Source organism: Schistocerca nitens, chromosome 4, assembly GCF_023898315.1.
Source record: "Schistocerca nitens isolate TAMUIC-IGC-003100 chromosome 4, iqSchNite1.1, whole genome shotgun sequence".
Lineage (NCBI taxonomy): Eukaryota > Metazoa > Arthropoda > Insecta > Orthoptera > Acrididae > Schistocerca > Schistocerca nitens.
In genome coordinates, this window is record NC_064617.1 from 880,119,912 (window position 1) to 880,264,090 (window position 144,179).

General features: G+C 42.8%; 1 pseudogene; it reads left to right on the forward strand.

The window, feature by feature from the left end:
• Window positions 1-89,320: 89,320 nt before the first annotated feature.
• LOC126254131 (5S ribosomal RNA) lies at window positions 89,321-89,438 on the forward strand (annotated as a pseudogene).
• The last annotated feature ends 54,741 nt before the right edge of the window (window positions 89,439-144,179 follow it).

The window sequence follows — 144,179 nt, forward strand, 5'->3', positions numbered from 1 at the left end:
CCTTGGAATCCAAAAGCATAATTTAGATTTGGCTCGGTAGGCAAGACATGTACGATATCGTAGGTTCAATTATACTCTGTAACACATGACTGTTTGTAACTGGTAATACATCGTTCCTACCAAACGTTGTATCAATACAGCAGACAAATTTTGGAGTGGAATTCTCGAGGCAAACTTACCGTATGGAACCTGAACAGAGATTACTGAAGTAATAGAAAGCCTTGCTGGGATGTGCAATTAATCTAAAAAAAAAAAAAAAAAAAAAAAAAAAAAAAAAAAAAAGTCGTCGAACTAAAGAGTGAGCTGAAGCCATAAAATATTTTCTGTATGTGAGACAGAAACGAGAAGGGTCCTCTTGTCGGAGAAACGAAATTTTCAGTGCAAGCAGATACGTTCCATAATGTCTAATATATCTAGTTTCGATTTTTGTATATTGTAGTAATATACTTAATTCTATACACGTTCTTATCAATTTGAAAGTTGTTTGAATGCAAAAAGTGCCAATAATATCATTAAAAACAATCGATGTCAGTATTCTGAAAACGGGAAAAAAATCTACAGAAATCGTCGAATATAATGTCCTTTAAAAAGTTCTACAGGTCTGTGAACCCCGTCCATCAGAAGTTAATCAGACAGCTATAAAATTTTCATCACAAGCAAGTATTTACAGTACAGAAGTAATTGCAATTAAAGAAGCAGTTCCATTTGGTACCCAAAAATACTGCCAAACACTAATTCATGCTGTAGAAGTAGTTTGGAGCGATTGGAGCATCAGAAGCGGAAACCTCATAATGAAACCATATATCTGAAGTGATGAAATTAATAAGTCAAACCAAGAAAGAAAACATAACGGTTCGTTTAAGGTTCTTAAAGGGGATCTAGGTTGTTCATACAACGAAGTAGTATAGTAACTGGCTCCGTAAAAGACAGCATCAGAAACAGAAAACCGCTACTTATGCAAGCTCTGTATTCAGACTTTTCTCAGAGTCCAAGGGAAAAAAATCATACCTGTAGCAATGCTATGCGTAAGCTGGCCTACCTCGTTAACATATCAACTATTTGCGGCACTTTGCTTACATCACATTACCGAGGTCAATGACCTAATGAGGTAATCCGTCTTATCAGGGGCATCATCACCTTTATGAGTGACGCCATAATCCTTATCATTAACAAGCCACACCTAATTTCCCCTTTCCTATCCCCATATATCCAGCCAACCGTAGTGTAGTGTTTGGAAATGAAAGATCCAATCAAAAAATCCAGGATGTGTAGATGACGCCACGCTAGTAGTGTGTAACAGGCTGGGAATTAGGGTCGGCTTGGAAGTGTGTTTTGAAGTCCTTAAGTACACGCTATGGATTCCGACGCCCGACCAGACGTTACAGATGGTACTCAAACAACTCCCAGAAAATGGGTACTTTTAACTATCACCTACTCAGTCCAGATGCTCTATTATGGCAGAAAATCTCCATTTCTTCAGGGAGATCCATAAAAACAAACCTACATTTTTCAGCAACAGTCCCATGGGTGAATAAAAAAAAAAAGACGGAGGTTAAGGCGACCGCTCGAGTTAAGTGGGAGTCTGTGTTCGGCTCCTGCTCTGGCACAAATTTTAATCTATTACCGTTGATTTATTTCAATACCAAAATGCGGCTAATTATATTAAAAACCTTTAAACAACGCAACTGTGTTAGTGGTAAACTAAAACCGGCTCTCCCCCTACCCTACCTCCAGCCAATGTTAGTTAATATCCAAACCATTCGTTAAAAATTGATGCCAAAGTACATTATTTCATGAAGATATAGTACGCAGACATCAAGACAAAGAAATTAAACTCCTCTTCTTTAAAACTAACCAGAGATTACTGTTAATTCGATGTGTAAAAATTGCGCCAGACGCCAAGGTCGATGTTGCGCGTTGTTTATTTGCACATACATACCTCTGGCGAAACATCTAACATGACTCCAAGATCAACGATATGCTTTATACAGGGTGTTACAAAAAGGGTACGACCAAACTTTCAGGAAACATTCCTCACACACAAAGAAAGAAAAGATGTTATGTGGACATGTGGCCGGAAACGCTTAATTTCCATGTTAGACCTCATTTTAGTTTCGTCCACCTACGCTCAATGGAGCACGTTATCATGATTTCATACGGGATACTCTACCTGTGCTGCTAGAACATGTGCCTTTACAAGTACGACACAACATGTGGTTCATGCACGATGGAGCTCCTGCACATTTCAGTCGAAGTGTTCGTACGCTTCTCAACAACAGATTCGGTGACCGATGGATTGGTAGAGGCGGACCAATTCCATGGCCTCCACGCTCTCCTGACCTCAACCCTCTAGATTTTCATTTATGGGGGCATTTGAAAGCTCTTGTCTACGCAACCCCGGTACCGAATGTAGAGACTCTTCGTATTGTGGACGGCTGTGATACAATACGCCATTCTCCAGGGCTGCATCAGCGCATCAGGGATTCCATGCGACGGAGAGTGGATGCATGTATCCTCGCTAACGGAGGACATTTTGAACATTTCCTGTAACAAAGTGAAGTCACGCTGGTACGTTCTGTTGCTGTGTGTTTCCATTCCATGATTAATGTGATTTGAAGAGAAGTAATAAAATCAGCTCTAACATGGAAAGTAAGCGTTTCCGGACACATGTCCACATAACATATTTTCTTTCTTTGTGTGTGAGGAATGTTTCCTGAAAGTTTGGCCGTACCTTTTTGTAACACCCTGTATACACAAACTGTCGCCCCCCCCCCCCCCCCCCCAACACACACAAGAGTCTCAAACTACCTTATCATCATAATATATTACCGAGTGGATGAAACGAGGAACAAACAATGTATAGAAAATTTATTATAAGAAACAGTTTTCACGGGTGACTTTGAATGTCACTCACAGTGAAAATATACGAATTTAATACACATTCTCCATCGTCTTCGACACTTTTTACATCATGTATTGCAGTTACTAGTTTTTTGCAGTTTGAGTATATATTTGAGGCGCCTGCATTACACAACCAAGTTTTCAGTGTTGTATCAGCCTCAATGAAATCGAAACACCGCTGAATAATATTTTGCGGGTAACCAGGGTTACAATATGAATAATATCTCTTTAATCTAGCAGTCAGTTTGTTATACTAGAACAGAAACAGTTCTGTCATCCATACACATCGTGCACTTCAAAAACAATGTACTCTTCAGAATCGGTAAAGCAGTCTCTCTGAAGTGCGTGTATTATTTTCCCGTCCACTTCTGTAAGAGGTTATAGATCATCAGTGACTTTATACGTGAGAACTCATCCTTCTTTCAAATAAAACATGGAGTCACAGCAGTCTTCTTATAGAGATCTAATATCAGTATCTCTTGTTCTTGCACTGTATAATACTTTGTGGATAGAAACTGACATTTTTATGTACAAACAATCAATACTTCCAAAATCAACTGTGTCCTTATTATTCAGTCTTCTGTGATACATTACGCACACATTATTGCTGCTGAGAACGTCAATATCACTGGGACTGATGGTCAAGAATCTTCACGGCAGATACATGTTGAAGTCCTTCAGGTGAACCAGCGCCTTTGCTACAAATTTGCTGGTGACATGTTTCGGACTAAGTATCGGATGACGCTGCTCCTTCTCCAGGGCCGACAGTCTGGCAGTGCATATTGTACTCTCAGCTTCATTGATACGTTTCAAGTTCTGTACCATGAAAGGAGCAGAAGAATTCCAGTTTCCTTGATCTGAACACACTGTGCTCGTATTCTCCTCGGACAAAACCGGCGAGAATATTTTGTATCCAACATTAGGACAGCTAGATAAGGGTCCGAAATTGAGAACAAAACAATATCTCCATTAAAAAGTGGTAAGACATTATATAACTATTGTATTGAACGTTGTCTTACAGATTGATTGACTGCGTTTGTTGTAAATGACAGCAATAAATTTGAAGACTAGTATAATTTAAAGTATTCAGTTAATTATTTTATCGGGGTAGGGACATAAGGCTTTACGTCACAGCAGTAGACCATCACCTTGATCTTCTCGGGTAATGTGTCCCCCTCAAAGGCCAAGATGAAGGCACCGGTGGCAACCTGATTATCCCTCAGATGCTGGTGGACGCGCCGGACGAAATGGACATCTCTCCGCTCTAAATTGGCTTGCAGATCACTGTCAGACTGCAAAAGAAGGTCTCTGTGAAATATGATACCCTGGACCAAATTGAAGCTCTTATTGGGTGTGATGGAAACAGAAACATCCCCAGCTTGTTACAGGCGAGTAGTGCCCGTGACTGGGTAGAGGATGCTGGCTTGATCAATACCGACCCTGACTACATTTTGGACAAGCCCTCCACCTCCCCAAACTTGTTTTCTAAATGCTCCACAAAAAACTGAGGTTTCAGTGACAAGAAAGATTCCCCATCAACTCTCGTACATACGAGGTACTGGGGTAAATAAGCTTCGCTGCTGTCTTTTGTCTGGCGTTCCTCCCATGATGTTACCAGGGGGGCGGGGGTAGATCTGCAGTCGTATTTCTTAGCACTGAAGTTAGACCTCGGTCGCTTAGAGAGTGCTGGCGTTTGACCACCAGCATGAGATACTACGCTTCATGGTGTGTCATCCGCCCTGATGCCACCCATTCCGACCAAGGGCCCTCCCCACAGGCGCCACCCAGCCGCAGCAAAGGCCAAATGGCAGGATGGCCATTGCCGGAAGCCCCGATGCTCCAGGATGACGGGCATCTACTCCTTAACGTACGTGGGGAGTTAACGGCGCAGGCATCAGCAGAGCGATCCCTGTGTGGTCAGGGGGCAACAGTCAACAGGGTACATGGCGGCCCCACCACAACAGATTGGCTACCGTTCTGGATATCAGAAACGAGCTAAGAAGTCCATTATCGTCGACAGCGCAGAAAGCGATACTGCACAGAGGATGGAGGGAAACGTACATACGAGGGTGACCTGGCCCAACAACTGGAGAAGAGTGGAAGTGCAGATCCATGTCGACGAAGGATGTGCGAGGCCTCAGAGCGTGATGGACCCTATGCACCATGTAAGGCGCCCTTCCCCAATTGGCTCGCTCTTCAGGAAAAGTTTAAAAAATTGGAAGTCAAACCCTACAGGGGACCATGAAATAAAAGTCGAAACGTGTGAGACTCCTTTTAGTCGCCACTTACGGCAGGTAGGAATACCTCGGGTCTACTCGAACACTCGGGTCCCGCAGGTTGGGGGGGTGGGGGGGGCGATGATTACTTTGCATGAGAGATCACAGCATTTGATGTATGAAAAACGTGGAAATGTGCGTGATGTGTGTGTGTGTGTTTATGTGTGTGCACAGTTTTACTTACATAATACACACCTTTGATCCTGGAATCATTTTCATGTTACTCTACAGCTGTGTACGTGTGAGTAAATAATGCATAAATTTGCCCCTCACGTTTAGCATTTATTATTTAACATTTCTTTACCATCAAGTGTTTTGAATTTGCATCATCGTTTAATGTTCACTATTCACTGTTTGCAGTTGTGTGTGTTTCCGTGTGTCTGTGTGCGTCGTGTTACGTATAAAATGCATATCTTTGACCTTAAAGTCATTTTAAATAAGCCGGCCGTGGTTGCCGAGCGGTTCTAGGCGCTTCAGTCCGGAACCGCGCTGCTGCTGCGGTCGTAGATTCGAATCCTGCCTTGGGCATGGATGTGTGTGATGTTCTTAGCTTAGTTAGGTTTAATTAGTTCTACGTCTAGGGGACTGATGACCTCAAATGTTAAGTCCCATAGTGCTTAGAGCCATTTGAACCATTTTAAATATTACGCCAGAGGTTAGTCTGTGTACATAAACAATTCATTGCTTTGACCTTGGCATCGCTTTTATATTACATCAGAGTTGACACCATTTTTATGCCAGAAACAACGAATGTTGTTTGACTTTCGCGAGAATAATACCTTCCACTCTCAAGTTGAGGATATTAATATTTTACTGAATACCTGGCACAGTTTTTACACATCTTTTTAATACTGCAGCCTGACTGGTTGGAGAAAGGTGAGGGGCGGGTTATAGAGCACAATCGATGTATTTCAATCATCTTGTTGTTTTTCTGTTGGGCTAAAGATAGCGAGGAGGGAAGGAGGTAGGGGGTTAGCTTGATGTGGACATAAAATAACTCCCAGAAATAATGTAATTCGGCACCATTCTCAATGAACCATTCGAATACTTCACTGATATTGGCTGGAGGTAGGGTACACACATGCAGACGACAGAAATTTGAACAACACAATGTTGGGATGCACACAAAATAAACCCTGTGATGTCCTCACGACAATGCGGATTCGCCTTGCAACAAACATTAAAACCAAAAAAGGTCAAACGATGTCGAAATTAAATGGTACATTACCTACCAGAAAGGGACATATCGCATCAAATATTGTGGTTCATAAATTTATACTCTTGTAAAAAAAAATTCTGTATTTTGGACTTAACTGCGTGAAGTAGCTTTCAAAAGCGCTTGTTAGTTAAAGCTTTCCTCAGGACGAAGGTTGTTTGAACACTGCACTGTGTTAATAGGCGTAGTCCTATTCGAGGTGGTACGTCTCTACCTTCTTCCAATCTTTGAACTGACATATGCAGCCAGTTATGCGGGAACGTGCAGTTGGACGTGACCAGCGCCAGTTTTGTGATTTCACTTTACGAAGCCTTTGCCAGAGATGAGAGAAGCGATAAGTGACAGAAATAAATGAGAGCGCCTATAAGGAATCGAACCCTGGACTTTAGTAACATTAGTCTAACACACATGCTCTGAGACATAGCAGTGCACAAAAGCAAAGAGTGCGAAAGTGCTGTGACAAAAATATCTGAAGAGGCTGCACGCAGTGTTATGGATTGGGAGGGATCTTGGTGCTCGGTTCCTATTTTCCTATTTGACTTACGAATATAGGGTGAAAAGTTTTTGGTTTACACCGGACCAGCGACCATTTGTATAGCCATCCGAGCATCTGTCTTACGGTAGCTGTGTTACAGCGCATTAAGCAATGTTTGAACGATGTACCTCAGCTGTCGCCCAGACAAATTGTGGACTCGATTAATTAATTTCACAAAAGATTTGAATTAGGGTTGAAATTAATGCTCAGCTAATGGCTCCATGTATATGTGCAACGCTGCAAAAATACCGTGTAAAACATGCAAAAACAAGTTCTGCTGAGAGGTTATTGAAGCGCGCCACATCTATACTTTAAACTTGAACGAATCGGTTCAAACTTTGCATGAACGTAGATAAGTCGATAAATTCAAAATCAAACTTTTATTATCCAGTGATCTCTCTCCGTTGTCGAGATACGCTGGTTTAAAGTTGAGCTAAATGTAGCACGTCCGTACGTGGACGGAATACGCGAAAACTAAAAACTAAATGAAATAAATAAAAAATGCTTTCCTCCATTAAAAGCGAAAACCTGCTTTCAAAAAATCTAGCGTTATTCGGATTTTACGTTCAGAAAAGACTTTTCTTTTTGACGTTTCTTCCACGTGCCACTTCTACGTTTCAAACTTGAGCGAATCGGTTCATATTTTGTAAAGAGGTGGACTAATATATGTAATTAAGAGTCGTCCTGTCGTTATGTGAAACCTATTTCTGTTGTCACTATGTGGCGGTCTACAGTAGCACATAAAACGCGCTTAAAATTTCCAAAAATTACTATTCTGTTTTGTAGAATATTTATTTTCGAGGAAGCAAGATTAAGTTCGTCAATTTTCTTAGTATTTTGTCGTGCGTACGTTGTTTCGCAGTTCTTCTGCTTATTTCAGCCAACCATTCTCATACTTAATTCACATTGGTTGTTGCAGCATTTCACGGTAGAGCCGGCCGAAGTGGCCGTGCGGTTAAAGGCGCTGCAGTCTGGAACCGCGTGGCCGCTACGGTCGCAGGTTCGAATCCTGCCTCGGGCATGGATGTTTGTGATGTCCTTAGGTTAGTTAGGTTTAACTAGTTCTAAGTTCTAGGGGACTAATGACCTCAGCAGTTGAGTCCCATAGTGCTCAGAGCCCATTTCACGGTAGAGTAAAAGTTGGGAACCAAAATGAGAAATGCTTCTGTCGTAGCTTTTAATAATAATAATAATAATAATAATAATAATAATCCCCGTGGAGGCCCGGGAAAAGAATAGGCCTCCGGTATGTTCTGCCAGTCGTAAAGGGCGACGAAAAGAACAAACCACTAATAGGGCTAACCCCCCTTTTAGTGTGATTAGTTGGTTCAGGACAGAACTAAAGAAGCCTCGGACAAGCGCCGTCATGGTCGGGGACGACGCTTGAACCCTATGCCCGCCCACAATGGTAACGACACCGCTAGCCAACTGGAAAATGAGTTAAATCCAAATAGAGGTGTTTTGCAGGATATGCTTCCAGCAACCACCCTAGAAGGAAAACAAAGACAGAGGATGAGATGGTCAGATGAAGTTAATCGACACCTCATGTTCTGTTATTACCAAGCAACAAACCTAGGAACCAACACAACTGGATACAGATCACAAGTATACACAACATTTATTACCAGATACCCAGAATTAAAATTTTTAACAGAACAACGACTAGCTGATCAGATCCGTGTAATAATCAAAAATAACAGGATACCCCAGTCAGAATTAGAAAACATCAAACAACAAGTACAACAAATACTGGAACAAAATAATGTGCAATCAGAAGAAGAAGAAAATACAGTAATGGACTCAAACATCCCAGAGCAAACAAACAAAGAACAACACGCACCAATTAAACAATCAGAGGAAAACGAAATCGTAAGACAGCCACCAGAACAAGCACAAATAGAACATGAAGTGACACAGATGTTAGATATAGAAGAAAAATTTCAACTAACATATATAGAATACAAAGACACAAATACAGACATTAGACCATTCTTGCATAGACCACCAAATAACCCACAAGTCGAAACAACAATAAAAACTATCAACACAATCATACACAGCAAAATAAATGAAAACACAACTATGGAAGAGTTACAACTACTGGTTTATATAGGAGCACTCACTACACTAAATATACACACTAGGCAGAGATCAGAACCAACCAACACACAGAAGAAACCCACAAAACCAGCATGGCAACACAGGCTACAGATCAAAATAGAAAAACTGAGAAAAGACATCGGACAGCTAACACAATTTATAAGAAATGAAATCTCGGAAAAAAAACGAAAAAGGTTAGGTAAAATCTCACAACAAGAAGCGACAGAGCAATTAGACGAAAAGAAGCAGAAATTACAAGCATTAGCCAAACGACTCAGAAGATACAAAAAAAGTGAAAATAGAAGGAAACAAAACCAAACATTCAACACAAACCAAAAGAAATTTTACCAGACAATAGATAACACACACATTAAAATAAACAATCCACCAAACATAATAGACATGGAACACTTCTGGAGCAACATATGGTCTAACCCTGTACAACATAACAGGCATGCACGGTGGATACAAGCAGAAACAGACACATACAAGATGATACCACAAATGCCTGAAGTGATAATTTTGCAACATGAAGTCACCCAAGCAATTAATTCTACTCACAATTGGAAAGCTGCTGGAAATGATAAAATAGCAAATTTCTGGTTAAAGAAGTTCACCTCAACACATTCACATCCAACTAAATTATTTAACAGTTACATTGCAGACCCATACACATTCCCTGATACACTTACACATGGAATAACTTATCTGAAACCTAAAGATCAAGCAGACACAGCGAACCCAGCTAAATATCGCCCCATAACATGCCTACCAACAATATACAAAATATTAACTTCAATCATTAAACAGAAATTAATGACACATACAACACAGAACAAAATTATAAATGAAGAACAAAAAGGCTGTTGCAAAGGAGCACGAGGATGTAAAGAGCAACTGATAATAGATGCAGAGGTGACATATCAAGCTAAAACTAAACAAAGGTCGCTACACTACGCATACATTGATTACCAAAAAGCTTTTGATAGTGTACCCCACTCATGGTTACTACAAATATTGGAAATATACAAAGTAGATCCTAAATTGATACAGTTCCTAAACATAGTAATGAAAAATTGGAAAACCACACTTAATATCCAAACAAATGCAAATAATATCACATCACAGCCAATACAGATTAAGTGTTAAATATACCAAGGAGACTCATTAAGTCCTTTCTGGTTCTGCCTTGCTCTGAACCCACTATCCAACATGCTAAATAATACAAATTATGGATACAATATTACTGGAACATACCCACACAAAATCACACATTTGCTATACATGGATGATCTAAAACTACTGGCAGCAACAAATCAACAACTCAACCAATTACTAAAGATCACAGAAGTATTCAGCAATGATATAAGTATGGCTTTTGGAACAGACAAATGTAAGAAAAATAGCATAGTCAAGGGAAAACACACTAAACAAGAAGATTACATATTGGATAACCACAGTGACTGCATAGAAGCAATGGAAAAAACGGATGCCTATAAATATCTAGGATACAGACAAAAAATAGGAATAGATAATACAAATATTAAAGAAGAACTAAAAGAAAAATATAGACAAAGACTAACAAAAATACTGAAAACAGAATTGACAGCAAGAAACAAGACAAAAGCTATAAATACTTATGCCATACCAATATTGACCTACTCATTTGGAGTAGTGAAATGGAGTAACACAGACCTAGAAGCACTCAATACACTTACACGATCACAATGCCACAAATACAGAATACATCACATACATTCAGCAACAGAAAGATTCACATTAAGCAGAAAGGAAGGAGGAAGGGGATTTATCGACATAAAAAAGCTACATTATGGACAGGTAGACAATTTAAGAAAATTCTTTCTAGAACGAGCAGAAACTAGCAAAATACACAAGGTAATCACTCATATAAATACATCGGCTACACCACTGCAATTTCATAACCACTTCTACAACCTTTTAGATCACATAACATCAACAGATACGAAGAAAGTAAATTGGAAAAAGAAGATACTTCATGGCAAGCACCCGTATCATCTAACACAGCCACACATCGATCAAGACGCATCCAACACATGGCTAAGAAAAGGCAATATATACAGTGAGACAGAAGGATTCATGATTGCAATACAGGATCAAACAATAAACACCAGGTATTACAGCAAGCATATTATTAAAGATCCCAATACCACAACAGATAAATGCAGACTTTGTAAACAACAAATAGAAACAGTAGATCACATCACAAGCGGATGTACAATACTAGCAAATACAGAATACCCCAGAAGACATGACAATGTCGCAAAAATAATACATCAACAGCTTGCCTTACAACATAAACTTTTAAAACAACAAGTTCCTACATACAAGTATGCACCACAAAATGTACTGGAGAATGATGAATACAAATTATACTGGAACAGAACCATTATAACAGATAAATCAACGCCACATAACAAACCTGACATCATACTCGCCAATAAAAAGAAGAAATTAACACAACTAATCGAAATATCCATACCCAATACAACAAATATACAAAAGAAAACAGGAGAAAAAATTGAAAAATACATCCAACTGGCTGAGGAAGTCAAAGACATGTGGCATCAGGATAAAGTTGACATCATACCAATTATAGTATCAACTACAGGAGTCATACCACACAATATCCACCAGTACATCAATGCAATACAGCTACATCCAACCATATATATACAACTACAGAAATCCGTAATTATTGATACATGTTCAATTACCCGAAAGTTCCTAAATGCAATATAACACATACCGTACAGTTAATAGGAAGTGACGCTTGATCAAGGTCCGCGTCACTTTCCATTCTTAACCAGACTTAACGTCTGAGAAAAAAGGACAATAATAACAATAATAATAATCGGGAAAAGAATAGGCCTCCGGTATGTTCTGCCAGTCGTAAAAGGCGACGAAAAGAACAAACCACTAATAGGGCTAACCCCCCTTTTAGTGTGATTAGTTGGTTCAGGACAGAACTAAAGAAGCCTTGGACAAGCGCCGTCATGGTCGGGGATGACGCTTGAACCCTATGCCCGCCCACAATGGTAACGACACCGCTAGCCAACTGGAAAATGATTTAAATCCAAATAGAGGTGTTTTGCAGGATATGCTTCCTGCAACCACCCTAGAAGGAAAACAAAGACAGAGGATGAGATGGTCAGATGAAGTTAATCGACACCTCATGTTCTGTTATTACCAAGCAACAAACCTAGGAACCAACACAACTGGATACAGATCACAAGTATACACAACATTTATTACCAGATACCCAGAATTAAAATTTTTAACAGAACAACGACTAGCTGATCAGATCCGTGTAATAATCAAAAATAACAGGATACCCCAGTCAGAATTAGAAAACATCAAACAACAAGTACAACAAATACTGGAACAAAATAATGTGCAATCAGAAGAAGAAGAAAATACAGTAATGGACTCAAACATCCCAGAGCAAACAAACAAAGAACAACACGCACCAATTAAACAATCAGAGGAAAACGAAATCTTAAGACAGCCACCAGAACAAGCACAAATAGAACACAAAGTGACACAGATGCTAGATATAGAAGAAAAATTTCAGCTAACATATATAGAATACAAAGACACAAATACAGACATAAGACCATTCTTGCATAGACCACCAAATAACCCACAAGTCGAAACAACAATAAAAACTATCAACACAATCATACACAACAAAATAAATGAAAATACAACTATGGAAGAGTTACAACTACTGGTTTATATAGGAGCACTCACTACACTAAATATACACACTAGACAGAGATCAGAACCAACCAACACACAGAAGAAACCCACAAAACCAGCATGGCAACACAGGCTACAGATCAAAATAGAAAAACTGAGAAAAGACATCGGACAGCTAACACAATTTATAAGAAATGAAATCTCGGAAAAAAAACGAAAAAGGTTAGGTAAAATCTCACAACAAGAAGCGACAGAGCAATTAGACGAAAAGAAGCAGAAATTACAAGCATTAGCCAAACGACTCAGAAGATACAAAAAAAGTGAAAATAGAAGGAAACAAAACCAAACATTCAACACAAACCAAAAGAAATTTTACCAGACAATAGATAACACACACATTAAAATAAACAATCCACCAAACATAATAGACATGGAACACTTCTGGAGCAACATATGGTCTAACCCTGTACAACATAACAGGCATGCACGGTGGATACAAGCAGAAACAGACACATACAAGATGATACCACAAATGCCTGAAGTGATAATTTTGCAACATGAAGTCACCCAAGCAATTAATTCTACTCACAATTGGAAAGCTGCTGGAAATGATAAAATAGCAAATTTCTGGTTAAAGAAGTTCACCTCAACACATTCACATCCAACTAAATTATTTAACAGTTACATTGCAGACCCATACACATTCCCTGATACACTTACACATGGAATAACTTATCTGAAACCTAAAGATCAAGCAGACACAGCGAACCCAGCTAAATATCGCCCCATAACATGCCTACCAACAATATACAAAATATTAACTTCAATCATTAAACAGAAATTAATGACACATACAACACAGAACAAAATTATAAATGAAGAACAAAAAGGCTGTTGCAAAGGAGCACGAGGATGTAAAGAGCAACTGATAATAGATGCAGAGGTGACATATCAAGCTAAAACTAAACAAAGGTCGCTACACTACGCATACATTGATTACCAAAAAGCTTTTGATAGTGTACCCCACTCATGGTTACTACAAATATTGGAAATATACAAAGTAGATCCTAAATTGATACAGTTCCTAAACATAGTAATGAAAAATTGGAAAACCTCACTTAATATCCAAACAAATTCAAATAATATCACATCACAGCCAATACAGATTAAGCGTGGAATATACCAAGGAGACTCATTAAGTCCTTTCTGGTTCTGCCTTGCTCTGAACCCACTATCCAACATGCTAAATAATACAAATTATGGATACAATATTACTGGAACATACCCACACAAAATCACACATTTGCTATACATGGATGATCTAAAACTACTGGCAGCAACAAATCAACAACTCAACCAATTACTAAAGATAACAGAAGTATTCAGCAATGATATAAGTATGGCTTTTGGAACAGACAAATGTAAGAAAAATAGCATAATCAAGGGAAAACACACTAAACAAGAAGATTACATATTGGATAACCACAGCGACTGCATAGAAGCGATGGAAAAAACGGATGCCTATAAATATCTAGGATACAGACAAAAAATAGGAATAGATAATACAAATATTAAAGAAGAACTAAAAGAAAAATATAGACAAAGACTAACAAAAATACTGAAAACAGAATTGACAGCAAGAAACAAGACCAAAGCTATAAATACTTATGCCATACCAATATTGACCTACTCATTTGGAGTAGTGAGATGGAGTAACACAGACCTAGAAGCACTCAATACACTTACACGATCACAATGCCATAAATATAGAATACATCACATACATTCAGCAACAGAAAGATTCACATTAAGCAGAAAGGAAGGAGGAATGGGATTTATCGATATAAAAAACCTACATTATGGACAGGTAGACAATTTAAGAAAATTCTTTCTAGAACGAGCAGAAACTAGCAAAATACACAAAGCAATCACTCATATAAATACATCGGCTACACCACAACAATTTCATAACCACCTCTACAACCCTTTAGACCACATAACATCAACAGATACGTAGAAAGTAAATTGGAAAAAGAAAACACTTCATGGCAAGCACCCGTATCATCTAACACAGCCACACATCGATCAAGACGCATCCAACACATGGCTAAGAAAAGGCAATATATACAGTGAGACAGAAGGATTCATGATTGCAATACAGGATCAAACAATAAACACCAGGTATTACAGCAAGCATATTATTAAAGATCCCAATACCACAACAGATAAATGCAGACTTTGTAAACAACAAATAGAAACAGTAGATCACATCACAAGCGGATGTACAATACTAGCAAATACAGAATACCCCAGAAGACATGACAATGTCGCAAAAATAATACATCAACAGCTTGCCTTACAACATAAACTTTTAAAACAACAAGTTCCTACATACAAGTATGCACCACAAAATGTACTGGAGAATGATGAATACAAATTATACTGGAACAGAACCATTATAACAGATAAATCAACGCCACATAACAAACCTGACATCATACTCGCCAATAAAAAGAAGAAATTAACACAACTAATCGAAATATCCATACCCAATACAACAAATATACAAAAGAAAACAGGAGAAAAAATTGAAAAATACATCCAACTGGCTGAGGAAGTCAAAGACATGTGGCATCAGGATAAAGTTGACATCATACCAATTATAGTATCAACTACAGGAGTCATACCACACAATATCCACCAGTACATCAATGCAATACAGCTACATCCAACCATATATATACAACTACAGAAATCCGTAATTATTGATACATGTTCAATTACCCGAAAGTTCCTAAATGCAATATAACACATACCGTACAGTTAATAGGAAGTGACGCTTGATCAAGGTCCGCGTCACTTTCCATTCTTAACCAGACTTAACGTCTGAGAAAAAAGGACAATAATAACAATAATAATAATCGGGAAAAGAATAGGCCTCCGGTATGTTCTGCCAGTCGTAAAAGGCGACGAAAAGAACAAACCACTAATAGGGCTAACCCCCCTTTTAGTGTGATTAGTTGGTTCAGGACAGAACTAAAGAAGCCTTGGACAAGCGCCGTCATGGTCGGGGATGACGCTTGAACCCTATGCCCGCCCACAATGGTAACGACACCGCTAGCCAACTGGAAAATGATTTAAATCCAAATAGAGGTGTTTTGCAGGATATGCTTCCTGCAACCACCCTAGAAGGAAAACAAAGACAGAGGATGAGATGGTCAGATGAAGTTAATCGACACCTCATGTTCTGTTATTACCAAGCAACAAACCTAGGAACCAACACAACTGGATACAGATCACAAGTATACACAACATTTATTACCAGATACCCAGAATTAAAATTTTTAACAGAACAACGACTAGCTGATCAGATCCGTGTAATAATCAAAAATAACAGGATACCCCAGTCAGAATTAGAAAACATCAAACAACAAGTACAACAAATACTGGAACAAAATAATGTGCAATCAGAAGAAGAAGAAAATACAGTAATGGACTCAAACATCCCAGAGCAAACAAACAAAGAACAACACGCACCAATTAAACAATCAGAGGAAAACGAAATCTTAAGACAGCCACCAGAACAAGCACAAATAGAACACAAAGTGACACAGATGCTAGATATAGAAGAAAAATTTCAGCTAACATATATAGAATACAAAGACACAAATACAGACATAAGACCATTCTTGCATAGACCACCAAATAACCCACAAGTCGAAACAACAATAAAAACTATCAACACAATCATACACAACAAAATAAATGAAAATACAACTATGGAAGAGTTACAACTACTGGTTTATATAGGAGCACTCACTACACTAAATATACACACTAGACAGAGATCAGAACCAACCAACACACAGAAGAAACCCACAAAACCAGCATGGCAACACAGGCTACAGATCAAAATAGAAAAACTGAGAAAAGACATCGGACAGCTAACACAATTTATAAGAAATGAAATCTCGGAAAAAAAACGAAAAAGGTTAGGTAAAATCTCACAACAAGAAGCGACAGAGCAATTAGACGAAAAGAAGCAGAAATTACAAGCATTAGCCAAACGACTCAGAAGATACAAAAAAAGTGAAAATAGAAGGAAACAAAACCAAACATTCAACACAAACCAAAAGAAATTTTACCAGACAATAGATAACACACACATTAAAATAAACAATCCACCAAACATAATAGACATGGAACACTTCTGGAGCAACATATGGTCTAACCCTGTACAACATAACAGGCATGCACGGTGGATACAAGCAGAAACAGACACATACAAGATGATACCACAAATGCCTGAAGTGATAATTTTGCAACATGAAGTCACCCAAGCAATTAATTCTACTCACAATTGGAAAGCTGCTGGAAATGATAAAATAGCAAATTTCTGGTTAAAGAAGTTCACCTCAACACATTCACATCCAACTAAATTATTTAACAGTTACATTGCAGACCCATACACATTCCCTGATACACTTACACATGGAATAACTTATCTGAAACCTAAAGATCAAGCAGACACAGCGAACCCAGCTAAATATCGCCCCATAACATGCCTACCAACAATATACAAAATATTAACTTCAATCATTAAACAGAAATTAATGACACATACAACACAGAACAAAATTATAAATGAAGAACAAAAAGGCTGTTGCAAAGGAGCACGAGGATGTAAAGAGCAACTGATAATAGATGCAGAGGTGACATATCAAGCTAAAACTAAACAAAGGTCGCTACACTACGCATACATTGATTACCAAAAAGCTTTTGATAGTGTACCCCACTCATGGTTACTACAAATATTGGAAATATACAAAGTAGATCCTAAATTGATACAGTTCCTAAACATAGTAATGAAAAATTGGAAAACCTCACTTAATATCCAAACAAATTCAAATAATATCACATCACAGCCAATACAGATTAAGCGTGGAATATACCAAGGAGACTCATTAAGTCCTTTCTGGTTCTGCCTTGCTCTGAACCCACTATCCAACATGCTAAATAATACAAATTATGGATACAATATTACTGGAACATACCCACACAAAATCACACATTTGCTATACATGGATGATCTAAAACTACTGGCAGCAACAAATCAACAACTCAACCAATTACTAAAGATAACAGAAGTATTCAGCAATGATATAAGTATGGCTTTTGGAACAGACAAATGTAAGAAAAATAGCATAATCAAGGGAAAACACACTAAACAAGAAGATTACATATTGGATAACCACAGCGACTGCATAGAAGCGATGGAAAAAACGGATGCCTATAAATATCTAGGATACAGACAAAAAATAGGAATAGATAATACAAATATTAAAGAAGAACTAAAAGAAAAATATAGACAAAGACTAACAAAAATACTGAAAACAGAATTGACAGCAAGAAACAAGACCAAAGCTATAAATACTTATGCCATACCAATATTGACCTACTCATTTGGAGTAGTGAGATGGAGTAACACAGACCTAGAAGCACTCAATACACTTACACGATCACAATGCCATAAATATAGAATACATCACATACATTCAGCAACAGAAAGATTCACATTAAGCAGAAAGGAAGGAGGAATGGGATTTATCGATATAAAAAACCTACATTATGGACAGGTAGACAATTTAAGAAAATTCTTTCTAGAACGAGCAGAAACTAGCAAAATACACAAAGCAATCACTCATATAAATACATCGGCTACACCACAACAATTTCATAACCACCTCTACAACCCTTTAGACCACATAACATCAACAGATACGTAGAAAGTAAATTGGAAAAAGAAAACACTTCATGGCAAGCACCCGTATCATCTAACACAGCCACACATCGATCAAGACGCATCCAACACATGGCTAAGAAAAGGCAATATATACAGTGAGACAGAAGGATTCATGATTGCAATACAGGATCAAACAATAAACACCAGGTATTACAGCAAGCATATTATTAAAGATCCCAATACCACAACAGATAAATGCAGACTTTGTAAACAACAAATAGAAACAGTAGATCACATCACAAGCGGATGTACAATACTAGCAAATACAGAATACCCCAGAAGACATGACAATGTCGCAAAAATAATACATCAACAGCTTGCCTTACAACATAAACTTTTAAAACAACAAGTTCCTACATACAAGTATGCACCACAAAATGTACTGGAGAATGATGAATACAAATTATACTGGAACAGAACCATTATAACAGATAAATCAACGCCACATAACAAACCTGACATCATACTCGCCAATAAAAAGAAGAAATTAACACAACTAATCGAAATATCCATACCCAATACAACAAATATACAAAAGAAAACAGGAGAAAAAATTGAAAAATACATCCAACTGGCTGAGGAAGTCAAAGACATGTGGCATCAGGATAAAGTTGACATCATACCAATTATAGTATCAACTACAGGAGTCATACCACACAATATCCACCAGTACATCAATGCAATACAGCTACATCCAACCATATATATACAACTACAGAAATCCGTAATTATTGATACATGTTCAATTACCCGAAAGTTCCTAAATGCAATATAACACATACCGTACAGTTAATAGGAAGTGACGCTTGATCAAGGTCCGCGTCACTTTCCATTCTTAACCAGACTTAACGTCTGAGAAAAAAGGACAATAATAACAATAATAATAATCGGGAAAAGAATAGGCCTCCGGTATGTTCTGCCAGTCGTAAAAGGCGACGAAAAGAACAAACCACTAATAGGGCTAACCCCCCTTTTAGTGTGATTAGTTGGTTCAGGACAGAACTAAAGAAGCCTTGGACAAGCGCCGTCATGGTCGGGGATGACGCTTGAACCCTATGCCCGCCCACAATGGTAACGACACCGCTAGCCAACTGGAAAATGATTTAAATCCAAATAGAGGTGTTTTGCAGGATATGCTTCCTGCAACCACCCTAGAAGGAAAACAAAGACAGAGGATGAGATGGTCAGATGAAGTTAATCGACACCTCATGTTCTGTTATTACCAAGCAACAAACCTAGGAACCAACACAACTGGATACAGATCACAAGTATACACAACATTTATTACCAGATACCCAGAATTAAAATTTTTAACAGAACAACGACTAGCTGATCAGATCCGTGTAATAATCAAAAATAACAGGATACCCCAGTCAGAATTAGAAAACATCAAACAACAAGTACAACAAATACTGGAACAAAATAATGTGCAATCAGAAGAAGAAGAAAATACAGTAATGGACTCAAACATCCCAGAGCAAACAAACAAAGAACAACACGCACCAATTAAACAATCAGAGGAAAACGAAATCTTAAGACAGCCACCAGAACAAGCACAAATAGAACACAAAGTGACACAGATGCTAGATATAGAAGAAAAATTTCAGCTAACATATATAGAATACAAAGACACAAATACAGACATAAGACCATTCTTGCATAGACCACCAAATAACCCACAAGTCGAAACAACAATAAAAACTATCAACACAATCATACACAACAAAATAAATGAAAATACAACTATGGAAGAGTTACAACTACTGGTTTATATAGGAGCACTCACTACACTAAATATACACACTAGACAGAGATCAGAACCAACCAACACACAGAAGAAACCCACAAAACCAGCATGGCAACACAGGCTACAGATCAAAATAGAAAAACTGAGAAAAGACATCGGACAGCTAACACAATTTATAAGAAATGAAATCTCGGAAAAAAAACGAAAAAGGTTAGGTAAAATCTCACAACAAGAAGCGACAGAGCAATTAGACGAAAAGAAGCAGAAATTACAAGCATTAGCCAAACGACTCAGAAGATACAAAAAAAGTGAAAATAGAAGGAAACAAAACCAAACATTCAACACAAACCAAAAGAAATTTTACCAGACAATAGATAACACACACATTAAAATAAACAATCCACCAAACATAATAGACATGGAACACTTCTGGAGCAACATATGGTCTAACCCTGTACAACATAACAGGCATGCACGGTGGATACAAGCAGAAACAGACACATACAAGATGATACCACAAATGCCTGAAGTGATAATTTTGCAACATGAAGTCACCCAAGCAATTAATTCTACTCACAATTGGAAAGCTGCTGGAAATGATAAAATAGCAAATTTCTGGTTAAAGAAGTTCACCTCAACACATTCACATCTAACTAAATTATTTAACAGTTACATTGCAGACCCATACACATTCCCTGATACACTTACACATGGAATAACTTATCTGAAACCTAAAGATCAAGCAGACACAGCGAACCCAGCTAAATATCGCCCCATAACATGCCTACCAACAATATACAAAATATTAACTTCAATCATTAAACAGAAATTAATGACACATACAACACAGAACAAAATTATAAATGAAGAACAAAAAGGCTGTTGCAAAGGAGCACGAGGATGTAAAGAGCAACTGATAATAGATGCAGAGGTGACATATCAAGCTAAAACTAAACAAAGGTCGCTACACTACGCATACATTGATTACCAAAAAGCTTTTGATAGTGTACCCCACTCATGGTTACTACAAATATTGGAAATATACAAAGTAGATCCTAAATTGATACAGTTCCTAAACATAGTAATGAAAAATTGGAAAACCTCACTTAATATCCAAACAAATTCAAATAATATCACATCACAGCCAATACAGATTAAGCGTGGAATATACCAAGGAGACTCATTAAGTCCTTTCTGGTTCTGCCTTGCTCTGAACCCACTATCCAACATGCTAAATAATACAAATTATGGATACAATATTACTGGAACATACCCACACAAAATCACACATTTGCTATACATGGATGATCTAAAACTACTGGCAGCAACAAATCAACAACTCAACCAATTACTAAAGATAACAGAAGTATTCAGCAATGATATAAGTATGGCTTTTGGAACAGACAAATGTAAGAAAAATAGCATAATCAAGGGAAAACACACTAAACAAGAAGATTACATATTGGATAACCACAGCGACTGCATAGAAGCGATGGAAAAAACGGATGCCTATAAATATCTAGGATACAGACAAAAAATAGGAATAGATAATACAAATATTAAAGAAGAACTAAAAGAAAAATATAGACAAAGACTAACAAAAATACTGAAAACAGAATTGACAGCAAGAAACAAGACCAAAGCTATAAATACTTATGCCATACCAATATTGACCTACTCATTTGGAGTAGTGAGATGGAGTAACACAGACCTAGAAGCACTCAATACACTTACACGATCACAATGCCATAAATATAGAATACATCACATACATTCAGCAACAGAAAGATTCACATTAAGCAGAAAGGAAGGAGGAATGGGATTTATCGATATAAAAAACCTACATTATGGACAGGTAGACAATTTAAGAAAATTCTTTCTAGAACGAGCAGAAACTAGCAAAATACACAAAGCAATCACTCATATAAATACATCGGCTACACCACAACAATTTCATAACCACCTCTACAACCCTTTAGACCACATAACATCAACAGATACGTAGAAAGTAAATTGGAAAAAGAAAACACTTCATGGCAAGCACCCGTATCATCTAACACAGCCACACATCGATCAAGACGCATCCAACACATGGCTAAGAAAAGGCAATATATACAGTGAGACAGAAGGATTCATGATTGCAATACAGGATCAAACAATAAACACCAGGTATTACAGCAAGCATATTATTAAAGATCCCAATACCACAACAGATAAATGCAGACTTTGTAAACAACAAATAGAAACAGTAGATCACATCACAAGCGGATGTACAATACTAGCAAATACAGAATACCCCAGAAGACATGACAATGTCGCAAAAATAATACATCAACAGCTTGCCTTACAACATAAACTTTTAAAACAACAAGTTCCTACATACAAGTATGCACCACAAAATGTACTGGAGAATGATGAATACAAATTATACTGGAACAGAACCATTATAACAGATAAATCAACGCCACATAACAAACCTGACATCATACTCGCCAATAAAAAGAAGAAATTAACACAACTAATCGAAATATCCATACCCAATACAACAAATATACAAAAGAAAACAGGAGAAAAAATTGAAAAATACATCCAACTGGCTGAGGAAGTCAAAGACATGTGGCATCAGGATAAAGTTGACATCATACCAATTATAGTATCAACTACAGGAGTCATACCACACAATATCCACCAGTACATCAATGCAATACAGCTACATCCAACCATATATATACAACTACAGAAATCCGTAATTATTGATACATGTTCAATTACCCGAAAGTTCCTAAATGCAATATAACACATACCGTACAGTTAATAGGAAGTGACGCTTGATCAAGGTCCGCGTCACTTTCCATTCTTAACCAGACTTAACGTCTGAGAAAAAAGGACAATAATAACAATAATAATAATCGGGAAAAGAATAGGCCTCCGGTATGTTCTGCCAGTCGTAAAAGGCGACGAAAAGAACAAACCACTAATAGGGCTAACCCCCCTTTTAGTGTGATTAGTTGGTTCAGGACAGAACTAAAGAAGCCTTGGACAAGCGCCGTCATGGTCGGGGATGACGCTTGAACCCTATGCCCGCCCACAATGGTAACGACACCGCTAGCCAACTGGAAAATGATTTAAATCCAAATAGAGGTGTTTTGCAGGATATGCTTCCTGCAACCACCCTAGAAGGAAAACAAAGACAGAGGATGAGATGGTCAGATGAAGTTAATCGACACCTCATGTTCTGTTATTACCAAGCAACAAACCTAGGAACCAACACAACTGGATACAGATCACAAGTATACACAACATTTATTACCAGATACCCAGAATTAAAATTTTTAACAGAACAACGACTAGCTGATCAGATCCGTGTAATAATCAAAAATAACAGGATACCCCAGTCAGAATTAGAAAACATCAAACAACAAGTACAACAAATACTGGAACAAAATAATGTGCAATCAGAAGAAGAAGAAAATACAGTAATGGACTCAAACATCCCAGAGCAAACAAACAAAGAACAACACGCACCAATTAAACAATCAGAGGAAAACGAAATCTTAAGACAGCCACCAGAACAAGCACAAATAGAACACAAAGTGACACAGATGCTAGATATAGAAGAAAAATTTCAGCTAACATATATAGAATACAAAGACACAAATACAGACATAAGACCATTCTTGCATAGACCACCAAATAACCCACAAGTCGAAACAACAATAAAAACTATCAACACAATCATACACAACAAAATAAATGAAAATACAACTATGGAAGAGTTACAACTACTGGTTTATATAGGAGCACTCACTACACTAAATATACACACTAGACAGAGATCAGAACCAACCAACACACAGAAGAAACCCACAAAACCAGCATGGCAACACAGGCTACAGATCAAAATAGAAAAACTGAGAAAAGACATCGGACAGCTAACACAATTTATAAGAAATGAAATCTCGGAAAAAAAACGAAAAAGGTTAGGTAAAATCTCACAACAAGAAGCGACAGAGCAATTAGACGAAAAGAAGCAGAAATTACAAGCATTAGCCAAACGACTCAGAAGATACAAAAAAAGTGAAAATAGAAGGAAACAAAACCAAACATTCAACACAAACCAAAAGAAATTTTACCAGACAATAGATAACACACACATTAAAATAAACAATCCACCAAACATAATAGACATGGAACACTTCTGGAGCAACATATGGTCTAACCCTGTACAACATAACAGGCATGCACGGTGGATACAAGCAGAAACAGACACATACAAGATGATACCACAAATGCCTGAAGTGATAATTTTGCAACATGAAGTCACCCAAGCAATTAATTCTACTCACAATTGGAAAGCTGCTGGAAATGATAAAATAGCAAATTTCTGGTTAAAGAAGTTCACCTCAACACATTCACATCTAACTAAATTATTTAACAGTTACATTGCAGACCCATACACATTCCCTAATACACTTACACATGGAATAACTTATCTGAAACCTAAAGATCAAGCAGACACAGCGAACCCAGCTAAATATCGCCCCATAACATGCCTACCAACAATATACAAAATATTAACTTCAATCATTAAACAGAAATTAATGACACATACAACACAGAACAAAATTATAAATGAAGAACAAAAAGGCTGTTGCAAAGGAGCACGAGGATGTAAAGAGCAACTGATAATAGATGCAGAGGTGACATATCAAGCTAAAACTAAACAAAGGTCGCTACACTACGCATACATTGATTACCAAAAAGCTTTTGATAGTGTACCCCACTCATGGTTACTACAAATATTGGAAATATACAAAGTAGATCCTAAATTGATACAGTTCCTAAACATAGTAATGAAAAATTGGAAAACCTCACTTAATATCCAAACAAATTCAAATAATATCACATCACAGCCAATACAGATTAAGCGTGGAATATACCAAGGAGACTCATTAAGTCCTTTCTGGTTCTGCCTTGCTCTGAACCCACTATCCAACATGCTAAATAATACAAATTATGGATACAATATTACTGGAACATACCCACACAAAATCACACATTTGCTATACATGGATGATCTAAAACTACTGGCAGCAACAAATCAACAACTCAACCAATTACTAAAGATAACAGAAGTATTCAGCAATGATATAAGTATGGCTTTTGGAACAGACAAATGTAAGAAAAATAGCATAATCAAGGGAAAACACACTAAACAAGAAGATTACATATTGGATAACCACAGCGACTGCATAGAAGCGATGGAAAAAACGGATGCCTATAAATATCTAGGATACAGACAAAAAATAGGAATAGATAATACAAATATTAAAGAAGAACTAAAAGAAAAATATAGACAAAGACTAACAAAAATACTGAAAACAGAATTGACAGCAAGAAACAAGACCAAAGCTATAAATACTTATGCCATACCAATATTGACCTACTCATTTGGAGTAGTGAGATGGAGTAACACAGACCTAGAAGCACTCAATACACTTACACGATCACAATGCCATAAATATAGAATACATCACATACATTCAGCAACAGAAAGATTCACATTAAGCAGAAAGGAAGGAGGAATGGGATTTATCGATATAAAAAACCTACATTATGGACAGGTAGACAATTTAAGAAAATTCTTTCTAGAACGAGCAGAAACTAGCAAAATACACAAAGCAATCACTCATATAAATACATCGGCTACACCACAACAATTTCATAACCACCTCTACAACCCTTTAGACCACATAACATCAACAGATACGTAGAAAGTAAATTGGAAAAAGAAAACACTTCATGGCAAGCACCCGTATCATCTAACACAGCCACACATCGATCAAGACGCATCCAACACATGGCTAAGAAAAGGCAATATATACAGTGAGACAGAAGGATTCATGATTGCAATACAGGATCAAACAATAAACACCAGGTATTACAGCAAGCATATTATTAAAGATCCCAATACCACAACAGATAAATGCAGACTTTGTAAACAACAAATAGAAACAGTAGATCACATCACAAGCGGATGTACAATACTAGCAAATACAGAATACCCCAGAAGACATGACAATGTCGCAAAAATAATACATCAACAGCTTGCCTTACAACATAAACTTTTAAAACAACAAGTTCCTACATACAAGTATGCACCACAAAATGTACTGGAGAATGATGAATACAAATTATACTGGAACAGAACCATTATAACAGATAAAACAACGCCACATAACAAACCTGACATCATACTCACCAATAAAAAGAAGAAATTAACACAACTAATCGAAATATCCATACCCAATACAACAAATATACAAAAGAAAACAGGAGAAAAAATTGAAAAATACGTCCAACTAGCTGAGGAAGTCAAAGACATGTGGCATCAGGATAAAGTTGACATCATACCAATTATAGTATCAACTACAGGAGTCATACCACACAATATCCACCAGTACATCAATGCAATACAGCTACATCCAAACACATATATACAACTACAGAAATCCGTAATTATTGATACATGTTCAATTACCCGAAAGTTCCTAAATGCAATATAACACATACCGTACAGTTAATAGGAAGTGACGCTTGATCAAGGTCCGCGTCACTTTCCATTCTCAACCAGACTTAACGTCTGAGAAAGTAAAGAAATAATAATAATAAAAAAAAGAGGCAACTTATCCCCTAACATGGGCAGAGGTAGGGTTGTGAAAGAAGGGAACTAGTTTTTTGACTTATCTGGCAGCTTCAATGACGTTAAATCAAAACGACTTGACATATTTGCGCTTTCTTACGCGTCAACCCAACTTCCCCAGCACAGTGAGCTCTCTTAGCTACAACGTGTTGGCACACCTGGATCTTGAAATTTATAGACTTAAGTCCTTAATCCTGTGTCCAAAATCCAGAAGATTCGCCAGCCATAGTAAACAAGTAAACAATATAATATAATATATGGCTGAAGAGCAAATAAAATATATGGCTGAAGAGCATACATGTGATAGCTAAAAAAGTTTTCTATAGGGATAAAGTTTCGCCGCTCGGGATTAGCCGAGCGGTCTAGGGCGCTGCAGTCATGGACTCTGTGGTTGGTCCCGGCGGAGGTTCGAGTCCTCCCTCGGGCACGGCTGTGTGTGTTTGTCCTTAGGATAATTTAGGTTAAGTAGTGTGTAAGCTTAGGGACTGATGCCCTCAGCAGTTAAGTCCGATAAGATTTCACACACATTTGAACCTTTTTTGATAACGTTTCTGGTGGTGGATTTGTACCTGGGGGGAGCGGGGGACGCTAAAATCATTTTATGATTTCTGGTGGGAGTGGTTCATTTTTTCTCTGAGGAGACCATTTCTCCCCAAACCCAACCCCTGTTATATGGGCTTCTAGCGAGTGGGATGCCTCTACAATAGTAAGTATCTGAGAGTGTTCAGAATCAAATGTGTGTGAAATTTTATGGGACTTAACTACTAAGGTCATCAGTCCCTAAGCTTACACCCTACTTAACCTAAACTATCCTAAGGACAAACACACACATCCATGCCCCAGGGAGGACTTGAACCTCTGCCGGAATCAGCCGCACAGTCCATGACTACCTGAGAGTGGGGGTGCATCTAAAATAGGAAGTATCCCGTAGGAGGATGCATGCGGCCTAAACTTTAATGACACGTTGTGTCATACTGCACGATATGACAAACACCATGTTGGATAACATGTTGGCCTGTGTCGTGTTATACGATAAGTGACCATGCATCATGTTTCTTTACTCGACACGAATCATTATATCACATGACATGGTTACTAATATGTCAAGACGTTTTGATTTAAATGTCTCTGAATCTGACAGACAGGTCGAAAGTTAGTTCCCCTCTTTCAGATGCGTAGCTCTGCCCGGGAGATATTCGCCTTTTTTGAACTGTGATAGCGGTTTTCATTCTGGCAGAGTGGTGACCCACATTTGGAGCGCAGTACAACAACGTTTTCCGTACCATGGATTCGCTAAGCCCTTGGTAGGTTTCCGGAAGTACCTGACACTAGATGCCTACGCACATGACACGTATTTCACGTAAATTACGGGCCGGTGCTCTGTGGGAGCTAATGTGGCACCCGATAGCACCGGAGATGTGTTACTTCGAGTTTCTCAATTTTGCAAGACGTCAAAGTGAGTTTACTACCATGCTCGTAACACTACTGTATCACGGTTCTGTCATTGTGACATGGACAGTTATTCTGCTGGGAGGTGCAATCGCCATGCCGGAAGACATCAAGCATTAAGGAATGCAGTGGTCCACAACAATGTTGACATGGCCTACTGCAGTCGTGGTGACGTCTATGACTGCCGCAGGTCTCGCGGAAGCCAAGGCAAATGTGCCCCATTGTACTGCCCCAAGCAGTCTGCGTCCTTAACGTAGTGCACGATTCGAGCTGACGTTAGCTTGGATACTGGTGCATCTGGACACGAACATACTGCTAGAGTAACAAGAAAGGCGATTAATCCGATCAGGCAAGTCGTTCCCATTGATCCACGGTCCAGCCTCGATGACGCCATTGCAATTGTCGATGTCATTGGGCTAACATGGGTACACACAGTGCTGCGGAGCCCCATGTTCAACAGAGTGCACTGAACGCTGTACTCCGAAACACTTGTTCCTGCACCAGCACTGTGCTCGTGCTGTGTTGTCATAGCTGCCACAGATTGGCAGGTATCTCACCTTACAGATCAGCCGAGCCTCCAACCTCCACAATCTGTGACGACACGAGGACATGCAACAGCTTTCCACCTTTTCGTGGTTTCTCCACCCGCCAACAACTTTCCGTAGTTGGTCACAACATCAGCACATCAACAGTGGACCAGCTTGGCCACTTACGGTATGTTTGTCCCCAGGCGCCATGCTGTAACAATATGTCTTTTGTCAATCTCGGCTATGTCTACGGCATTCGCCATTTTCAAAAATGGTTCAAATGGCTCTGAACACTATGGGACTTAACATCTGAGGTCATCAGTCCCCTAGTACTTATAACTACTTAAACATAACCAACCTAAGAACATCACACACATCCATGCCCGAGGCAGGATTCGAACCTGCGACCGTAGCGGTCGCGCGGTTCCAGGCTGTAGCTCCTAGAACCACTCGGCCACACCGGCCGGCCGAAATTTTCAGTAGAATAATTATCCACTTGTCTTTGCACCCCCTATATACATTCCTTTAAGTTGTTTGTGTTTATTTTTAATTTTGAGTGAGTATTTAAGGTTGCAATGCAATGTGAATTTGTAGTTGTAGATAGCTGTATTGTTCTGGCAAAAAACCAATTAAAAAATTGTAGCGGCCCTTACTCTGTTTCATACTCCCTACCCCTTTCTGATTCTGTTTGCCCCATCCATATGCAGACTTGGCGCAGGTACGACGCACGCCGGCGACAGACATTCGGAGCCGACACGCACTCGGAAGAGTACAATGCGGCTTCCCGACTACCGTCAGCACAGGAAGGGTGACGTCACAGCGCTGTACACAGAAGGCCTCTTAGGGGCCCTACACATGCACCAGCGGACGGTCCGACCGACTGGCATATTGGAAGTGTGCAGACAGTCTGACTGTCCGCAGCAACCAGAAGCAGGTGTTTCTCGAGCAGTCGATCATGGCTGCATGAAGGAAGGAATCGTACCGATTTTTTCGATTTAATTCTTCTAAAATGGTGGTAAAATTGCGTTAAAACTTCTGCAATTCAAATTCTCTCAAAAACGTTAATACTAACTTCAATTCCTCAAGCTAGTGTATTCTTCTTTTTTATTTAAATGGTAATATGCGGCACGTTAGGTACCAAGTAGAAGAGAAGACTAAAAAGAACTGAATATCAATTGAACTACTTCTTCCACATGCCAAAAAATGCAAATGCGCTTTCCACATACCAAAACTGGCTACTAAAAAAAGAACAGTGTAACGTGCATGAAACTAGGTTGACGAAGACTGACGAATGTGAATTTCTTTTAGAAGCAAAGTGTATAAAAATATTTCTTATTTAATAAAATGCTAACTTTTGTATTTTTTTAAATTTTTGAAGCTTTGTAATTTTTACACTTTACAATGTTTGTTAACATTTTTCATCAAAAAAAATAAGAATAGAGACACAACATTCAATATTCTTGTGCAGTTCGTGGCCTGAAAAGTAGTTAGTATTATTTATTTATTTCGATTAAGAGCTTCAAGCCTTCTCCTACATCTAACCAGACGTCCTTAGAAAGATAACGTTACAATAAAAATGGTTCAAATGGCTCTGAGCACTATGGGACTTAACTGCTGTGGTCATCAGTCCCCTAGAACTTAGAACTAGTTAAACCTAACTAACCTAAGGACATCACACACATCCATGCCCGAGGCAAGATTCGAACCTGCGACCGTAGCGGTCGCGCGGTTCCAGACTGTAGCGGCTAGAACAGCTCGGCCACTCTTGCCGACTAACGTTACAATATGTTTAATACATGAGCAGTACATAATAATAATAAATATGGTAATGAGTGTATGGTTATTAATAAAACCATCAGTGTTATTAACTTTGGTTCAAGTAATTTCTCCGATATGTTCCTTTTTTTTAGGATGGAGTCCCTTTCACGCACAAACTGGCATGATGGCCAGCACAAAAGGTCTACTGCCATCTCTGCATATTCGTTAGTTTTCACTAAGTGAGGTCACGCAGGGTGCGTACGTCTGATTAACCATCTGGAGACAGATTGGGTCGAAAGTTGAACGAAGGGTAGCGGTTTGAAGGGCAGAGGAAAAAAGTGCCAAGGCAAGAGCCAAGGGGAAAAAAATGTCTGCGATAGCTGTGTCCGGTGAGGGCAGTGGCGGTTTTCTTGCTGCCTGCGACAGGTCATGCAAGGGTAGGCTTGTTAGTAGTGAATATCATGCAGGTGGATACATTTGACGTTGTGCGGTGCTGTTACTCGGAGGCTGCCGCTGGGTGCCAGAGTTGACTTCTCGGTCAGCGCCAGTATATCTGGTAACAGTTAGGTTCATCATCGGTTAGTGCCCCATAGGTCATATTTCGGATTCCCAGTGTAGGGTGATTTTGGCGGTTTGTTTGTACGTTAGTGTGCGAGCTTGTAGGCTTCCCTGCTGTAGCCTGTTGGTAGGCTGTGATAGCAGCTGGTATATCCAGTCAGTGTCGGTGATGTGCAGGGGGGCTTGCCGATGTTGTCGCTTGTGAGTGTGCATTAGCTCGTCATAGGTGGTTATGCCCCAGCCAGCAGTGTCTTTGGCTGCTTATGCTTCCACCAATGGTAGTGACCAATACGTTCCTGTCGAAAGTTGGTAATATATGGGAAGAGTACAGAAGAAATTAAGCGTGGAGAAGTAGCTGACTGACCAGAGCAAGAGCAAGAAATACTACTGTAACCAGAATGAGATTTTCACTCTGCAGCCGACCGTGGTGGCCAAGCGGTTCAAGGCGCTACAGTCTGGAACCGCTCGACCGCTACGGTCGCAGGTTCGAATCCTGCCTCGGGCATGGATGTGTGTGACGTTCTTAGGTTAGTTAGGTTTAAGTAGTTCTAAGTTCTAGGGGACTGATGACCTTAGAAGTTAAGTCCCCTAGTGCTCAGAGCCATTTGAACCATTTTTTCACTCTGCAGCGGAGTGTGCGCTGATATGAAACTTCCTGGCAGATTAAAACTGTGTGCCCGACCGAGGACCGGGCGTGAGTCGTGCTTCGGTAGCTCAGATGGTAGAGCACTTGCCCGCGAAAGGCAAAGGTCCCGAGTTCGAGTCTCGGTCGGGCACACAGTTTTAATCTGCCAGGAAGTTTCATATCGGCGCACACTCCGCTGCAGAGTGAAAATCTCATTCTGGAAACATCCCCCAGGCTGTGGCTAAGCCATGTCTCCGCAGTATCCTTTCTTTCAGGAGTGCTAGTTCTGCAAGGTTCGCAGGAGAGCTTCTGTAAAGATTGGAAGGCAGGAGACGAGATACTGGCAGAAGTAAAGCTGTGAGGACCGGGCGTGAGTCGTGCTTCGGTAGCTCAGATGGTAGAGCACTTGCCCGCGAAAGGCAAAGGTCCCGAGTTCGAGTCTCGGTCGGGCACACAGCTTTAATCTGCCTGGAAGTTTCAATACTACTGTAAGATTAGCAGATGAGATGGTAGGCTAAGGTTTCCCAGTATATACATCTGCATCAGTAATCCACAAGCCGTCTGAGGCGTGTGGCGGAGATTACCTCTGGTACCCTAACTGAATCACCCTTTACTGTTCCAGCTGGCCATTGTGGCCGAGCGGTTCTAGGCGCTACAGTCCGGAACCGCGCTGCTGCTACGGTCGCAGGTTCGAATCCTGCCTAGGGCATGGATGTGTGTGCTGTCCTTAGGTTAGTTAGGTTTAAGCAGTTCTAAGTCTAGGGGACTGATGACCTCAGATGTTAAGTCCCATAGTGCTCAGAGCCATTTTTTTTACTGTTCCACTAACGAAAGGCGTTTGGGAACAGTGGTTGTCGGTAAGCCTCTGTATTAGTTCTAATTTCTCGAATTTTCTCACCGTGTCACTTCGCGAGATATATTTTCCTCCACATGTTTACTGTAATACCTTGTATCATTTTTTAAACACTGTGTTTTGATTGTTACCACTGAATTCTGTTCAGCTTCCTACTAGACTGCTAGTCTTTCACTCACTTCCTTCACATCGGCGACAGCAACTGTTTGTATCGTAAAGGGATGCGTTGGTGGGTTTGTACTGTAGTTTCGCCGCCACTCTCTACACAATGTGTACTTCAGTACAGATTCGAGAATTTTTTCCTATTTTATTGGTACTAGTAGGAAAGCAGCTACTTCTCTTGCTCCTTTTTCCCATTTGTTTTCCCATTTGAAAAAAAGAGCAGTTAATTACCTAATTTGTACAGAATCTAACTTATACAAAGTGTATTGTCACGAATTACTTTTGTGTTCTGCTTTTGGGTGTAAGTATAAATAAGTTTTCTGGTTTTCTAACACGTGAGAATCACGATTCTTTTAAATTCACTCCGCACCATTGGAATGTGTACCCTTCTGATCTACGGATAGTCCTTCTGTACGCTAATCTTATCGAAAATTGGAGCCTAATGAAGCTGTTGGTATGTGTGTGTGTGTGTGTGTGTGTGTGTGCGTGTAAGTCTGTGTAGTGAGTGAAGTATTATGAAACAATGGGTGTACAGTGTGTGCAGTGACTGCACACACATATACATATGAACAATGTGGCATTACATTATCTAATAAGTTATTTGTAAAAAAATTATTGCATATCAGGAGTAAATCTAATGATAGTCTCTAAATAGAAGTCTGTAAATATATGTGTATACGAATTAGCTTATTTTAAATTGATCTAAATTTGTAAATACGAGGGCGGTTCAGAAAGTAACCTCCAATTGGTCACAGTGCGGGTTGTGGGGGGAGTAGCGACGCCATCTGTGCGTTCACGCACTCAACAGGTCAGTCGGCATCAAGCCGTGGTCGAGTGAACGTCGTACCTGCGCTAGTTTAGTTTTTGTGGCAGTTTGAAATGTGTGCTGCAATAGAAAACCCCGCCAAATGTGAAGTGCGTGCTGTCATAAGGTTTTTTACAGCCAAAGGATATTCTGCAGCAGCTATTCATCGTGAGCTTTGTCCCGTGTACGGACCAAGAGTTATGAGTGAAGGAGTTGTCCGTGAATGGGTACGTTTATTTAAAAGTGGACGAGAAAACGTTCATGATGAAGAGAGGAGTGGTAGACCATCATTGGTGACTGACGAACTCGTTCAGACAGTTGATGCAAAAGTTCGTGAAAATCGACGTTTCTCAATGTCGAAGTTGTCTACTGGTTTTCCACAGATTTCTAAGACTCTCTTGTACGAGATAGTGACGGCAAGATTGGGTTACCGTAAGTTCTGTGCACGATGGGTGCCCAAAATTCTTACCGACCACCACAAAACTCAAAGAATGGCCTCTGCATTAGACTTTCTGTCACGTTATGAGGACGAAGGAGAACCATTGTTAAACAGAATCGTGACCGGTGACGAAACCTGGATTAAGTACGTGAACCCTGAGACAAAAGAACAATCAAAGATGTGGGCACATTCAAATTCGCCTACCAAACCAAGAAAAGCCTCGCAAGATTTTTCTGCCAGAAAACTGATGGCAACGGTGTTTTGGGATGCCAAAGGGGTGTTGTTGGTTGAATTCATGGAACGTGGTACGACCATTAATCAAGACGTGTACTGTGAAACAATAAAAAAGTTACGACGGGCTATACAGAACAAACGCCGTGGTATGCTGACTTCCGGTATCGTTTTTTTGCACGATAACGCCCGTCCTCACTCTGCTCGCAGAACAACGGCCCTTCTTGAGTCCTTCAAGTGGGACGTTATCAACCATCCACCTTACAGCCCAGACCTGGCGACAAGTGATTATCACCTCTTCATGCATTTGAAGAAATGGCTCGGGTCAGAGCGGTTTGATGACGACGAAGAGCTCAAAGATGCGGTCACAGGCTGGCTCCAGGCACAAGCGGGTGATTTTTATGCAGAAGGAATTTCAAAGCTTGTGAAGAGATACGATAAGTGCCTCAATCGCTATGGAGACTATGTAGAAAAATAGTGCAAAGATGTAGTTGTAAGATGTATATATTAAAATATTTTTATTTAACTTGGTGTATTTTTTTTTAAATCAACCGGAGGTTACTTTCTGAACGGCCTTCGTACTTTGACATGTCCTATAACCTTGTAAAAAGAAATCCACAGATGAATAATGCTACTACTACTACATTAATGTTTTCGCTTCTACGATATTGTTGGAAGCTGTTTTGAGAGGGTGCAGAGCGTCAGTCAAATTATGGACTGACACATCTCGTGTATAATTTTTACTGGTTCAGGGGAAAGGTTGCCTGTTCACGTGCAGTTAAGGGGCGCCATGAGCTCGCCACTCAGGCAGTCTGGGTCAGTCTCTCGTCCCCAGCGTGCTAGTATGTCTGTCGTTCGGATTAACCTTTACAGCCGGCAAAATCAGAGTCCTTCCACTCCGCCAGTAAGAGAACTCAGCGAGTGGTCGCCCGGTCGGGGCTTAGTTCCTGCATCTGAGTCTGCGCGTTAGGCTGCCAGTCTGCTCGAGTTTGCTCAGGCAATGGTCATTGGCGGTTGGATCGATCGGCTGGTCGGTCGCGCACCGAGACACACGGTCACTTGTCCGTCTTGAGCGTCGGCGCATGTGAGGTCGCCACGTGAGTCCAGTGGGCCGCGGCGTATAGCGAGGGATAGTGGCTTCGCGGCCGACGCGAGTGCAACGGGAGTCAACCCACGACATCGGCCTGGCCGGTGCGAGCTGCGACGCCGTGAGACGGGAGATCGGCGCGCCTCCCTGCGTCCGTTGAAGCGGCTAGCAGCGGACGGTTCGGGAGAGCGATTTGGTGGTGCTGCGCCAGGTCTTCTCTAGAAATCGCAGTTTATTAGAAGTTAAGTGATTGGTGATACGTTGTTTGATTTACTCTTGTTAAATTCTACTTGTTTTCTTAGTGAGGTCACAAGCCGTTTTGCTTTGGGGTCGTCCCACCATTCTTCTCCGTTTTCCCACTTGCGGGAAGGTGGTTGTTTATAAATTGGGTGGTCCGTTTTCCCCTTGTGGAGTAGGGGCGGGTTAGAGCAACCTGCGGTTCGGGTTGTTCGGTAATCTCCCTATCAATCTACCGTACGTTAGTAGCTGCCTATGTCATGTTTGTCGGATTTGGTGTGTTAACGAATATATTGCTTGGAGTGTAACGGCCTAGTACCTGAAATATGTATTGATCTTTGGAAACTTTGATATTATTGCCTATGATCTTGAGAGGCGGTATCTATGTACTCTAGAGCATCTTAACTATTGTTTGGACAAACTTGTAGAATTATATAAGAATGCATTTCATGAGCTTTTATTTAAATGATCACTTTAGTCTATAAAGTTGCAACCCTTTCACCGTAAGACTTTTCTTAGAAGTTTAAATCAAGTTGCACCTTCGGTGGCGAGGTTAATATCTTAATTGTTAGTGTTTTGTATCATTTCCATCCCTCCTACGGGGATTACGTAGTTTGTGTGCTTGTGTAAATTATTAAAACTCTTAGTTTAAAGTTATCTGGTGTGTTGCAGATTTGCACGAGTGTAGTCTTTCAGAGGCTGTTGTGAGCGGTCGTAACTACGGCCGTGTCAAAAGGGAGTGGCAAGGTTCTCTGCCCGAAACCTCATACAGTCAAAACTTATTTCTTTCTGCCTCTGAATAAATTGTAACATTGATATTTAGAGGGTGCTTTCTGATTATAATTTTAAATCTGTTTCTGGCACTATTAAAGTGAATAAAATTCCCATTTGTTAAAAGGAATTTGGTTATGATTTCATCAGTTACCCCCTGGCAACTACTTCCATGCTTACATAGTGTTATTAAATGTGTTAATGTTCTTGATGAATCGCTAGTAAATAAAATAAATTCTTATAAATTATTAAGAATATTCTTTGAAAATAAATCACGGTTCAATCATGTTTCTACCGATTGATGAGTATCTGATGCCGATAATACGGGTGACGTCGATGATTTCAGAGAATCTAGCTGTCAACACATGTCTTAATTTCCCCCTGCGTGTGTAGTTAAGTGCAAGTTCTGTATATGTTGTGTTGTACAAATCTGACAGAGTCTCGGACGGGGTTACATGGTCGGAGAACCAAGAGCCACTGGCGACCAGGCCCCACGGCTGCCTGTGGCAAGGGCTCCGATGCACAGAGGGAAGGGGAAGACGGGGGGGGGGGCACCCGTAGCTCTCAAGGAAAGTAAAATAAATATAGTGTAGTCAATTGTTTTGTGTTCAAGAATATAATTAAATAATTTAAAAGTCGGTGTTACGCATGTTCTTAGCAGAGTCGGAAATGGAACTTCTTTGTGGCTTATCAGAAGTCGCCATTCGTCTTCCAAAATATTAAAAACACTCCAAACCCCCAGGTCCAAGCCGTCTCCCCCTCTTCCCTCCCTCCCCAACCTCCTACGAACTACCGCATGGGCGCCCTTGCTCCGGCGAGAATAGCCGGCTTTTAGAAATTAGTCTGTTTGCAGCAGGGAACGGCGACCTGGACACCGACCAACAGGTAGTAGTGCACGGATCTCGTATTGTCCGCCACGGTGCTGGCAACGCAAGTGCGGTCAAGATTCCACGAACTGTAGCCCATGTGCTGTGTCGTCTCGGACTCTGGCTAAAACGCCCAGTACAATGGTTCGTGTCGCACATCTAGCCTGTCCAAAATAAGTAATTTTTACAAGTTGGCCACACTACTCAAAGAGTAGCTTGGTGGGAAGTTGTTTCTGCCAGTAACACTTTCCTAGAATTGGACGATGTCAAGTTGGTCAAAAGATATTCATCTGTGTTTTCTTGTGGGAAGATCGGTGGATGTTTATCGTCCAAAGATTCTTTCTTTCCCTCTCTTGGGGAGAGAAGTACGACAGCTGGGCAGAACGCCATGTGGCAAGGTGGGAAGGCAACTCACTGGGTGACCTCAGAAACATCTGTAAGTAGTGGTTTAGAATGACTTTTCCAAGAAATTTCAGACATGGGACAGCAGTCCGCTGTATGATACGAAAAAATATATTAAAACTGGGGATTTGGAAGTCGCTTTTCTCAGAACTGTACATGCGGGAAGGCAGCTCATGGGATAACTTACAAAACATTTGCAAGGTGGAGCGCTGGAGCGCTGTATTTTTTAAAAATGTCACTGGTCAACGTTTGGCGGAGCCTTCCCATTGGTGAGGTATCTTTTGCGCTGGTTTTTGTGCAGAGCAGAGAGAATAGATACTCTCTTCAATGTTGATCCAACTACATCGTCAATTATGGCTGTTGTGGGGACGGGATCGTCGACATCGGGCCGTGGATCGCTGGAAACTTATCGCCTGGTCGGATGACTCTTCTTCCTAGCTGGATTGGGTCATGGTGCTACGGCCGCAGATTGGTGGGGCAGTATTACGCTATGACAGGCATTGACCTGGGCTTCCATGGGAACTATTGTATTGCTCAAAGGCGCCATGACATCTGTGGGCTACGTGAACTTTAATATGGATTGTCTGCCTCCCTTCATGCTTGATGCCGTCTACGACGGCGACAGCGATTTGCAGCAGTTTAATTGTCCATTTCTCAAGAGCAGAACTCAGCTTCTGTCATTTCAGGTGCATAACAGTGAACTCGCCTGAACGTTTTTGTAGCGGCCAGTGTGGCCGAGCGGTTCTAGGCGCTTCAGTCTGGAACCGCGCAACTGATATGGTCGCAGGTTCGAATCCTGCCTCGGGCATGGATGTGTGTGATCTCCTTCAGTTATTTAGGTTTAAGTAGTTCTAAGTTCTAGGGGACTGATGACCTCAGATGTTAAGTCCGACAATGCTCAGAGCAATTTGAACCATTTGAATGTCTTTGTCACCAAATTCGCCGTTATGAGCGCTCGATAATAGGACTATGACCTCGAAAGCAGAAGTGTCCGAAAAGTACGGAACTGGTGTAGCTGCAGCTTTGTTAGTGTCTAATAATTCCAATCGACGTGGTAACTAGTGTTCACTGGTCCGTTCTGAAACTTCATTCATGGCTTGCAAATGGTCCATTGTTCTATATCCACTTGTGAAGCCATCTTGAACCTGGATGAAATTGAATAATTTATTTTCCATGTTGCCGACGATGGTTTCAGCATGCTGTGCATTACGGAGTTTGATCGACATGTCGTTTTAATTGACCTGCCTCCCTCCCCCACTCCTTCCTATACCTCGCTTCATTTGTTGTGAAGTGCAACAGCTGCAGCACTTCTGCTTAGAAGAAGTCGAGTTCCTTTTTAGTTACTTGGCTTCCAGCTTTAATCATCTCACGAGAAGTCATGTCGGCTTCTGGCACAAGCTCTCTCTGCAACCGACTTTCGGCATAACAGTGACATGATTCCTCTCCTAATCTCCACTCGGCATAACAATGACATGATTCCTCTCCTACTTTCCACCGAAATCAAAATCTTCTCATCAGCACCTCGTGCCGGCCGGAGTGGCCAAGCGTTTCTAGGCGCTACAGTCCGGAACCGCGCGACCGCTGCGGTCGCGGGTTCGAATCCTGCCTCGGGCATGGATGTGTGTGGTGTCCTTAGGTTAGTTAGGTTTAAGTAGTTCTAAGTTCTAGGGGACTTATGACCTCAGCAGTTGAGTCCCATAGTGCTCAGAGCCATTTGAACCATTTTGAGCACCTCGTCCGGCTGGCGCTCTCACGGGCCGACCAGGGCGTGCCCGTATGTATCCTGTACAGTGAATACACTGAACTTCAGTAACCAACGCTTTCACTACCAAAACTGCCTTCGGATGCCTACAATCTTGGCTGTCCTGACCAGGTCTCCTATGTTAATGATGTCGGGCATAATTTCTAAAAAGGGAAAGCAAGAGCTGGAAGTCCGCCCCCGGTAGCTGAGTGGTCAGCGCGACAGAATGTCAATCGTAAGAGCCCGGGTTCGATTCCCGGCTGGGTCGGAGATTTTCAGGGACTGGATGTTGTGTTGCCCTCATCATCATCATCATTTCATCCCCAGCGATGCTCAAGTCGCCGAAGTGGCGTCAAATCGAAAGATTTTGCACCTGGCGAACGGTCTACCCGGCGGCAGGCCCTAGTCACACGACATCTACATTTTAACAGTAGGAAGTTTAATCACAAGACGATGTAAGCTGGTAATTAAATAAAGGTAAAAGAACGTATTATTGAAGGAAACGAATAATTTGCAGCAACTGTACGCTGCAGCTTAAAGTCTGGATCAGGGTTAGCGCCAGGCACAGCGGTGTTTCTCCACTGCTCAGAAGTTAGCAACGCGTAGCCAGAGGGATGATATTTTCACGTGACCGACGACAGATGCGACAAGAGTCAATGAATTTGCAGCACCGAAATAGAAACCATTGTCTTTTTTGCTGTTGTCACAAATATTTTATTTCATTCTCAAAATATGTCATGAGTTACGAGGTTGTAGTTGTGTTGGAACCCAAGAGCACAAAATATTCGGTTATTTTTCTCCGACATGTGTTGCCATTTCCAAGGTGCATTTAAGCTGGGACCCAAGAGGACAGTTGAAACCTATAATCTGCGTTGTCACAAATGTTTCACTGTACTTTTTGTTTTTACGAATATGTCACGAATTACGTGGCCGAGATTGGGTTGGAATGTAACAGTTTGGTTGCGAGTTGGCGAAGCCAACAAATCTGAAGTTGTGGTGACAGATTCGTCTCTAGTTTTGCCCAAGTTTTAGGCTGCGTTGGAATACGACAGCTTCACTCATAAAAAATAAAGTAATAATCTTTGTTGTCACATATATTCGTTTCTTCCGAATATGTCAGGAAGTACGTGGTTGTGGGTACGCTCTGAGCTAGTAACACACCTTAGATTACATTAATAATCAAAAAACTTGCCTGTCTCTTGCGGATGTAATACAGTTTAGGAGGTTGTGGTATACTGATGTGAGAAAGTGACGTTACTCCTTCGAAACACGTCGTCTGCCCGATGCTCTCTCTCGTCGCGGCAGCTGACACGCGCTCTTTGCTTCCCACCATCCTTCACGGTGAACGCTGCCAACATTGCTGCAGGGAGCACGCAACTGCACTACTGGCGCTTGGCTAGACTTTTACCCAAACATTGAAACAACTCTTGAAACGTGAAAATTTAGGTTGTGACGAATTAGGCTTAGACCGAGAATTTGTAGACAGCCTACACGGACAAAATGAGTGTGGAATTGAACAGAACTAAGTCACAATCTAATATTGGTACGGAGTGCCACACACCATACATCATTCACGTCTTTCGAAGTACACACTATCTCAGTATGTCCATCTTTTCAGAGATGGTTGCGGGACTCAGGTGTTGAGTACAGAACGTCAAATCAAACCCCGTTCAGCCGTCTAATTTCCCAACTGTTATTTTATTGGGCTTTATTACGTCATCTTCAGGCCCCCTGACCGACGTGTGGGGAGATTCGGACCTCGGTTCCGTTCAAAATAGAGGCCAGCATTCAAAGACTGGTACCAGTACATTTCTGCTTGATACGGCGATGACTTCGAACATCATCTGCCGACTGTGAACAGTGTATCAGTCAGAAAGTTACAGATAAGAATCTTCGAATGGTGGGCTCTATTTTGACCAAAATCGATGTTGGAATCTTCCTATGTGTGGTCACGGGACGTGAAGATGGGGTAAAAAATCGCCGAAACTGGAAGCCCAATAAAAGAACAGTTTGGAGATTAGACGATTGAAAGGTGTTTGATTTGACATTCTGTACAGTATATGGCGGAAAGTATCCGAACTCCCCTTTGTAATGGGGAATTGACGGCCAGATGTCACGACAGACTGACCCGTCAGTGCAAGACGAGGCGAGCAGTGCTGGTTTGCCAACGCAGGAGCAGCAGCGGCAGAATGCGTCGGCCAGGAGAACTCAACGACTTCGAATGTGGGCTCGTCATTGCAAGTTACGTGAGTAACAAATCCATCAGCCACCGTTCAGTCTCTCAAAGGCTGTCCAAGTCAACTGTTGGTGGTGTGACTGAGCAGTGGAAACTCGAAGGATCATCGAAAGCTGAACAAAGACTAGCCAGACCTCATGTGGAGATGTGGAGGGGCCGTCGAGTATTGAGGAGAGTGGAGGTTGCCAAGACATTGCAGGAAATCGGCGGAAGAACTCATTCCTGAGTTCTATAGAGCTACCAGCAGTCCTAGGTAGAAAGGAAGATCGAGAGTTCAACGTCCCGTCAACAGGACAAGCTCCAATTGCGAAAGGATAGGGATGGAAATCGATCATGCCCTTTAGAAGGAACCATCCCAAGCAGCTCCCCACAAGCTAAATATTCTTGTAGTTAGTGGTAAGCGACGCTTGAGGTGGCATAAAGAGAGATGCCACTTGACAGTGTACGATTGGAAACGAAAGTGGTGCAGTGATGAATCGCGCTATACACTGTGGCAATCCGATGGAATTGTATGAGTCTCGCGAATGCCTGGATACCATTACCATCTATCGTGCGTAGTGCCTGCAGTGAGGAACGAACGAGGTGCTGTTAAGGTATGGGAGTGTCTTTCATAGCTGGGACGACGTCCCTTATTGCGCTTAAGAAAAAGCTAAATGCCGAAGGATGTCAAATGGTTCAAATGGCTCCGAGTACTATGCGACTTAACTTCTGAGGTCATCAATCGCCTAGAACTTAGAACTAATTAAATCTAACTAACCCAAGGACATCACACACATCCATGCCCGAGGCAGGATTCGAACCTGCGACCGCAGCGGTCACGCGGTTCCAGACTGAAGTACCTAGAACCGCACGGCCACACCTGCCGGCCCGAAGGATATCAACAAATTTTGCAACAATGTGTGGTGTGTACAGTGGAAGAACAGTTTGGAGACGATCATTATTTGTATTAGCATGACAATGCACCGTGTAATAAATTCGCATCTACGAGGCATTGCTAAAATGGAATGGACAGACCTGAGAGCCGAACTGAATCCAATGGAACACCTTTGGGATGAGTTGGGAGGTCAGTTTCGCTCCAGGGTCCAGCGTTCCACTTCATTCGGCTCCTCAGGAAGAGTATGCAGTCATTCCCCCCAACAGACTTTCAGACACCTCACTGAAACTGTCCCTAGCAGTGATAAAGCCGTCATGTAGGTGAAGGGTGGACGTACCCCATATTAATGTCCACTAATAGTTTTTATCGAATAGTGTGTATGAAGAAGAAGATGTACGTTATTGTATTATCACCTCGCGACTGAGTGCACTCAAAACCAGATCAACAACTGGTACTACGTTGCCAGATGCTAAGAGCTCTTCAGACGCGTTGCACAGTGGTCAGGAACGACGTTTATCGTCTTGGCTGGTGCGCAAACGCAGAAATCTGGCCGCGCTTAAAGGGGGGAGGAGGGGGGGGGGGAGTATCTGCGCACTCTAGAGATGGTTAAAATGGCTCTGAGCGCTATGGGAATTAACATCTGAGGTAATAAGTCCCCTAGAACTTAGAACTACTTAAAGCAAACTAACCTAAGGACATCACACACATCCATGCCCGAGGCAGGATTCGAACCTGCGACCGCAGCGGTCACGCGGTTCCAGACTGAAGTACCTAGAACCGCACGGCCACACCTGCCGGCTCGAAGGATATCAACAAATTTTGCAACAATGTGTGGTGTGTACAGTGGAAGAACAGTTTGGAGACGATCATTATTTGTATTAGCATGACAATGCACCGTGTAATAAATTCGCATCTACGAGGCATTGCTAAAATGGAATGGACAGACCTGAGAGCCGAACTGAATCCAATGGAACACCTTTGGGATGAGTTGGGAGGTCAGTTTCGCTCCAGGGTCCAGCGTTCCACTTCATTCGGCTCCTCAGGAAGAGTATGCAGTCATTCCCCCCAACAGACTTTCAGACACCTCACTGAAACTGTCCCTAGCAGTGATAAAGCCGTCATGTAGGTGAAGGGTGGACGTACCCCATATTAATGTCCACTAATAGTTTTTATCGAATAGTGTGTATGAAGAAGAAGATGTACGTTATTGTATTATCACCTCGCGACTGAGTGCACTCAAAACCAGATCAACAACTGGTACTACGTTGCCAGATGCTAAGAGCTCTTCAGACGCGTTGCACAGTGGTCAGGAACGATGTTTATCGTCTTGGCTGGTGCGCAAACGCAGAAATCTGGCCGCGCTTAAAGGGGGGAGGAGGGGGGGGGGGGGAGTATCTGCGCACTCTAGAGATGGTTAAAATGGCTCTGAGCGCTATGGGAATTAACATCTGAGGTAATCAGTCCCCTAGAACTTAGAACTACTTAAAGCAAACTAACCTAAGGACATCACACACATCCATGCCCGAGGCAGGATTCGAACCTGCGACCGCAGCGGTCACGCGGTTCCAGACTGAAGTACCTAGAACCGCACGGCCACACCTGCCGGCCCGAAGGATATCAACAAATTTTGCAACAATGTGTGGTGTGTACAGTGGAAGAACAGTTTGGAGACGATCATTATTTGTATTAGCATGACAATGCACCGTGTAATAAATTCGCATCTACGAGGCATTGCTAAAATGGAATGGACAGACCTGAGAGCCGAACTGAATCCAATGGAACACCTTTGGGATGAGTTGGGAGGTCAGTTTCGCTCCAGGGTCCAGCGTTCCACTTCATTCGGCTCCTCAGGAAGAGTATGCAGTCATTCCCCCCAACAGACTTTCAGACACCTCACTGAAACTGTCCCTAGCAGTGATAAAGCCGTCATGTAGGTGAAGGGTGGACGTACCCCATATTAATGTCCACTAATAGTTTTTATCGAATAGTGTGTATGAAGAAGAAGATGTACGTTATTGTATTATCACCTCGCGACTGAGTGCACTCAAAACCAGATCAACAACTGGTACTACGTTGCCAGATGCTAAGAGCTCTTCAGACGCGTTGCACAGTGGTCAGGAACGACGTTTATCGTCTTGGCTGGTGCGCAAACGCAGAAATCTGGCCGCGCTTAAAGGGGTGAGGAGGGGGGGGGGGAGTATCTGCGCACTCTAGAGATGGTTAAAATGGCTCTGAGCGCTATGGGAATTAACATCTGAGGTAATCAGTCCCCTAGAACTTAGAACTACTTAAAGCAAACTAACCTAAGGACATCACACACATCCATGCCCGAGGCAGGATTCGAACCTGCGACCGCAGCGGTCACGCGGTTCCAGACTGAAGTACCTAGAACCGCACGGCCACACCTGCCGGCCCGAAGGATATCAACAAATTTTGCAACAATGTGTGGTGTGTACAGTGGAAGAACAGTTTGGAGACGATCATTATTTGTATTAGCATGACAATGCACCGTGTAATAAATTCGCATCTACGAGGCATTGCTAAAATGGAATGGACAGACCTGAGAGCCGAACTGAATCCAATGGAACACCTTTGGGATGAGTTGGGAGGTCAGTTTCGCTCCAGGGTCCAGCGTTCCACTTCATTCGGCTCCTCAGGAAGAGTATGCAGTCATTCCCCCCAACAGACTTTCAGACACCTCACTGAAACTGTCCCTAGCAGTGATAAAGCCGTCATGTAGGTGAAGGGTGGACGTACCCCATATTAATGTCCACTAATAGTTTTTATCGAATAGTGTGTATGAAGAAGAAGATGTACGTTATTGTATTATCACCTCGCGACTGAGTGCACTCAAAACCAGATCAACAACTGGTACTACGTTGCCAGATGCTAAGAGCTCTTCAGACGCGTTGCACAGTGGTCAGGAACGACGTTTATCGTCTTGGCTGGTGCGCAAACGCAGAAATCTGGCCGCGCTTAAAGGGGGGAGGAGGGGGGGGGGAGTATCTGCGCACTCTAGAGATGGTTAAAATGGCTCTGAGCGCTATGGGAATTAACATCTGAGGTAATCAGTCCCCTAGAACTTAGAACTACTTAAAGCAAACTAACCTAAGGACATCACACACATCCATGCCCGAGGCAGGATTCGAACCTGCGACCGCAGCGGTCACGCGGTTCCAGACTGAAGTACCTAGAACCGCACGGCCACACCTGCCGGCCCGAAGGATATCAACAAATTTTGCAACAATGTGTGGTGTGTACAGTGGAAGAACAGTTTGGAGACGATCATTATTTGTATTAGCATGACAATGCACCGTGTAATAAATTCGCATCTACGAGGCATTGCTAAAATGGAATGGACAGACCTGAGAGCCGAACTGAATCCAATGGAACACCTTTGGGATGAGTTGGGAGGTCAGTTTCGCTCCAGGGTCCAGCGTTCCACTTCATTCGGCTCCTCAGGAAGAGTATGCAGTCATTCCCCCCAACAGACTTTCAGACACCTCACTGAAACTGTCCCTAGCAGTGATAAAGCCGTCATGTAGGTGAAGGGTGGACGTACCCCATATTAATGTCCACTAATAGTTTTTATCGAATAGTGTGTATGAAGAAGAAGATGTACGTTATTGTATTATCACCTCGCGACTGAGTGCACTCAAAACCAGATCAACAACTGGTACTACGTTGCCAGATGCTAAGAGCTCTTCAGACGCGTTGCACAGTGGTCAGGAACGACGTTTATCGTCTTGGCTGGTGCGCAAACGCAGAAATCTGGCCGCGCTTAAAGGGGGGAGGAGGGGGGGGGGAGTATCTGCGCACTCTAGAGATGGTTAAAATGGCTCTGAGCGCTATGGGAATTAACATCTGAGGTAATCAGTCCCCTAGAACTTAGAACTACTTAAAGCAAACTAACCTAAGGACATCACACACATCCATGCCCGAGGCAGGATTCGAACCTGCGACCGCAGCGGTCACGCGGTTCCAGACTGAAGTACCTAGAACCGCACGGCCACACCTGCCGGCCCGAAGGATATCAACAAATTTTGCAACAATGTGTGGTGTGTACAGTGGAAGAACAGTTTGGAGACGATCATTATTTGTATTAGCATGACAATGCACCGTGTAATAAATTCGCATCTACGAGGCATTGCTAAAATGGAATGGACAGACCTGAGAGCCGAACTGAATCCAATGGAACACCTTTGGGATGAGTTGGGAGGTCAGTTTCGCTCCAGGGTCCAGCGTTCCACTTCATTCGGCTCCTCAGGAAGAGTATGCAGTCATTCCCCCCAACAGACTTTCAGACACCTCACTGAAACTGTCCCTAGCAGTGATAAAGCCGTCATGTAGGTGAAGGGTGGACGTACCCCATATTAATGTCCACTAATAGTTTTTATCGAATAGTGTGTATGAAGAAGAAGATGTACGTTATTGTATTATCACCTCGCGACTGAGTGCACTCAAAACCAGATCAACAACTGGTACTACGTTGCCAGATGCTAAGAGCTCTTCAGACGCGTTGCACAGTGGTCAGGAACGACGTTTATCGTCTTGGCTGGTGCGCAAACGCAGAAATCTGGCCGCGCTTAAAGGTGGGAGGAGGGGGGGGGGGAGTATCTGCGCACTCTAGAGATGGTTAAAATGGTTCTGAGCGCTATGGGAATTAACATCTGAGGTAATAAGTCCCCTAGAACTTAGAACTACTTAAAGCAAACTAACCTAAGGACATCACACACATCCATGCCCGAGGCAGGATTCGAACCTGCGACCGCAGCGGTCACGCGGTTCCAGACTGAAGTACCTAGAACCGCACGGCCACACCTGCCGGCCGGAAGGATATCAACAAATTTTGCAACAATGTGTGGTGTGTACAGTGGAAGAACAGTTTGGAGACGATCATTATTTGTATTAGCATGACAATGCACCGTGTAATAAATTCGCATCTACGAGGCATTGCTAAAATGGAATGGACAGACCTGAGAGCCGAACTGAATCCAATGGAACACCTTTGGGATGAGTTGGGAGGTCAGTTTCGCTCCAGGGTCCAGCGTTCCACTTCATTCGGCTCCTCAGGAAGAGTATGCAGTCATTCCCCCCAACAGACTTTCAGACACCTCACTGAAACTGTCCCTAGCAGTGATAAAGCCGTCATGTAGGTGAAGGGTGGACGTACCCCATATTAATGTCCACTAATAGTTTTTATCGAATAGTGTGTATGAAGAAGAAGATGTACGTTATTGTATTATCACCTCGCGACTGAGTGCACTCAAAACCAGATCAACAACTGGTACTACGTTGCCAGATGCTAAGAGCTCTTCAGACGCGTTGCACAGTGGTCAGGAACGACGTTTATCGTCTTGGCTGGTGCGCAAACGCAGAAATCTGGCCGCGCTTAAAGGGGGGAGGAGGGGGGGGGGAGTATCTGCGCACTCTAGAGATGGTTAAAATGGCTCTGAGCGCTATGGGAATTAACATCTGAGGTAATCAGTCCCCTAGAACTTAGAACTACTTAAAGCAAACTAACCTAAGGACATCACACACATCCATGCCCGAGGCAGGATTCGAACCTGCGACCGCAGCGGTCACGCGGTTCCAGACTGAAGTACCTAGAACCGCACGGCCACACCTGCCGGCCCGAAGGATATCAACAAATTTTGCAACAATGTGTGGTGTGTACAGTGGAAGAACAGTTTGGAGACGATCATTATTTGTATTAGCATGACAATGCACCGTGTAATAAATTCGCATCTACGAGGCATTGCTAAAATGGAATGGACAGACCTGAGAGCCGAACTGAATCCAATGGAACACCTTTGGGATGAGTTGGGAGGTCAGTTTCGCTCCAGGGTCCAGCGTTCCACTTCATTCGGCTCCTCAGGAAGAGTATGCAGTCATTCCCCCCAACAGACTTTCAGACACCTCACTGAAACTGTCCCTAGCAGTGATAAAGCCGTCATGTAGGTGAAGGGTGGACGTACCCCATATTAATGTCCACTAATAGTTTTTATCGAATAGTGTGTATGAAGAAGAAGATGTACGTTATTGTATTATCACCTCGCGACTGAGTGCACTCAAAACCAGATCAACAACTGGTACTACGTTGCCAGATGCTAAGAGCTCTTCAGACGCGTTGCACAGTGGTCAGGAACGACGTTTATCGTCTTGGCTGGTGCGCAAACGCAGAAATCTGGCCGCGCTTAAAGGGGGGAGGAGGGGGGGGGGAGTATCTGCGCACTCTAGAGATGGTTAAAATGGCTCTGAGAGCTATGGGAATTAACATCTGAGGTAATCAGTCCCCTAGAACTTAGAACTACTTAAAGCAAACTAACCTAAGGACATCACACACATCCATGCCCGAGGCAGGATTCGAACCTGCGACCGCAGCGGTCACGCGGTTCCAGACTGAAGTACCTAGAACCGCACGGCCACACCTGCCGGCCGGAAGGATATCAACAAATTTTGCAACAATGTGTGGTGTGTACAGTGGAAGAACAGTTTGGAGACGATCATTATTTGTATTAGCATGACAATGCACCGTGTAATAAATTCGCAGCTACGAGGCATTGCTAAAATGGAATGGACAGACCTGAGAGCCGAACTGAATCCAATGGAACACCTTTGGGATGAGTTGGGAGGTCAGTTTCGCTCCAGGGTCCAGCGTTCCACTTCATTCGGCTCCTCAGGAAGAGTATGCAGTCATTCCCCCCAACAGACTTTCAGACACCTCACTGAAACTGTCCCTAGCAGTGATAAAGCCGTCATGTAGGTGAAGGGTGGACGTACCCCATATTAATGTCCACTAATAGTTTTTATCGAATAGTGTGTATGAAGAAGAAGATGTACGTTATTGTATTATCACCTCGCGACTGAGTGCACTCAAAACCAGATCAACAACTGGTACTACGTTGCCAGATGCTAAGAGCTCTTCAGACGCGTTGCACAGTGGTCAGGAACGACGTTTATCGTCTTGGCTGGTGCGCAAACGCAGAAATCTGGCCGCGCTTAAAGGGGGGAGGAGGGGGGGGGGAGTATCTGCGCACTCTAGAGATGGTTAAAATGGCTCTGAGCGCTATGGGAATTAACATCTGAGGTAATCAGTCCCCTAGAACTTAGAACTACTTAAAGCAAACTAACCTAAGGACATCACACACATCCATGCCCGAGGCAGGATTCGAACCTGCGACCGCAGCGGTCACGCGGTTCCAGACTGAAGTACCTAGAACCGCACGGCCACACCTGCCGGCCCGAAGGATATCAACAAATTTTGCAACAATGTGTGGTGTGTACAGTGGAAGAACAGTTTGGAGACGATCATTATTTGTATTAGCATGACAATGCACCGTGTAATAAATTCGCATCTACGAGGCATTGCTAAAATGGAATGGACAGACCTGAGAGCCGAACTGAATCCAATGGAACACCTTTGGGATGAGTTGGGAGGTCAGTTTCGCTCCAGGGTCCAGCGTTCCACTTCATTCGGCTCCTCAGGAAGAGTATGCAGTCATTCCCCCCAACAGACTTTCAGACACCTCACTGAAACTGTCCCTAGCAGTGATAAAGCCGTCATGTAGGTGAAGGGTGGACGTACCCCATATTAATGTCCACTAATAGTTTTTATCGAATAGTGTGTATGAAGAAGAAGATGTACGTTATTGTATTATCACCTCGCGACTGAGTGCACTCAAAACCAGATCAACAACTGGTACTACGTTGCCAGATGCTAAGAGCTCTTCAGACGCGTTGCACAGTGGTCAGGAACGACGTTTATCGTCTTGGCTGGTGCGCAAACGCAGAAATCTGGCCGCGCTTAAAGGGGGGAGGAGGGGGGGGGGAGTATCTGCGCACTCTAGAGATGGTTAAAATGGCTCTGAGAGCTATGGGAATTAACATCTGAGGTAATCAGTCCCCTAGAACTTAGAACTACTTAAAGCAAACTAACCTAAGGACATCACACACATCCATGCCCGAGGCAGGATTCGAACCTGCGACCGCAGCGGTCACGCGGTTCCAGACTGAAGTACCTAGAACCGCACGGCCACACCTGCCGGCCGGAAGGATATCAACAAATTTTGCAACAATGTGTGGTGTGTACAGTGGAAGAACAGTTTGGAGACGATCATTATTTGTATTAGCATGACAATGCACCGTGTAATAAATTCGCAGCTACGAGGCATTGCTAAAATGGAATGGACAGACCTGAGAGCCGAACTGAATCCAATGGAACACCTTTGGGATGAGTTGGGAGGTCAGTTTCGCTCCAGGGTCCAGCGTTCCACTTCATTCGGCTCCTCAGGAAGAGTATGCAGTCATTCCCCCCAACAGACTTTCAGACACCTCACTGAAACTGTCCCTAGCAGTGATAAAGCCGTCATGTAGGTGAAGGGTGGACGTACCCCATATTAATGTCCACTAATAGTTTTTATCGAATAGTGTGTATGAAGAAGAAGATGTACGTTATTGTATTATCACCTCGCGACTGAGTGCACTCAAAACCAGATCAACAACTGGTACTACGTTGCCAGATGCTAAGAGCTCTTCAGACGCGTTGCACAGTGGTCAGGAACGACGTTTATCGTCTTGGCTGGTGCGCAAACGCAGAAATCTGGCCGCGCTTAAAGGGGGGAGGAGGGGGGGGGGGAGTATCTGCGCACTCTAGAGATGGTTAAAATGGTTCTGAGAGCTATGGGAATTAACATCTGAGGTAATCAGTCCCCTAGAACTTAGAACTACTTAAAGCAAACTAACCTAAGGACATCACACACATCCATGCCCGAGGCAGGATTCGAACCTGCGACCGCAGCGGTCACGCGGTTCCAGACTGAAGTACCTAGAACCGCACGGCCACACCTGCCGGCCCGAAGGATATCAACAAATTTTGCAACAATGTGTGGTGTGTACAGTGGAAGAACAGTTTGGAGACGATCATTATTTGTATTAGCATGACAATGCACCGTGTAATAAATTCGCATCTACGAGGCATTGCTAAAATGGAATGGACAGACCTGAGAGCCGAACTGAATCCAATGGAACACCTTTGGGATGAGTTGGGAGGTCAGTTTCGCTCCAGGGTCCAGCGTTCCACTTCATTCGGCTCCTCAGGAAGAGTATGCAGTCATTCCCCCCAACAGACTTTCAGACACCTCACTGAAACTGTCCCTAGCAGTGATAAAGCCGTCATGTAGGTGAAGGGTGGACGTACCCCATATTAATGTCCACTAATAGTTTTTATCGAATAGTGTGTATGAAGAAGAAGATGTACGTTATTGTATTATCACCTCGCGACTGAGTGCACTCAAAACCAGATCAACAACTGGTACTACGTTGCCAGATGCTAAGAGCTCTTCAGACGCGTTGCACAGTGGTCAGGAACGACGTTTATCGTCTTGGCTGGTGCGCAAACGCAGAAATCTGGCCGCGCTTAAAGGGGGGAGGAGGGGGGGGGGAGTATCTGCGCACTCTAGAGATGGTTAAAATGGCTCTGAGCGCTATGGGAATTAACATCTGAGGTAATCAGTCCCCTAGAACTTAGAACTACTTAAAGCAAACTAACCTAAGGACATCACACACATCCATGCCCGAGGCAGGATTCGAACCTGCGACCGCAGCGGTCACGCGGTTCCAGACTGAAGTACCTAGAACCGCACGGCCACACCTGCCGGCCGGAAGGATATCAACAAATTTTGCAACAATGTGTGGTGTGTACAGTGGAAGAACAGTTTGGAGACGATCATTATTTGTATTAGCATGACAATGCACCGTGTAATAAATTCGCATCTACGAGGCATTGCTAAAATGGAATGGACAGACCTGAGAGCCGAACTGAATCCAATGGAACACCTTTGGGATGAGTTGGGAGGTCAGTTTCGCTCCAGGGTCCAGCGTTCCACTTCATTCGGCTCCTCAGGAAGAGTATGCAGTCATTCCCCCCAACAGACTTTCAGACACCTCACTGAAACTGTCCCTAGCAGTGATAAAGCCGTCATGTAGGTGAAGGGTGGACGTACCCCATATTAATGTCCACTAATAGTTTTTATCGAATAGTGTGTATGAAGAAGAAGATGTACGTTATTGTATTATCACCTCGCGACTGAGTGCACTCAAAACCAGATCAACAACTGGTACTACGTTGCCAGATGCTAAGAGCTCTTCAGACGCGTTGCACAGTGGTCAGGAACGACGTTTATCGTCTTGGCTGGTGCGCAAACGCAGAAATCTGGCCGCGCTTAAAGGGGGGAGGAGGGGGGGGGGAGTATCTGCGCACTCTAGAGATGGTTAAAATGGCTCTGAGAGCTATGGGAATTAACATCTGAGGTAATCAGTCCCCTAGAACTTAGAACTACTTAAAGCAAACTAACCTAAGGACATCACACACATCCATGCCCGAGGCAGGATTCGAACCTGCGACCGCAGCGGTCACGCGGTTCCAGACTGAAGTACCTAGAACCGCACGGCCACACCTGCCGGCCGGAAGGATATCAACAAATTTTGCAACAATGTGTGGTGTGTACAGTGGAAGAACAGTTTGGAGACGATCATTATTTGTATTAGCATGACAATGCACCGTGTAATAAATTCGCAGCTACGAGGCATTGCTAAAATGGAATGGACAGACCTGAGAGCCGAACTGAATCCAATGGAACACCTTTGGGATGAGTTGGGAGGTCAGTTTCGCTCCAGGGTCCAGCGTTCCATTTCATTCGGCTCCTCAGGAAGAGTATGCAGTCATTCCCCCCAACAGACTTTCAGACACCTCACTGAAACTGTCCCTAGCAGTGATAAAGCCGTCATGTAGGTGAAGGGTGGACGTACCCCATATTAATGTCCACTAATAGTTTTTATCGAATAGTGTGTATGAAGAAGAAGATGTACGTTATTGTATTATCACCTCGCGACTGAGTGCACTCAAAACCAGATCAACAACTGGTACTACGTTGCCAGATGCTAAGAGCTCTTCAGACGCGTTGCACAGTGGTCAGGAACGACGTTTATCGTCTTGGCTGGTGCGCAAACGCAGAAATCTGGCCGCGCTTAAAGGGGGGAGGAGGGGGGGGGGGAGTATCTGCGCACTCTAGAGATGGTTAAAATGGCTCTGAGAGCTATGGGAATTAACATCTGAGGTAATCAGTCCCCTAGAACTTAGAACTACTTAAAGCAAACTAACCTAAGGACATCACACACATCCATGCCCGAGGCAGGATTCGAACCTGCGACCGCAGCGGTCACGCGGTTCCAGACTGAAGTACCTAGAACCGCACGGCCACACCTGCCGGCCCGAAGGATATCAACAAATTTTGCAACAATGTGTGGTGTGTACAGTGGAAGAACAGTTTGGAGACGATCATTATTTGTATTAGCATGACAATGCACCGTGTAATAAATTCGCATCTACGAGGCATTGCTAAAATGGAATGGACAGACCTGAGAGCCGAACTGAATCCAATGGAACACCTTTGGGATGAGTTGGGAGGTCAGTTTCGCTCCAGGGTCCAGCGTTCCACTTCATTCGGCTCCTCAGGAAGAGTATGCAGTCATTCCCCCCAACAGACTTTCAGACACCTCACTGAAACTGTCCCTAGCAGTGATAAAGCCGTCATGTAGGTGAAGGGTGGACGTACCCCATATTAATGTCCACTAATAGTTTTTATCGAATAGTGTGTATGAAGAAGAAGATGTACGTTATTGTATTATCACCTCGCGACTGAGTGCACTCAAAACCAGATCAACAACTGGTACTACGTTGCCAGATGCTAAGAGCTCTTCAGACGCGTTGCACAGTGGTCAGGAACGACGTTTATCGTCTTGGCTGGTGCGCAAACGCAGAAATCTGGCCGCGCTTAAAGGGGGGAGGAGGGGGGGGGAGTATCTGCGCACTCTAGAGATGGTTAAAATGGCTCTGAGCGCTATGGGAATTAACATCTGAGGTAATCAGTCCCCTAGAACTTAGAACTACTTAAAGCAAACTAACCTAAGGACATCACACACATCCATGCCCGAGGCAGGATTCGAACCTGCGACCGCAGCGGTCACGCGGTTCCAGACTGAAGTACCTAGAACCGCACGGCCACACCTGCCGGCCGGAAGGATATCAACAAATTTTGCAACAATGTGTGGTGTGTACAGTGGAAGAACAGTTTGGAGACGATCATTATTTGTATTAGCATGACAATGCACCGTGTAATAAATTCGCATCTACGAGGCATTGCTAAAATGGAATGGACAGACCTGAGAGCCGAACTGAATCCAATGGAACACCTTTGGGATGAGTTGGGAGGTCAGTTTCGCTCCAGGGTCCAGCGTTCCACTTCATTCGGCTCCTCAGGAAGAGTATGCAGTCATTCCCCCCAACAGACTTTCAGACACCTCACTGAAACTGTCCCTAGCAGTGATAAAGCCGTCATGTAGGTGAAGGGTGGACGTACCCCATATTAATGTCCACTAATAGTTTTTATCGAATAGTGTGTATGAAGAAGAAGATGTACGTTATTGTATTATCACCTCGCGACTGAGTGCACTCAAAACCAGATCAACAACTGGTACTACGTTGCCAGATGCTAAGAGCTCTTCAGACGCGTTGCACAGTGGTCAGGAACGACGTTTATCGTCTTGGCTGGTGCGCAAACGCAGAAATCTGGCCGCGCTTAAAGGGGGGAGGAGGGGGGGGGAGTATCTGCGCACTCTAGAGATGGTTAAAATGGCTCTGAGCGCTATGGGAATTAACATCTGAGGTAATCAGTCCCCTAGAACTTAGAACTACTTAAAGCAAACTAACCTAAGGACATCACACACATCCATGCCCGAGGCAGGATTCGAACCTGCGACCGCAGCGGTCACGCGGTTCCAGACTGAAGTACCTAGAACCGCACGGCCACACCTGCCGGCCGGAAGGATATCAACAAATTTTGCAACAATGTGTGGTGTGTACAGTGGAAGAACAGTTTGGAGACGATCATTATTTGTATTAGCATGACAATGCACCGTGTAATAAATTCGCATCTACGAGGCATTGCTAAAATGGAATGGACAGACCTGAGAGCCGAACTGAATCCAATGGAACACCTTTGGGATGAGTTGGGAGGTCAGTTTCGCTCCAGGGTCCAGCGTTCCACTTCATTCGGCTCCTCAGGAAGAGTATGCAGTCATTCCCCCCAACAGACTTTCAGACACCTCACTGAAACTGTCCCTAGCAGTGATAAAGCCGTCATGTAGGTGAAGGGTGGACGTACCCCATATTAATGTCCACTAATAGTTTTTATCGAATAGTGTGTATGAAGAAGAAGATGTACGTTATTGTATTATCACCTCGCGACTGAGTGCACTCAAAACCAGATCAACAACTGGTACTACGTTGCCAGATGCTAAGAGCTCTTCAGACGCGTTGCACAGTGGTCAGGAACGATGTTTATCGTCTTGGCTGGTGCGCAAACGCAGAAATCTGGCCGCGCTTAAAGGGGGGAGGAGGGGGGGGGAGTATCTGCGCACTCTAGAGATGGTTAAAATGGTTCTGAGCGCTATGGGAATTAACATCTGAGGTAATCAGTCCCCTAGAACTTAGAACTACTTAAAGCAAACTAACCTAAGGACATCACACACATCCATGCCCGAGGCAGGATTCGAACCTGCGACCGCAGCGGTCACGCGGTTCCAGACTGAAGTACCTAGAACCGCACGGCCACACCTGCCGGCCGGAAGGATATCAACAAATTTTGCAACAATGTGTGGTGTGTACAGTGGAAGAACAGTTTGGAGACGATCATTATTTGTATTAGCATGACAATGCACCGTGTAATAAATTCGCATCTACGAGGCATTGCTAAAATGGAATGGACAGACCTGAGAGCCGAACTGAATCCAATGGAACACCTTTGGGATGAGTTGGGAGGTCAGTTTCGCTCCAGGGTCCAGCGTTCCACTTCATTCGGCTCCTCAGGAAGAGTATGCAGTCATTCCCCCCAACAGACTTTCAGACACCTCACTGAAACTGTCCCTAGCAGTGATAAAGCCGTCATGTAGGTGAAGGGTGGACGTACCCCATATTAATGTCCACTAATAGTTTTTATCGAATAGTGTGTATGAAGAAGAAGATGTACGTTATTGTATTATCACCTCGCGACTGAGTGCACTCAAAACCAGATCAACAACTGGTACTACGTTGCCAGATGCTAAGAGCTCTTCAGACGCGTTGCACAGTGGTCAGGAACGACGTTTATCGTCTTGGCTGGTGCGCAAACGCAGAAATCTGGCCGCGCTTAAAGGGGGGAGGAGGGGGGGGGGAGTATCTGCGCACTCTAGAGATGGTTAAAATGGCTCTGAGCGCTATGGGAATTAACATCTGAGGTAATCAGTCCCCTAGAACTTAGAACTACTTAAAGCAAACTAACCTAAGGACATCACACACATCCATGCCCGAGGCAGGATTCGAACCTGCGACCGCAGCGGTCACGCGGTTCCAGACTGAAGTACCTAGAACCGCACGGCCACACCTGCCGGCCGGAAGGATATCAACAAATTTTGCAACAATGTGTGGTGTGTACAGTGGAAGAACAGTTTGGAGACGATCATTATTTGTATTAGCATGACAATGCACCGTGTAATAAATTCGCATCTACGAGGCATTGCTAAAATGGAATGGACAGACCTGAGAGCCGAACTGAATCCAATGGAACACCTTTGGGATGAGTTGGGAGGTCAGTTTCGCTCCAGGGTCCAGCGTTCCACTTCATTCGGCTCCTCAGGAAGAGTATGCAGTCATTCCCCCCAACAGACTTTCAGACACCTCACTGAAACTGTCCCTAGCAGTGATAAAGCCGTCATGTAGGTGAAGGGTGGACGTACCCCATATTAATGTCCACTAATAGTTTTTATCGAATAGTGTGTATGAAGAAGAAGATGTACGTTATTGTATTATCACCTCGCGACTGAGTGCACTCAAAACCAGATCAACAACTGGTACTACGTTGCCAGATGCTAAGAGCTCTTCAGACGCGTTGCACAGTGGTCAGGAACGACGTTTATCGTCTTGGCTGGTGCGCAAACGCAGAAATCTGGCCGCGCTTAAAGGGGGGAGGAGGGGGGGGGGGAGTATCTGCGCACTCTAGAGATGGTTAAAATGGTTCTGAGCGCTATGGGAATTAACATCTGAGGTAATCAGTCCCCTAGAACTTAGAACTACTTAAAGCAAACTAACCTAAGGACATCACACACATCCATGCCCGAGGCAGGATTCGAACCTGCGACCGTAGCCGTCTTCGGTTCCAGACTGAAGCACCCAGAACCGCTCGGCCACACCGGCCGGCACACTCTAGAGAATGAGGACGGTTCCCGGTTCTGATTCTCCGTCTTTGGTTACGGAGTTCTCTTCGAAGCTGATAATCCAATTACTCATTTTGCCTCCGCCGGGAAGGGCAGTTTATGTTGACTTTTGAGAGCGCTGGGGCAACTTCATTCCGCGCACGAATAATTTAAGCACGTGCAGTCCTGCAGTTGAAGTTCATGGCTAACTCGGTTGCACTCTTACGTCACAAGCAAAAGCTTTAACAGGGACTAACGGAAAATTCACTGAAGTAAAACTCACCAAGTGTTTTCTCGGAACATATTGGGACGAAAACATACATAAGTAAATTTCATCCGTTGTTCTGTCATAACTGAGGAAGATTTGTTAACACTGACGCACTGCGCGACACCTGTAGCCATAATTGGGTTTATGCCACGTCAGTGGTTACAAATGAAGGTAACGAAGCAAACAGCAACGTTTTCTGAGTTGCTCGTGCAGTATTTTAGTTTCTCCACAGTGTAGTTAACTTTTTCGTTGTTCCTTCATTTTAACACTCCAAAAACTACACCCTATTCTAGTTCTTCCTTATGCAGTGTTGAAGGGACGTACTTCAACAGTTTTGATGCTTTTCTTACGATTGAGAAACCTCATAGACTGCAGCTGAATTCACAGCCCGCTTTACGTGTGCGTTGCAAGACAAGACGTCCCTCGTAATTTTCGCCGTTTTGAGTCGGAGAAACTCTCGCTGTTACTCTTTGACGTGCTGTTGCATAAGTCACTTACTCAGCTAAGCACAGAATCCGTTTCTTTTACGCTTTTATTTATGTACGTAAGTCGAATTCCTAACTGTTCCTTTGTACGAGATCACGTATGTCACATAGGTTAGTATCAAAATATTAGATTCTAATGTTTTACTGTTCGAGTCGATTTCCGATTAACTTTCACTAAAACTTCCAAAGTTGTCTCTCTCGTGATATACGGTATTTTTCTAAACGTTTGTGAGTGCTGCAAAAAGTTTCCCTATAGCGTCGGTCAATGTACAGATGATACTACATCGACTTGTAAACAGAAGTCAACTATGCAGTCTCCGGTACGTGAGTACCGTCACAAGAAGAGGTGGAAACTGATTGTTGCTCATCTTACAGTCAACTGTGTAATATCTTATTGACAACAGGTATAATTGCATAGATAAATTATATTTAAATAATTCAATTATGGGTACAAACACTGTCAGTTCAATTATGTGATACGTTATGTTCTAATTTAAGTAATGCGGATTCACTTTTGTTTTATTTGATCGCACTGCATTCGTATTTCAGGACATTTCGATTGACACTAAAAAATGAACCGTTCCACTAAAAGCACTTCTCTGAATTTCTCGCATGCCACATCAGTTAAGAGAATTAACTATTTATTAAAATTACGTTTTGCTCTATTGTCAATTGCCAACAATCTCGTTTCGATATATCGAACTATTCAAGAAACAACCAGATATTACTGCTAGAGCGATTCGCCTTGTGCATAGGAAGATGTCGTCGCTAAGGATATGCTGAACTATGAGTTCAAATTGCATCCATGTAACAACTCTCAAAAACATATTTATTATTTAATAGATTTCGTGTAGCTGGTGAAGTACATTGACACCAACTATTCAGTTTGCACTATTTAAGTAGCAATTTTTTCTAAGTTTTTTTAAGATGGAAGATTGTGTATAACTTTTTTCAACAAATAACAACCACATTTCAAAAACAGAACTTTTTCTACACTTTGGAGCTTAACAGATACGACGAAAATAGAACTGTCAGAGCTATAATTGGGTGTCTTCGTTCCTGATCTTTTCTCAGGTTACTCACGGGCGTTTTGAAACATAACATCTGACCAAAAATTATCGTTCAGTTTTCGTGCTTTCGTCTCTTTCAGAAAAAAATCGGTGTGTGCAATTCGATTTCACAGTAGATTTTTCGTGAAAATGTCAGAATAAAATCGTGACAAGTATTTTGTGTCAGTGTGTAATTTAACTGTCAGCCTCTTAGATAATCGTTACACGTAGTAGTGTGACGGTTACAGACTAGAGAAATCACAAGTTTGTGCTGTCGCAGGTTTCTATAAGGCCGATGGGTGATTGCGTCATATCCTTGATTTCCTTTCCAACGTTGCCGTAACAGATTGGCGTTGGACTTTTTAGGCTTCTTGATTTGCTTTCGACGCGACGTTCACTCTGGCTTGCGTTATACAACTTTGAACATATTTACGAGTCTTACGTGATGACACTTTTCACTTCAGTTTATTGCCGAGTTTCATGCATATTCCGAAGAATACTTTTGTCTCACTTTCGATCCAAGTAATGGTCCGCAAGTTATTCTCAATGACACCCGAATCAATATCCTAGATAAAAGCGTTTCCGCGCTAGTGCAATTTATAGCTTTACACACAGCTAATTGGTAATAGTCATCGGCGTGCGCCTACGCTGGTACGGCGACGTCGCAGGCAAAACAGTTACCGCGCGGCAAACACGTGCAGGCATGGTCTATCCACTGTGGACTCAACCACTGTGTATGCATTATTGGTGTTGCAATGGATCGTGCCCGAATTCAGAGTGTTATTCAAAATGTTCAGCACCGGAGATGGAACAAAACAAGCTGGTCGTAGGTTGTGTACCAAAATGAACAGCACAGAGACAGAAGTGATGACACTTTCTGCAGGACCTGACCATCATTTTGCAGGACAATGCTCAAGCACGTACAGTACAAGCTGTTACTAATTTGTTCGACTGATGGGGCTGCTAAGTGCTATACCACCTACTGCACTCCCCTGACTTAAGCCCTGGTAAGCTCAACTCGATTTCTAAACTGAAGAAAGCACTTCACGGCATTCGCTTCAGAACTGCTACAAATTCGTCCGGCAATAGACAGCGCCGCTCGAACTGTCAACGTAACTGGCACTGCTAAGAGTATCCTACGACTTCCACATCGCTGGCAACGGGTTTTACACAATGGTGGTGACTACTTTGAAGGTCAGTAAAACTTAGAAACACGTTTCTATTTTGTATGAGCTATAAATAAATAGTTCCAAGCCTCGTAGATCCGAACTGAAAATATATTTAAGAATTCTCCAGCAAACAGAAATCAGAAATATTGGTGTGCAATTTTGCCGGTCTGTACTTTTACCCTTCTTACATACCGGAGTCACTTACGCTTTTATCCAGTCGCTTGGGACTTTACGCTGGGCGAGAGATTCACGATAAATGCCAGGTAAGTAAGGGGCCAATGCTGTAGAGTACTCTTTGTGAAATCTATTTGGGATTCAATCCGGTCCTGGCAATTTATATTTCAGTTGCTTCCCTACGCCAGGTATGCTTATTACTATATCATCCATACAGTACTCTGTCCGATGGTCAAATGACGGTATGTTTGTACCATTATCCTGTATGAACGATTTCTTGAACGTGAAATTTAAAACTTCGGCTTTAATTTTGCTGTCTTCACTTGCCACACCAGAGTGGTCCACAATGACTGAATGGAAACCTTGGAGTAGCTTCACGATCTTACATTCGGCCAGAATTTTCTCGGGTTCTCTGCCACATTTTTGCTAAGATATGACGGTAGTCGTTGTATGCTTCGCGTATTTGTTTTCACAGGCGCACGAATCTCTATTAACATTCGCTTGTCGTCAGTTGTGAGTTCCCTCTTCAACCGAGAGCGCAACAGTTGTGAGTAGGCTGTATAGGTTCTTATATTGGTAACGCCACCGCCAGGTAGCGCTCTGTATGAAAATCACTGGCTGTGCTGTGTGCAGTCTGTGGCTGGGTGGCATTGTTGGAATTTGCCATTGTAGTGTTGGGCAGCTGGCTGTTAACAGCGCGTAGCGTTGCGCAGTCGGAGGTGAGCCGCCAGCAGTGGTGGATGGGGGAGAGAGATGGCGGAGTTTTGAGAGCGGATGATCTGGACGTGTGTCCATCAGAGACAGTAAATTTGTAAGACTGGATGTCATGAACTGATATATATATATATATATTGTGACTTTTGATCACTATTAAGGTAAATACATTGTTTGTTCTTTATCAAAATCTTTCATTTCCTAACTATGCCTATCAGTAGTTAGTGCCTTCAGTAGTTAGAATCTATTATTTAGCTGACAGTAGTGGCGCTCGCTGTATTGCAGTAGTTCGAGCAATGAATTTTTTTGTGAGGTAAGTGATTTGTGAAAGGTATAGGTTAATGTTAGTCACGGCTATTCTTTTGTAGGGATTATTAAATGTTTGCGTTGCGCTAAAAATATTGTGTGTCAGTTTAGTGATGATCAGAATAAGTAAAGAGAGAAATGTCTGAGTACGTTGAGTTTTGCTCAGCTGTTGGAAAATCAAATAACATAAGATGTTTATCAGCACAGTAATTCATTAATTTTTTTAAGGGGACGTTTCACAGTCTCTAATTCCTCAGCATCCTTCGATTTTCGTTATTAAACCATGACCGGTCTTTTCCATCCTTTATCCACTTGTAAGGCACGTAACTCTATAGACCACAATTTACAATCTGCTTAAACTTTGCCCATAATTTCTCTACATCCACCTTATTGGAATAAGTGATGTCACTTCACTGTCTAAGTGAGATGCTAGCAAATGCTTATCTGCTCCATCTACCAGAAACACACTCCTAGCCTTTTTGACTGATTTATTAAGTTTCGTAATCACAGTTGCCACAATGACGTCACGCTATTTGTTAAAAATCTGTAGTGGAATGAATTGTGATGACTTGAGCCTTCAGTTGTCTATATATGCATTTTCTCTGTGCAGTTATGTATAGTATGAAAACGTGTTGTTTCCATGGCTATGTACAATGCAAATTGTGGAGGCCAATAAAACAAATAAGTTATTAGTAATTCAAATCTGACGGTATTTTGCCAGACAGAAAAGTTTCACCTACGGGCAAATAGACGTTTTGTGCTCAAACTTTCCACATATAACTTGATGTTTAATCATTGTCAACAACCACATAAAACTACACAAAATATTGAATGTAAAATTTATGTTGTCTCATTTTTGTATAATGTGCGAGGTGCCGGGGCTAGCAGTCTATTTAACACTAAATTCTTCGAGAATCTTCATATATAAATGATGCTCTAAGCCCCCCGCTATTCTAACTCCGAATTTTGCTGTTGCACATGGATTAAAAAGAAACGCGAACTGACTGTAATAGACCCTGTAAGTGGAGTAGAAAAGAGTTTGGCACCTGCAATAATTTAATTTGATAGACATTAATTAAATAAAGGAAAGTTTCAGTAACGTAGTGAGAAATGAAAGGGTTGCTCTACCGATTAACAGAATGAAAGTTCTGTCCAAAATAACAATATGATTTTTATGACTAAACTCAAAATAATAAACAAAACACATGAAAAATTTACAATACATCAAATTGGCTCAAATTGGATACTCAAATAAATGCTGTGAAGGTGAAGTTGTCCCTAAACTAGATTGTGACATTTATGATGAAGTGGTATGTGGAGCCAATTCCTTGCAACTCAAATCTTAAGAGAAAACACACAGCCAACCCAACATTAATTGCTGCTACCCAAGACAGAACAAAGTTAGAAAAAGACGAACAGGCGCGCTCTGCTGAGCTCTGATTATCACCTAGGAAAATCCCTGTCTGCCGATGCTGCGGACATACATTACCAAACTGTCTTCTTACCTGCAAGAACACGATCTGGCGTACCGGAGGCGATGGGTGGTTGCTTCGACGTCCCGTCGTGGTGATGATAATGTCGCGAGTATAGCCCGAAACTAATTATCCTGGTCTGGTTGTTCCAGACTAAAGACTTCCTAGCAATACAAATGCGCCTCTGAGGGAGACAAAGAAGGCTCGCCACACAATCACTGATGGTACAGTGATTGATTTTAACAAGCGAAGTCACACTGTATCTCCGATACAGTCGACTTTAGCCACAACTGCTCAAGACAGACAACATAGGCCGCTTGTACGCAGAACGCTCAATTGCCAACTGTACTCGGAAAGTTACATTGAAGTCGAAACTTCAGCAACTTCGTCAAACAGTTACAATTAAATAAAAGTATATTAGACAGCCAACGGAAAGCAGGCTGTCCAGAGCAGCGAGAGCTCAGTCTTATAACCTACTCCGACCGAAAGGCGAGAGCCGACTACTCACAAGAGCACCCGTACAAACCGAACACAGAACATTCCCGCCCCCACGACAGTGGCCGTGGTTAACCATTCCAATCAGCAACTCGAAAACCAGCGGAAAATTCCACTCTATTGCCGGAGCACTACCATTCCACCAACGGAGATTCTTGGCGCCAATTTCTGCGCCGATTTTGCTACGTCACGGAGCTATGCCCTGAGCAAGCCAAGGGAATTTGCGCGCCAAGGCTGCTTGGGAACAAGTCATTCCCACGCCTCGCTGGTAGCCCGCCAGAAAGTGTTTTCGCTAAGTTTCTGCGAAGTAACGGAACATCTAGCCCAGCCGCTACTTCAGGCCCCTCCGGGCGTGTCTTTTGACAATGTTGGCATCTGGAAAGCATTCAGTCGACTCCCTGACACCCGTCGGCTTACCCTTTCAAGAGCCCGCCTGTCACCGGACCACCTGGGTGACGAGAGACGCTGCATGGGAAGTCCGCATGTGATGGAATAGCAACTTTTCACCGCATGCAATTAGAGAGGAAAATCGTAAGATAGAAATATGAGAGGGGGCTGATGCCACCTCTCATAGCCCCTACGCCATTTTAGATTGTAATTGGTGAGCGGTTGGCTCACTTAGGAGCAAGGTAGTGAGTCAATCGCCCAAGAACAATCTTACAAACTGACTCCACATGCCGCACTCTATAAAAAAAATCACTGCAACTGAAAAATGCAGCCCATAGAGGGAGGATTATTTATGATGTAGCCAACTTCACCTTCTTAATGTGGAACTCGAACACTCACATCACACATCCATACCCAGGGAGCCCCTTCCAAACACCGATTCACACAGATATTCACTCTCTAAATATGGCCCGGGCATGTGAGCCAAATATGGAGCAATTTATTCTTTACAATCAGAGTTGGAGTGCTCCGCAATTAAATGCCCAAGATTTTACAACAATTTTAATCATTAAACTAACCTGAACTCACTCACACATGATACTATTTAAGTTAGCAATCACTTTGTGAGCTTTCAGAATCTAATTACAACCTCCGATTCATTCTGTTTCCCTGCAGCAAGAATAACCTTTACAAAATGTTCCCTGAACTGATGGTCCATTCACAATGACAGTGGTAGTATCTGCTTCAGTTTGTGGGGACTTCAGGCACACTGTTTGCATACACACAAAAATAAATACAAAATACAAACACAAAACATGGTGTGGAGAACAATACAGAAATTTGTAATTTGTGCGCCCTACTCTATCACTTACATAAGAATTACAGCGTAAAACACAAACACATACAAGGTATAACATACATTACAAGAACAACATTAGCGAAAGAAATTTCAGAAAAAAAGCTAGGGTCATGGGGCATCAAGTTGTGCTTGCACATTACACAATGTTCACGACTGTGCTGAGAATGGGGCACTAAATCACATTGTTAGAAAAATTCGAAGCACTTCACAAATTCCACAGTACTGACATCACATAGGGCTAAACATCGGGTGTTGTTGCTACGTTGTTGCAACAGCAATAGGGTGTACTGGAGCATCTGCAGTACTCTGTTAAGATTGCAGCAAGACCCACGCATATGATCACGGCAGTACGGTAGGAAGACACAGTGATAGGCTCTCCTCACGTTGATTAATTGTCTCTGAGGTCTACTTGTTGGGATACATCACTAGTCTAGGTCTCTTCTCTCGCTGGACAGTACTTTACATTTCCCAATATTGCAGTTCGACGAGGGATGATGGCACGTGGAGTGACTCCACAAGTGTGTGAGGTCATCCATACAGGATCGAACTAGGAGCGACGATTGCTACAACTGCTCTCTAATAGAGAGGAGAAGTTAGAAATTAGACCATTCATTTGTTAGAGTGTGTGACACGATACTGCTTTATGCATGCAGATCGGCCAATGCTAGTGAGTTGTAAAAACCCAAACAGGTGAGTATATAGCGTCCCTTTCTGTCCTGAGGCACATGAGGCGCAGGTTCTGACACGATATGTGATCTTCTTCGTGTACTCACGACAACGTGGTCTGCCGCTGGGAATCCCTCCAGACGTCTGCCGCGTCCAGAGAGCTAGCAGGCTGTCGCGAGTGGGTCGTGTGTCAGTGTCAACGGCCAGCCTCACTTTCGCTTGTGGCCCGGCGAGGATCCCGCCTAATCCCTCAGGTATACGGCCCAGTGACTGTCAGCTTTCAGGACCGGACGCACCTGCGCCCTTCTTGTTAGGTGGCGCGCTGACGCTCCCCTTCTTGCAGGTAGCCGAAGACCTCTTGTTTCTTGCTCTGGCTGGCCTCTGCATTGCCACGATTCCCGTCATCTGCACAGTTCTGACAAAAATCTTATGCCTAACTTTTTCCCATGACCTTCTATGTTATAATAAATTTACATAACGATACATGGATGGTCTGTCATTTCAGACACTCTTATTTTAATTTTATAGTTATCAATCTACGGGAATCATTATAACAAAATCTTGGTGTATCTAATCTAGACATGGAAATAATCTATCTTGATATTTGTGTAGAGACCGATCTCACTACTGTACATGGTGTGTGACGCTATACTGGATGGACAACTAAATGTGCAGGCCCGCACCAATATTACTATTACTTATATAGATCGACAGTAGACATGCTCAAGAATTAACTACCATATGCCAACGATCTACATTCTATGTCTTCTGAATAAATTATGTTATTATGCAGGCTGAAGTTTTACTGAGCTATAAAGAACATGCAACTATTCTACGTTCGCTCGCCGGTCGTCCCTCCATCTCGGGTCTGTGATTTGATGACCTGAAAAATAACATCCCAACAGGCGCGCGCCGAACACTTGTGGTAGAAAACCTCCACAATATTAATCTAGTTATTGTTAAATCCTACAGTTTAACTTATACTAGTATATCGTACCTTTTTTTTTACGTTATACAATACTCTTACATAATTCCTGTTACGCTGAGATGTCTCGCTGCTCGCCACTATTGACGACGACAGTGATGTGCGCGCCGTACGACACGGCCTCTGAGTTCTCACTACGCCTCACTGAAACTCCAGAGACTGGGTTAGCCATGGCTATACAAGACAATAAATTTATAGTTGATTTTAATTTTGTATGTGATGCAGTTTTAGCAATGAAAGCGCACCTTTCCAGAGGCAATGTAATATGACCAAGCCAAGACTGGTTCCTGTTGAGGATTCAGTCGCCCACCACACGCCAGCTACACAGTATGTCACCAATATCCAAGTATAAGTCACTGGTTATTCATCTGTGACAGTCGCAAGCAGCATGCTAAATCCCCAACCAGCACATTGGCATGGTAAGCTTTATGCCCGCATTTCTACCGTCTAGGGCACCATTGGAGTCAAATGCTCACAGGTTCACACCGACTTACAAGACAACGACGCTGGCGAATCACTGTCAAAACTATACTGCCCATATTCATCCTCAAAATCACGCAATATACCACAATCTTGCAGCGCACTGACGCATGCCTGCAAGCATTGGCATGAACGTCTCACGATCTGGTTGTGGCCGCTATGGAGCGTATCACGACATCCCAGAATGCTTCTAGGAGCACGTTCTTGTATGCGCCCGTTTGTGCGACATCTCCTCACTCATTATCCCTCAACATGGACACCAGACAGGAAAGGACAAAAACATTGCTCATGGAATGGTAGTGCCTCCTACTCCATCGACATTGGAAGTCGCGAACATAAACAAAAAAAAGACTAGCAGGCGTAAATTCTTTTACAAGACAACGCAGCGTGTTAATACTTTAACAATCTTAATCTATTAATGCAACGATTATTGTTCTCCGAAGAAAGATTCATATATTTGCCTATTCTACTATGTACACCACTTAAACTACTATTATTCCACGAACTTCTTTGTGTGAGAGAAGTGGTGGAGTCCTATGGACTAGCGTCAATCCCTTGTCAGACTACCCCTCCTCTGCGGGTCTAGCTTCAATCTCCTAGTTCTCCTGTTGTCCTTGGTTTCGCTCTGTCCAATTACGGTCGCTTTGCCGTTCGTTATTCGTCCTGTCCCAGATTCCTTGTCTAGAGTGACCCTGTTCCCTGACGTTCTGGTTTCCGTGTCTCTGGTTTCCATAACCTTGAATAGCGTAACCTTGGCTTCCGTAACCCTGGTTTCCTAACTGACCAGTGCGATTATGCGATCTGTTGTCGTCTTCCCTTCCTGGCCCGTGGTATTTGTTACTTTGCCTCTTCTTCCGGTCCTTTGCGTCTTGTTTATCAAAGACAACTTCGAGTTCGCGCAATAGACTCTTGAATGCTTCTATGTCAGATCCACACTTCCCGACAAGTGTCTGTTGGTACCTAACTGGCAATTTGGAAAAGCAAAATTTAATGATTTCTCCGTTGCTATATGGACTATCTAAAAATTGATTCTTCTTGAGTAAATCATCAAGAAATTTGGTTGCGCTCCTATGCCCGGACACTTACAGCTCAGGACAAAATATTATTTCCTCTTTAATCCTGTCCTGCGTTTCCTTTGACCAGTAGGTCCGCAGGAATGCACCAACAAATTCCTGATAAGTCCGACACGTCGCTGCCACACCTCGCATCTTTTCCGCGGCTTGGCCTTCGATGTGTCCACACATGAATTCTAACTTTGCCTGGGTTGGCCATGATGTCGGTAATGAATTTGTAAACTGCATCACCCAGCTCTTCGGATGCATCGACCCTCCATTTTCTTTGAACTTCTGGAATTTTAGTATCGACAGGAAGTGATTGTGATCAAAATCCTGTCTGATCCTCGCACTGGTGTTGTCACTCGTTTCCGATACTTGCACGTCTGCTGAGTGTCCTGATCTATCTTGCTGATAACCGTGATGTGCTACCTCTGTATCACAGTGGAAGTGGCACGCAGAATTCGCTCTCCTAAGTGGGATACAATTATTAGAGCTATTACTCGCTGTTTCTGCGTGTGCATTGTTAGTTCCGCACTCGGTCATTGGGCTAGAGCACGGCGGGCTTTTCCTCGGAGACACAATTCTGTGTACTCCATCATTGGTATCCGAACGCGCAGTGCTCGTGTGCCCGTTTTGCTCTAGTTTTGCTATCCGACTCTCTACTTCTTCCATTCGTTTCGTGTTGTTCGCAACCGCGATATTACCTTGAGTTTTTAAGAACGCTAGGGATTTTGAGTGGGATTGTGTTGTATGTCGCAAGTGCCCTGCGAGTTTAGAAGTTGCTTCCGCGACTTTCATTGCCCCTATTGCTGCCGTTTTGGCCAGGCCTGCTACTTTTTGTGCAGCCATTGACATTTGTTTTACTTCTCCACATTCTTTCTTTATTGTTAGTAATTCCCCACGAATTTCTCCTATATGCGAAATTATAGTCTGAGTGTCCTTCTTACGCTGTTTCTCATCTTCTTCTTTCATTGATCGTAGGAAGCTCAGTATTGGGTTAATGTCATCTTCTTGATCCTCGTCACACATGGGCGATGTAACTCTGGACACCTGGGCACTAGAGCTCTGACGTGACCGAGCTGGCCCCTGTCTGCTGTCGTTCGTTTGATTATAAACTTCTGCTGCCGTCTCGACCTGTGTGCCTGTCTCTGTTTCATCCTCTACCTCATTATCATGGTCGCGACGTTGCTCTAAGATCGCGTCCAAATCACCGTCCTCATCAATGACCCTGTCGTCCTGTCCTGCTAAAAATGTGCCCAGCTCACCTACGAACCTATCCCCGTCAGTAACGTGCCCCTTATCCATTATAGCATCCACTTTTGTTTTAGCTTCGCTCACTAATAGTCGTGCCTTACTTCTCGTGATCATTCATGAGAAACAAAATTTATCTAAAATACACAGTAAAAATAATCTACTCCCTGTATTTTTACACATAGACATAAAATTTCAACAACGCTGTTCCAACGCTGTAATTACAAACACAATTTGATATGGTACAGAAATCGCACACAAATCCGACAAAGTACGATGTGGTACGGACACCACATCAACGAAACACCAAAAACAATGAACAAAAAAAATATATATACTGAAAACAAAAACTGTAATCCTGCGCCGCTACTTAAAACTAATCACGGAACTACAAGAAAAACACGTTGGGTATTAATCATTAAAAAAAAGTAGAGAAACAAATTTGGATGTTCCTACTAAGAATCCCGTTTGCTTATTAGTGATTCACAGGAAAGATCCGAGGCTAAGGGTCGCCATTTTATTCGAGGTGCCGGGGCTAGCAGTGTATTTAACACTAAATTCTTCGAGAATCTTCATATATAAATGATGCTCTAAGCCCCCCGCTATTCTAACTCCGACTTTTGCTGTTGCACATGGATTAAAAAGAAACGCGAACTGACTGTAATAGACCCTGTAAGTGGAGTAGAAAAGAGTTTGGCACCTGCAATAATTTAATTTGATAGACATTAATTAAATAAAGGAAAGTTTCAGTAACGTAGTGAGAAATGAAAGGGTTGCTCTACCGATTAACAGAATGAAAGTTCTGTCCAAAATAACAATATGATTTTTATGACTAAACTCAAAATAATAAACAAAACACATGAAAAATTTACAATACATCAAATTGGCTCAAATTGGATACTCAAATAAATGCTGTGAAGGTGAAGTTGTCCCTAAACTAGATTGTGACATTTATGATGAAGTGATATGTGGAGCCAATTCCTTGCAACTCAAATCTTAAGAGAAAACACACAGCCAACCCAACATTAATTGCTGCTACCCAAGACAGAACAAAGTTAGAAAAAGACGAACAGGCGCGCTCTGCTGAGCTCTGATTATCACCTAGGAAAATCCCTGTCTGCCGATGCTGCGGACATACATTACCAAACTGTCTTCTTACCTGCAAGAACACGATCTGGCGTACCGGAGGCGATGGGTGGTTGCTTCGACGTCCTGTTGTGGTGATGATAATGTCGCGAGTATAGCCCGAAACTAATTATCCTGGTCTGGTTGTTCCAGACTAAAGACTTCCTAGCAATACAAATGCGCCTCTGAGGGAGACGAAGAAGGCTCGCCACACAATCACTGACGGTACAGTGATTGATTTTAACAAGCGAAGCAGGCTGTCCAGAGCAGCGTGAGCTCAGTCTTATAACCTACTCCGACCGAAAGGCGAGAGCCGACTACTCACAAGAGCACCCGTACAAACCGAACACAGAACATTCCCACCCCCACGACAGTGGCCGTGGTTAACCGTTCCAATCAGCAACTCGAAAACCGGCGGAAAATTCCACTCTATTGCCGGAGCACTACCATTCCACCAATGGAGATTCTTGGCGCCAATTTCTGCGCCGATTTTGCTACGTCACGGAACTATGCCCTGAGCAAGCCAATCACAGTTACTATACGGCAGAGAACGCGGGAATTTGCGCGCCAAGGCTGCTTGGGAACACAAGTCATTCCCACGCCTCGCTGGTAGCCCGCCAGAAAGTGTTTTCGCTAAGTTTCTGCGAAGTAACGGAACCTCTAGCCCAGCCGCTCCTTCAGGCCCCTCCGGGCGTGTCTTTTGACAATGTTGGCATCTGGAAAGCATTCAGTCGACTCCCTCACACCCGTCAGCTTACCCTTTCAAGAACCCGCCTGTCACCGGACCACCTGGGTGACGAGAGACGCTGCGTGGGAAGTCCGCGTGTGAAGGAATAGCAACTTTTCACCGCATGCAATTAGAGTGGAAAATCGTAAGATAGAAATATGAGAGGGGGCTGATGCCACCTCTCAAATATGTCACATATGCACTGTGCAGAAGTACATGACTGAAGTCAAGACTGCAGATCACACCTGGAGCTGTTTACATGTCACGTCTTCCTTATTACAGCGGTGGTCCTGCTTCTAATTGCGCAATGGAAACTGCGCTACAATCGTAAATTGGCCTCCCCTGATAACTATTACTGAAGGAACCGTTACGTTCCAGCCGCGAGTAACTTCCTGCGTGGACGGAGTTGTTAATGAGTCACGTCTGCAGCGCGGAGGAGGAGGGAGGAGGAGATTACTGTTTAACGTCCCGTCGACAACGATGTCATTAGAGACGGAACACAAGCTCGGATTAGGGAAGGATGGGGAAGGAAATCGGCCGTGCCCTTTCTAAGGAACCATCCCGGCATTTGCTTGAAGCGATGTAGGGAAATCACGGAAAACCTAAATCAGGATGGCCGGACGCGGGATTGAACCGTCGTCCTCCCGAATGCGAGTCCAGAGTGCTAACCACTGCGCCACCTCGCTCGGTCTGTAGCGCAGAAACGGCTGCTATGGACTGGAAGGAACGAAGACAGCTGCGGTAACGCGGATAACATCCTGATTCCTGGCAGTCACCTGTGTTAGTAACAGGTTGCGAGACGGTTCTCTGAGGCTCACTACTACAGTGAAGATGCACTAATGGTCCTGATTTGCGTGAAATTACTGACATTTTAAAACCAATACGAAAAGTACTGCAGGGGAATTAGAGAAGATCCAAAGAAGAGCAGCGCGTTTCCTAACAGGTTCGTTTAGCAAGTACGGAACCATCAGATGATCCAACTGCAGTGGCAGGTGCTTCAAGAGAGACGTTCTGCATCATGGAGTGCATTATTGTTAAAGTTCGTAGACCTAACGTTCCTACACGAGTCAGCAAATATATTGATTCTTCCGACGTACATCTCGCGAAAAGACCATTAGGAAAAAATGAGTGTTTTGAACCCATGTGGAGGCTTAATGGCAATCGTATGATCTATCTATAGATGTAGAACAGCAACTACATCTACATAGCTACTCTGAAAATCACACTTAAGTGCCTGGCAGAGGGGTCGTCGAACCACTTTCACAATAACCCTGTGCTATTCCACTCTCGAACAGCGCACAGAAGAAACGTACATCTATATCATTCCGTATGAGCTCTGGTTCCCCTTATTATGATGATGGTCCTTTCCGTCAAAATAATATTTTCGCATTCAGAGGAAAAAGTTGGTGACTGAAATTTCGTGAGAAGGTCCCGCCGCAACGAGAATCCTGTGTCATGTCCGTCACACTCTCTCCCTATTTCTCGTTAACAGAAAACGTGCTGCCCTTCTTTGAACTTTTTAGTTGTACTCCGTTAATACTACTGGTAAGGATCCAACAGCCCACAGCAGTACTCTAAAATACACTGAGGTGACAAAGAAACTGACATAGGCATGCGTATTCAAATACAGAGATATGTAAACAGGCAGTATATGGCGCCGCCGTTGGCAACCGCTATGTAAGACAAGTGTCTGGCGCAGTTGTTAGACCGGTTACTGCTGCTACAATGACAGGTTATCAAGAATTAAATAAGTTTGAACGTGGTGTTACAGTCAGCGCACGAGCGATAGTATCTCCGAGATAGCGATGAAGTGGGGATATTCCCGTACGACCATTTCACGAGTGTACTGTGAATATCAGGAATCCGGCAAAACATCAAATCTCCGACATCGCTTCGGCCCGGAAAAATATCCTGCAAGAACAGGACCAATGACGACTGAAGAGAAATGTTCAACTTGACACAAGTGCAACCCTTCCGCAAATTGCTGTAGATTTCAATGCTGGTTCATCAACAAGTGTCAGTGTGCAAACCTTTCAACGAAACATCATCCACATGGGCTTCCGGAGCCGAAGATCCATTCGTGTACCGTTGATGACTGCACGACTCAAAGCTTTACGCCTCGCCTGGGCTCGTCAACACCGAAGTTGGTGACTGGAAACATGTTGCCTGGTCGGACGAGTCTCGTTTCAAATTGTATCGAGCGGATGGACGTGCACGAGTATGGAGACAACTGCATGAATCAATGGACCCTGCATGTCAGCAGGGACAGTTTAAGCTGGTGGAGGCTCTGGAATGGTGTGGGGCGTGTGCAGTTGGAGTGATACGGAAGTCCCGATACGCCTAGATATAACTCTGACAGATAACATGTACTTAAACACCCTGTCTGATCACCCACATCCATTCATGTCCATTGTGCATTCCGACGGATTTGGGCAATTCTAGCAGGACAATGCGACACCACAGATGTCCAGGAACAGTCTTCGGACTTTAAACACTTCCGCTGGCCACCAAACTCCCCAATCGTGAACATTATTGAGCACTGCTGAGATGCCTTGCAACGTGCTGTTCAGAAGAGATCTTCATCCCCTCGTACTCTTACGGATTTATGGACAGCCCTGGAGAATTCATGGTGTCGGTTTCCTCCAGTACTAATTCAGACATTAGTCGAGTCCATGCGACGTCGTGTTGCGGCACATCTGCATGCTCGCGGGGACCCTACACCCTGTTACGCAGGTGCACCAGTTTCTTTGGCTCTTCAGTGCAGGATGGACAAGCGTAGTGCAGGCAGTCTCTTTAGTACATATGTTGCATGTTCTCAGTGTTCTGTGAATAAAACGCAGTCTCTGGCTCGCCTTCTTCACGACATTTTACAATTTAAGTTGTTAGTAATTGTGATTCCTAGTTATTTAGTTAAATTTATGGCCTTCAGATATTACTGATTTATCCTGTAACTGAAGTTTGACGGATTATTTTTAGCAATCATTTTGATAACATCACACTTTTCATTATTTACGGTCAATTGCCAATTTTCGAACCATTCAGATATCTTTTCTAAATCGTTTCGCAATTTGTTTTGATCTTCTGATGACTTTACTAGTCGATAAACGACAGCGTCATCTGGAAACAGCCCAAGTCGGTTGTTCAGATTGTCTCCTAAATAGTGTATACAGTTGAGGAACAGCAGAGGACTTACAACACTACCTTGGGGGACGCCAGAAATCACTTCTACTTTGCTCGATGAAAAAAATGGTTCAAATGGCTCTGAGCACTATGGGACTTAACATCTGAGGTCATCAGTCCCCTAGAACTTAGAACTACTTAAACCTAACTAACCTAAGGACATCACACACATCCATGCCCGAGGCAGGATTCGAACCTGCAACCGTAGCGGTCGCGCGGTTCCAGACTGAAGCGCCTAGAACCGCTCGGCTACCCCGGCCGGCTTTGCTCGATGACTTTCCGTCAATTATTACGGGTTGTGATCTCTCTGATAGGAAATCGCAAATCCAGTCGCACAAGTGAGACGATATTCCATAAGTATGTAATTTCCCTACAAGCCGCTTGTGCGGTGCAGTGTGAAAAGCATTTTGGGAATCTAGAAATACGGAATCATTTGTAAATCCTTTATCAATGGCACTCAGCACTTCGTGTGTGTACAGAGCTAGTTGTGTTTCACAAGAAGATGTTTTCTAAATCCGTGATGACCAAATAGCTTTTTCATTGCTATTCAGAAACGAGGTGAGTACTGAGAATTCTGTTCTGTGTTGGTGTCTCCTGCCGTATTAAAAATTTAGTTCGGAACGTTTTATTTCCTTGATCGGTACCACTCTGTCACAGTGTTCTTTAAATATCGTCCATCGCTAGTGATCGTCAAATCGTTCGTGAGCGTGCTGTGTATTTCATAGAGACACAGATCGCTGTAGAGACGGTGGTGTGGCGCGTGTCTATAACAGCCCGACACCGTCTACCCCAGTGCAGCCCGGCGCTGCGAGCCACGTGGACACGCGAGCAAACACGGCGGGCCGTGTCTCCAGTTACTGGCGGATGCGGGAGCGATCAGCACACAGCGCGGCCAGTGTTCGCGGAACACACACACACACACACACACACACACACACACACACATACACACACAAGGACTGCACACATCGTGGCCCTTGTGGCTGCTTGTGGAACGTCGCCTTAACTTTTTTCGCTCCTCTTTTGTTAACCATTTCGCTACTGCATTCCCATAACCAGTGTGCTTAGTCCATAACTCAGTTCCATGTACTCTATGAACACGAGCTGCAGAGATTAAAAATAATAGACGTTGTGTTTCAACCAGCTGCAGTACACACAGCTATAGCATCAGGGGCGGCACACTACAGGCAGTCTCAGCTTGACTGCAAAAACAGTACGGTCAGTCGCCTGCTAGACGGCGCACCTACCAGGATCTGTGTAATGCCTCAGCTGCAGGACATTCATCCGCCACTAGTTGCGTCTGGCAGCACAGAGAGTGCTGAAACCCGGAACGATCTGATGCATCCGCCAAATACACTCATGTTCATAAATTAAGAATAATGCTGATACATGGTGAAACAACGCTCTGGTGGGCGGCTTGCGGGTTTAAATGACCTCGGGGTATAACCATGCGGTGCATTTGACCTGCGGTCGTCGCACGGTGGCGCTGGCACCAGTCCACATACGCAGAGGTGTGTCAGAGTACGGTGCAGCGAGCAAGTGTGCAGACGTTTTCAGACGTGCTAATGGTGGCTGTGTGTTGAAAATGGCTCAAAGAACACATATTGATGACGTTATGAGGGGTAGAATACTAGGGCGACTGGAGGCTGGTCAAACTCAGCAGGTCGTAACACGGGCTCTCCGTGTGCCACAAAGTGTGATTTCAAGATTATGGCAACGATTCCAGCAGACAGGAAACGTGTCCAGGAGCTACAGTACGGGACGTCCACAGTGCACAACACCACAAGAAGGCCGATATCTCGCAATCACTGCCCGCAGACGGCCACGGAATACTGCAGGTAGTCTTGCTCGGGACCTTACTGCAGCCACTGGAACAGTTATCTCCAGACACACAGTCTACAGAAGACTGAACAGACATGGTTTATTCGCCCGGAGACCTGCAAGGTGCATTCCACTGACCCATCCACAGGAGAGTCCGTAAAGCCTGGTGTCAAAACATAGTACATGGTCATTGGAACAGTGGTCCCAGGTTACGTTCTCGCAGGGTTTTCATATGGCGTGAACCAAGAACCAAATACCAACCCCTTAATGTCCTTGAAAGGGACCTGTATGGAGGTCGTGGTGTAGGGTGGGATTATGATTCGTGCACTTACACCCCTGCATGTCTTTGACGGAGGAACTGTAACAGGTCAGGTGTATTGGGACGTTATTTTACACCAGTATGTCCACCTTTTCGGGTGGAGGGGGGGGGGGCGGATGGGGGCAGTGGGTCCCACCTTCCTCCTGATGAATGATAACGCACGGCCCCACCGAGCTGCCATTGTGGAGGAGTACCTTGAAACAGATGATATCAGGCGAATGGAGTGGCCTGCCTATTCTCCAGACCTAAACCCCATCGAGCACGTTTGGTATGCTCTCGGTCGACGTATCGCTGCACGTTTTCAAACCCCTACGACTCTTCAGAAGCTCCGACAGGCACTGGTGCAAGAATGGGAGGCTATACCCCAGCAGCTGCTCGATTACCTGATCCAGAGTATGCCAACCCGTTGTGCGGCCTGTATAGGTGTGCATGATGATCATATCTTATACTGATGTCGGGGTACATGCGCAGGAAACAGTGGCGTTTTGTAGCACATGTGTTTCGGGACGGTTTTCTCAACTTATCACCAATACCGTGGACTTACAGATCTGTGTCGTGTGTGTTCCCTATGCGCCTATGCTATTAGCGCCAGTGGCACCACATTCTGCAGTTATCCTGAATTTATGAGCATAAGTGTAGACCGCGGTCGCGCATTCGTAAGCCGAGCATGTGGCTTGAGCGACCGAACGCCCACAGTCGCCCAGTTATGACCCAGTTGCTTTCAGAGCCAGTTCCAGTCGCCTACAGTGTCCGCCGCTGTCATCGGTTGCTGACCAGTTTCAGTTAGTAGACAGTTAACGCCGAGCGCCGAAAATTAATCGATGTAATATTCAAACTGTGTATCTATTGAGAGACAGAACTTCCAAACTCTCCAAACGGCTGTCCAAACTGAACTTCAATTAAATTGGTTTATCCTCATCTGCCGTGTCAGCTTAGATCAGATTAAGAACTCTTACATCAGTGCTACGCCTCCTTACAAACCAAAAAGCGGAGTATTTTCTGACGTACGCTATTGTAATAAATGATCGTTGTTGTTGCTCATCGGCAGTTATTCCGTTTCTTATACACATTGTTATGTAACCGAGCAAGTAGGCTACTGCCCTACAGCCACGGAACTCTGTAGCAGGGCAATTGGTAAATACAAGAGCAAAATAAATAAATAAATAAATAAATTAAATAAAATAAAACTGAAGTAGGACCCTCTCGCTCCACACACACACAGTTCATTATGACGCCGCTACCGCAGTTCCTCTTTTCCCACTTGCGACTCTAGGTATTGGTTTTCTGCTTTGTAGTTGCTCTCTCACTAGCAGTCCATAGTAGCAAACCAGTCGCGACCTTATCTCACGCTGCTCGCACTTACGTAGCTGAATTGTGCACGACTCTGTTTAAGAAGAATAGCTCGTTCTAGTCGTACGGTCGTGCCGCGCACGTCTGTTTTTATGTCCAGCTGCTAACCAGGTTCAAATAAGAACCTGAAGTTGTGATCCTGCAGTCAAATACTCTATCAACTGCCTGAAACTGCGAATTAAAAAAAACCCTCAGAAATATAAAATAAAAGACAAATGAATAATTTAATAAAAAGGGCTCTATTCTAACTTCTGTAATTGATGTAGAAGACAAATAATTATGTTGAGTAATGTTTATTTAAGAAAGGACATCTCAAATGAAAGGAAAGTGGTCTAAACATATCCAATTAAAATACACTCGTAAAATACCCGTATCAAATGCAGTAAATTGACCTTGAGAGCGTTACGAGAATGGTAGCAAAACCACCAAAGTATGTAGTCGTCAAAGATACTTGAAAACTAAATTCATTTCGTGATCAAAGGACACTAAATCTTCACCATCTCAAATAATTTAGAGTTTAGCATTACGATTTACAAAACACGTAAAGTGCAAAGCGTAGTAAGTCATTCTCTGTCTGTTCTTAATTCCGTAATGCATGTGGAAAAAGTTAGAGTTCAAGACTGGAGCACATCCAGACATCTTGCAATATTAGATCCCTTCAAAAGTCAGGGCATTGTGACCGTTCACCGCCCAGAGCCTATCACCGACAAGAGAATATGGCATGTTACCACCAGGACTCAACGTAAAGTGTCCAGAAATCGCTCCCCTGTGCTCGTCACTCGGAAAGTGTGCGTCTCCACTTCACGTCAGAAGTGTTCCGCCACAGTCGATCTCTCATTGACTAAAGGCCATTCCCACCAAAATTATACCGTTCTTAAGTTGTGCAGACATGACTTGACTACTTCCCAGGCTAAACTAACAATTGCAACAATATTTAAATAATAAAATGTTATTAATATTCGATTACACTCAGATCATTCGTAATATTTACAGATAAAGGTTTTTTCATTAATAAATAAGTCAGCATTTTGAGCAAGTGTGCTCACGGTAAATGACAACAGACTGTCGTTAAACATTATTTAAGTAGTTATTTAGGTCTGCTTGACAGGAGCGTCTTTTCGTTCTATTTTCAGTTGTGGTGCCAGCTAACCACTTCTTAAATTGCCATGATTTTGTATTAGCAATTGTAATCAATAGTTAAATGAATAACTGGCAAAATAGTAACACTACATCAGTACGACCAGATATCAGATACTCATGCTGCATTCATTTGCTGTGTTATTACGGTGGACACTATGTCCTGTCAAACATTTGCATAGTAAGAAGTTATAAGAAGCATAATAAATCAAGAAACAGGAGAGATATTGGTCAGTGGCTTTCAGGGATGACAGCTATCGTGCATGCTATCAGGTGAGATCTCGTTTGCTAAAATCGTATGAAGCATTCAAAATCTCATTGTGCAGATGTTTAATCTCAGTAAAATACTAACTTCTGTACTTAAAGATATTGGAATACTGTTGCGCTATTGGATGAGCCTCATTTATCTGAGATCGCTGATGAATTCAGATTTTCTTTAATATGTAACTTTTTACTGTTGAATTTCACAGAGATGAAATACACCGCATTTCAGATTGTCCGACACTCTGCCACTTTTTCTATCTTATGGTTCAAATGGTTCAAATGGCTCTGAGCGCTATGGGACTTAACATCTGTGGTCATCAGTCCCCTAGAACTTAGAACTACTTAAACCTAACTAACCTAAGAACATCACACACATCCATGCCCGAGGCAGGATTCGAACCGGCGACCGTAGCAGTCGCGCGGTTCCGGACTGAGCGCCTAGAACCGCGAGACCACAGCGGCCGGCTTTATCTTATGGGACTTAACTGCTAAGGTCATCAGTCCCTAAGCTTACACACTACTTAACCTAAATTATCCTAAGGACAAACACACACACACACCCATGCCCAAGGGAGGACTCGAACCTCTGCCAGGATCAGCCGCACGGTCCATGACTGCAGCGCCTAGACCGCTCGGCTAATCCCGCGCGGAACTCCGCCATTTCGTGGAGCATTGTCTGTCCTGTTAAGCGACCAACCGTCGTCAAAATACTCGGCCATGAACCGAGCCGACCACACATTTTGCCTGTGTCCTGGGCCTACCAGACATACAAAAAATTCACCTCACCAACCATACAACAAATTCACCTCAGCTCGCACCAGTTTCGGGCGGCCAGTTAGCTCGCCTACATACGCATGACGTCACAACCGAAGTAAATAAGTTAACTACATAGGGGACACTTAAAAAAATACTGCCTATGCAACTTTAAATACTTCGGGAAATCGAATTATAATCTTAACAGTTTTTCTCGGATTTATCTGTACTAGTATAGCCTGTAGTCGAAATTCGACCAGTGCTTATGAAGTAACGCAAGTCGGCCTTTTTAAATAATTGCTTGGAATTTAATGGTATGCAAGATCTTAGTTCTTAACTGAACAGTATGCTCTAATTGCAAGGCGACAACATGCATATTGCGACATAGCAACCTCATTTCTAGGATGTCTCGCAGAGGACGTATTTGGTGCGTTATGGAACAAATTAACATGCCACCCTGTATCTCGATTAGGAAATAATAATGGATAAGCTGATGGATCCAGTGACGAATCTAAAACCGAGATGTTTTCGACTGTACCAGAGTTTCTTATATTAAAAAAAACACGTATTTCTTTGGGACGGTGGCTCGCCATCGACTGTGGTAAAATAGAGGCCGCATCAGTTAGAACTGTGTCGTTGTAACGCCAGAAGTATAAATTTTTATTAACCGTATAACCACACAAATTTCTCTATTGTCTTTTTGACTATTGCAGAGCAATCTTTCATCGCAGTGAAAGAACGCATAAAACGTCTCGCGGATTCTAATTCAATAGCAGTTTCGTGCATTACATTGTTGTTGTTATTACTGCAGGACTGATTTCACTGTTCATTCAGTCTATAACGAACAGCAGAGTCGACGTAATAAAAATATAATACCGCATTAAAATGGTAAACCACCTTACATAGAAGTCACTGGACCTGAATTACGACGAAAAATATCACGCTGTGATACACTTCACATAAAACTACGAGTATGTCTGAAACTTTGGCATCAGGACTGACCATGGCAAATGCTGATTACAGCAACAATCAGAACTGAAATAATTCTTTGATTTGTCTTGAAGTCTTGGATCTTTTGAAGTGCATCCTTGATAAAGTGCTTAGGAAAAATAAATTTCCTATTAACCCGGGCAAACAAACTTTTCCCTTGTGGCATAAAAATGTGAATGCCATTGTGTATGTACAGGAACCTCTGACGCGAAATGTTTGCATTACAAAATCTGCAATGTAAATCCATCAAATCGCAATTTCAGTTGTTAAAATTTTGTGGAATTACCTTCAGTGCACTTTTAAATGTAACTTTAATTAAAACAGTTGCATTATCGTTAGGGATGTCCACATTCCTGTCTATTAATTTCTCCTCTCAAAAATTTTGTCTTTCTGGCTCCGCATCTTTGACTCCGACCCTTTAGTTTTCTCTGCTAGGCGTAGCCCAGAAAGTAGTGCACCGTACTTTTTTTCTCAGCAGACAACAATGCTAAGAATGTGAAACGTTAGGTATGTTTTATTTGAAGAGAGCGCTCCAAGTTTCCGTCACTTCCGACAGAGAGCGTGCTGCAGGACAGTTTCAAAATGGCGTCTGTAGGTGATGTACGTTACAAGCAACGTGCCGTCGTTGAATTTCTCAATGTGGAGAAAGAAACTGCGGGGAATATAACGAACGCTTGTGTAAGGTCTATGGAACATCTGCTGTCGACAGAAGTACAGTTATGCACTCCACCGAGGGCGAAGTCATCAGAAGGCGGTTCAGTGGAGCTCTACGGCCGCGCGGGATTAGCCGAGCGGTCTGGGCGCTGCTGTCGTGGACTGTGCGGCTGGCCCCGCCGGAAGTTCGAATCCTCCCTCGGGCACGGGTGTTCAAATGGTTCAAATGGCTCTGAGCACTATGGGACTCAACTGCCGAGGTCATTAGTCCCCTAGAACTTAGAACTAGTTAAACCTAACTAACCTAAGGACATCACAAACATCCATGCCCGAGGCAGGATTCGAACCTGCGACCGTAGCGGTCTTGCGGTTCCAGACTGCAGCGCCTTTTAACCGCACGGCCACTTCGGCCGGCAGGCACGGGTGTGTGTGTTTGTCCTTAGGATAATGTAGGTTAAGTAGTGTGTAAGCTTAGGGACTGATGACCATAGCAGTTAAGTCCCATAAGATTTCACACACATTTGAACATTTTTGGAGCTCCACGATTTGCAGCGGTAGGGGAGACAGTCCACTTCTGTCACACCTGACAGCGAGTTGATGTTGTCATTCGCGAGTACATTAAAGGATGCCATTCATGGATGACATTTTGAGGGCGATGAGGAGGTGATTCACACAGTGAAGAAATGGTTCCTCCACCAGGACAAGGATTGGTACCGACAGGGCATACTCGCCCTTGTTTCGCGCTGGAGGAAGGCCATAGAACAGCATGGAGATTACCTGGTAAAATAGGGTGTGTAGATAAAACACCATTCTTTCGTGTGTGTAAGTCTCATTATGTGCAATAAAGAACTGTTGAAGAGAAAAAATGCGGTGCGTTACTTCCTGGGCAACCCACGCAGTTTCCATACAATAAGAGAAATAGTAAGTCGTAGTTATTCAAAATAAAGAAATTAATAATTAGGAACTTACTTCAAATTTTTGGTAATGGCGGCAAATGACCACAAAGCTACTTACAGAAGAGTAAGTGTAACAAGGACGCTAATATACAACGTTATTTACAGACATCGCAACTAAAATATTTTGGTTTCCACAGCTGGCAACATTATCGACCAAGCAGTGGCCGCATTTAGCTGCACGATATACGTACGATACTGCAAATGAATCATGTAAACATGAACTTGTCTGGAATGCAATTTCTGCCTTCGTGTGTCATTTCGTCTACAGCACCTGATTGGTATGCAGGACAGAGGTTGGTAGTACTTCAGTTTTCGATATTCACCTCTTGGAGATTTTAATACGTGTTAGAGAAGGTATAGTCACAGTTATGAATATGAAAGCATCTATTTACGTTACGATCCTATCGCCATAGGAAGGAGATTCGAACGGGTAAAGGTCCGTTGACAAATGCAGCGGTGACGAGAATGATTTCGAAGTTAGAAGCCACGGGTTGTTTAGACGATAGACCCCGTAGTGGCCGACTGAGCACAAGGCGTAATGCTGCTGAGACAGTTCAGGAAGAAATGGAGACTGTAGCGGATTCGTCTATGTACGGGGAAGTCAGCGCTCGTGCAGTCGCACGTCGCACCGGCATTCCATACACTACTGTTTGCTTGGCACTTAGGCGTACCCTCCGATGCTATCCGTACAAAATCCATCGGCATCATGAACTATTACCTGACGATTTACTGAAGCGAAGGGCATTTGCGGTGTGGGCGTTTCAAAAGATGGCGGAAGGTGACGATTGATTGAGTAACGTGTTGTGGACCCGCGAAGCTCATTTCACGCTCCGAGGGTCTGTCAATGCCCACAACTGCAGAATTTGGGCTACCGAAAATCCTAGAACTGCCGTGGAAACTCCATTGCACGACGAGAAAGTCACGGTTGGATTTACCACATCTACCGTTATCGGGCTTTTTTTCATCGAGGAAATTCGTGATTCTGGTTTTGTAACTGCTACCGTGACGGGTGAGAGGTACGCCGATATGTTACAGAATCGCATCATCCCCAGCCTGGCTGATAAACACCTGCTGGAACGTACGATGTTAATGCAGGATGGCGCTCCACCCCATATTGCAAGACGCGTGAAAGATCTCTTACACGTGTCGTTTGGTGATGATCGTGTGCTCAGTCACCACTTTCTTAATGCTTGGCCTCCCAGGTCCCCAGACCTCAGTCGGTGCGACTATTGGCTTTGAGGTTACCTGAAGTCGCAAGTGTATCGTGATCGACCGACATCTCTAGGGATGCTGAACGACAAAATCTGACGCCAATGCCTCACCATAGCTCCGGACATGCTTTACAGTGCTGTTCGCAACATTATTCCTCGACTACAGCTATTGTTGAGGAATGATGGTGGACATATTGAGCATTTCCTGTAAAGAACATCATCTTTGCTTTGACTTACTTTGTTATGCTAATTATTGCTATTCTGATCAGATGAAGCGCCACCTGTCGCACATTTTTTGAACGTTTGTATTTTTTTGATTCTAATAAAACCCCATGTCATTCCAAGCATGTGTGTCAATTTGTACCTCTCTATCTACATTATTCCGTAATTTATTCAGTTTTCTAATTTATACCGACTTTTTGATCACCCAGTATATAAGTGTCATTGGCCTTCTTGTGTAATTAATGTTAAAAATCGATACTTCAGTTTTCGTGTTCACGTATTAATGTAATGATGAAAGTTGCTTGTCACAACGTCAATTTTCAAAATTGTTCTTTCTTCCACATGTTCTGAACTACAAGCATCTTGCAAAGATGTATAATTGTAAGTGATCGATTACTGGAGGCGTCACTGTCTTTGGCTACTTGGGAATGCACTTCTGACCCGAGATGCTTCGGCTAGTAGAAGCTCGACTCAGCAGCACGGCCTCGCGCCTGCCTGATCTGGACACTGAACGACACAACACGCTCTACTAAGGTCCGTCCCAGCCTGTGTTTCCGACTGCACATCCACGAGCAGTTCTGTTTCTTGCTTCCAAGTTGTTGCTGTGAATGACTGATGTTGTAACTTGCTTTGAAGTTCGAATTTGTTTGCGTGGCCATCCTTCGCAGCAAATACAGAAATTTTTGTTTTCTAAAACGCTTACTCTTGCTGCACTGTATTTTACTTTCGCCCAAAAAAAGGCGCAATGCGTCTGGGTAAATAAGATACAGTGTAGCAAGAAAAGGCGTTTTTCATTTACAAAACAAATACTCTTTAAGTTGTTTACTGATGGCAATTCTCACGCAACGAGTTATGAAATGACGGCCAGACTGCAGCTACTATTTCGCCAACTTGGCGTGATGTTTGCCTGCATCATTTTCAGATCTTTAATATACCTTTACATGTCTGCAAACAAGTGCTCTACCAGGTAGGAGACGAGGTACTGGCAGAAGTAAAACTGTGAGGAGGGGGCGTGAGTCGTGCTTGGGTAGCTCAGTTGGTAGAGTACTTACCCGCGAAAGGCAAAGGTCCCGAGTTCGAGTCTCGGTCCGGAACACAGTTTTACTCTGCCAGGAAGTTTCATATCAGCGCACACTCCGCTGTAGAGTGAAAATTTCATTCTATTAGCATTCGTTATTCATTGGGGTAGCTAGTTTTCGATGAACGCAGTATACAATAGGATTTTCATTATTCCATCCGAATAGTAAGGATGTTGAACACGACACACTTTCCTTTTTTTGAATGATTCCAAGATTTTGTAATGTATCTACAAGTCTTCTTTGTTTACTTCTTCCTATGTGGTTGCCCTGTATACCACGTGGAGCACACGATGACTAACGCAGTACAATTTCTTGTATGATTGAGTATGTTTAGAGTCGAAATAATTACAAATCGAAGTGAAGCTTCTATGTGTTATTCACATTCCTGTGTCACTGATGAACTCATTTTTAGAAATACTTTTACTCGTGTGATATACACTACTAGCCATTAAAATTGCTACATCAAGAAGAAATGCAGAAGATAAACGGGTATTCATTGGACAAATATATTATACTAGAACTGACATGTCATTATATTTTCACACAATTTGGCTGCATACAACCTGAGAAATCAGTACCCAGAACAACCAACTCTGGCCGTAATAACGGCCTTGATACGCCTGGGCATTGAGTCAAACAGAGCTTGGATGGCGTGTAAAGGTACAGCTGGCCATGTAGCTTCAACACGATATCACAGATCAAGAATAGTGACTGGCGTATTGTGACGAGCCAGTTCCTCTGCCACCAATGACCAGACGTTTCCAATTGGTGAGCGATCTGGAGAATGTGCTGGCCAGGGCAGCAGTCGAACATTTTCTGTATCCAGAAAGGCCCGTACAGGACCTGCAATATGCGATCGTGCATTATCCTGCTGAAATGTAGGGTTTCGCAGGGATCGAATGAAGGGTAGAACCACGGGTCGTAACACATGTGAAATGTAACGTCCACTGTTCAAAGTGTCGTCAATGCGAACAAGAGGTGACCGAGACGTGTAACCAATGGCACCCCATACAATCACGGCAGGTGATACGCCAGTATGGAGATGACGAATACACGCTTCCAATGTGCGTTCACCGCGATGTCGCCAATCACGGATGCGGCCATCATGATGCTGTAAACAGAACCTGGATTCATCCGAAAAAATGACATTTTGCCATTCGTGCACCCAGGTTCGTCGTTGAGTACACCATCGCAGGCGCTCCTGTCTGTGATACAGCGTCAAGGGTAACCGCAGCCATGGTCTCCGAGCTGACAGTCCATGCTGCTGCAAAAGTCGTCGAACTGTTCGTGCAGATGGTTGTTGTCTTGCAAACGTCCCCATCTGTTGACTCAGGGATCGAGACGTGGCTGCACGATCCTTTACAGCAATGCGGATAAGATGCCTGTCATCTCGACTGCTAGTGATACGAGGCCGTTGGGATCCAGCACGGCGTTCCGTATTACCCTCCTGAACCCACCGATTCCATATTCTGCTAACAGTCATTGGATCTCGACCAACGCGAGCAGCAATGTCGCGATACGATAAACCGTATCGCGACAGGCTACAATCCGACCTTTATCAAAGTCGGAAACGTGATGGTACGCATTTCTCCTCCTTACACGAGGCATCACAACAACGTTTCACCAGGCAACGCCGGTCAACTGCTGTTTGTGTATGAGAAATCGGTTGGAACCTTTCCTCATGTCAGCACGTTGTAGGTGTCGCCACCGGCGCCAGCCTTGTGTGAATGCTCTGAAAAGCTAAACATTTGCATATCACAGCATCTTCTTCCTGTCGGTTAAATTTCGCGTCTGTAGCACGCCATCTTCGTGGTGTAGCAATTTTAATGGCCAGTAGTGTAGTACGCATTTTGCACTCTGCACTTAATCTGAAATATAAACTCTTATCTGCATTATAGCTTTGGTAGGAATATTAGTCAAAACTAAGTAGAATTGCAATCACTATAATGTTTTGAGAATTGCAATCACTGTAAAGTTTTTAGAATTGCAATCACCAGAAGCACTTTCCCATTGTTTGCATGCCATTCTACATTCATGAAGATGCAAAGCTAGTTCTTTTTGCTGATGATACGAGTATAGTAATCACGCCCAACAAACAACGATCAGCCAGGGGATTGTAAATAATGCCTTTCAGAAAATTATTAAGTGGTTCTCTGGAATTGTACCGTCACTAACTTGTGAGGAAACACACTACATCCAATTCTGTAATGTAAATGGCATAACTCCATTGATAAATACAGACTTTGAACAGAAGTCTATCGCTAAGGTAGACTATTCAAAATATCTGGGTGTGTGCATTGATGAGAAATTGAACTGGAAGAAACACATCGATGATCTGCTGAAAAGGTTAGGTTCAGCTACTTCTGCTATTAGGGTTAATACAAATGTTGGTGATAAACATATCAGTAAATTAGCCTACTATGCCTATTTTTATTCACTACTTTCATATGGCATCATATTTTGGGGTAATTCATCATTAAGAGAAAAAATATCCATTGCACATAAGCGTGTAATCAGAATAATGGCTGTGCCCAACCAAGATTACATTGCAGATATTTATTTGAGAAATTCGGGATATTCACAGTACCCTCGCTTATGAAATTTGTTGTTAACAACCCAACCCAATTCGCAAAGAATAACAAAGTACATAGGTACAATACTAGAAGAAAGGATGATCTTCACTTTTCTGTGATAAATCTCACTTTGGCACAGAAAAGGGTGAATTTTGCTGCCACAAAAATCTTTGGTCCTTTGCCAAATAGGATTAAGAGTCTGAGAGATATCCAGCTAACATTTAAAAACAAATTAAAGGAATTTCTGAAAGACAACTCCTTCTACTCAATAGATGAATTTTTAAATATGAATTAGTAACTGTAAAAAAATTAATTATTTTTGTATAAAGAAAACTTCTCTTAAAGCGACACGTTCTATATCATTACGATATGACGTATTCGTGATCTATGGATAAGCATTACAAGAAAGAGTACGGATTAGGAGGTAAGTAATGGTGTGGAGACAGTGAGATACCTTGCTGATGATCGTATTATGTTCCACGTGGTGACTTTGGGTCTTTTGATTTCAGTTTTTGCACCGAAAGTTGTCAGGTTATCAGACAGAACCAAGCATGCTCATTGCACATGCTTCACCTATAAGTTGGATCTCATGTACTGTACGTTCTGTGAATCAGACTATGAAATTGCTAGAAGTAAGTGTTATCATAAAATTCACTCCAATATTCATTAAGCCCACAATTCTTCCCGTTGCCCAAAGTGAGCATGAATTACTATTCAATATGTCTTTGGAATGCGATCAGACTGCGTTGTACATCGTTTCTTGATTGTAAACTTTATGTAGAAAGGGGTAATTCTTCTTCTTCTTTATCCTTTCCTTTTCGGAGTCGGCGTTGTCATACGGACTGAAAGTGGATGGCCGGATGGTCTTCTTATCGCCACCACTACCGTCCTCCCTTCCTCCACCCCCGCTCCCCCTCAGGACAGAGCCCATGTATCCCAAATATCTGTGTCTAGCGTAGACCTCAAGTGTGAAGGACGTGGGTACGTGCCCATTGTTCTCCTATTTGGACGTGTGAAACCGCCGGGAAACCTCATCCGATCTGTCTGACCCACCGGACCCACAGTTACTGGCACAACAACATTTTTTAATTATACTGTATTGTTATCCACTCCTTGACAATGGCTCAGGAACACACACATTGCTGGACATGAATAATGACAGGCAGTGATGGACGACTCGAAACACAGTCAAGGTCGAGTGGCATACATATGAGCCAACGGCTTTGCCGCAGTGGTAACACCGGTTCCCGTCCGATCATCGAAGTTAAGCGCTGTCGGGCTGGGTTAGAACTTGGATGGGTGACCATCCAGTCTGCCGAGCGCTGTTGCCAAGGGGGGTGCACTCAGCCCTTGTGAGGCAAACTGAGGAGATACTTGATTGAGAAGTAGCGGCTCTGGTCTCCGAAACTGACATACGGCCGGGAGTGCGGTGTGCTGACCACATGCCCATTCATATCCGCATTCAGTGACGCCTCTGGTCTGAGGATGACACGGCGGCCAGTTGGTACCTTTGGGCCTTCATGGCCAGTGCGGGAGGAGTAGTAGGTATACAAATAACGAAAAAAGGTGCAGATTTCACGATATAGGCAAGCAGGATAACACATAAATAACGTTCACGTTTGACACAGATCGGATTCCCAATGCAAAGGTCGATATCATACTCTCAGCAAAGAATATGTCAGCCTCGCGGGCTAATGGACATTTTGCACTTATTATTCATGCTGGCTACCAAATTGTTCAGGAGTCTTTGGGGGTACTGTCCCACTCCTCTTTTAAGGCGATTTTCAGTTCACTCACGGTCCGGGGTGGGGGGGAGGGGGGGGATCTCGTTGAGGAACACGCCTGTCAAAAGTATCCCAAGCGTGAACTACAGGGTTTAGGTCAGGGGAGCACACACGGCATTCCGCACGTTCAATGCCTTCACTTTCCAATGTGTCCGACTGCTCAGAGACCTTTTGTGGGCGAGAATTGTCGTCCACAAATAGAAACTCGGGACCTAAGCACTGTTAAACAGATGGACATAATCCAGAGTAATCTCCTTGCAATATCACTTTGCTGTAACGGTACCTCGCACACAAGACATGCAGCGGGGTTGTGCAGTGGTGCAAAATTCCCAAAATTCCTACCCACACCAAACCGCCTAGGCCGTGTCGACGACATTGATGAACATTATGCGGGTCTGAACGTGTTGCTCTCTCTTTCCAAACTTACTGGTGGCCAGTATCACTTGCCACAGTGACGTGGAATTCGTCGGAGAACATCACTCTGGACCATGGTTACTGACGCCAAACTACACGCTTCCTATTCCAACGAACACTTAAACCACGATGGCTTGGTTGAAGTGGGACGCATTTAACAGGCGTGCGAGCACAGAAATTTAATCGCCGAGAAATGGTTCTGGCAAAGACACGTGTACGAGTAGCGGTTGCAAGGTCTGCAGCGATCTGCCTAGACGTGGGATGTCTGTTCCTATTCAGCTACTAGGCCTACGCATCGATTACCTTACGGTGTGGTGGACCGTCTACGAACATGCTTTGACGCAGCATTTCCACCTTCAGCGGTTGTTTTTTTATCGCGATATGACACTTTTGAACACACCCATTACTGTCCCCACAGCAGCCACGCTTTAACCAGCTTTGAGCCGCCCTACTGCTTGTCCATGATTGTAAGCACTCAAATGATGTCGTACTAATCAGTTGAGTGCTACTGACAAGATATTTCAAATGGATTCCGTATTTCTGGATTCCCGGAAGGCTTTTGACACTGTACCAAAGAAGCGGCTTGTAGTGAAATTAAGTGCTTATGGAATTTCGCCTCTGTTATTTAACTGCATTCGTGATTTCCTGTCAGAGGGCTCATAGTTCGCAGTAATTGACAGAAAGTCATCGAGTAAAACAGAAGTGATTTCTGCCGTTCCCCAAGGTAGTGTTACAGGCCCTTTGCTCTTCCTTATCTACAAAAACAATTTGGGAGACAATCTGAGCAGCCGTCTGAGGTTATTTGCAGATGACACTGTCGTTTTTCAACCAATAAAGTCATCAGAAGATCAAAAGAAATTGAAAAACAATTTAGAACAGATATCTGTATGGAGCGAAAATTGGCAGTTGACCCTAAATACGAAAAGTGTGAGGTCATCCAAGTGAATGCTAGAAGGAATCCGTTAAACTTCGGTTACACGATAAATCAGTCAAATCTAAGACCGTAAATTCAACTAAATACCTAGGAATTACGCCGGCCGCGGTGGTCTAGCGGTTCTAGGCGCTCAGTCCGGAACCGCGCGACTGCTACGGTCGCAGGTTCGAATCCTGCCTCGGGCATGGATGTGTGTGATGTCCTTAGGTTAGTTAGGTTTAAGTAGTTCTAAGGTCTAGGGGACTGATGACCACAGATGTTAAGTCCCATAGTGCTCAGAGCCATCTGAACCATTTGAACCTAGGAATTACAATTACGAACAACTTAAATTGGAAGGAACACACAGAAAATGTTGTGGGGAAGGCTAACCAAAGACTGTGCTTTATTGGCAGGACACTTATAAAATGTAACAGATCTACTAAAGAGACTGCCTACACTACGCTTGTCCGTACTCTTTTAGAATACTGCTGCGCGGTGTGGGATCCTTACCAGACAGAATTGACGGAGTACATCGAAGAAGTTCAAAGAAGGGCAGCACGTTTTGTATTATCACGAAATAGGGGAGAGAGTGTGACTGAAATGATACAGTATTTGGGGTGGACATCATAAAAGCAAAGGCGTTTTTCGTTGCGGAGGAATTTTCTCACGAAATTCCAGTCACGAACTTTCTCCTCCGAATGTGAAAAAGTTTTCTTGACGCAGACCTACATAGGGAGAAACGATCATCATGATAAAATAAGGGAAATCAGTCCTCGCACGGAAAGATGCAGGTGTTCGTTCTTTCCGCGCGCTATACGAGATTGGAATGATAGAGAATTGGGAAGTTGGTTCGATGAACCCTCTGCCAGGCACTTAAATGTGATTTGCAGAGTATCCCTACAGAAGCAGAAGTAGTAGATGTAGATGCACAACAACCGTCGTCAAACACCGTACTGCGTAAACAGTCGAATGCATACAGAGCGTTCGTGGACGGGTTTCGCTGCAGCAAAGACATTTCGACCTCTACGTTTCAATTTGCTATAATTGGTCGGGTGTTCCGTAATAACTGTCAGTTCTTCCGCAGAAACTGACAGTTGCTCCTTAACGAGTGTCAATTTTCCCTTAGGAACTGTCAAACAACGTAATATGCTGACAAGTTTAATACAATTGTAAAACGATCTGAGGATGAGCAAACAAATAGCTAGCCTCATCACATGCTTCTCTAATGTTCCTCCTGCTTCGGTGATAATACTACTTTATAGCTAATGTGACTGTTTTATTTCTTCTACATTGTATTCGCAAATTTTAAAACTTCTCACACAACGGGCAGATGTTAAAGTACTGGTGGTGCACAGGAAATACGCCGCAGTGAAATGCGGCGACGTGGCCTCGCGATGCTCAGAGCGTCAGTCACTGTCAAGTAGCCGTCATTTCCTCCGCGTCCGTGAGGGGTCAGCCGGAAGGAAAACTAGAGGGTGATGTACCCTCACGAAGAACTGCCCAGCTTTGATGAGCGCGCGATTTAACGATAATTGTCTTCCTTTGCAGGTTGAGCGTTGTACTTCATACGTGAGCCGCGATCGGATGGCATACTTAGGGCGTGCCATCGGCCGTCGCCTGTGCAGGACATGTACGGGGAACCTCCGTGTCCTTGGCCTTGACTTTCGAGGCGCTGACATTGTCGCACTACCAAGTGGCAGTACACAGTAGGCAGTTGCTCACGACGTGTGTGTAGGTGGAAGAGGACGGAACGTTCTTAGAGTCATCTCGCCAACACTGGTTTCTAGTAGCATTTCCAAAGAACGGATGCGTCCAAATAAAAATATTTCTATATTTCTACTATTTATGTCCGACACCACAGTTAAATAAATAGGTGTAAAGAAATATTATCTAGGCATAGTAAGAAGCAAAACATGTGCTACAAGCCACTGAGGAAGCTTAGAAAATAAGAGGGGATGCTGGAAAGTAACGCCTAATTTTTTATGTGAAAACTCGTAACCCTTTGTTGCCTGGCGGTACTTAAAAGTACCAGTAAGTTTTGACTCTCATTATTTTCTCGTGGAGCAGTTTTGTGATCTGAGAGCCTGTTGGTACGTAACAGTAACTCTGCTCTACTGTTTCATAGATGTTATTGTACAATACATAGACCTCTCTGGCGGTCAGAGCTTGAAATTGTTTTTCGCGCGCTGCTGTGAAAACAGAACATTTTATCTGTTTGTTTCCATGGTGTTGCCTGAATTTGTGCGCAATTTATTGAAACTTCTTCTTTGTTTTTTTGTAATACTTTGAAGCATTATGTTACAAGTGAATGAGATAAAGTGGAAAATATAAAGCGGACTTATTAGTACCGTCAGGTTGTGCGAACACTTTATTGTAGCAACAATGCGTTACCTCTCACTAGTTGTTCTGTCCGGTTTTTCTCACACAGAAATCCCTAAATACATTTGCCTGTGGAACAATTAGAACAAACAGGAAAGGTTTGCCAGCGAATTTACCTAAAGAAAAATGTCTAAAGCGTGGGGAATCAAATCACAGAGAGTCATCTTTAGACCTAACAGTATTTCAATGGAGGGACAATAAAGTAGTGTATTTTGCGTCAAACTTCCATGGTACTGAATAGAGCGTAGTGTCAAGAAAACAGAAAGATGGAACTAGTATGACTATACCATGTCCAGTTGTTGTTTGTTATTACAATAAAAACATGGGTGGTGTGGATCATGCAGACAGATTACGTTCAACTTATGGTCTTGAAAAGCGATCAAAGAAATGGTGTCACCGTCTCTTCTGGGGAGCAATAGAAATAGCTTTTGTCAATGCTTACGTCATTTTCAGTGATCTACATGGGGCACTGCCACTGCTGGAATTCAGGCGTGCTGTGGCACTAAGGCTAATTAGTGAACAGCAAGTGCCAAATCTCAAAAAGAGAAACTCTGGTGAAGATGAAATAACTCCCCCAAAGAGAAGGAAAGATAACTTTTCTGTTCCTAAGGATGTACGTCTTGGCAACCGAGGAAACCATTTTGTAGTGTTCAGTTGTAAAAGAGGACGACGCGAAATGTGTGCGAAAAATAAAATTCAGTCGAGACCACATTCACAATGTAGTACATGTAAAGTGTATTTGTGCTGCAATGAGAGAAAGAACTGTTTCCTATAATTTCATGAGGTATCAGTAAATATGTGGTATGTATATACTGTCAAAAATGTATAGCTAAGTTACTATGTATTGTGAAGTTACTCTAGAAGGTAAATTTATGCGAAATTAAAAAAAAATCAGAAATATCATACCGAGCAAGGTGGTGCAATGGTTAGCACACTGGACTCGCATTCGGGAGGACGACGGTTCAATCCCGTCTCCAGCCATCCTGATTTAGGTTTTCTGTGATTTCCCTAAATCCTTCCAGGCAAATGCCGGGATGGTTGCTTTGAAAGGGCACGGCCGATTTCCTTCCCAACCCTTCCCTAACCCGAGCTTGCGCTCCGTCTCTAATGACCTCGTTGTCGACGGGACGTTAAACACTAACCACCACCACCACCAGAAATATCATATTTCTGTTACTTAATTTTCTAATGTAAAAATATTTAATTTTTATATGGAATAAAGTACAAGTTACAAAAATTGGAGCATTTTTCAGCGTATGTTGTGATTCTGTCCATGGAGTCTGACGGTACTTCTGAGTACCAGGAATGAAAAAAGTTGTAGAAAATAACATACAATTTTACAAAAAATCCTACCGTTATTTGAGGCTACAATAGCATAAATTCTGCAAATAAATGTTAAAAAGTGAATTTTTTCTTATGTCGGGAAACAAAGGGTTAAAGCTTTTTAAATAGGGTACAAAGAGTAGAGATAACACATATTTCAGATAGATCTAAACATTTAGTAAAACACTTATCAGCACCAAAATATATTAATATAGGGGTTCCTCAAGGTAGCATATTAGGACCAATACTATTCCTGATATACATCAATGGCTTTCAAAGTAGTGTTACTCATGGTGAAAAAATTCTCTTCGCTGATGACAGGAATATTATAGTCACTGACAAAAAAAGAGAACTCCTTGAGAAAAAAGCAAATGAAACTCACAAGGAAGTTTATGATTGGTCAATAAGCAATAAAGTAACATTGAATATAAAGAAAACTAATGCCATGATTTCAGTTTGAAGAAGAAAAATTTTAAATTAAATGTAGATGGCACCTCTGTAGGGATGAATATTGATTTTCAGTTGAAGTGGGGTGAACACAGAAAGGTACTTGCAAACAGAATGTGATGCACTTGGAAACCTATCATCAGTGTGTAACATGCAGTGTCTTTTAGTTATATATTATTCATATATACACTCAATTCTTAGCTGTGGCATTATTTTAAGGAACACACGCACAAAATATGAACACAATTTTCAAACTCCTGAAAAGAGCCATAAGAATAATAACCAAAAATACTAGTCGAGCTCATTGTAAAGATCTGTTCAAAACACTGGGGATTTTAACTGCTCCATATGAATACATTTACCAGTCAGTTATACACATAAAAAATAACATTGGTAATAACTGCAGAAACAGCTCTCTTCATGACCATGCAACAAGAGATAGATTCAACTTACATTTACCAAGAAAAAATAAACGTAATCTCGAAACAGCATTTTATACCAAGCAATAAAACTGTACAATAAATTACCAAAAGAGATTAAAGAAATTGCAAAAATACATTTATTTAAAAACGCAGCTAAAAAGTACCTGTTATGCAATACATTTTATACATTGAAGGATTACTTAGATAAAACAGATTAGGGGTTTGATACAAAACTGATGTAGAAAATAATAATAATAATAATAATAATAATAATAATAATAATAATGAAACATCCAACATTTCACATAACACTTTCACTTTATGTTTTTCCTTCTTTTTTCCTTTCTAGAAATACTTTCCCCCAAGCTATGCATAGCAGAATACTAACACCTCTTCTTCTTTCTGAGCTCAACATCTCACTCATTATGGAGAGATGCTGACTCAGTTTTTCAGGATAGCAAATGGGAAGTTGCGGTACAGAAAATGGCCCAGAGATCACCAGTGTGAGTGTGTGTTTGTGTGTGTGTAGTGACTGAAGCGTTATGAAACAATGTGTGTATAGTGTGTGCAGTGACTGATAGTGAGATATGAGTGAACGGTGTGGCATTACGTTATTTAATAAGTCTTTCGTAAAAAAGTATTGTATACCAGGAGTAAATCTAATGATTATGTCTAACTAGAAGTCTGCAAATATATGTGTATACTAATTAGCTTATTTTAAATTGGTCTAAACGTGTATATACTTTGACATGTCCTATATCCTTGTAAAAAGAGATCTACAGATGAATAAAACTACTACTACTACTACTAATTAAAACAAACTTTATTAACATATTACATTTTTGTGCTTCGCGTCTACATAGTTATTTCCCAGTAAGGTCACCCTGACGAATAACACATTTCTCCCAACGAGAGGCCAGATTGTAACTCTAAAATGTTTGAAGGTATGAATTAAAAAAAAAAAAGCCTTCGGTCACAACTTTTCGTGTTTTATTAAGTACGCGATGCATTTCTGACCCTGTGGGTCCATCATCAGGTGTAATTTGTCTTAATACATGCTTTATTTTTTCTCTTGAATGAGGTGAAATGCATATTCCTGCCACCCCATTCAAGAGAAAAAATAAAGCATGTATTAAGACAAATAATACCTGATGATGGGCCCGCAGGGTCCGAAATGCATCGTGCACTTAATAAAACACGAAAAGTTGTGACCGAAGACGTTTTCTTAATTCATACCTCCAGTGTACTGAATACACTCACGTTTGAAGCTGCGAAATATGGATAAAATTACACTAAAATGTTTGACTTTGTTGATGAAGCCACAACTTCATCTCTGCTCGTACCGCTCCATCACTATCAAAGCGAAGTCCTCGAAGGTGTTCTCTAAGTTTTGGAGACAGATGAAAATCGGATGGGGTCTATTTACAACTGCATGGAGCCTGATCGATGGCACTGAAGTGCTGCAGATATCGCAGCGCTCGTACGTGGTCCGGAATTGTCATGCTGAAGGAGCGGGAGTTCCGTGTGTGGACGAAGTCTTCGGTTTCGAAACTCGATTACAGCACGGTGTTTCTCACGCACCGACGTAGTTACGTTACACACTGATATGTTACACGCTACAATATGAAGTCCTGTAGTGGCAGAGAGCTGCAAATACGTAGACGTAAAAAATAAAGACGTACACTATTAATAACGTTTCTTTTAGTTAAGAAGCTATAAGCATTTTCGAGTAAAAGATTCAGAGGCAATACTTTTCAGCACGCCCTAGCAGAAAGAAGCAAAGTACCCGTGGCAGATAAATAAACATGCCTTTACATATCGCAGAGATGGTCCTTATACGAGGGTTGTCCAGAAAGTAAGTTCCGATAGGTCGCTAAATGGAAACCACAGTGAAAATCCGATGAAGTTTTGCACAGGTGTATTGGGCAGTGTATCTAGTATGCCCGTCGATAGCGTTACGTCGTTCTTTTTACTTATGAGCACACAGGGAGCACATAAAGATACCTAGAACAACAGTGTCTCCTTCCAAGTACGAGGGCCTGGTGAGAAATTTCGCCTGAGCTATGCAGCCAACGTTACATAACTGTCGCGCGTTTTCTTCTTCAAGACAATTTCTGAGCCGCATTCTGCAGGGGCACTGCAATGCTCCTGCATCGTTTTCAATTGGAAATGTTTGATTACCCACAATACAGCCCGTAATTGTCTCCCTCTGAGTTTCATCTCTGCTCACATGAATCGCTGGCTATGAAGACAACATTTTGGCACAGACAACGAGCTGTATGCCTGCGTAGAGAATTGGCGGAAAGCACTGACGACTGCCTTCTATAACGAGGGTATTGGAAAGTTGGTACAACGCTACGACAAACGTCCAAGTCGGATCGGCAACTATGGAGATAAGTAGTTGGAAGTTGTAGCTAACTGTTGCAAATAAAACAGTTTTTTCACTGTGGTTTCCATTTAGCGACCGATCGGAACTTACTTTCTGGACAACCCTCGTGTACTAAAAAGATCTAATAACAACCGAACGTACATAAAACAGTTATGGGTATCTCAAAGAAAACGGTCTCTTGACACAATCAGCACGGATTCAGAAAATACATATCTTCCTTGTGGAACACAATTGCCTTTCTATTCTCACGAACTAATGCGTGTTGCCGACGGAAAATATAAAACTGAGCCCATATTTCACATCCTAGATTTCCACATGGTGTTTGACACCATTTCTCACAGTCGGCCTCGAATCAAATTCCACCACAATGGAATGTTACCTCAGCTAAGCGAATGCTTTTGTGATTACCAGCCAGAAAGTTCACAGTATGCAGTAAGTGATAGGAACTCATTTATCGAAACCCAAGTTATATTTGGAAATATAAAACTGAGCCCATATTTCACATCCTAGATTTCCACATGGTGTTGGACACCATTTCTCACAGTCGGCCTCGAATCAAATTCCACCACAATGGAATGTTACCTCAGCTAAGCGAGTGCTTTTGTGATTACCAGCCAGAAAGTTCACAGTATGCAGAAAGTGATAGGAACTCATTTATCGAAACCCAAGTTATATTTGGCGTAAAGGAACTGTAATAGATGCCGTGCTGTTTTCGATGTTACTGAATGATTTATAAATCAATCTGACAATCTCTCTAGATTGTTTGCAAACGATGGCGTCGTTTATCGAATGTTGAAGTCAACAGAAGATCTAAACGAAAAGAGAGTTCGCTCAATTTCTGTTACGTCGTAAATAACACAAATTTAGGGGTTGTCGATACTAATAAATATCTAGGGACCATAGCTAGGAGCAACTAAAATTGGGAGGTTTAGACAGAAAATGTCCGCCCCGATAATTGAGTGGTCAGCGCGGCGGAATGTCACGACCGGGGCCCGTGTTCGATTCCCGGCTGGGTTGGAGACTTTATCCGCTCAGGGAATGGGTATTGTGTTGTCCTCATTATCATTTCATCATCATCAGTGGAAGGCAACGGGAAACCACCACTGGAATCACTTCCCTATACGCTCACGCTCTCTGACGAGGCTTCCCCATGACAAGACCTGCCATAAGGCAGAACACAAAAATTTTAAGACAGAAAATGAGGAATGGAAGATGAACCAAAGACTGCATTTAATTGGCGGAACACTCAGAAGGTGCAACAACCTCACTAAAGAAACTATTTACAATACAGTGAGCAGTTTGTGATCCTTACCAGAGAGAACTGGTAGAAGGCATCGAAGAAGTTGAAAGAAGATCAGTTCGTTTTGTTTTATCTCGAAATAGGGAGATGATATCACTGATATTATAAATGAGTTGAGACGGCAATAATTGAAACAAAGGCATCGTTCAGTGCGGTGAAATCTTTTCACAAATTATCAGTCAACAACTTTCTCTTGCAAATGCAGAAATATTTTCTTGGCTTCCATTTTTCTACAGAGGAATTATCGTCACGATAGAAGTCAGTGCTCACGGAATTATTAGACTACTGATATTTATTTACGTTCTCCTGGCGTAACATACGTATACCCTGTAGAACGTATGGACGAGTAAACATTAGAGGTCTTAGGACCACTTTTGTTTTCTTTATATGTCAACGATATTTCATCGGTTCTGTCCTCCTGTAAATATCATTTCTATGCCGACGACCTCCAGCTCTACCTAAGCGTCAGACCTGAAGATGTAAACACTGCAATCGCTCAGATGAACGATGATCTGTCTTCAGTAGTGACATGGGCGAAAAACCTGGGGCTTAAACTAAATGCAAAAAAGACGCAAGTAATCTTAATAGCCCATCAGAAATTAATAAGTTCAGATTTCCGCGAACGGCTACCTCCTATTCTGCTCGACGGTACTCCAATACCATATCAGAAAACAGTGAAGAACTTGGGTGTAACTTTGGATGAGCATCTCAACTGGGCGGAGAATACAGTCGCAGTGTGCCGAAAGACGTCTGCTTGTCTCTACGCTCTCAAAAAGTTTCGGAACATATTTCCACAGGACTTGAAACGCCAGCTCGTGCAAGCACTCGTTCTACCGAACCTCCACTATTGTGATGTGATTCAACAAGGCATGAGCAGTGAAAACAAAAGACGGCTAGAGCTAACCATGAATGCCTGTGTGCGTTACACCTGCAACATTCGCCGATACGATCATGTTAGTGCTTCATACTCCCAGCTAGGGTGGCTGCGGCCGGACAAATTGCGCGACTACCACACTCTATGTCTACTCCACCGACTCCTCGAGGCGCAAACGCCCCAGTACCTTGCTTCAGAGATTAAAAACCTGTCATGTCATCACAATCGAAACACGAGGTCACTCTTATTTGGTATCCTAACTGTGCCCACTCACAAAACAAAAACTTTTGCAAACTCCTTCTCAGTTGCCGCTGTCCGCCTCTGGAACAAACTGCCCCTTACCTTGCGCAAAATTCAATCTCCTGCTGCTTTTAAGAAGAAGTTGAAGCATTTCCTACTATCATCCTCATAAAGTTCTCCACAAAATTAATGTACAAGGACAATCCCCTCATCTGTCAAATAGCAAAGCTAGCGTCTCCTATGTTGCTCCTGAGATGCCTTCCTCTTCATCTATCTCTATTAGCCACGCAATATTCTTTTCCTTTATATTTCCTTAATTATGTTTCATCATGTCTCTCTATTCTTCTCCTCCCTTCACCATGAGTCTCCCTCATACTCCCTGCTGCCAGCACTCCTATCTCAAATCTATCTGTTCAATAATGTCTAATTATAACAGTACTTGTGATCTAAGATTATAAACTCTATATGTATGTATTTTTCCAGGTGTACCTTTCAAATTGTTTATTTCACTTTTTGTACTAGATGTAGTTTAACATGCCTACTAAAACATATGAATGTAAAATAAGTAGAATGCCTGGTTAGATGTAAGAGAGGGCCTGATGGCCCTAATCTTGCCAGGTTAAATAAATCAATAAATAAATAAAATAAAATAAAATAAAAATATTATGTTGCGTTTTTCGTTACGAAACATGTATTCTCAGTCAGGAATGAAATGCCATCAGCACACCTAGAGGTTTTTATTTCTTGTCCCTGAACTTCTCTTTCCTATCAAAATTTCTCCTTGGCTGCCTTCACTGCTTGCTCAATGGAGAGATTGAAAGTGCATATTGCATAACATCAGAATAGACTACAATCCTGTCTCAGTCCCTTCCAATCTACCTCTTTCCTTTTACGTTCTCCGACTCTTGTAACTGCAATTTGGTTTCTGTACAGCATAAAGATAAGTTTTCGCTCACTGTATTTTATCCCTGCAACCTTCGCAATTTCAAAGAGTGTGTTCCAGTCAACATGTCAAAATCTTTTTCTATAAGTGCTATAAATTTAGGTTTGCACTTTTCTATCATTCTTTTAACATTCGCCGTAATCAGTATTGCTCGCGTGATTTTACATTTCTCTTGTCTCCTAATTGATCTTATCCCAAATAGACTTCAGACACTCTTTCCATACTTCTGCTGATATTTGGCGTCAGTTTTGGGCAAGCATTAATTATAAAATGATGATACGGTAATATTCACAAACATCAGCACCTCCCTTCATTAGAAGTGGGACATTACTTTTTTTCTTGAAGAATGAGAATATCTAGCCTGTCACGTACCTCTTTCATACCAGATGGAATAATTTTGTCGTTGTTGGTCCTTACAAGGATCTCAATAATTCCGAGGGAATGTCATCTACTCCACGTGCCTTGTGTCGGCTTAGGATTTTCAGTGCTCCGTCAAATTGTTTTCGCAGTACTGTATCGTATGTTCTCCTATTCATCGGCTTTCTCCTCACTTTTCAGAATACTGTCTTAAAGTTCGTTTCCTTTGTATAGATCTACATATTCCGTCCAAACTTCAGCTTCCTATAACCTTGTTTAGTATTGGTTTGCCACCTGAACTCTTTATATTCATACAGCTGCTTCTCTTTCTCCTAATGTTACTTTACTTTCGTTATACGTGATATAACAACTCTACTACAGCCAGAACATTATTTTATGAGTTTTAAGAATATTCGAAATTTTATTTATTGTTGTATGTAAAATAATGTTAAATAAAATAATGTTAAATAAGACGTGTGATGAAATGTGTGGAATAAGAGATCACATGTACTTTGACAATGTATCTAAAGAGGAGTATCTTAAATACTGTGACATTGTTTTGTAAAGCATGAAATGTACTCCTCTTTTTTTTAGTTTGAAATGATAAGATGCTAAAGAAACTGCTGTGGACTTCCTGATTCACTGTGTGTTGAATGACAAGAAAAATATACAGTTTTTAGTGAAAAATGAACATAAATTTCTCTTTGGTAGTTTGTGGAAACTCTGACTCCAAATCCACATTTTAAAGTGATTGGGGCTGTGTAATATTTATTTTGTTAGGTCATATAACTGATAACAGTATCTGGTTTGTGCACTTCAAAATTCCTCCACATGTGAAAGTACTGCAAGCTTGAGTGTGATCATTTGTTGAAAAGAGATCCTGCAATATTTTCTGTTATGCAATTTCAAAAATAGTCAGATCGCCATTAAAGCACATAAGCTGTTTTTTTCTATTGACCATTCGCCCTAAATAAATCGTAAACCATTCACAGATCGCAATGTAATTTTTAAAGTGAAAATTAGCAAAAGACAGTTTTGAAAACTTCGTAACTTCGCCGATCCCAGCATCCAATAGGCATATTATCGCTGACAATCAGAGACTTCCCTGAGCTTCATGTACGCAGGAACAAAAAGTAAACATTTAAGGCTTTATCCTCTCTCCAATGAACAACGGCTTAACTTCAAACGTATTTACAAATACTTAGACGAGGAACATTAAAGATAGGAGGGGGAGTGATAAAGGGAGATTTATCTTTCCCATAGTGATTCAAGTTTCTGTAGCTTTGCATTTATTATATATTCATCATTGCTTTGCCATTCTTGTGTTCCAATCAAATCAAATGGCTCAGAGCACTATGGGACTTAACATCTGAGGTCATCAGTCCCCAAGAACTTAGAACTACCTAAACCTAACCTAAGGGCTACTTAAACTTAACTAACCTAAGGACATGACACACACCCATGCCCGAGGCAGGATTCGAACCTCCGACCGTAGCAGTCGCGCGGTTCCGGGCTGAAGCGCCTAGAACCGCTCGGCCACCGCGGTCGGCTGTCTTCCAATCAGTCTCGTTTTTAGACGCCTGTATTCTTTCTTGCTTCATTTGGTGCATGTTATTTTCTTTCCTCTTTCTAAAATTTTCTCCTTTCCTCGGTTAACTTCAATATCACGTCTGTTATCCGCGGGGTCCTACTAGGCCTTACCTTTTTAAGTATGTGATCCTATGTTACTTTCGCTATTTCATCTCTCTGAGCTAACCATTCCCGTATCGTATTACTTTCACCAATTTCAGTCAGTTGTTGCCTAATGCTCTTTTTGAAACTGTCAACAACGTGTGATTGTTTCAAATTCTCCGGCTCAAGACTCTCTACTTTCCTACCTTACTGCAAATTCTTCTTCTTCAATCTGCAGTTACTAACCAATAAATTATTTCCAGAGGCCAGATATGTCCCTAGAAATGTTTGCAGTTTAAAATCTGATTTCGAAATCTTTGTATTCCGATTACATAATCCATCTGCAACTTTCTGGTGTCTTCAGGTCTTTTCCACCTAAACAGCCTTCTCTCAAGATTCTTAAATCAAATATCTGCAATGATTAAACTGCGCTCTCTGCAAAACTCTAGGAAGTGGGTTCCTCTGCCATCCCTTTTTCCCCACTCCATATCCTACCATGATTCTTCTTTGTGTTCCTTTCCTACTGCCAAGCTTCAGTCTCTCAGCACAATTAAATTGTCGTCTTCCTGAATAAAATGAATTACATTAATTATCTCATCATACATTCATTCAATCTCTTTATTTGCGGAGCAAGATAGCATATATATTTGCACTACTGTGGCGGATCCCGGCTTTGTGTCTATCTTTTCTACGATAAGGCGTTCGCTATACAGTTTATAGAAGTTGCTATGTATTCCTGTTTTATTGTTCATTATTGGTTTTTCTATTGAATTAGCCATATTTAATTTTGTTTATTAAACAAACTAGAATTGTCACTGTACTTCACTAATTCCGTTTATTTCTAATTTCAATCAATCCATCCCCTGTTTTTTTTTATTCTCTAATCTGCCTACGCGATTAAGAGATCTAACATGCTATGCTCAGACCCAGAGAAAGCAAGATTTGTTTTACTTTCCCCCCGTCTGATGACAAAATACATGTTGTAAGTTATTTTTCCTCGCTTGGTTTGTAAATGGGACAGGAGGTAATTTCACTAACATTAGTACGAAGTGCCCTACGTCGCACACTGAAAAACGGCTTGCGAAATTTCTACACTGACGAACTTCGAGGGAATGCAGAAGATGTCTCGAAAAAGAAAATGAGGATAGGAACCCGTGGCCAGAAACGTCATCCAACGACGCGTCAGAGCATCAAAGTTACAGGCCCCGATGCCTATATATTTATGTACACACAAAGTAATTCTGTGATGATCTTACAAACTTTCAGAGATGATGGATAACGATAAATGCATTAATATGAGGCAAGGCACGATTGTCCAAAAACAAATGAGTCGAAAGTTTTAGCCGAAAATCGTTTTGATGCATCAGACAATGGAATACATCTACTGGCACCGCTGTATTTGAGATTGCAGGCTAGGAAACTTTCAGAGGTGGCAATATGGACCAAAAAAAGGAAAAAAAATGTCGAGTATCACGGGCTCTAAAACGCATACCTGCTGAACTATGAGCACTTGTTCATCTTCGCTAGTGTGAAACACATCTCCTCTTCTGAATAAGTGCTGACAGCTCTTAAGGTATACATTTTAGCGCCTAGGTGTTCTGGACATTTTTTCTTGTTTTGGTCCATACTACCTCCTCTGAAAGTTGTCTACCTACAGTCTCAGTAACAAAAATACCGGTACATGTATTCCACTGTCCGAGGTATCAGAACGATTTTTGCTTATAACTTTCGACTCATGCCACCGGCCCACCGCACCGTATCCAGTTCTCACCAAAGATTTCATCCAAACGCATTCGCACTGCATGTGTGAAATGCGCAGGTGCACCGTCGTGCTGGTACCATATTCGGTGTCGCACGTTGAGTGAAACAAGTTTTGACAACTCGGGCAGAAATTCTCGTAAAAAGATTAAGTACCTGTTTGAGTTCAGTCGCCGGGGAAACACGTTTAGAACGACTAGATTATCGCCAACCAAGGTGGCTCAAATGCTGACAGCGAAGCGATCTTGGCGACCACGAACGAAGGCAGCGTGCAGATTCTGCCGTGCCCACACGTCTTGATTGTGGCTGTTGAACATACCGTCTCTTGTAAAGGTTGCCTCATCCACAAAAAGTACACGTTCGGAAAGTCCAGTGCAAAAACCACTGACAGAACTCAGTTCGCCGTGGAAAATTGTCTGTTTTAACGTCTTGAACTTTCCGAAGGAAGTAAAGGCCCAAATCATCTTAATGTCATACGCGTAAAATTGTGGAATGGCGTTTCCCGTGCAACACGCCGCTGTCTTGTTGAGGATATTTTTTCCAGTAGTGGTAACGCCTCCTCTTCAAGCCCTGGTGTACGCTCTGTGCGTCGACGATCGCGCCCGACACGCCTTCGCACCTGTTACACAAAATGAATGCAGCGAGTTTGGAAGTTTGGCCTTAAATGCACCTGTGCCATTACGGGAAAGTGCCAGTGGAAAACGTACCTCAAATGAACCAGTCTCTCGTAGGGGTCTGTGGATGGCAGTAAATGTGCGTCGCTATAGTACTTGACAATTCGTAAAATCGCCGAACGTACAAACGTTGGGCAACGTGAGCATTTCCACACGCCGGAGGAGAAATGCGTACCATCACGTTTCAAACTTTGATAAAGGTCGGATTGTAACAAATCGCGATTGCGGTTTATCGTATCGCGACATTGCTGCTCGCGTTGGTCGAGATCCAATGACTGTTAGCAGAACATGGAATCGGTGGGTTCAGGAGGGTAATACGGAACGCACGCTGGATCCCAACGGCCTCGTATCACTAGCAATCGAGATGACAGGCATTTTATCCGCATGGCTGTAACGGATCGTGCATCCACGTCTCGATCCCAGAGTCAACAGATGGGGACGTTTGCACGACAACATCCATCTGCACGAACAGTTCGACGACGTTTGCAGCAGCATGGACTATCAACTCGGAGACCATGGCAGCGGTTACCCATGACGCTGCATCACAGACAGGAGCGCCTGCGATAATGTACTCAACGACGAACCTGGCTGTACGAATGGCAAAACGTCATTTTCTCGGATGAATCCAAGTTCTGTTTACAGTATCATGATGGTCGCATCCGTGTTTGGTGACATCGCGGTGAACGCACATTGGAAGCGTGTACTCGTCATCGCCATACTGGCATATCACCCGGCATGATGGTATGGGGTGCCATTGGTTACACGTCTCGGTCACCTCTTGTTAGCATTGACGGCACTTTGAACAGTGGACGTTACACTTCAGATGTGTTACGACCCGTGGCTCTACCCTTCATTCGATCCATGTGAAACCCTATATTTCAGCAGGATAATGCACGACCGCATGTTGCAGGTCGTGTACAGGCCTTTCTGGATACAGAAAATGTTCGACTGCTGCCATGGTCAGCACATTTTCCATATCTCTCACCAATTGTAAACGTCTGGTTAATGGTGGCCGAGCAACTGGCTCGTCACAATACGCCAGTCACTACTCTTGATGAACTGTGGTATCGTTCTGAAGCTGCATGGGCAGCTGTACCTGTACACGCCATCGAAGCTCTGTTTGACTCAATGCATAGGCGTATCAAGGCCGTTATTACGGCCAGAGATGGTTGTTCTGGGTACTGATTTCTCAGGATCTATGCACCCAAATTGCGTGAAAATGTAATCACATGTCAGTTCTAGTATAATATACACTCCTGGAAATGGAAAAAAGAACACATTGACACCGGTGTGTCAGACCCACCATACTTGCTCCGGACACTGCGAGAGGGCTGTACAAGCAATGATCACACGCACGGCACAGCGGACACACCAGGAACCGCGGTGTTTGCCGTCGAATGGCGCTAGCTGCGCAGCATTTGTGCACCGCCACCGTCAGTGTTAGCCAGTTTGCCGTGGCATACGGAGCTCCATCGCAGTCTTTAACACTGGTAGCATGCCGCGACAGCGTGGACGTGAACCGTATGTGCAGTTGACGGACTTTGAGCGAGGGCGTATAGTGGGCATGCGGGAGGCCGGGTGGACGTACCGCCGAATTGCTCAACACGTGGGGCGTGAGGTCTCCACAGTACATCGATGTTGTCGCCAGTGGTCGGCGGAAGGTGCACGTGCCCGTCGACCTGGGACCGGACCGCAGCGACGCACGGATGCACGCCAAGACCGTAGGATCCTACGCAGTGCCGTAGGGGACCGCACCGCCACTTCCCAGCAAATTAGGGACACTGTTGTCCTGGGGTATCGGCGAGGACCATTCGCAACCGTCTCCATGAAGCTGGGCTACGGTCCCGCACACCGTTAGGCCGTCTTCCGCTCACGCCCCAACATCGTGCAGCCCGCCTCCAATGGTGTCGCGACAGGCGTGAATGGAGGGACGAATGGAGACGTGTCGTCTTCAGCGATGAGAGTCGCTTCTGCCTTGGTGCCAATGATGGTCGTATGCGTGTTTGGCGCCGTGCAGGTGAGCGCCACAATCAGGACTGCATACGACCGAGGCACACAGGGCCAACACCCGGCATCATGGTGTGGGGAGCGATCTCCTACACTGGCCGTACACCACTGGTGATCGTCGAGGGGACACTGAATAGTGCACGGTACATCCAAACCGTCATCGAACCCATCGTTCTACCATTCCATTGCTGTTCCAACAGGACAATGCACGTCCGCATGTATCCCGTGCCACCCAACGTGCTCTAGAAGGTGTAAGTCAACTACCCTGGCCAGCAAGATCTCCGGATCTGTCCCCCATTGAGCATGTTTGGGACTGGATGAAGCGTCGTCTCACGCGGTCTGCACGTCCAGCACGAACGCTGGTCCAACTGAGGCGCCAGGTGGAAATGGCATGGCAAGCCATTCCACAGGACTACATCCAGCATCTCTACGATCGTCTCCATGGGAGAATAGCAGCCTGCATTGCTGCGAAAGGTGGATATACACCGTACTAGTGCCGACATTGTGCATGCTCTGTTGCCTGTGTCTATGTGCCTGTGGTTCTGTCAGTGTGATCATGTGATGTATCTGACCCCAGGAATGTGTCAATAAAGTTTCCCCTTCTTGGGACAATGAATTCACGGTGTTCTTATTTCAATTTCCAGGAGTGTATTTGTTCAATTAATACCTGTTTATCATCTGCATTTCTTCTTGGTGTAGAAGTTTTAATGGCCAGTAGTGTATGTTGAACACTGACACCTGCAGAAGTTCTGTGTGTGCTTGTTGAATGACTACGTTCAGCCGACTGAATAATGTCTTCGACGTCATCCACAGTTTGTTCATTTACACTTTCAGTTGTAATATGACTGCTGGGCACTGTACCAGTGTCACGCTGTGTATTGCCTACACGAGTAAACACTCTTGAATCTGGTGGTGTGCGGTTAGAAAATCGAATGCCGTATTCTCTACAAGTAGTAGCAGTGTTTCCATTATAAAAGCCATACACAAATACCATAGCGGCATACTCAGTACGTGTAAACAGAAATGTTCAAATGTCTGTGAATTTCTAAGGCACCAAACTGCTGAGGTCATCGGTCCCTAGACTTACACACTACTTAAACTAACTTATGCTAAGAACAATACACAAACGCATCCCAGAGGGAGAACTTGAACCTCCGGCGGGAGGGGCCGCGCAATCCGTGACATGGTGCCTCAAACCGCGCGGCCACTCGGAGCGGCGTGTAAATATGTGCTGCCGGTTTACACGCAACAGTATTGTAGACTTGGCCAATAAATCACAATGAAAACTTAAATGTAAACTAAAGCACAGACTCACAATGTGAACATCAGCACTCTACTGTTGACATTCGAAAAATACGCCCGTAGCAACCCATAGCAACCGGTGTACCAACACACGAAACGAAAAAGCATTGAACTCGGGAGTATCTCTATACTCAATAAAAATCGGACACGTGTAATATGGCATTTATTACTGCAATTCGTCTTTGCTACCCCCCCCCCCCTAAAATATTTACCATTCCTGCTGAAACACCCTATATCAGAACCTAAACAGCCTCATAAACGCACAGACAATATTATAAATGCTTGTAAAGTATGTAAACTCTGGACAATCGCTTGGATTTTGTTTAAAAACAATTGACTGAGGAATCAGAGTCTGCTTCCCGTATGTCTCTTTTTCTAACTCCTCCCGACACGACGGCCAATAAGATGTTCTACTTTTACATTATTAAAGTAATAATATAATCTTGAGAGATATTGTAATTTAGTATTATCATGATTCGTTGACCAAAAATATATTTTAAAAACTTTTTCAACTTTTGTGACGGTGAGCAACGATTTAATCTGGGCCTTGCTAATACAGTGATGTCATTGACCGGCTGCCGTTGCAGCAGCATTAAATGCATATTGCGTGGTCAGTAACAAAGCCTGCATTTATTCTAAATTTACTATATGAAGTCTGATGTTTTGTAGAAATCAATTCATTGTAAACCCAATACAGGCAATGAAATAGTGATTCGCGGTCATGGATCACCTTGTTAGCAGCGAATCAGTGACTACCGATTTAGCCGAGTTTTTCCATAGCTCACTTCATTAAGGTTATTCCGCTTTCTCTTCTTGCTGTTGATCAAATAATTAATCTTTAATCTTTTATTTGAAGTGAAAGAGGAATTATGAATACTTTGTCCATTCTTTGACAGATGTGAAAATTACCGAATTTTCAGTTTAATAACCCACAGCCGCAAAACACTGACACGAATTCTTTACAGATTAATGGAAAAACTGGTAGAAGCCGACCTCGGGGAAGATCAGTTTGGATTCCGTAGAAATGTTAGAACACGTGAGGCAATAGTGACCGTACGACTTATCTTAGAAAATAGATTGAGGAAAGGCAAACCTACGTTTCTAGCATTTGTAGAATTAGAGAAAGCTTTTGCCAATTTTGGCTGGAATACTCTCTTTCAAATTCTGAAGGTGACAGGGGTAAAATACAGGGAGCGAAAAGCTATTTACAATTTGTACAGAAACCAGATGGCAGTTATAAGAGTCGAGTGGCATGAAAGGGAAGCAGTGGTTGGGAAGGGAGTGAGACAGGGTTGTAAACCATCCTCGATGTTATTCAATCTCTATATTGAGCGAGCAGGAAAGGAAACAAAAGAAAAATTCGGAGTCGGAATTAGATTCCATGGAGAATAAATAAAATCTTTGAGGTTCGCCGATGACATTGTAATCCTGTCACAGACAGCAAAGGACCTGGAAGAGCAGCTGAACGGAATGGACAGTGTCTTGAAAGGGGGATATAAGATGAACATCAACAAAAGCAAAACGAGGATAATAGAATGTAGCCGAATTAAATCGGGTGATGCTGAGTGAATTAGATTAGGAAATGAGACGCTTAAAGTAGTAAATGAGTTTTGCTGTTTGGGGAGCAAAATAACTGATGATGGTCGAAGTAGAGAGGATATAAAATGTAGACTGGCAATGGCAAGTAAAGCGTTTCTGAAGAAGAGAAATTTGTTAACATCGAGTATAGATTTAAGTGTCAGGAAGTCGTTTCTGAAAATGTTTGTATGGAAGTAAAACATGGACGATAAATAGTTTAGGCAAGAAGAGAATAGAAGCTTTCGAAATGTTGTGCTATAGAAGAATGTTGAAGATTTGATGGGTAGATCACATAACTAATGAGGAGGTATTGAATAGAATTGGGGAGAAGAGAAATTTGTGGCATAACTTGACTAGAAGAAGGGATCGCTTGTTAGGACATATTCTGAGGCATCAAGGGATCACAAATTTAGTATTGGAGGGAGGGTAGCGTGGAGGGTAAAAATCGTAAAGGGAGACCAAGAGATGAATACACTAAACAGATTCAGAGGGATGTAGGTTTCAGTAGATACGGTGAGATGAAGAAGCTTGTATAGGATATAGTAGCATGGAGAGCTGCATCAAACCAGTCTCTGGACTGAAGACCACAACAATATGTCCATTCTTTCCTAAAGCGATCTCCTCGATATGGGACCCTAGCCGGGTAGGACAGATAGACGAAGTAGAAGATCCAAAGATGAGCGACATTTTCTATGACAACTTCGTTTGCCAAAGGCGAGAGCGTCACGCAGATGATCGTCCAACTGCAATGGCAGACACTTCAAGACAGGCGTTTTGTATCACGGAGAGGTTTGGTGTTGGTATTTCGAATGAGGACGTTAAAAGAGAAATCAAGCTATGTATCTCTTCTTGCTGCATATATGTGGCGAAAATGTGATGAAGGTGCCGAGCGGTTCTAGGCGCTTCAGTCTGGAACCGCGCGACCGCTACGGTCGTAGGTTCGAATCCTGCCTCGGGCATGGATGTGTGTGATGTCCTTAGGTTAGTTAGGTTTAAGCAGTTCTAAGTTCCAGGGGACTGATGACCTCAGATGGTAAGTCCCATAGTGCTCAGATCCATTTGAACCATTTTTTTATGATGAAGGCGAAATTAGAGAGATTTCAAATCAATCGTTGTTCTCCTACACCACTCGCAAGCAAGTACTCGAAGCACTCTCCTCAACACACGGTAACCCGGCCCTCAGAGTATAGTTGTAGACGTAGACGGGCTGTCCGTCTGTAACGAACTCTCTGTCGACGAGCCGTTCTCCTTCCTGTTTCCTGACCCTTTGCTGAACTGTGCGCTCTGCATCGACTGAGAAATGTGTTACCTTCTATCACAGCACGAGAACAGGGCATCCACCTCGCTCAACAAGCTTAGTTTTTGCTTATCCAGCGGTGCGTCTTCTGATAGTTAGGGGAAAATGTGTGTGCCTTGTAACCACCCTCTTACTAATCGGCCTATCCTGCTTGCGATATAAAATATGACTATGGATAGCGTGTATGCCTAATGGATTTTTTCTAATTGTGTAAGGCTATGTTTCCCAAAGAAGTGATATTGATAAGTAGGAGGAAAGTGTGCAACCGACCCTTCTGATGGAAAGTCTACTAAAAATAAAAGTAATTAAACCGAACAGCTATAATTTGGAAAATGAAAGTTATTTTGTGCATTCACTCACGAACAACACCGGACAGAAAGGGGTACCACTGATCATGAATCCAAAGGTAACAATAATGAACGAAAAGGAAGTAATTAACAGTCGCCAGCCCACTAGATCAATTTACATTCAAAATCCTGTACAAGATGATGGGAAAGAAAAACATGTATTATTCAACACAACTAAAGGTTGCCACGTTTTTCTTTTTTTTTACACTTATTTTAAGTGAATATGTAATGTTAAAGAAACCGGAGAAGTCACTTTTACGTTACGCCGGGCATTATAATTTGAAAAAGGCAATCGAGTAATGACTTGAAAATATGCAATGCAATTGAACTGTATGTTAGTACTGAACTTCGTTACGTGAACAATGACTTTCAGTGACCTCAGCATAACGTCATCAAAGAAATTTAGAAAAAAAGCAAGCACTTTTTACTTTGCCATTACTTATTTTGAAAATTGGATTTCATATTATTTTCTGAACAACTAAGCCTTTTTTACTGACTTGAACAGAATTAAATACTAGAATACGTACCAAACCAAACAGCCATGTGCTCCAAGCTATAAGTAAAATAAACAATACTTCCACAATCTTTAGATTTGGATTTTTCCAGTGATTGAGTCTCAAACTTAAAGAAATTGCTTTACTTTAGTCACATACTGAAGCATCTGTTGTGCAACAGTTAATTGAAACTAAACTGAGGCTAAAATGCTTAAAAGAGAAATTATTCGTTAATAAACTGACTGTAACTATTCAATTTGTATCTTGTTGTGACACTCAGTTAGCATATTAGGAAAGAAAAGGGAACAAAGGATCCTGCTTGGTAACAATGTCTGGTTGCTATGAGGACACAATCGCCCTGAGATTAACTGATTATTATTTAAATAAATCTTATCAATCAAATCACATTCAGTTGTGCTGCTGGGTTAGCCGTTAATACTTTCTACCAATGAACAGTCTTCAGTGCTGTGTGTACGACGAAACTCGGAGCCGACGACGAAACTGTGTTGCTGGAATTGTTGCTGTTGTTAAAGACGGTAGCATCTTGTGGAGCCACAGCTAATCATAGGAACGGGCAATCGTAATTAATACAGCTTGTTCCCCCCGTCCACTGTCCGTACTCCTGCTCTAGACATCTGGCCGGCGCGCGTACATGATGCCGCCGAAAGTGGTACTCTCTACTGCGAGAGCGTTAACACCACACTTCCGCACACTGCAAGCGCTGGAAACCGTCTCTCCCTCTCTCCGCACGCTCTGCGCAGCAACCCCTACCCAAAGATTTTACAACGCACAAGCACTGCTATTTTCGTTGCTAGTCGATGCAAATAACAATTCCTTTGGCTTTTTCCCAGAGCTTACAAGTTTTACCGAAAAAAACAGATAAATACACTACTGGCCATTAAAACTGCTACACCAAGAAGAAATGCAGATGAAAAACGGGTATTGATTGGACTAATATATTATACTAGAACTGACATGTGATTATATTATCACGCAATTTGGGTGCATAGATCCTGAGAAATCAGTACCCAGAACAACCACCTCTGGCCGTAATAACGGTCTTGATACGGCTGGGCATTGAGTCAAACAGAACTTGGATGGCGTGTACAGGCACAGCTGCCCATGCAGCTTCAACACGATACCACACTTCATCAGGAGTAGTGACAGGCGTATTGTGACGAGCCAGTTGCTCGGCCACCATTGACCAGACGTTTTCAATTGGTGAGAGATATGGAAAATGTGCTGGCCAGGGCAGCAGTCAAACATTTTCTGTATCCAGAAAGGCCCGTACAGGATCTGCAACATGCGGTCGTGCATTATTCTGCTGAAATGTAGGGTTTCGCAAGGATCGAATGAGGGGTAGAGCCACGGGACGTAACACATCTGAAATGTAACGTCCACTGTTCAAAGTGCTGTCAATGCGAACAAGAGGTGGTGGTGGTTGTTAGCGTTTAACGTCCCGTCGACAACGAGGTCATTAGAGACGGAGCGCAAGCTCGGGTTAGGGAAGGATTGGGAAGGAAATCGGCCGTGCCCTTTCAAAGGAACCATCCCGGCAGTTGCCTGAAACGATTTAGGGAAATCACGGAAAACCTAAATCAGGATGGCCGGAGACGGGATTGAACCGTCGTCCTCCCGAATGCGAGTCCAGTGTAACAAGAGGTGACCGAAATGTGTAACACCCCATACCATCATGCCGTGTGATAGGGCACTATGGCGATGAGGAATACACGCTTCCAATGTGCGTTTACCGCGATGTCGCCAAACACGGATGCGACCATAATGATGCTGTAAACAGAACCTGGATTCATCCGAAAAAATGACGTTTTGCCATTCGTGCACCCAGGTTCGTCGTTGAGTACACCATCGCAGGCGCTCCTGTCTGTGATGCAGCGTCAGGGTTAACCGCAGCAATGGTCTCCGAGTTGATAGTCCATGCTGCTGCAAACGTCGTCGAACTGTACGTGCAGATGGTTGTTGTCTTGCAAACGTCCCCATCTGTTGACTCAGGGATCGAGACCTGGCTGCACGATCCGTTACAGCCATGCGGATAAGATGCCTGTCATCTCTACTGCTGGTGATACGAGGTCGTTGGAATCCAGCACGGCGTTCCGTATTACCGCCCTGAATCCACCGATTGCATATTCTGCTAACAGTCATTGGATCTCGACCAACGCGAGCAGCAATGTCGCAATACGATAAACCGCAATCGCGATAGGCTACAATCCGACCTTTATCAAAGTCTGAAACGTAATGGTACGCATTTCTTCTCCTTATACGAGGCATCACAACAACGTTTCACCGGGCAACGCCGGTCAACTGCTGTTTGTGTATGAGAAATCGATTGGAAACTTTCCTCATGTCAGCACGTTGTAGGTGTCACTACCGTCGCAAGCCTAGTGTGAATGCTCTGAAAAGCTAATCGTTTGCATATTATAGCATCTCCTTCCTGTCGGTTAAATTTCGCGTCTGTAGCACGTCATCTTCGTGGTGTAGCAATTTTAATGGCCAGTAGTGTAAATGAAACGTCAACAGACTTCTACCTAAATGTACACACGCAGTGAAGCAATGTCCTTACTTATTAAAAGAAAGCATGTGAATTACAAATATTTACATACAATTAAAAAGAATTATAGATAAGTAGCAGTTGACATGCATCCTGCATTTTCGGTGTTACAGCCTAGCTAGAGAGGCGTTGGTCGCGGTGTTTGCTATCCTCGGTACACGCCGCAAGCCTTGGAGCTAAGCGAAGTTCATACATCTCTGTCGCGCAGGTTGTCAGCTGGTGTTTTTTCTAGCGAAGAAATGAGAACCCCCGACATCCATTCGTCTTTATATTGACACTGTCGGGGCGAAGTAAGGGGAAAAAGGAACAGTGCAGACGGCTTTTCGGCGAGCTGCAGTAGCAGTCAGGGCGACTACAACGTGGAAGGTTCCCGTAGCTGCGCTGTGCAAGAGTGGGAGCTGACAGCTCCAGACCCGACAGACAAACACTCCAAAGTTCGCTTACCACAGTGAGGCGTGCACTGCACCATGACATAGGTAACGTACGCATTTCAGAATAAGACATACTCTTTGCGTGTACGAAAATTGTGAAGAAGGATGTAATGATTACTACACAAAAATGTTCAAATGTGTGTGAAATCTTATGGGAATTAACTGCTAAGGTCATCAGTCCCTAAGCTTACACGCTACTTAACCTAAATTATCCTAAGGACAAACACACACACCCATGCCCGAGGGAGGACTCGAACCACCGCTGGGACCAGCTGCTGCACAGTCCAGATTACTATACAAAAGAAGACAGGAGCTGACTGGTGTGAAAACTAAAACAGTGGTAATTGAATGTAGTTGAAGTAAATCAGGTAATGCTGAAGGAATTAGATTAGGAAATGAGGATCTAAAAGTGGTAAATGAGTTTTGCTCTTTGCGTAGCAAAATGTCTGACGATAAGCGAAGTTTAAAAAATTATGGTTGCAAATTATTGACATAAATTATTTACAAGGTAATGGAAAAACTACTAGAAGATGGCCTAAAGGGAGACCGGTTTTGGTTCCGGAGAAAGGCGAGGGAATACGTGTGGAAATACTGACCATGCGAATTATAAGCTAGGCTAAAGAAAGGCCGCATCGCACTTCCAGCATTCGTAAATTTAAAGAAAACTGTTAACAACGGAATACACTCTTTCTACATCTACATCTACATGGATACTCTGCAAATGAAATTGTAGTGCCTGGCAGAGGGTTCATCGAACCACCTTCACAATTCTCTATTATTCCAATCTCGTGTAGCGCGCGGAAAGAATGGACACCTGTATCTTTCCGTACGGGCTCTGATTTCCCTTATTTTATCGTGGTGATGGTTCCTCCCTATGTAGGTCGGTGTCAACAAAATAGTTTCGCATTCAGAGGAGGAAGTTGGTGATTGGAATTTCGTGAGAAGATTCTGTCGCAACGAAAAACGCCTTTGTTTTAATGATGTCCATCCCAAATCCTGTATCATTTCAGTGACACTTTCTCCCATATTTCGCGATAATACAAAACGTGCTGCGTTTCTTTGAACTTTATCGATGTACTCCGTCAGTCCTATCTGGTAAGGATCCCACACCGCGCAGTAATAATCTAAAAGAGGACGGACAAGCGTAATGTAGGCAGTCTCCTTAGTAGGCCTGCTACATTTTCTAAGTGTGCTGCCAATAAAACGCAGTCTTTGATTGGCCTTCCCCACAACATTTGCTATGTGTTCTTTCCAATTTAAGTTGTTCGTGATTGTAATACCTAGGTATTTAGTTGAATTTACGGCTTTTAGAATAGACTGATTAGACTTTTCGCACCATTCAGATATCTTTTTTAGTCGATAAACGACAGCGTCATCTGCAAACAACAGAAGACGGCTGCTCAGATTGTCTCCCAAATCGTTTATATAGATAAGGAACAGCAAAAGGCCTATAATACTACCTTTGGGAACGCCAGAAATCACTTCTGTTTTACTCGATGACTTTCCGTCAATTACTACGAACTGACGGGAAATCACAAATCCAGTCACATAACTGAGACGATATTCCATAAGCACCCAATTTCACGCTTGTGTGGTACCGTGTCAAAAGCTTTCCGGAAATCCAGAAATACGAAATCGATCTGAAATCCCTTTTCAGTAGTACTCAACACTTCATGTGAATAAAGAGCTAGTTGTGTTTCACAGGAACGATGCTTTCTAAACCCATGTTGACTGTGTGTCGATAGACCGTTTTCTTTGAGGTAATTCATAATGTTCGAACAAAATATATGTTCCAAAATTCTGCTGCATATCGACGTTAACGATATTGGCCTGTAATTTAGTGCATTACTCCTACTACCTTTCTTGAATATTGGTGTGACCTGTGCAACTTTCCAGTCTTTGGGTACGGATCTTTCGTCGATCGAAAAGTTGTATATGATTATTAAGTATGGAGCTAATGCATCAGCATACTCCGAAAGGAACCTAATTGGTATGCAGTCTGGACCAGAAGACTTGCTTTTATCAAGTGATTTAAGATGCTTCACTACTCCGAGCATATTTACTTCTAATCATGTTGGCAGCTTTTCTGCTTCTACTCATGTTGGCAGCTTTTCTCGATTCGAGTTCTGGAATATGTACTTCGTCTACTTTTGTGAAGGCATTCCGGAAGGCTGTGTTTAGTAACTCTGCTTTGACAGCACTGTCTTTCAATTATGAAGGTAGCGGGAGTAAGATGTAGCGAAAGATATTCTGTAACCTATACAGCAACCAGACCGTACTTACGGGAATCGAAGAACCTGAAAGGGAAGCAGTGGCTCAGAAGGGCGGAATACAACGTTGTGGCCTATTTCCGATATTGCTCAATCTGTACATTGAGGAAGCAGTAAAGGAACTCAAGGGGAAATTTGTAGAAGGAATTAAAGTCAGGGAGAAGAAATAAAAACTTTGAGCATTCCTGACGACATTTTAATTCTGTCAGAAACAGAAAAGGACTTGGAAGAGCAGTTCAAAGAAATAGACACAGTCTTGAAATGAGTTTATAGGATAAGCATCGCGAAAGCTAAAACAGGGGTAATGGAATGCAGTTGAATTAATTCAGGCAATGGTGAATGAGTTACAGTAGGAAACGAGAATCTAAAAGTTGTAAATGAGTTTTACTCTTAGGGTAGCAAAATATCTGATGATGGCCGAGGTAGAGAGGATATAAAATGCAGACTCTCAGTAGTACGTAAGAAAAACCTTTTTGAACAACGGAAATCTGTGTACGAAAACCTTTTCTGAAAATTAGTTAGCAGAGCTTAGCACTTTGCGGATGTGAAACATTGACGACAAATCGCACACTAAAGAATATTACTTTGTTCTTTACGTGAGATGAACTATTCTTTGAGAGGCAGGTATATGGCGGAGCGTAGTGCAATGCTTGCTTGATTGTGCGGGTAATGGATGGCGTGGATAAAATTTCGAGACAGTTAGTAGGAGTAATGCCATTAAGGTAGTACCGACTGCAGGCTTCGCCACACAATTAACTGCCGATACGAACCATGCCACAAAGTTTTATTCATAAAAGGCAAAAATAAATAATACACCAGTCTAAGAATGACCACACAGACACTGTAATACGGGGATAAGTCTCACCATAAGCCATTGTAGGCATTTATTTGTACATTCAATAATTCTCGATACAGTGACTGAATAATCGAGATGGCAATATCCTTGCCCAAGTTTACACACATCTAGCTTCTGTCACGAATCGATACAGAGTCCTAATATTTCTTTCCTCCATAAGATAATGGATAACGAACAAAAGACTGGCTGCAGAAAGGACAATACGCATTCGGCGCAAAAGATCACTATTAAACAGACAATAGCGACTCTGGTGAACAGATAACTCGTAACACAACAGTGTATGCTTGCTCTTGTTGTGGTATTCAGTCCGAAGACTGCTCTTGTGTCAGCTCTCAGCGTTAGTCTATCCTCTGCAAGCCTCTTCGACTGTGCATAATTACTGCAAACCAAGTCCATGTTAATCACCTGAGTGTTGTCAAGCCCTGATTTCTCCAAAAATTTTTACCACCCACCACCTCCACCCCTCTGCCTCTGGCACTTTATACCATTACTAAACTGACGGTACCTTCATAGCTCGGCATGTATTGTTTCATTCGAACCCCTCTTTGAGTCAGCCGGCAGGGGTGGCCGAGCGGTTCTAGGCGCTACAGTCTGGAACCGCGCGACCGCTACGGTCGCAGGTTCGAATCCTGCCACGGGCATGGATGTGTATGATGTCCTTAGGTCAGTTAGGTTTAAGTACACTACTGGACATTAAAATTGCTACACCACGAAGATGTGCTACAGACGCGAAATTTTACCGACAGGAAGAAGATGCTGTGATATGCAAATGATTAGCTTTTCAGAGCATTCACACAACGTTGGCGCCGGTGACGACATCGCAACGTGCTGACATGAGGAAAGTTTCCAACCGATTTCTCATACACAAACAGCAGTTGACCGGCGTTGCCTGGTGAAACGTTCTTGGGATGCCTCGAGTAAGGAGCAGAAATGCGTACCATCACGTTTCCGGCTTTGATAAAGATCGGATTGTAGCCTATCGCGATTGCGATTTATCGTATCGCGACATTGCTGCTCGCGTTGGTTGAGATCCAATGACTGTTAGCAGAATATGGAATCGGTGGGCTCAGGAGGGTAATTCGTAACGCCGTACTGGATCCCAACGGCCTCGTATCACTAGCAGTTGAGATGACAGGCATCTTATCCGCATGGCTGTAACGGATCGTGCAGCCAGGTCTCGATCCCAGAGTCAACAGATGGGAACGTTTGCAAGACAACAACCATCTGCACGAACAGTTCGACGACGTTTGCAGCAGCATGGACTATCAGCTCGGAGACCATTGCTGCGGGTAACCCTGACTCTGAATCACAGACAGGAGCGCCTGCGATGGTGTACTCAACGACGGACCTGGGTGCATGAATGGCAAAACGTCATTTTTTCGGATGAATCAAGGTTCTGTTTACAGCATCATGATGGTCGCATCCGTGTTTGGCGACATCGCGGTGAACGCACATTGGAAGCGTGTATTCGTCATCGCCATACTGGCGTATCACCTGGCGTGATGGTATGGAGTGCCATTGTTTACACGTCTGGGTCACCTCTTGTTCGCATTGACGGCGCTTTGAACAGTGGAAGTTACATTTCAGATGTGTTACTACCCGTAGCTGTACCCTTCATTCGATCCCTGCGAAACCGAGCAACTGCCTCGTCACAATACGCCAGTCACTATTCTTGATGAACTGTGGTATCGTGTTGAAACTGCATGGTCAGCTGTACCTGTACACGCCATCCAAGCTCTGTTTGACTCAATGCCCAGGCGTATCAAGGCCGTTATTACGGCCAGGGGTGGTTGTTCTGGGTACTCATTTCTCAGGATCTATGCACCCAAATTGCGTGAAAATGTCATGACATGTCACTCCTAGTATAGTATATTTGTCCAATGAATACCCGTTTATCATCTGCATTTCTTCTTGGTGTAACAATTTTAATGGCCAGTAGTGTATTTCGCTCTTGACTTTCTTTCTACAGGGGAAGGAAGAACTCCACTGACAAAATTACTGAGTGCTAGTATGCATCAAAGCAGCGACAAAAGAACCTAGTAAACATGTTCTCTAGAATGCACACCTTCAGAGCAATGAACATTTCTTTATCTTCGCCACTGTGAGGCACATCTCTTCTACTGGAAGCTCTTTGCATTCCTTGTTTTGTAAGGTCGTAGTACGGACAAAAACAAGGAAAAAAGTCTCGTAAACATGCGCTCTAAAGTGCAAACGCGGAAAAAACGTCAACGTATTCTAACCTTACGAAGATGATACCTTAAGTGTTATGAGCACTTGTACACCTTCACTACTCTGAAACACGTCCCTTCTACTTAGTGATCATTGCTCTTAAGGTGTGCACTATAGAGCCCACGTCAATTAGACACATTTTCCTCGTTTTGGTCCCTGTTACCACGTCTCAGAGTTTAGAACATGGCTATGTTTCAGCAACCGTCTCCAAGTTTCAATGCAAAAACAACACAGCCAACCGGTTGTCTGCATTCCTGGTTCAGCCTACATTCAGAGTGTAAATGACAATTGTTTATAGAGTACCGCAGTGGTATATTTGGAGTCGACAGGAGCAATTTGATACAGGATATCTGCGGTCCATCAAGCAGGAAAAAATAACCTCTGATTGGCCGACGAAAGCCACCAAGCTGAGGGCATGTGCACTGCGGGAGATTGTCCATACTCTCTCGCTCTCTTAAGACACCGGATTAGTTCACTGTTTCGTTGATATTATTAATTTAAACTTTCCCGTGAGGGCATCGAAAGAAAAAAAGTTTTGTAAATGTAACGGAATACGCAGCCGCGTCTGCAATTCGAGCTAGACTTACCCAATGAAAGCATAGTACTTTCGTAGTAGGAAGGTCAAAGGAAATGGCTCTGAGCACTATGGGACTCAACTGCTGTGGTCATAAGTCCCCTAGAACTGAGAACTACTTAAACCTAACTAACCTAAGGACAGCACACAACACCCAGCCATCACGAGGCAGAGAAAATCCCTGACCCCGCCGGGAATCGAACCCGGGAACCCGGGCGTGGGAAGCGAGAACGCTACCGCACGACCACGAGATGCGGGCGAAGGTCAAAGGAACTAGATATTTAATTGTTCATTTTAATACTGTTAAACTTCACCATATTTTCAGGTAAAATTTACACAAACCTCAGTTTACATTTTTAAGTGCAAGAACAAGGTGTGTTGTTACAAAAGGTCGATTTTAGCCAAAATACCGCTCGCCGCGCACGTGCTGTGGATTAGATGAGTCTTGTAGGGCGACTTGAGGCTATTTTTCTCCGACTCGACATATCACAAGTGTCCTGTATCAATTTGTTCTTCTCAACTTCATCTACAGCACTGTGGTACGTTGTAAACACTCATAGTTTGCACGCTGTCTATTGCAAGGCTTATGTGCGTTACACGACAAGATTTACTGAAAACACAGTTCGGACACCAAAGCAGCTGACACACACATTCCGACTGGAGTAAAAATTATACTGATATACCGATGGAGGAAATGAGAAACAGAACATAAGCTTTAGGAAAGTGACAGTCGGTTGAAAGTAAAAAGAATTACGATATAAATACAAATGAGTTTCAACAAACTTTTCTGGACAGTAATAACTGTCCGATACTTTTGAAATGTTTTTAAAATTGCTGTAAAACTGTCACAGAATGACAATTAAAAAAATACTCCTAAGAGTAGGAGAGAAATAAGAAATAACAGAAATTTTAAGAACGGAGGAAACATCTGGTCTGGGACATATACTGTGAACAATGCTGGATGACACTGTGGAAAGTCTAAGTTAGTGGCAAATTAAGGACGGTGGAAAACTGGAAGAGGGTTAGTCCTATCTATTGCAAGACAGGTATGCCAGAGAAGGAGGTGGTAAACTCTAAACTCTAAAGGATACTGAATAGTGAGATATTCAACTTTATTCGCAATGCGTTCGGTAGAAGGCCGGGATTCTGGTAACCTTCTTCAAAAACCGACATGCCATTTTCCACATTTTTTTTTCAAGCAATCTTTCGAGAAAGGCGTATTTTTGATAACTCATTAATGCGCTACAGGGTTGGAAAAGAATTGTTGGTTGCATGCAAATTATAAGCCGAATACAGAATTTAGGGTTCATGAATTTCATGAAGACCAAACGAAGTAGTGTGACTGCTCGGTATGTTGTTAATTATGCAATCACAATGCACAGTATAGATAACTGTCAATTACTAAAAGCCACCAAAAGTCACTGATGCCGGAAAGTATCTTTAATAGCCATAAATTTTATTGCAAAGTAATTGTTCAGTCCAATTCTACAGCATATTACAATTCCTTCTTTATCATTTGTTGGATGAAAGGGCAGTTAAAGATTTTTTATTATTATCCCTGTTTATATTTGTATCTATATTGCTCTAAAATTATCTGCACAACAACGTAGATATTGCGACACTCACTCACGCTACCTTTTGTTCAGAACAGTAGTATCAACTTTAATCTTTGCCCCAAGCTTGCATTCAGTAGGCCCAACACTGCCAAAAATAGCAAATCCGAGAGAGAAGCGAACAGTGGTACTCGGTTGTCTCAAGGGTTTGCTTTTTTCGGCAGCTTTGGTTGCATGTTACCAGTGAAACACAGCACCATGGATTGGTCGGTCTACTGATGAGTCTTCCAATGTACACCTCGTGTACGTGCTCACAGAAGGCAATGGAAGGCCGGCATAACGACTCTAGGCTCAACTATTCCCACAAGGACGGCAAACACTTCTGCATTTGAGGGTTGTTGCATTGATCTGTATTTGTGTGGAGCCTTCGTCTCTGCTGTGATGCTTTTTCATCGAAAGGAAGAACACTGAGGTAATAGAGTGAATAAATCATAATTACATTATTACTGTGAAAGAAGGCATCGGAGACCGAGGTACCCTCGTACCAAATTACACAAAAATATCTCCGAACAACCTTCGAAATTTTGTTGCTAGAATTAGAGTTCACGCTGTATATGTAACCGTATAGCGACGTGTATTGGTAACGCTGTGTATAACATTTGAAAAATTTACGTGACAGAATGATATAGCCTGGGGGTTTAGCGCGCAGGTGAATCTCTTCAAAAGCGTGATTAGTGGAAACGTAACATGCAAGCACAGATGTGGCTTGACGTGTCTGCGAAACGGTTATCATGATTGCGCATCTATCTGGAATAACGTCAGGGAAATTCGTGTTTAACGGGTCGGAGCTGTCAATCATCGAAAGCCCAAGCAGGCAGAGGAAAATTAGTGCGTCAGAGCGTTAACTGTTTTAGCTGGATGCTGTAATTTCACTGGGCTTTATGCGCGGTAAATATTTCAGACTGATAGGTGAAGTTTAATGGGTAGCAGAAACTTCCGTTGCTGACAACGTGCCATTCAAATGGCAACTAAAAATATTTGCGACGTGTTATTTTTTGCTAGTGGATTCATGAGTGAACTACTCTTATCTGTATCCTTGTAAATGTGAAGCAGTGAAGCTCATAGTAAAATAGGAAATATGGCAGATGACTGCGATAGTCGAACCGCGATTAAGAGAAGAAAAGAAGGCAAAGTGGTGTTGAAACACTTCCCTTTTAATATACGTCAAGCTTTCGTTTTGGTACTGCAGAAATCAACCATCAGATCAAACAGTGACTGAAACATTAATTAATGTATCATATTGAAATTGTAAGCTCTGCTCCTATGTTGCCGGCCGGTGTGGCCGAGCGGTTCTAGGCGCTTCAGTCTGGAACCGCGCAACCGCTACGGTCGCAGGTTCGAATCCTGCCTCGGGCATGAATATGTGTGATGTCCTTAGGTTAGTTAGGTTTAAGTAGTTCTAAGTTCTAGGGCTCTGATGACCTCAGATGTTAAGTCCCATAGTGCTCAGAGCCATTTTTTTCTGTTCCTGTGCTGACAGAAAAACAGTAATGAATTACAGAGCACAGCCACAGTACACACATACAATGTTAATAAAAGGTGGAGTACATATGCGATTTAGAGAACAATATAATCTGATCTAACATATTTCCGACCGAAAATAAAATCTGTAAACATTTTAGGAAAAAGAAAAGGCAAAAGCTCACTGAGGCCGCAACAAATGTGCTGAAACATATTTCGACATTTAAAGTAAAACAATAATTGTGTATTTGTAAACAGGAGGACCCTCTTAAATTCATTAATTAATGTAAGTGAATGAGGGTGGGTAGAACATCCGCAAGCAGGTAATCATTCTTCCCCCTCATGATCTGCCAGTGGAGTAGCAAAGTCAGTGACCAGAAATGCTACAAAGTACTCTCCGCTCTGCTCTGAATAGTGTCTTGTGAAGCATGCATGTAAATCTAGATGAAGTGCTTGCAAGAATCAATATAAATGTGTCATGTAACCATATACATTGTGGTTATAATCAAACTTCCGCTACGTGAGCCAGTGTACACTAAAAGCTATTACCGAGCGAGGTGGCGCAGTGGTTAGCACGCCGGACTTGCATTCGGGAGGACGACGGTTCAAACCCGCGTCCGGCCATCCAGATTTAGGTTTTCCGTGATTTCCCTGAATCGCTTCAGGTAAATGCCGGGACGGTTCCTCTGAAACGGCCGATTTACTTCCCCGTCCTCCCATAATTTGAGCTGGTGCACCGTCTCTAATGACCTCGTTGTCGACGAGACGTTAAACACTAATCTCCTTTTGCTCCGGAAAGCCATTTACCGTATGGGTATGCAACTTTATAGGAATGATGTGCAGACTGTGCGTTGTTAGCAGTCTTAGTGTCATGACTTGCCATTAGACGCCGGTACTGGTACGGCGACGTAGGATTGCAACACAATAATAAGCGTGCATGATAACTGCAGACAGTCGACATGGGTCTGGACAAGGTGAGCGGGCCTTTTCTCGTTAAGTTGTTTTATCAAAACAACATCAATAGTGCTGCTGATATTGGCGAGTATCGACGCATTGAAGGAATACGGAGAGAACCACTTTCCGCACCGGGGTTGAAGCGCAAAGAGTGAGAGAACATTGAAAATCTCCCGCACCTTGCATGCGCTGCAGCTTCAGTGGGTTGTGTAGGCGATTTGACAGACCACAAGCGTCCAGCCTCAAATCGTTCGTCTCGACTCTCTCTACACCACTATGGTGTATTGTAAGAAGTTATCGTTTACACACCTTATACCCCACCGACCACTGTACGGTGCATGGCGGAGAGTAAATGGTACCAGTATTAGCGACTTGCTGTCGTAATCCATACGCGAACGTGCCTAATCTCTCGTATCTTATTATTTTCACCCCTACGCAACATAGGCGATGGTGCCATCCCAATGGTCGCTCAGTCTCCTTCGAATATAGGTTCTCCTAATTTACATAACAGGGCTTGGCGAGAAGTGCGTCGTCTTTCCTCTAGAGACTGCCACTTCAGTTTCCTGAGCATTTTTGTTACGTCTTCTTGAGGGCTATATCGACCCGTCAACATCCTGCCCCCCCCCCCCCCACCCCCCCCCACCCCATGAACCATGGACCTTGCCGTTGGTGGGGAGGCTTGCGTGCCTCAGCGATACAGATAGCCGTACCGTAGGTACAACCACAACGGAGGGGTATCTGTTGAGAGGCCAGACAAACGTGTGGTTCCTGAAGAGGGGCAGCAGCCTTTTCAGTAGTTGCAAGGGCAACAGTCTGGATGATTGACTGATCTGGCCTTGTAACAATAACCAAAACGGCCTTGCTGTGCTGGTACTGCGAACGGCTGAAAGCAAGAGGAAACTACGGCCGTAATTTTTCCCGAGGGCATGCAGCTTTACTGTATGATTAAATGATGATGGCGTCCTCTTGGGTAAAATATTCCGGAGGTAAAATAGTCCCCCATTCGGATCTCCGGGCGGGGACTACTCAAGAGGATGTCGTTATCAGGAGAAAGAAAACTGGCGTTCTACGGATCGGAGCGTGGAATGTCAGGTCTCTTAATCGGGCAGGTAGGTTAGAAAATTTAAAAAGGGAAATGGATAGGTTAAAGTTAGATATAGTGGGAATTAGTGAAGTTCGGTGGCAGGAGGAACAAGACTTCTGGTCAGGTGACTACAGGGTTATAAACACAAAGTCAAATAGGGGTAATGCAGGAGTAGGTTTAATAACGAATAGGAAAATAGGAACGCGGGTAAGCTACTACAAACAGCTTAGTGAACGCACTATTGTGGCCAAGATAGATACGAAGCCCACAACTACTACAGTAGTACAAGTTTATATGCCAACTAGCTCTGCAGATGACGAAGAAATTGAAGAAATGTATGATGAAATAAAAGAAATTATTCAGATAGTGAAGGGAGACGAAAATTTAATAGTCATGGGTGACTGGAATTCGAGTGTAGGAAAAGGGAGAGAAGGAAACGTAGTAGGTGAATATGGATTGGGGCTAAGAAATGAAAGAGGAAGCCGCCTGGTAGAATTTTGCACAGAGCACAACTTAATCATAGCTAACACTTGGTTTAAGAACCATGATAGAAGGTTGTATACATGGAAGAACCCTGGAGATACCAGAAGGTTTCAGATAGATTATATAATGGTAAGACAGAGATTTAGGAACCAGGTTTTAAATTGTAAGACATTTCCAGTGGCAGATGTGGACTCTGACCACAATCTATTGGTTATGACCTGTAGATTAAAACTGAAGAAACTGCAAAAAGGTGGGAATTTAAGGAGATGGGACCTGGATAAACTGAAAGAACCAGAGGTTGTACAGAGTTTCAGGGAGAGCATAAGGGAACAACTGACAGGAATGGGGGAAAGAAATACAGTAGAAGAAGAATGGGTAGCTTTGAGGGATGAAGTAGTGAAGGCAGCAGACGATCAAGTAGGTAAAAAGACGAGGACTAGTAGAAATCCTTGGGTAACAGAAGAAATATTGAATTTAATTGATGAAAGGAGAAAATATAAAAATGCAGTAAATGAAGCAGGCAAAAAGGAATACAAACGTCTCAAAAATGAGACCGACAGGAAGTGCAAAATGGCTAAGCAGGGATGGCTAGAGGACAAATGTAAGGATGTAGAGGCTTATCTCGCTAGGGGTAAGATAAATACTGCCTACAGGAAAATTAAAGAGACCTTTGGAGATAAGAGAACCACTTGTATGAACATCAAGAGCTCAGATGGAAACCCAGTTCTAAGCAAAGAAGAGAAAGCAGAAAGGTGGAAGGAGTATATAGAGGGTTTATACAAGGGCGATGTACTTGAGGACAATATTATGGAAATGGAAGAGGATGTAGATGAAGATGAAATGGGAGATACGATACTGCGTGAAGAGTTTGACAGAGCACTGAAAGACCTGAGTCGAAACAAGGCCCCCGGAGTAGACAACATTCCATTGGAACTACTGACGGCCTTGGGAGAGCCAGTCCTGACAAAACTCTACCATCTGGTGAGCAAGATGTATGAAACAGGTGAAATACCCTCAGACTTCAAGAAGAATATAATAATTCCAATCCCAAAGAAAGCAGGTGTTGACAGATGTGAGAATTACCGAACAATCAGTTTAATAAGCCACAGCTGCAAAATACTAACACGAATGGAAAAACTAGTAGAAGCTGACCTCGGGGAAGATCAGTTTGGATTCCGTAGAAATACTGGAACACGTGAGGCAATACTGACCGTACGACTTATCTTAGAAGAAAGATTAAGGAAAGGCAAACCTACATTTCTAGCATTTGTAGACTTAGAGAAAGCTTTTGACAATGTTGACTGGAATACTCTCTTTCAAATTCTAAAGGTGGCAGGGGTAAAATACAGGGAGCGAAAGGCTATTTACAATTTGTACAGAAACCAGATGGCAGTTATAAGAGTCGAGGGACATGAAAGGGAAGCAGTGGTTGGGAAGGGAGTAAGACAGGGTTGTAGCCTCTCCCCGATGTTATTCAATCTGTATATTGAGCAAGCAATAAAGGAAACAAAAGAAAAATTCGGAGTAGGTATTAAAATCCATGGAGAAAAAATAAAAACTTTGAGGTTTGCCGATGACATTGTAATTCTGTCGGAGACAGCAGAGGACTTGGAAGAGCAGTTGAACGGAATGGATGGTGTCTTGAAGGGAGGATATAAGATGAACATCAACAAAAGCAAAACGAGGATAATGGAATGTAGTCGAATTAAGTCGGGTGATGTTGAGGGAATTAGATTAGGAAATGAGACACTTAAAGTAGTAAAGGAGTTTTGCTATTTGGGGAGCAAAATAACTGATGATGGTCGAAGTAGAGAGGATATAAAATGTAGACTGTCAATGGCAAGGAAAGCGTTTGTGAAGAAGAGAAATTTGTTAACATCGAGTATAGATTTAAGTGTCAGGAAGTCATTTCTGAAAGTATTTGTATGGAGTGTAGCCATGTATGGAAGTGAAACATGGACGGTAAATAGTTTGGACAAGAAGAGAATAGAAGCTTTCGAAATGTGGTGCTACAGAAGAATGCTGAAGATTAGATGGGTAGATCACATAACTAATGAGGAGGTACTGAATAGGATTGGGGAGAAGAGGAGTTTGTGGCACAACTTGACCAGAAGAAGGGATCGGTTGGTAGGACATGTTCTGAGGCATCAAGGGATCACCAATTTAGTATTGGAGGGCAGCGCGGAGGGTAAAAATCGTAGGGGGAGACCAAGAGATGAATACACTAAGCAGATTCAGAAGGATGTAGGTTGCAGTAAGTACTGGGAGATGAAGAAGCTTGCACAGGATAGAGTAACATGGAGAGCTGCATCAAACCAGTCTCAGGACTGAAGACCACAACAACAACAACATCCTGCCAGCGAGTGATTGCAGTCGTTCCATGTCTTTTGGCACGCTTCCTTTGTAAGAACCACAAGCGATGGAACAATAGAACTGGCTGCGCTAGCGTCTAGTTGGCGATTTCTGCTACAGATGGACTATATTTTGTCAGAACGCTTCCAAGAAGTCCAAGTACCTCTCTAATACTGATTGTTGGTACTGCCCCTAAATTCTTATATGGTGTTACATGTATGTACCAGTAACCCTGTAATAACATACCACTGGGTTCTTTATCTTTGTTATTTATGAATAATTAAAGTCATTAATTATTTCACATAAAAACAAAACTAAGTGACTGACCTGTTAAGCTGAAACATATTCTGAATATGTAGAAATTTGCAATAGCTTCTTCGTTTACTCTTAAAGCTTTGATCCTCCTCTACAACTATTCCCTCCTTTACTAAGCTGACTATTTCTTGATGCCTCACGATGTCCCTGTTTGCAGCTCCTTTCTATCAGTCAAGCTGTGCGATGAATTTCTTTTCTCCCTGATGTGATTCAGTACTTCGTCCCTAGTTACGCACTCATCAGCATTTTGCCTTTAGCACCGTGTTTCAGAGGCTGTTGTTCTGTTCTTTTCCGAACTTTTACAAAGTTACTTATTATCCTTCTTGATTGCATAAAATGCAATCAAGACGGATGATAAGTAACATTATAAAACCACTGATTGCGGTTATCCCATCAGACATTATGTCTGTTTTTGCAAACTTTTCCGAACTGTTTATCGTCCACGTTCCACTTCCGTTCGAGGTTTCGCTCAACACAAATATCTTCAGAAAATGCTATTTAATATTTAAAGAGGTGAATTTGTTCATAACTTCTTTGTGTATTTCAATATGCTTATGTCTTTGGAATAGATACATAGTTATAAAATGGTAGCATATCTTTGAGAAACCATTTTTAACAGCTACATACTTTCTGATGTCGTGTAGACAATCTGTTTAGTCTGAAGTTGCATGAGGATGGCCCAGACAGCTGAAACCCGGTTCTCAACGAAATATAAAATAAATATTACTGTCGAACATCTATACTGTACATTTCAGTTTTCAATTTAATTTTATATTCGGTGCTAACAAATTTTTCTTTTCCAGAAATATTTTTCTAGATATCGCCAGTTTAAGAAACAGACATTGCTTTTATTGATTTTAAACATAATTTTGTCAATATCAATAGACAGGAACTTTGGAAAATAATGACGAATAACCTCTGGCGTCCCACAGGGGGGTGTTATGGGACCATTGCTTTTCACAATATATATAAATGACCTAGTAGATAGTGTCGGAAGTTCCATGCGGCTTTTCGCCGATGATGCTGTAGTATACAGAGAAGTTGCAGCATTAGAAAATTGTAGCGAAATGCAGGAAGATCAGCAGCGGATAGGCACTTGGTGCAGGGAGTGGCAACTGACCCTTAACATAGACAAATGTAATGTATTGCGAATACATAAGAAAGAAGGATTCTTTATTGTATGATTATATGATAGCGGAACAAACACTGGTAGCAGTTACTTCTGTAAAATATCTGGGAGTATGCGTGCGGAACGATTTGAAGTGGAATGATCATATAAAATTAGTTGTTGGTAAGGCGGGTAGAAAATGCAGTCCATCAACAAAGGAGGTGGCTTACAAAACACTCGTTCGACCTATACTTGAGTATTGCTCACCAGTGTGGGATCCGTACCAGATCGGGTTGACGGAGGAGATAGAGAAGATCCAAAGAAGAGCGGCGCGTTTCGTCACAGTGTTATTTGGTAACCGTGATAGCGTTACGGAGATGTTTAGCAAACTCAAGTGGCAGACTCTGCAAGAGAGGCGCTCTGCATCGCGGTGTAGCTTGCTCGCCAGGTTTCGAGAGGGTGCGTTCCTGGATGAGGTATCGAATATATTGCTTCCCCCTACTTATACCTCCCGAGGAGATCACGAATGTAAAATTAGAGAGATTCGAGCGCGCACGGAGGCTTTCAGACAGTCGTTCTTCCCGCGAACCATACGCGACTGGAACAGAAAAGGGAGGTAATGACAGTGGCACGTAAAGTGCCCTCCGCCACACACCGTTGGGTGGCTTGCGGAGTATAAATGTAGATGTAGATGTAGATACTAGAAACATGCAATAGATGCGATAAAAAGTTTATATCAGGACACGACGAAAACTCTAGATCTCAATTGCACAGTGCCTTATGTGATACGAATTAACAACGGAATACGACAAGGCTTTTGAATCTCTCCAGCTTTGTTCAACATTTACATACGTGCATGAAACAATGCATATATAGAAAACTGAATTTCAAAAAGTCGTTTATCTAGACAGATGACTCATTTTAAATAACTTATGTGTGCAGACGATGCAGTGAACCCCGGCAGCTAAAAAAGGAATTTACTTACTGAAACAAATGACTGTGAACTTTGACACGGAGATCTCAGTATAGAATACCAAGGCGATGGCCTTCATGGGGAAAGAACACATCAGAATCAAAACAATTGTGGATCATAAGACTTTAGAACAAGTAAACCATTTCGTGTATGTGGTGTCCATTTTTACGGACATGTCTGAACGAACAGACACGACGTTTATACAACTGAAGCCAGGACGGCCAAAGATAGCTTCAATACGGAAGCACACGAATCTCGAACTCTTACGGCAATCGGTGAAATGCCGCGAGCAATGAGGCTAATGGGCAATGGGCACTACATTAGTAGTGTGTGGATAATCTGAGAATTTGGGTCTAACGGGAGGTGTGCTGGGTATTCCATGCAACCGCGATGACCACGGTGTCCGGATGACGCAGTGGTCAGTGCATCTGCCTAGTAGGCAGGAGGCCCGGGTTCGATTCCCTCTCCAGCACAAATTTTGAACTTTCCTCGTTGATTTAAATCAACACCGCCCGCAGCCAATGTCTGAAGTTTCTTTGTGTCTTAAACGATTTCAGTTACCCAGGAATTGAGGCTACATATTGTTGTGTACATAGTTCCGCGTAGTCAGCGCGTACACAACTTTCCCACTAGAGCGCGCCCTGCTAAGCACAACAGCGCAGGCGCAGCGCTCTTCCGTCTCCGCTCTACGAGATGGCGCTGTCTTAGAGACGGACCAAATTCTGCTTCCGCCGATCTGCGTATTAATATGTAACATAGCCAATGAGATTGCTGCTAACGTAGAACCTTTTCTCCTCGTGGATCACACTCACGCAGTGATACCTGAACACTTGAGGTATTATAACGAGTGTACAGACCTCCGATTAGTCAGTCTGTATTAGTCTGCATTAGTGTGCATTAGTCTGTAGTCACGTTTCAGTCTGCGCCTAATAAGATTATCATATTCCTGTACATAGCCATGAAGAGAAATGTATAGACACTTTGTCAAGTATCAGAGATATGTGAGAATAAGATTAACATACCAAGACCAAAGGGACTTCAGATTGTCAATTGTAAACAGCATCCAGAATCAAGTTACGTAAGGTCTATTTTTTTTATTATTTTAATAAATGTGTGTGAAAATTAATCAAGTTTTGTTTAAAGTTGGTCACCGTCAATCTGCTACTCTAAGCGTGCAAGTGGCATTCCTATCGTCTGACCTAACGGCAGAAGATAAATACGCCACGATAAGACCACGAGACATATCGCTGACACTCGCCTACTTCGTTAGAGCGACAAGTCAAATAATCTGATGGTGTGTGTACCGAAGGTCTTACAGTACGCACACCACACATATGGCTACAGAAAATGTACTGAGATTAAGGTTATTAAATTCGGCCTGGTATGTCGAAAAGTTACCAGAAACCTTAGAAACAAAACTAAGAAACGTACTCAAATTAAATTCTACAAAAGAATTGCGATCCCCACACAGCCATATAGAAGCGAGACACGGGTGATTAGCAAAAAGCGAGGAAGCCGTATTCAGGCACAAGAAAGGAAATTTCTGAGAAGAGTTGAAGGTTGCAAAACAGAAGACAGACTAAGGAATCTAATTATTCGAGAAGAACTAAAAATTTTTACTCTAAATGATAAAAATGTACATTGTAGAAGGAATGGGAAGGAAGACACTCGCCTTAAACGCTAGAAATTATGTTTCAAGGAAGAAGTGGCAGAGGAAGACCGTGGTTAAGTTGGTAACCGTAACACACAATTTTTGTCCGGTAACTGAATAGAAGAAGAAACAGATGAACTTCTTCGTGCATATCTACTTCAAACATCGACAGTTTATTTTTTGTCCAAGTAACAAAACTGGTGAAGTACTTTTAGTAACTCAGCATCACCTGGTATAGTTTATCACGTCGCGATTGTCAAGCGCAATGGTACTTAGAAAGAATTTAAGCTGATGCACAGATAGAGGACGAGGGAATTCGCTTTGAGGAACCAGAATTTCCCGTTCCCCTCACATCTGTGAGTATATACATATATATGAGTGACTCATTATCGCCCAGCTCAAACCACTAACGATGGAAACTCGAAATTTGGAGAGGGTGAGGATCGTACACTATAGGCATTGTTACGGAGGGATTGTTCGAAATTCTACTCCTAACGTGGTGAAACAGAGAATGAAAGGCGTTTTGAAAAGATGTCACAATGCAATTTTGTAGCTAGAACGAAGTAAATTGATATCTGGTTCGTCAGTCACAAATAAATAAAAAGAAAACGTGTTTCAGTGTTTTTGGAAATTCAACCCCTAAGAGGGAGAAGAAGGAGATGAAAATTTTTAAGAAAATATTTCGCTACATGTTAAATTTTTTAAAGCTAAATCTATAGAAAATGGTATTTCACTTCTCTGTTAGGTATAAAAAATCTTGCACACCAGCTAGAACAACTGCTATTTTGTCAGACGTACACCGATCAGCCAAAACATTATGACCACCGACCTACCATCAATATGAACCAGTCCACTCACCAGCAGCGTCATATGGCGGGGAATGACTGCTAGTCAGACATACGCACGGTGCATGTATGTAGTATCAGTGAGCGTGCTGTCCGCCTGTAGAATGGGGAAGGCACGCGATCTGTTCAAATGTTCAAATGTGTGTGAAATCTTATGGGACTTAACTGCCAAGGTCATCAGTCCCTAAGCTTACCCACTACTTAAGCTAAATTATCCTAAGGACAAACAACACACCCATGCCCGAGAGAGGACTCGAACCTCCACCGGGACCAGCCGCACAGTCCATGACTGCAGCGCCTAAGACCGCTCGGCTAATCCCGTGCGGCGCACGCATTCTATCTGAGTTTGACCGAGGGCAGATTGCGACGGCCAGGGGACTGGGCACGAGCATTTCGGAAACTGGACGACATGTCGGGTGTTCAAGAAATGCTATGGTGAGTGTCTTCAACAAGTGCCGAAAGTGAAACCTGGTCCAGACCTCGTCGCGATCGGCGACCACCTCTCAGTACAGCTGCTCGACGTTGTAGGCTGTGCAGACTGGTAAAAGAGGACTGGCGGCGAACTGTGGAGGGACAAACATCAGACTTAAATGCTGGGGAGAGTCAAGTGTGTCTGAACACACAGTGCAGCACTGGACGTTGCTACAGTGGCAGAGCGTTGCATGGTCTGATGAAACCCGATACCTTCTTCATCGTGCCGATGGGAGGGCACGAACCCGTCGTCTTCCAGAGAACAGCTCCTTGACCCCTGTACTGCGGGGCAGAGACAGGTTAGCGGCGACTCCATTATGTTCTGGGGAATATTCACGTGGGCATCCACGAATCCAGTGGAGCTCATTCTGCGCACCATGACGACCAAGGAATATAGCACACTGGTTACAGACCACGTGCACCTCTCCATGACGATCATCTTAATCGATGGCAGTGGCATTTTTCAAGAAGATTACGCGCCACGTCAAAAAGCCAGGAGTGTGATGGAGTGGTGCGGGGAACACAGCGGCAAGTTCCAATTGACGTGCTGCCCCCCCCCCCCCTTTCCCCGTCTTCCCAACTCGCCACATCTGAACTCGATCGAACACATCTGGGATGTGACTGAACGTGGCGTCATAACTCATCACCCCCGTCCCCGAAATTTGGACGAGATAGGTGACTTGTGTGTGCAGATGTGGTGCCAACTCTCTGCAGCGACCTAGCAAGGCCTCATCGCTTCCATTCCATGACGCGTCGCCGCTCTTATCCGTGCCAAAGGTCGACAAAAATGGTTCAAATGGCTCTGAGCACTATGGGACTTAACTGCTGTGGTCATCAGTTCCCTAGAACTTAGAACTACTTAAACCTAACTACCCTAAGGATATCACAAACACCCATACCCGAGGCAGGATTCGAAACTGCGACCGCAGCGGTCGTGCGGTTCTAGACTGTAGCGCCTAGAACCGCTCGGCCACTCCGGCCCGCAAAGGTCGACATACCGGCTATTACGTAGGTAGTCATTATGTTCTGGCTGATCAATGTACATTCGGAAAAGACCATGCTTCTATTGCCTCAATTAGCGTGCAAAGTTTAGAAAGTGTTGCAGTTTGTAAACAGCATAAAAATTCGATTAAAGGAAAAAAAAACTGTGCAGGCCATATGGTCTACGTGAGCGAAGCAGCAGCCGCTAAGCTAGTACTGTATAAGCGTGTGTAGCCTCTTTGTGCCCCGTAGCGTGCTTTGCCGGTTTCATCACTTTAACGGGCCTAGGGAAATGAAGTGAGTGCCCCCACTATCCTTCGGCAGATATTGTGTCTGTCGCCATCAAAAGCGCTCGGTGTTTTCCATGTAAACAGCTGTTTACACTGCCTCGTCGCAAACCGTGGGAGGCTGCCGGTACCTCGATGTGTGCACGGACCGCGGGTTAGCGCTTAAAATTGCATGCGTAATGCCTTTTGATCTGAATCACAAACGAAAGAGATGTTCATTACAGCGCTCCAGAGAGGCTGATTTTAGCATTTTGTGTTCAAAGAAGAGGAGCTTCCAGCGTTTTGCAAACACATGCTGTTAATACAGCCCACAGCGCGTCTGCTCACCACAACAGTGGGTACACATCGCTAGCCTGAAACATCAGCAAAGAGACAGTACGTAAGCGTCCAATACCATGCCGACCTATATTTCAGGGACATTGTCGGTGCAAGTTTAATTAAAGGCAGTCGGAGTTAACGCAGTCGAATGGGAGAGCTCACCTACCGGTAAACGGAAGAAAATTAAAAACTTTTGCCTCTTTGCCTAGTACCCAACCAGCGGATTTTGTCGGTGCAAGTTTAATTAAAGGCAGTCGGAGTTAACGCAGTCGAATGGTAGAGCTCACCTATAGGTAAACGGAAGAAAATTAAAAACTTTTGGCTCTGTGCCTAGTACCCACCCAGCGGACCTGTTTCGATCTCTTAATACAGTTAGTTTATTGTCACTTTGTAATTCAAGTAGTCAATAGTATGAGAATCGTTGATGCTGATATTTCAGAACAAGCAAAGTCACTGTTTATCTGAGAAGCATTTTCACTCTTCCAATTCATATTCGCACTCAAACTGAGCACTATTGTTACGATACCACTTTAATTATGGTTAGTGTCATTCCCAATCGTCTGTTACGAAAACTCTGAAAATTTATTTTTTAGCACCGTATTTGACAAATACAGTTTATCATTATTCACACGTGATTGTTACTTTTAACGACTTGAACTACTGTTACTGGTTACACCAACTTTTTAAGAACTCCGTGTTATACAGGGTGTGTCACCTAACGTTACCGCTGGATATATTTCGTAAACCACATCAAATACTGACGAATCGATTCCACAGACCGAACGTGAGGAGAGGGGCTAGTGTAATTGGTTAATACAAACCATAAAAAAATGCACGGAAGTATGTTTTTTAACACAAACCTACGTTTTTTTAAAATGGAACCCCGTTAGTTTTGTTAGCACATCTGAACATATAAACAAATACGTAATCAGTGCCGTTTGTTGCATTGTAAAATGTTAATTACATCCGGAGATATTGTAACCTAAAGTTGACGCTTGAGTACCACTCCTCCGCTGTTCGATCGTGTGTATCGGAGAGCACCGAATTACGTAGGGATCCAAAGGGATCGGTGATGGACCTTAGGTACAGAAGAGACTGGAACAGCACATTACGTCCACATACTAACACCTTTTTATTGGTCTTTTTCACTGACGCACATGTACATTACCATGAGGGGTGAGGTAGACGTACACACGTGGTTTCCGTTTTCAATTACGGAGTGGAATAGAGTGTGTCCCGACATGTCAGGCCAATAGATGTTCAATGTGATGGCCATCATTTGCTGCACACAATTTCAATCTCTGGCGTAATGAATGTCGTACACGCCGCAGTACATCTGGTGTAATGTCGCCACAGGCTGCCAAAATACGTTGTTTCATATCCTCTGGGGTTGTAGGCACATCACGGTACACATTCTCCTTTAACGTACCCCACAGAAAGAAGTCCAGAGGTGTAAGATCAGGAGAACGGGCTGGCCAATTTATGCGTCCTCCACGTCCTATGAAACGCCCGTCGAACGTGTACCTCACCCCTCATGGTAATGTACATGTGCGTCAGTGAAAGAGACCAATAAAAAGGTGTTAGCATGTGAACGTAATGTGTTGTTCCAGTCTCTTCTGTACCTAAGGTCCATCACCGTTCCCTTTGGATCCTTACGTAAATCGGTGCTCTCCGATACACACGATCGAACAGCGGAGGAGTGGTACTCAAGCGTCAACTTTACGTTACAATATTTCCGGATGTAATTAACATTTTACAATGCAACAAACGGCACTGATTACGAATTTGTTTATATGTTCAGATGTGCTAACAAAACTAACGGGGTTCCATTTAAAAAAAACGTAGGTTTGTGTTAAAAAACATACTTCCGTGCATTTTTTTATGGTTTGTATTAACCAATTACACAAGCCCCTCTCCTCACGTTCGGTCTGTGGAATCGATTCGTCAGTATTTGATGAAGGTTACAAAATATATCCAGCGGTACTGTTAGGTGACTCACCCTGTATACTCTCCATCGATACTACTACCTATTGTTTACTGTTCTTCCTCTCATCACTTCTCGGCTACTGTTCTAATCGTCAACTTTAATCACTGGTTTCATAACGATTACTGTTCCACGCGATGCCACTCCCCTAACTCTTACCGACCCACATTTCTTACTCCCTCAACACGACTCACAACTCTCATTCTTTGTCAAAACGTCTGCGCACTTTAATAACAAAAAGCCACAGTGTCAGCTCAAAAATCTCCAACGACAGTCTCATAGGCTGACAAAAAAACTTGGCCACCATAGTTATGGTTCTGTTACATCTGCCACAGACGGCCTCTGCCAGGCAGACTACACTCAAGACACCCCTGTGTACCATATAACATACACAAGCCATTGCAGGCGCAACCAAGAGGAAAACAATTCTTCAAAACAAACAGAACTTGCTAGAGACTAATGCAAACCTTTTTCTGCAGAGGTCACCTCACAGATATGGGGAAAGTTGGAATACTCTACCGGCCTCCGCCGGCTTCATAAGGCCAGTGCAGCAGCAGTACAGCCAGTTCCTCACCGAGTTAGGACCAGCTCCGATGGACCTCACCGACGCTCTTGATGAACTGTCGTCTACAAGTTATTTGTTTTTGTGTGTATATAGTGATTGTTCGAGAAGTGTAGTTCAGTTCAATAAACGACATTATACTGAGTGTTCTACAATACTGAGTATTCTCCAGTGGCGATGAGGATAGGATCCACTGTAGAATACTCAGTATTGTAGAACACTCAGTATAATGTCGTTTATTGAAACTGAACTACACTTCTCGAACAATCACTATATAAACACAAATAACTTGTAGACGACAATTCATCAAGAGCGTCGGTGAGGTCCATCGGAGCTGGTCCTAGCTCGGTGAGGAACTGGCTGTACTGCTGCTGCGCTTGCCTTATAAAGCCGGCGGATGTTTGTTTTGAAGAAATGTTTTCCTCTTGGTTGCGCCTGCAAGTGCTTGTGTATTTTATATGGTACACAGGGGTGTCTTGAGTGTAGTATGCCTGGCAGGGTCATCTGTGACAGACGTAACAGGTTTATTTACAAGTAGGTTCTACAGTATTACTGACATCTATGGCACGTGATTATTTTTATGTAAGTACTACTGTAACACAACAACAAGTGCCTCACATAAGAAGTTTTCACAGTATTAATGCTGTCATTCTGAGTAATGAAATAATTTTTTATGTAATACATTTTGTCACTATTTTGTATATATTTCCTTATGGAAGAATACGATTATCTAATTTAAATGCAATACCTTAAAATAATTGTGTAATGACATGTGCTAAACACGCTGGTCTGGTCAGAGTGATTTGCTGTTGTGAACGGTCAAAGAGTATATTTGAAGCAGGGAACAATTGTCGCTGGGTGCGGACGCGCGCTGTACATTTGAGTCTGGCGCCAGCTCTTGTGCAGCAGAGTCTGACAGAAGTTGTGAGGCGTAGTTTTTGCTAGCGGCATGTAGTGTGGCACATCGTAAGATACCAAACTGGAAGAATTCTACGTTATGGTCAGGCATAATTACGGTGTTAGCTGGGCAAAGTGCAGAAAGAATCAACAGGAATTACTATGAAAGAAGAGCAGTGTCAGCCCAAAATTCTTTACTGCAAAGCGGTGTCAAGAAGAGCCTGTTGCCATGCATTGTCGGCCATTGTTACCTTACGCAGCACCAGCAGCCAATTACTGAAGTAAGACCAGACCAACTTTAACATTTAAAAGTGTATCAGCGCTAGTTAGCGTAGGAGCTTTAGTTCATGAATAATTACCAACTTAACGTTAACACCGTGTTACAAGTGCTTAAACATGAACAAGTACTAAGTAGGGTCCTATCTTGCCATTACTAATTAAAACCGAGTGTCACTGTTGATGAAAAAAAGTGGAAATTTCTGAACTAATTTAGTACTGATAATTTGTTTAAGAAGTCAAAGCTACCAAAACTTAAAAAATAATTGGACTGTTAGTTAAAGATGATGAACTTCGCTGCTCAGCGAAATCTTCACTTACTGATTAATACACAGTTATTATGAAAAGTAAATTCAATGAGGTTTTAAAGATTACTGTTAATCAGAATGTTTAATTTCTTTGTGTGATCAATAATTTCTGCCTCATTTAAAAAATACGTAACAGTGTTGTGCAAAAGTTACCAGAAGCTAATAAGACATATTTTGCTTAATAGAAAATATTTATTTAAGAACAATTACAATTGTTGAAATATTAACAGTAGGCATTACGAAACGTTGCTCGAAACTATTTATTACGCAAACTGAGTGCCAAACTATTAGCAGTAAATTGTATATACTTAGAGTAATTTGCTTTCCTGATATCACGATTACATTTATTTCATGTTTCTAACTGTGATTTTGAATCTGAGCTCGTGTCAGTATTATTGTACCCGTGCCCCTGATCGTCTCGCATTAATTATTATGTAAATACTTTCCCAAATTTAAAAAAAAGTAGTTCAAATGGCTCTGAGCACTATGGGACGTAACATCGGCGGTCATCAGTCCCCTATAACTTAGAACTACTTAAACCTAACTAACCTAAGGACATCACACACATCCATATCCGAGGCAGGATTCTAACGTGAGACCGTAGTGGTCGCGCGGTTACAGACTGTAGCACCTAGAACCGCTCGGCCACAACGGCAGGCTTTCCCAAATTGATTAGCAACTTTACAATATTGTGTTTTCTGTAACCATTGCAATGTAAACTAAAGATTATTTAACTTCATTACTTGAAATTTCACTAACTACTCTGCAGTTTTCGTCATCTGTCAAAATTCATTCCATCGTTGTTCCATAGAAGTAGTCGCGCAATAACAATTCGGTTACAACTGATTCTACATTCTTCTCCCCAGACAGCAGGGACATTAGGAACAAGTGTCACTAATTACATCAACTATCCGAAATTGTATGTCCGTTATAGCAGGACTCGAAAATAAAAGCCATACTCTAGAAAGTATATACTTCATACAGTAGGTATGTAATTCTTCCATCGAACAATGACTAAAAATAACATTAAGTTTCTGTCTTGCACCCGAAGTACATGTGTAAAAATAACGTTGGCTATGTCACAACATAGTTCTCTAATTCCTAGAGCAGTTTCCACCGATGACCTACTATACCCCCTTTACAGGGGGTGGTAGTAGAGTTTTGCTTGTCACCTCTGAAACAATCAGTACTCTATGACAGTCTTCACTTCTTTTCTACACACTCGACCCACAGTGTGACACATTTTCCTCAACGATGCATAATGTGGTGCACAACCTGGTTGCAGGAATCTACGTTTACACTGTTCAAAAAACGCATAGACAGAAATACAATTTCAAACAGCGGAGGTCGCTATTGTACAGCCTTTATTGTGATGACCGGTTTCAGCAAATACGTAGCCTCCATCGTCGTCTCCGAGAATCTACTGCAGCCCACATCCTCTTGAATCCGCTTAGTGTATGCATCTCTTGGTCTCCTTCTACGAGTTTTACTCTTCGCGCTTCCCTCCAATACTAAATTGGTGATCCCTTGATGCTTCAGAATGTGTCCTACCAACCGATCCCTTCTTCTAGTCAAGCTGTGCCACAAACTCCTCTTCTCCGCAGTTCTATTCAGTACCTCCTCATTAGGAGGTACTGAAGATCATCTGATCTTTAGCATTCTTCTGTAACACCACGTTTTGAAAGCTTCTATTCTCTTCTTGCCTAAACTATTTATCGTCCTTGCTTCACTTCCATATATGCCTACACTCCATACAAATACGTTCAGAAAAGACCTTCTGACACTTCAGTTGATACTCTATGTTAACAAATTTCTCTTCTTCAGAAACTCTTTCCTTGCCATTGCCAGTCTATATCCTCTCTACTTCGATCATCATCCGTCATTTTGCTCCCCAAATAGCAAAACTTATCTACTACTTTAAGTTTTTCATTTCCTAATCTACTCCCCTCAGCAACAACTGATTTAATTCGACTACATTCCATCATCCTCGTTTTGCTTTTGTTGATGTTCGTCTTACAGCCTCCTTTGAGGACCCTGCACATTCCGTTCAACTGCTCTTCCAGCTCCTTTGCTGTCTCTGACAGGATTACGATGTCATCGGCAAACCTCAAAGTTTTCATTTCTTCTCCATTGATTTTAATTCCTACGCCATATTTTTCTTTTGTTTCCTTTCCTGCTTGCTTAATATATAGATTGAATAACATCAGGGATAGGCTGCAACCCTATCTCGCTCCATTGTCAGCCATTGCTTCCCTTTCATGCCCCTCGACTCTTATAACTGCCATCTGGTTTCTGTACAAATTGTACATAGCCTTTCGCTCTCTGTATTTGACCCCTGCCACCTTCAGAATTTGAAAGAGAGTATTCCAGCCAACATTGTCAAAAGCTTTCTCTAAGTCTATGTTTTATGAGAAGTCGTAAGTTCGGTATTGCCTCGTGTGTTCCAACATTTCTACAGGCTGATCTTCCCGAAGGTGTTTTTTTCTAGTTTTTCCATTCGTCTGTAAGGAATTCGTGTTAGTATTTTGCAGCGGTGACTTATTAAATTGATAGTTCGGTAATTTTCAAGCCTGTCAACACCTGCTTTCTTTGGGATTGGAATTATTATATTCTTGTTGACGTCTGTGGGTATTTCACCTGTCTGATACATCTTGCTCACAAGATGTGAGAGTTTTGTCATGGCTGGCTCTCCCAAGGCTATTAGTAGTTCTAGAGGAATGTTGTCTACTCCTCGGCCTTGTTTCGACTTAGATCTTTCAATGCTCTGTCAAACTCTTCACCCAGTATCATATCTCTCATTTCATCTTCATCTACATATTCTTCCATTTCCATAATGTTGCCCTCAAGTACATCGTCCTCGCATAAACACTCAATATACTCCTCCACCTTTCTGCCTTCCCTTCTTTTCTTAGAACTGGTTTTCCACGTGAGGTCTTGATATTCATACAAGTGGTTCTCTTTTCTCTAAAAGTCTCTTTAATTTTCCTGTAGGGAGTATCTACCTTACCCCTAGTGATACATGATTCTATGTCCTTAAAAATAGTCCTCTACGCATCCCTGCTTAGCCATTTTACACTTGCTATCAATATCATTTTTGAGACGTTTGTACTCCTTTTCACCTGCTTCATTTACTACATTTTTATATTTTCTCCTTTCATCAATTAAATTCGACATCTCTTCTGTTACCCATGGATTTCTATCACCCCTCATCTTTTTACCTATATGATCCTATGCTTACTTCACTATTTCATCTCTCAAAGTTACCCATTCTTCTATTGTATTTCTTTTCCCTACGCTTGTCAATAGTTCC